The sequence below is a fragment of the Pygocentrus nattereri genome, chromosome 1 (genome assembly GCF_015220715.1).
Source record: "Pygocentrus nattereri isolate fPygNat1 chromosome 1, fPygNat1.pri, whole genome shotgun sequence".
NCBI lineage: Eukaryota > Metazoa > Chordata > Actinopteri > Characiformes > Serrasalmidae > Pygocentrus > Pygocentrus nattereri.
In genome coordinates this window covers 26,409,802-26,553,980 of record NC_051211.1, presented here as the reverse complement: position 1 = coordinate 26,553,980, position 144,179 = coordinate 26,409,802, and the positions used below count along the sequence as shown (strand labels likewise).

At 39.4% G+C, this 144,179-nt stretch overlaps 2 protein-coding genes across 4 annotated transcripts in view; both read left to right on the top strand.

Annotated features, from left to right (window-relative positions):
* The window catches only part of ccn2b (cellular communication network factor 2b), a 4,291-nt gene extending 539 nt beyond the window's left edge, over positions 1–3,752 (top strand). The window contains exons 1-5 of one of the 3 annotated variants that reach the window (XM_017723152.1): positions 499–586; positions 686–902; positions 1,240–1,503; positions 1,751–1,956; positions 2,522–3,752. In XM_017723152.1, the coding sequence (XP_017578641.1) occupies positions 689–902; positions 1,240–1,503; positions 1,751–1,956; positions 2,522–2,827 (990 nt within the window). In that variant the 5' untranslated portion in view covers positions 499–586; positions 686–688 and the 3' untranslated portion in view covers positions 2,828–3,752. Of the gene's footprint in view, positions 1–498; positions 587–685; positions 903–1,239; positions 1,504–1,750; positions 1,957–2,521 lie in introns of those variants that run through there. The other 2 variants (XM_017723151.2, XM_017723150.2) reach the window with 2 other exon arrangements.
* A 45,940-nt stretch (positions 3,753–49,692) lies between these two features.
* On the top strand, positions 49,693–110,224 carry epb41a (erythrocyte membrane protein band 4.1a). The gene is made up of 22 exons (XM_037538005.1): positions 49,693–49,869; positions 52,068–52,128; positions 54,587–54,987; positions 57,198–57,677; positions 59,611–59,715; positions 59,998–60,040; positions 60,165–60,240; positions 60,651–60,869; positions 61,368–61,455; positions 62,197–62,349; positions 62,467–62,564; positions 68,583–68,758; positions 82,753–83,003; positions 83,637–83,711; positions 84,591–84,629; positions 85,518–85,580; positions 92,475–92,648; positions 102,103–102,231; positions 102,385–102,480; positions 105,514–105,594; positions 105,835–105,956; positions 108,179–110,224. Exons 1-21 carry the CDS (start codon positions 49,693–49,695, stop codon positions 105,931–105,933), a joined length of 3,084 nt encoding a protein of 1,027 aa, XP_037393902.1. The 3' UTR covers positions 105,934–105,956; positions 108,179–110,224.
* The last annotated feature ends 33,955 nt before the right edge of the window (positions 110,225–144,179 follow it).

Here is a 144,179-nt window from a genome sequence, read left to right as displayed (position 1 = left end):
AGATTGTTAATAAATTATCACTTTTATCTGATTTTTAGAACAAAGGGCATAAGCTAAAAATTGCTTTACTTCATGGCTGCACCAAAAATGCTTGGACACGTTTACGTCGTAATTAAAATTTGCACTTCTGTTTAGTGCTAAGTGTTTCTCTTCAAGATCAAGTCTGATGCAGCATATCAGTTCTAACGTTTCTCCATAGACTGAAATGATCAAGCTTGTCAGGGGTTGTGTTCGGTGCTTTGTGCCGTGGTGTAACTGGACCCTGCTTAGGATGCTGTTTTGTCAGTGCTGTTTTGATTGTCTCCACCCTGTGGCCATGATGAGTATTGCAGAAACGCACCTGATGCGAGATCCGCCTCGACTCTGGTTTTGCGTTTATCCCTGGAACCATTACATTTCTTTCAAAACCAGATACGTCACTGTGACTGTTTGCAGTGAATCTTGACCCTCATATTGCTTTGAAAACAGAGGAAAGCTGCTCAGTTGAAGTGTGTAATATATGACCAAAGTTAACCTTGAGGATCTGTGAAGTTAAGGGTAGCTGAGTATTTCTCAAATATAAAGCATCACCGCTGTAGTTTGTGAGGTAACTTTAATTCTAGTGCATTTTTTACTTGGGAAAACAGAAAATCTACCAAAAAGCATCACAATGCTCCCTCATTTGCTTCTCTAATTCCTCCTCCAGGTGATGGGTGAAGATTGCTCCAAGGCCTGTGACTGTCCTGCAGAGACACCGTTTTGCCCGTTTGGAATCAGCCTGGTGCTGGACAGCTGTGGTTGCTGTAAAGTGTGTGCCCGGCAAGTAGGAGAACCTTGCTCTGTCATGGAGCCCTGTGACCACCATAAGGACCTTTACTGTGACTATGCATTGCTGAGTGACACAGAAACTGGCATCTGCATGGGTGAGTGAGCCAGTGTGCTTAAGTATGTATCCACAAACCCCTGGGTCTCTTTTTGACAAGCAAATAAACATTAACTCGTCTCTAAACCACCAAGAAGAGTGATTTCTTAAGTCTTAAGACCCTCTGTTCTGGACCTGTGTCTTAGTTAATAAGCTGGATCAGGTGGTTTGGGAACAGTGAAAACTGTGCATGGTGGCAGGGCTTGAGGAACAGAAGTAAGACAGACTGGCCCAGAGCATGAAGCTTCTTAGCAAGAGCAAACAAAAATTCAAAACAAATCCTTATGACTCATCAAACTTTGCATTTACAGTGGTCTCTCTCTCTTTTCCTATGGCAGCTCAGGAAGGTCAGCTCTGTGATCTGGGTGGAGTGATCTACCGCAGTGGAGAGGCATTTCAACCGAGCTGCAAGCACCAGTGCATTTGCATGAATGGCGAAATTGGCTGTGTGCCAGCCTGTGCCAGCGACATTCGCCTGCCCTCTCCAAACTGCCCATACCCACGACGTATCCAGATCCCTGGCAAGTGCTGCGAGGAGTGGGTGTGTGACGAGACCCCCCAAGAAGATCCCTTCCAGTCAGCCATGGCTGGTAGGTCCCTTGGCAAGTAACTTTTATTATCTATTTTTGGAGACTTGGACATACGTTGCTGTATTATGTAATGCCAGAGGTAGCAGCGGGTATATCTGTAGTTTCGCAGAGCCATTGTGACAAGAACAGACTATTGGGGAGTTCACTCTTAAAAAAACATGGTTGACGGTGTTTTTAAATGTGGCATTGTGGGTTCTTTTTTTGTTTCTTACATCTTACCAGTTATGAGAAAAAAAGTTTCACCTTTTTCACCTCTCAGTGTATCGGAAACTGCAGAGTCCAGAGCCTGAGAGTGCTCGGGACAACTGCATCGTGCAAACCACAGAGTGGAGTGAGTGTTCGGCCACCTGTGGTATGGGCGTGTCCTCTCGCATCACCAATGACAACGAGCAGTGTCAGCTGGAGCGCCAGACTCGCGTCTGCGTGATCCGGCCATGCCAAGTCCAGCAAGAGAACCTCATCAAGGTCAGCAACTAAGCATGATTTGTCAAAAAATGTAATTATGATGAATTGGAGATGTGGATTAATACCTTTCTAAACTACAGCTTGAGTTGATGTTTAAAAGTAGCTAATATCTGTTGTACATGTAAAACTGTAGGAGAACTTCAATACATCCAACATTTATTAGCTTAGTTACTAAACCAGTCACTATAGGACTCTTTTTGATGTAATCTTGGTCTAAAATAGTGTATTATTAAATAAACCTCATGAGTCAGATATAGGAGCAACAGCAAAGTCCAGGTGCTGAATCAAGAGAACAGATTGAAATTAAATGCAAAAAAAGTACATTTTCATCATTAAAATGTAACTAAGTAAAAAGTAGATTACCCACTAATATACTAGAGCAGACATAAGTATTATTATTTATAGAAAAAAAGTACAGATCCATTAACATCTTACTTTAGTACATGTAACTGATTAATTGGAACTGCCACCTCTGATAAAATGATCAGCCACTTAAACATTCCTGAGGAGAAAATGTAATATTTACCATCCTTTTCTCAACATTCCCCAATTTTCCTCTTTGCAGAAAGGCAAAAAGTGTGTGCGGACTCCAAAGAGTCAGCAGGGCATGCGCTTTGAGTTGTCTGGCTGTCATAGCATGCAGATGTATAAGCCCAAGTTCTGCGGAGTGTGTACGGATGGACGCTGCTGTACTCCACAAAACACCATGACCGCTGAGGTGGAATTCCGCTGTCCTGAGGGAGACTCCTTTAAGAGGAAGATGATGTTCATTAAGACCTGCTCCTGCCACTATGACTGCCCACGCGGAAATGACATCTTCCTTGCTTCAAACTCACGGAAAATGACAGGAGACTATGATAATGACATGTGAAAGCCTGCCAGATGGTGAAGAGGTACAGAGGAAAAAGATGGAAAAAAAGCACATGCTCGCACACTCCCTGACAATCTAGTACAGCAGTGCACAACTCCTGTGTCCAGCACAGTTTGGTGTTTTACCTACTCGCATACTCCTGATTACACTTACCTGTTAACTGAAAGATGTTTTGGAGGTTTCTGTATTCAAACACCTGTGTTCAGGACTGGAGTTGTGCACTCCTGATCTAGCACATGCATTACAAGGCAGCTCTTTTTTTTTTTGTTTGTTTGTTTTCCCCCTGACCCCAAGTTTCACAATTGCCCAAGGGAGCATGAACAAAAGAATGTTTTATATAAAGGGGAGCCTCACTTGATGCCATAACCAGTTTTTGTAGCATTTTTTGTGCAGCTCAGAAGTAATCTGGCTCTTTTAGTGGTTTCCCCCTATGTTGATGCATGCATGGGCTAGAGTGGACCTGAAGCACTGAGGACTATATATATTAAAGCATTTTGGAAGTATAGTTCACATTTAGTTCCAAAATTTGTTACTGTGAGTAACGTACCACAAATCTTACCATGTAGCATTAAACACAAGTGAACCTAACTAAATTAGTAAACTCTATTCACTCCCAAGAGTTGTTGGTGAGAGACTAATCCATTCTAAATGGGACAAAATGACATGCAGTATATGGTATTGTTTACTGTTTATTTAAAGAAAATAAATGGAAACATTAAAATAATGACGAATACACATTGTGTAAATACTGTAAGAAGACTGTATAGTTTTGTACTAATTTAAACAGTTGCTTAACTTTCAAATTTAGTTGTATTTGTACTGTATTATTGTTTTCACTGTAACCACCTGACAGAGATAGAAGTGAGTTGAATTTCCAATGCACTTTCATTTGTTTTTCCAATAAATAAATTATTTTTTATATTTATGTGACGTGTTACACTGTCTTGTCTTTTGTATTAGTGGGAGCTACCAGTGTATTTACTAATGCTACTAATCTGTTTATTTAAAGAGCTTCCTTGTGTAAATTTCTTAGTAAGACAACTTTTATAGTCTGGATTGTACTCTGCTGTAAAACCCAAAGAGAAGGTGCCTAATTTAGAAACCTGCCTCAAGCTGAGGAAACTCTGCTGCAATTCCTCTCTTATCAGCAGGGCTGGCACACAGAGAGGCAGCCATTTCTAGCTAATTGACTGAGTGGGTGTATATCCGCAGTTCAAGAAGTCTCTCATAATGATTACTAGTAGGGGGTGGTTCCCTGCAAAAATATTAACAAGTCTTTTATTCTTTGGAAATATATATATAATATAAAAATGTGCCTGTGTGGGAGGTTTTTGGATTTTCACATTCTCCCAGTAGTGTGTGTGATGCATTGTCTGTCTATACTGATATAGGGGTTTTGATATCACATGCCACACTATACTGATTTTTGGTTTTGGTGGTTCTGATAAAAAAATAATTGCAATGTACTGAGTACAGAGTGTTTTTTTGTTATTATGAAAAGGCATATAGATAAAATGCATAGAAATTAAATAAATAGAAAGTTTCCTTTTTCCTTAAGTTTCTGCTTTACATTTCCTTTTGGTGAATATTGTGATCCAGAATTTTATTTTATGCACCCTAGCATTACCTCTCAGAATAGCAAGCACAGTTGAAAAAGTCTTATTCTTTCACTCTGTGGCATGCTGCATCTAATGCCTTAGTCACAAAGTTTAATACAATGAGACCTGGCATGATGTCAGATGTGTCCCAAACATAACAACCATAATACAAACTCTATACTCTACACTGGTTAAATTTTGCATTGATTACAAAATTATTTTACTGACCTATAAAGCTCCAAACGGACTCACCCCTCAGTACCTGAGTGAACTTCTCTCCTACTATGAACCATCAGGCCTGCTTAGATCACAAGGTGCTGATTTACTACTGGTACCTAGAATAAATAAAGCTACATCAGGGTTGACAGCCTTCTCACACAAAGCCCCCCAACTTTGGAATAATCTACCAGTCAGTGTTCAGGACTCAGACACAGCCTCAATATTTAAGTCTATGCTAAAAACTTACTTGTTAAGTCAAACCTTTGGTAGTTAGTTTTCAGTGCAGATCTGGGGTTCATGGATATGCAGAGGGCCGCCAACATCTCAGAGAGCCCTCATGTCTCTGTAACTTTTCTGGTTTCTCACTTTTAGTTAGGCCATAATACAACCCCAATTCCAATGAAGTTGGGACGTTATGTAAAACATAAATAAAAACAGAATATGATGATTTGCAAATCTTTTTCAACGTATACTCAATTGAATACACTACAAAGATGCATGTGTTACAACAGCGTGGCTTCGTAGTAAAAGAGTGCGGGTACTAGACTGGCCTACCTGCAGTCCAGACCTGTCTCCCATTGAAAATGTGTGGCACATAAAGAAGCACAAAATACGACAACGGAGACCCCGGACTGTTGAGCATCTAAGGTTGTACTTCAAGCAGGAATGGGAAAGAATTCCACCTACAAAGCTTCAACAATTAGTGTCCTCAGTTCCCAAACGCTTATTGAGTGTTGTTAAAAGGAAAGGTGATGTACCACAGTGGTAAACATGCCCCTGTCCCAACTTCTTTGGAACGTGTTGCAGGCATCAAATTCAAAAAGAGTGAATATTTGCAAAAAACAATAAAGTTTACCCATTTGAACATTAAATATCTTGTCTTTGTAGTGTATTCAATTGAATATAGGTTGAAAAGGACTTGCAAATCATCGTATTCTGTTTTATTTATGTTTTACACAACGTCCCAACTTCATTAGAATTGGGGTTGTAACTACACCTGCTGCAGTCTGTGCTGCACTGTTAGTACTATAAATTATAATCAGTCGCTCTTTACAGAACTAACTCTCTGTGTGTTTTCCTTTTCGCTGCCGAGTTGAACAGCTGCTCATCTTGTGCGTCAGATGCTGTTGCTTCTTCTGTCTTGATCGAGTACCCACTGCTCACCAGCTTTCTGGACTGGTTTGACCACCATTCAGCTTCATGTTGTACAACGCTGTGCAAACCTCACCCTCATGAACTGACCCACCTAATGCTGCTTCTGTCTATCTAAATAACCACTGCTCTGCCTGTTTTCCCCATTTTGTATTATAATATTTTATACCAATGCTGTTTGCTGTCCAGTGTGGACCAGAGGAGGAGGGGTTCCCCTTTTGAGTCTTGGTTTCTCTCAAGGTTTCTTCCTCTTGCTCTTAGGAAGTTTTTCCTGGCTCCTGTCGACATTGGCTTGCTTATGGGGGCTTGGACCCAGATTTTTTCTGTAAAGCTGCTTTGTGACAATGCCTAGTGTAAAAAGTGCTATATAAATAAACTTTGACAACTTTGTCAGAGCGTACCCCATCAAGAACATACCCCAGGTTCAATGAAATAGAGTTAAATATCTTACATATCATGCAACAGTAATCATTATGTTTTCAAATAGCATGAACAAAGATTCAAGAAATTTATGTATTTTTACTCCTGTTGATCTCATGAACATGAGGAGTTCTTTCATGAAAGGTGGTATGTAGAGGCAACAGAATATTTAGATCCAAAATAAACAATGGGGTTCAGAAGAGGGTGATGCTCTTAGCATAGAATTTGGACAGAAACAATGGTGTGTGAGGGGGCAGTGTAAAATTACCTGGAGAACTGCCTAACCTTAGTTACAATGGTGCACTGATGGAAAAAAGGTCAGTGTGGTGGTTATACTTGATGCATGTACACAAGTTGTACAGGACTGAGAAACACTGGTCTATGTATGAAACATCATTTTGTGCTAAAAAAATGGCAGCGCCATCTGCTGGTCAAAGATTCAGCTGCCATGTACTTGTGCATTATGCATGTTATTGAGGGAAAGAAAGCATCTCATGCATGTTATCAAAAGGAACTCATATTTGCCTAAGAAAGATGTTTAATATATTTTCTGTTTTTTGAAAGATTTTAATGTACTTAAATGTATTAAATTGTACTTCAAATGGACATTTTGCTTTATAAAATATGTGACATTTACTGTAGTAGTATTGTTATTTATAACAACATCTTATGTCTGACCTTATTCTGCTCCTGGTTGGCTGCGGATGATACAGATGACACCATGAGCAAGTGATGATTTCTCAATAAAGACAACTACATCAGTTTGTTGCAGTGATGGGTGAAACAAAGCCTAGTGAAACACTGAAGTGTTCAAAGCAGTTGTGCTGAAAATTGGTTTTATTGCACAGATATGCCATCTATTTTATCTTGGTCATTCTGGTTATAAACTGTAGTTTATATAATTCTTATATAATTATTATGGGAACAATTATAACATCAATTATTATATTTATGAACAATTACCAATAGGGAGGCTATATGTTGGGGTAGAGCTCATGATTGTAAGGTTTTATTTGAAAATCTTTATTTTCATAATTTTGATGAAAATAAGTGACCTCCCTATTTTAGAAAAATATGTTCACAGGGAACTGATGATAGCTTATAAATATAATTTCTAGCTATCTATAATTTCACAAAATTGGGATGTTTGCTGTGTCTGATCTGCTCAGACCAGTGCACCACACACTAACACACCACCACCACATCAGTGTTACTGCAGTGCTGAGAATGATCCACCACCCAAATAGTACCTGCTCTGTGAGGGTCCATGGGGTCCTGATTGTAGAACTACAAAGTGCACCTATATAGTAAGTGGAGCTGATAAAATGGACAATGAGTGTAGAAACAAGGAGGTGGTCATAATGTTCTGCCTGATCGGTGTAAATTGTAGGTTTTCTCCATACACAATGGTCTATTCAAACATACAGTGTGAGTCAACAAAGAGCAGTAATGTCTGGCTTTAGGAGACATTCAGCTATGGCCATTCTAAAAACTTTGACAACCCATCATTTGTATTCTGTCTTTTAAAAGGCCTGCATTTGTTCAAAGCCTTCATAAACTCAGAAAAAACTGTATGAAACTTTACTGGGGCCATAATCCTCAAAGGTACATCTCAGTATCTTTAGTCAGGGAACATAACTACCATAATTCAATGAAATGATATTTTCTAGGTTGTACTGACTCCACACACCCTGTCTGATCTCTAGGCTTTTATTTTATTGTTCTGTTTTAAAACATTAGGTCATGAAATGGTACGAATTCATACTTTTAACCTTGCACAATTGGACCTACAGCAATGGTTCTCAAACATGGGCAACTCATGCCCCACACAAATAACTACAAATGCTTCCACAGATTTAAGTATAGGATATAAAAGAGCTGACCTGGCAGCTGCAGCATGTCAGGCTGAAAAGAGGAAAGGTACATAAACATGCGTTCATATTCATGATGTCTAGTCTCCAAGAAACAGTGAAAATTATTTGGTTTTAAAGCCTATATTAAAAAGACCTTTATGCAAACAGCACAGAGTGGTAGGTACTTATTCAGTTCTCACATACTTGAAGCCCAGCACAAACCACTGAAGTATTTCATTTAGTTATTCTTGCACTAATAGTATAACCATAACTAGCTAACATTTTGCCAAAACAATCCATGGACTCAATATTACACTGCTCAAAAAAATAAAGGGAACACAAATAACATCCTAGATCTGAATGAATGAAATAAATTTATTAACCAATGGAGGCCTGGATTTGGAGTCACACACAAAATTAAAGTGGAAAAACACACTACAGGCTGATCCAACTTTGATGTGATGTCCTTAAAACAAGTCAAAATGAGGCTCAGTATTATGTGTGGCCTCCAGGTGCCTGTATGACCTCCCTACAACGCCTGGGCATGCTCCTGATGAGGTGGCGGATGGTCTCCTGAGGGATCTCCTCCCAGACCTGGACTAAAGCATCCGCCAACTCCTGGACAGTCTGTGGTGCAAGGTGGTGTTGGTGGATGGAGCGAGACATGATGTCCCAGATGTGCTCAATCGGATTCAAGTCTGGGGAACGGGCGGGCCAGTCCATAGCTTCAATGCCTTCATCGTGCAGGAACTGCTGACACACGCCAGCCACATGAGGTCTAGCATTGTCCTGCATTAGGAGGAACCCAGGGCCAACCGCACCAGCATATGGTCTCAAGGGGTCTGAGCATCTCATCTCAGTACCTAATGGCAGTCAGGCTACCTCTGGCGAGCACACGGAGGGCTGTGCGGCCCTCCAAAGAAGTGCCACCCCACACCATTACTGACCCACTGCCAAACTGGTCATGCTGAAGGATGTTGCAGGCGGCAGAACGCTCTCCACAGCGTCTCCAGACTCTGTCACGTCTGTCACATGTGCTCAGTGTGAACCTGCTTTCATCTGTGAAGAGCACAGGGCGCCAGTGGTGAATTTGCCAATCCTGGTGTTCTCTGGCACTTGCCAAGCGTCCTGCACGGTGATGGGCTGTGAGCACAACCCCCATGTGTGGACGTCGGGCCCTCATACCATCCTCATGGAGTTGGTTTCTAACCGTTTGTGCAGACACATGCACATTTGTGGCCTGCTGGAGGTCATTTTGCAGGGCTCTGGCAGTGCTCCTCCTTTTCCTCCTTGCACAAAGGTGGAGGTAGCGGTCCTGCTGCTGGGTTGTTGCCTGTCGTCTCCTGGTATACTGGCCTGTCTCCTGGTAGCGCCTCCAGCCTCTGGACAGACACAGCAAACCTTCTTGCCACAGCTCGCATTGATGTGCCATCCTGGATGAGCTGCACTACCTGAGCCACTTGTGTGGGTTGTAGAGTCCGTCTCATGCTACCACGAGTGTGAAAGCACCACCAACATTCAAAAGTGACCAAAACTTCAGCCAGAAAGCAGAAAGGTACTGAGAAGTGGTCTGTGGTCCCACCTGCAGAACCACTCCTTTATTGAGTGTGTCTTGCTAATTGCCAATAATTTCCACCTGTTGTCTATTCCATTTTTCCATTTGCACAACAGCTGTGAAATTGATTGTCAATCAATGTTGCTTCCTAAGTGGACAGTTTGATTTCACAGAAGTTTGATTTACTTGCAGTTATATTGTGTTGTTTAAGTGTTCCCTTTATTTTTTTGAGCAGTGTAATTTAATGTTTTATTGTTGAAAATAATCAACAATATATGTCATATTTAAAATTATATTTGGTTAAATGTTTGTATTCTGACAAACCTTTGCTTTAAAAAAACCTGGTGTTAATTTTATGCCATAAGTTTAACAAAATAAAATCCACAAGCAAAATGTTAAAAGTCTCTAAAATATGTTGCAAATACAAATAATGAGAGTTACATCTAATTTTTCAAAAATATCACTACTCATTTTCACTCATGCTAATATACATGCATTACTCACTTTGCCAGTCTTTGCTTTCATTTTTCTATTTGCTGATATACTTCTTGCTTATGAAATCTTTCTTTTGCTTCTGACTTTTGATACATTTTCATTGGGCAGATTTTAGAGGAGAGTGTTCACCTGCACTGCTGCTTTACTGAGTTGGAATGGCAGATCTTCTGACATGTAACCACTCAGCATGAACTGCTCTAACATAGTGGAATACTGATTGCAGCTTTGCATGCAGTGTTGTAGTGGCACATCTGACATTGTGATCAGTTCCTTTAAAATTATGTTATACATGTTTAGGTTTCAGGCGGCACGGTGGCGTGGTGGGTAGCGCTGTTGCCTCACAGCAAGGAGGGCCTGGGTTCGATTCCCCGGTCAGGCGGCCAGGGTCCTCTCTGTGTGGAGTTTGCATGTTCTCCCCGTGTCTGTATGGGTTTCCTCCGGGTTCTCCAGTTTCCTCCCACAGTCAAAAGACATGCAGTCAGGCCAATTGGACATGCTACATTGCCCCTAGGTGTGAGTGACTGTCTGTCTGTCTGCCCTGCGATGGACTGGCGACCTGTCCAGGGTGTATCCTGCCTTCTGCCTGAAGACTGCTGGGATAGGCTCCAGTATCCCCCCCTGACAGAGAAGTGGCTTAGAAAATGGATGGATGGATGTTTAGGTTCCTCTTATTTTAGGTATTGAAGAGCACAAGTTAAATAAAGCTGTATCACCTTTCAGGTTTGCAATTGATAGTGCTAACTTGTCTAGCAGTGTCTTCTAGTGCTAACTACGCAATCCAACTAAACTGCTTAAATGTCTGACAAGATAGAAACCTTGTTTCAGTGAGTGACTTAAGATTCTATGAGTAGAAACAAGAAAAAAGAAACAAAGTTGAAACTGTGCAGAGCTGTAAGTCACGATACGTATGTCCATTGCTGAAAAGCATTCCAACTGCAAAGCTTGCATAGTTAATATTTATTCCTTTTGGAATTGCTCTTTTGCATCTGAAATATTTCTTTTGTTTTGACTAATTATCATGGGCATGGGTAGGAGCAGGCATTCACCTGCAGTCTCTATTGGTCAGCTGATTTGGAGTGACAGGTTTCTTTGTTACTTAGTGTGGCTATATGTTCAGAGGTCCTGTCCTCCAAATCAGCTGACTAATAGAAAGTGCAGATGAATGGCCTCTTCTACCCACCTTCCATAAAAAAGTTGGAAGCAAAAGAAAGATTTCGGAAGCACAAAATATTTCAGCAAAATTAGCAAATGAAAAAAATGAAAGACTGGCAAAATGAGACAGACACAAAAGACAGATCATAAATTGTAGCAGCATGATTCTGATGGAGACATGGCTGAACAACAACATCCACAGCAGCAGTGGAACTGAATGTGTACAGTGTGTTCAGAGTAGACAGGGTGGCAGAGGACTCCAGTAAGCACAAAGGTGGGGGTCTGTGCATTTAAAGAAATGAATCATGTTTTACAGACTCCACCATAACCTAGTGCTCTGTCAATCTTATATCTTAAAATGAAGCGCAGACCCTTTTAGAAAGTTATCAGCTGTTGTTGTTACTGATGCTAAAGTTAGCCATGGAAGAACTCCATGGAAGTCAGCAAACAACAAACTGCATCCGGATGGAGTTTTTATTCCTTGTGAGGGAATTCAATCATGCCAAAATAGCAACTGTACTCCCAAAACTGCCCCACAAAGACAACATTTTACACCATATGTACACAAACATTGCAGAAGCATGCAAAGCTGTCCCCCTCCTTCACCGAGGACAGTCTGATCACCTTCATTTTTTTCATTTGGCTCCTTAGTATGTGCCACTCCTCAAATGTGTGAAAACATCAACAAGGACAGCGAGCATTAAACCAGAGTCTAGAATCTGCTCTATACAATTTTAGCTTCAGAACACTGATTGAAGTATGCTCTCCTCACAGGCCAACCTACACTCTCATATGTACATGGCCACTTACACTTCATGGAATATAACACCACTGACAATGTCAAAATCTTTCCTAATCAGAAGAATGGTGCCAACGTTTGTCTAATGCTGAAGACATTACTTTCAATATCGCATGCATCTGGTGTAACTGAGGACTACAGCTCAACCAGAGCTAAACTGAAAGGGGGCAAAAGGAAAGCAAAACACACATTCAAACAATCGAGGGTCACTTACACAACTCCGACCCATGCCATATGTAGAAGGGCATCCAGACCATCACAGACAACAGACCATCCTCTCTGATAAGTGATACTTTTTTTAAAATCCAACAACTGGGGAAATTCCACCTCCACATTTAACCCATCTGTGAAGTGAAACACCACATACACACACTAGGGGGCAGTGAGCACATTTGCCCAGAGCGGTGGTCAGCCCTATCCATTGTGCCTGAGGAGCAAATGGGGGTTAGATGTCTTGCTCAAGGACACCTCAGTCATGGACTGTCAGTGCTGGGGTTCAAACCGGCAACCTTCCAGTTACAGGGCCAGTTCCCTAACCTCCAGCTCATGACTGACCCCAAACTTCCTTCCCCTCAGCAGGGACACCAGGTCAACTAGGGACAGGGCACTGCCAACCTAAGCTAACCTGTTTATGTATGCGTTCGTGATGGGATCCAGGCCCCATGTATAACTACGCTAACCCGGCATGTGGGGGTGGGGTTTGAACCCTCAACTGCCATGTCCGCTTCGCCAGCGCCTTAGCCCACTAGGCCAAGTGGGAAGTGCCAACAAAAACCCAACAACCCAGATAAATCAATCAGTTCAATGCTTATTTTGAGGACAACATTGAACACGACAATAGACACTTTACAACAAAGGGTGAGCTTCTTCTTCGCCATACTCACCACAGCAGAGGTATGCTAAGTACTGAGCAGGGAAAACCCACGCAAAGCTGCCAACCCTGACTGTGTCCCTGATTGTGTTTTTACAGCATGTGCTGAACCATTAACCTGGGACTTCACTGACATTTTTAACCTGTTACTGGCCCAGGCTGCTCTCCTCACATGCTGCAAGACATCAACCATCATACCAGTGCCAAAGCTTCCCTCTGCAGCATGCCTGAATGACTTCCCTGTTGCACTTACCCCCAATGTGATAAAGTACCTGAAGGTGGCCTTCCATCATCAATGGACCCTCACCAGTTTGCATATTTCTCAAACAGGTCAATAGAAGGTGCCATTTCTTAAGAACTTTATTCTTTCTTTATTATTTTAATTTTAATTTAAGTAGATTTATTCAGAGAAAAAATGTTTTTTTTTTTAACAAAATCATATGTACCACAGTTATTGGTATTCCTGAACTTTGTACAACCACTCTTTGTCAATGAAACAGCACTTAATGTTCTTTGCACAATTACATAGCTTTTTATAGAATCTTTCAAGATTCTCCAGTTCCTCGCTTGTGCACTCTTCCCTTTAGCTCACAATAGGTTTTCTTTGGGGTATACTGCTTGAAAGTTCCTAGATACTTTGATCTACTTTATAAAGCAAAATATAAATGGCAAAATGCTTCAGTTAATTTTTATCTCTAGGAACTTCTAAACCTCTACTGTTCTCCGTGTTCACTCACGGCCGCGTGCCTCTGGCGCTAAACCTGCAGTGTCCCATTCAACACAATGAGTGCACCTTTTTCGCTCTTTCACACAACCAGGCCCTAAAACACATTTTGACAGAAAAATAACAATAAATATGGCAAATATGATTATAAAATGAATAATATTTAGTGCTGTCTTTCAGTTTACATTGTTTCTGAGCATTAAGAATATCTGATATTAAATATGCAACTCAATTTATAATTAAAAATGAAACCTGACTTGCTGTGTATCAGAGTTTTAGGACTGAGCATGAATCCAAGAGGAAAGAAAAAAAATGTCCGCCTTATGCTGATTGTTTATTTTTACAAATACTAACTAATAGAAAGAATCACCATCAAAATTATTGCACTTTCAGCTCACAGATACTCCAGAATAACCATTTCTGAAAATATAACTACCCCTGAACTGAAAAAATATATATAAAATTTAGCAGGTTCTAGGTACATTTTTGATCACAAATGACCCAAATTTATAAAGATATCACATTTCTTTACATGTCAAACAATAGCATATCTGAGTAGACCAGGGTCTCCTGAAAATAACAACATATGGCATGTGTGACTGTCACATGTGAATACTTTATAATTGCAATTGTAATTCTATCTATCTATCTATCTATCTATCTATCTATCTATCTATCTATCTATCTATCTATCTATCTATCTATTCAAAAAATAAGAACCCTATGCTGGCTACTTGTGATATTTTAAACATCTGGTATTTTACCAATCAAATCAAATTTATTTGTAGCGTTTTTTACAACTGATGTTGTCACAAAGCAGCTTCACAGAATTCCAGTAAAGACAAAGTTTTAACAAGAATGTAAAACCACCAGGTAAGCAAGCCAGGGGCAAAGGGGGCAAGGAAAAACTCCCTCAGAGCTGAGGAAGAAACCTTGGGAGGAACCAAGACACACCAGTTGGGACCCATCCTCCTCTGGTCAAACTACCTACAAGTGATTATACTACTAATATTAATAGCAGTAGTATTAGTAGTAGTAATAGCGAGGAGTCTATGAGAACATCAGTGTAGGGTGGGCAGCTAGTCCAAGGCAGGTAGCGGTAGCTGGTTTTTAATGCAGTGCCGCCTGAGGGATCAAAGGTCATGCGCATTCGATGTTGGTTTTCTGCCTTGCCGCTTACTTGCAGTGATTTCTCCAGATTCTCTGAATCTTTTGATGATATTATGGACTGTAGATGATGAAATCCCTAAATTGCTTGCAAATGCACTTTGAGAAAATGTTTTCTTAAACTGTTGGACTATTTGCTCACGCAGTTGTTCGCAAAACAATAAAGTTTATCCGTTTGAACATTATATCTTGTCTTTGTAGTGTATTGTATACACTAGATAGATAGATAGATAGATAGATAGATAGATAGATAGATAGATAGATAGATCCATCTGTTTTTTTTTTATTAGTACCACTTACTTTTACAGCCTTTTCTTTCCATGCCCCAACTTTTTTGAGATGTGTTGCTGCCATGAAGTTCTAAATTAGTTCATGTTTTTATGAAAGGGTAAAATGTCTCACTTTCAGCACCTGTATACATACATATATATATATATTTATACATTTTATAATAAACAAAACATTTCCATTTGCCTTATCTATCATATTTTATAGTATTGGAAATGTAAACTATTTTATTGCATACAGGTAATAACAGTTTCCTTTAAACTTGGCTCATAAAAAGAAATTATACAGCAAAATATGCAGGAAAAATGCTGTATTTAAGTTTGATGCCTGTAGAAGGTGTGTTATTTCACCTTGAAATCAACAAAACATGTCCTCTCACCAGATATGTTTAAACTGTGGCATATGACTGAACATTTGAAATGACACTTAAGTGGCTTTTATCCCACTTACTATTTTATCCATCCTGCATTATGATGCTTTTATCTAGTTTCATATTTCTTTGAATGTAATTCATCTCTGTTTGAGCTTCTAACAATGCTTTTGTTTTTAAGCACCAAATTTCTTTAGCTTTAATAGAAAAAGACCACTTTTGCAAATATTCTGACAGATGTTTTAAACATTTGAGACCCCTAACTGTGCTGGGTGTGCTTATTTTGAATTTCAGAACAAGAATTGAAGAGCTGATTTGGTTGGTGGTTCATGCACTAATTGGTGCAGTCATGGGCTGGAGGTTAGGGAACCAGCCCTGTGACCGTAAGATTGCTGGTTTGATTCCCTCGGCTGACAGTCCATGACTGAAGTGGCCTTGAGCAAGACGCCTAACCCCCAACTGCTCCCCGGGCACTGTGGATAGGGCTGCCCACCGCTCCGGCCAAGTGTGCTCACAGCCCCCTAGTGTGTGTGTTCACTAGTGTGCATGTCTGTGGGTGTTTCACTGCACAGATGGCTTAAATGCAGAGGTCTAATTCCACAGTGTGCAAACACAGTGACAAATAGTTCAACTGAACTCAAACCGTAGTATTTGTCAAACGTCAGTTTTATTAATGTTTTAACTGTCGAATCAGAGATTGAGTGAAAGTGTTGCTCATCAACATGTAATGAGCTGTATCTACATTTGTCTTCTAATTTGCCTCGGCAAATACTGTTTAATACAGTTTGCACTACAATAAATATTTATGAATTTAGCATGTATTGTCATTTAAGACATTTAAACAGTTTAGGTAAGTTTACTTTGAATACAACGGGTACTATTAACTTTTTTGACTTACATACATTTTATGGAAAAGAATGAAATAATTCTTACAAGTACTTCTAAGTTATAAGTTGTTTAATTCATTCATGGTTGTGGAGAAACATGAATTACAATGCCATTTTTACACTGGGTTCATGTAGTTAAATTGAATGGATAATTGACATGTAATTAAAATGCATTCGCTTTAACTTTTGGGCTTAAACGTTTTTTGAGCGAACCAAGGTTGTTTTTTTCACCTGTGCTCTGACAAATCCCACCTCCAGCGTTCGGCCTGTCCAGTGGCATTTAGTAGTTGTGGTCCACTCTGTGGCCAGTCCTAGCGCAGGAGGCGGGGCTCTCCCTCATATTGGTGCTTAAAAGAAAACAACGCGGGGAGACGGTGTAGCTCTTCACCGCGGTCTGTCTAACTGCTTCTCCTGCCGCTGAGGTGACGTTCTAACGAGGACACTGTTGGCGAAAACCGCAAAATACAGCACACCTCTCACTGTATGCACTAGTGGTCCATATAGGAGAAGTACATAAGAAAAGGGCAGGGACAGCGCTTTACTATCCGCTCAGGTAGGCTGCTGTCAAACTTCACATGGTTTACTCGGCCTGTTCCTCAGGGGTTTATACTGTAGTTTTACAGCTGTGGTACCGTTGTGGGTGGAATCCGTTTATATGACGGCCTTGTTTCCAAGGCTGGAAACCCTGTGTTTTGTAGCAGGAACGCTAACGGATTGTGTGTCAAAGCACGTCAGAGACTGTCTGACCGTGTGACAGCCAGTCATGGGCTTATTCAGCCAGTCAGGTTGCCGAGTACATCGCATTTATTGAGCTAAATCAAACACACCGAAGAAGATTCCCGAAGGATTCATTGTCGAGGTGCTGGTGGTAAAAGACGCTTTAGCGTTTAGTCACAACGCCAGGCCCTTTTATCTGCTAGCGGCATTTTCCGAATTAGCTCATCTTCCTGAATAAAAACAGTGCGTTGAAGCTTGTACCTTATTCAGATGCACTGTCATTCGCATCTCCTCCTTTGGTGTAACCCAGACTGTGGACTTTATATCCTGTTGAAAATATATGGCTCTATTGTCTCAGTTTTGGCTCCAGCAGCTGCACTCTCTAAACTCGCGGCGTAGAGGAGCCTCCACACCGCTCTTGTAGGGCATTCGCAGACCTGTCTCTCTCGGTGTGGGCGGTCAGGGGACGACAGGACTAAACACGGCGCTGGCGTTTCGTGGTAACTCCAGAAAAATGAGGCTTTTTGAAGGGAAGGGCTCTGATACCTTCACTGTAGAACGAAAGGGCTGCCCTGGGCTTCGTTTGGGCAGCCGCGTCGGGATCTGCTGATTTGGCACCTTTGACGTGGGTGTGTGAGCTTCGCCGATGCAAATCGATAAATAAATTCTTATTTGAATCTCTAAACCATCTTTACCAAGATTATTATCGTCTTCGCGTCGTCGTCATCACAGGAGCGCTATTAGAGTAGCATTCTGGATACCCTGCGCTTCAAATTGAATTTTCATATTAAATGTATTATCATCGTTTTCATCTTCGTCGTCTTGGTCTATGACTTCGCCGGTAAGGCTTTTGCCCGTGCCTCTTGCCTCACAGGCACAGGGTACATTCACTTTGTTCTCAAGTGCTTATTGCTCTTTAACCCTTGGGTGGTGTTCATGTTTTTGTTACTCACGACATTATTGTTTTTTTTTAAATCAATACAGCCATAACAATTTATGTAAAAATACCAGGTGTTTAAATATCACAAGTGGTGTGTGTGGGGCCTGTCGATGTTTACACCCCCCCCCCCCCCCCCCCCCACCACACACACACACACACACACACACACACACACACAGTAACAGTAGGCCATATAGGAGGAAAACAGAATGAAGGGACACAGCAACCTCCCCACTTTTATTTCATGTGGAACGCCACGTGTGTTGGGGGTGTTTGATGTGATGTCACTGAAAATGTGTTACATGTTCTTTATGGAAAATGAGCAAAGACCAAGGATCTGAGGTTCAATTAATAAATCACATCAGTTTTTTTTTTTTAAATACTGAAAATTGGTCCCACTGATCCAAACACCAAACAAGGGTTAAATAAAGCACGTGTGTCTTAAGGGGCCATAGCAAGCAATAGGGATGTAGTAAAATGCAGACGTAGTGTGCCAAGCTTGGTTAGGCTTGTTAGCAAAATGACATCAATAATAACACATAAAATGGAGTAGATGAATTTAAAAGTTTCAGTGTGGACATATAGGGTAGGCATGATACCACTTTCCCTGTTTATTTTGGTTTGGAACCTTGAGTTTTGGCTAATGCAGAGATCAGTTGGACTGTACTTGGTCCAGCTTTTCACGTTACTACCCATTTCAAGTAGGGATGCACTAAAAGAAAGAAAAAAATGTTCAGTAATATTCAGTAATCCGCACTATTTCTAGGTCGCTGTTCAAATATAAGCAACTTTATGACTTTGACTATGTTAAGGTTTTTGTATCAGAGGGCAGTTTTGTTTGTCTTATTCCTTCCACTGAAGCACATGTCCAGAATACGGTCACGTGGATTTGGTCTGCTCATTAGAGGACTCTGCTTGTTGAGTCTGAGTGCTTTATGTTATGTTGTCCTACAGGCAGTCCTGTGATATTGCAGACTAAGTTTGTTACAGAATTGGATCAGGTTTTTTGTTTTCTCTCTGATATCCATTCTAGCATTTTCTGGTGATACTGGCCCCATACCAATGCCAGGTATCAGATCGGTGCTGTCTTTACTAGGATTTTAAGGTTAAACACTTAGAAACCTTTACTGCTTGGTTTTACATGAAAGGATTTGTGTTAAAACCAACCACAGGCAGTGCTGCATAGGCAGTCAGGGGTTTTCTTAACTCAAAATGAGGAGAAGGTGCTACCATCCTGATCTTGCATAAACATGTATTGTGCCTTCAACTGGCTCAAGAAAACAGTTATAACAATGTATTTTATATAATAATAAAATAATTGTTTTTAAAAATCAATTACTTTATATTATTTTTTTGAGTAAAACCTTTGTAAAAGTGCTACCCAAACTACAAGAACAATTGTAACTACAACAAAAATTTAGTGAGGTCTTTTTTGAGAAGAGTGACCATCATACAGTGTTTAAACTAACTGCCAAAGGTGTATTGCAACATTATCGGTTTCTTCTTTAGGTTTTTTTTTTTACCAAATAAGTGCTCCATTTTGTTTAATTGATCATTTTACTAAGGGACAGCTGGGTAGTGCTGTTGCCTCACGTCAAGAAGGGCCTGGGTTTAATTCCTGGCTGGGCGACCAAGGTCCTTTCTGTGTGGAGTTAGCATGTCCTCCCTGGGTCTGTGTGGGTTTTTTCTGGGTATTCTGCCTTTCGCAGGATAGGCTTCAGCACCCCTCCACGACCCAGATGGAAAATGTGTGTGTGTGTGTGTGCGTGTATAATCATTTATTTACACCTTTATTTTCAGCTGAAAATACATACTGAAACCTATAGGTACTAAATCAGTTTATAGTTACATTGATTGTAATTAATTTACCACGTCTCTCAGTTTCTGTGCCTGTCTCTTTTGCTCTTCACTTTCTGTCCTCACAAATTAGGCATACATTAATACTTTATTAATGTCTGTCTCTGCCACATTCCAGCTTCTTTTTCAAATTTTCCAGTCCACCTTAAACAGTGCAGCAGTCAATAAACAAGCTTCCATTTTGTTTCATAAACTGAAAACAGTGGCAGAAAGGAGGGCTTACAGGAGCTCGCAGTGCACAGTATCCGACCAACATTCACATATAGGGAATAAGATAAAATAAATACGAAATAAAATAAAATAAAACCTGCGTTCCTACCTCACTCACTCAGACACACACACACACCCACACATACACACACCCACACACACACACACACACACACACACACACACACACACACACACACACACACACACACACACACACACACACACAGTCATACCTGTAAACCTTACATTGTGCAAAGTGTGAGTCTAAAGTTAAAGTGCTGAGTGCAGCAGCAGTTAAAGGGTGTATAGTGGCAGAGAAAGGGGTCAATGAGGTGACAGTCAGATAGGTGGGGTAATATGGCAGGTGAGTAAGATGATAGAATAAATACTGGTTTGAGCAGCAGTTCCAGAGGATGGAGTTGAACTTGATACTGTATATGAGTATCTGTAGAAGTGCAGTTTGAATATTCTGGAATATTGTTTGGTGTAATATTTGAACTGTTCAAGAGAGTGATGGCTTGTGGGAAGAAGCTCCTTTGTAGCCTGGATGTCCTGATCCTCATCTGGCTGAAGCGCCGGCCTGAGGGAAGGAGCTGGAATAGCTGGTGTCCGGGGTGAGAGGGGTCTGTGGTGATCTTCTCTGCACGCTTCATGGTTCTGGTGGTATGCAGTTCCAACAGTGTAGGCAACTTAACCCCAATTGTCCTCTCTGCAGACCTGATGATGCGCTGCAGTCTATGGAGGTTATGCTTGGTAGCTGAGCTGCCCCACACTGTGATGGACATGGTGATGACGGACTCTATGATGGCTGTGTAGAACCACACCATCATCTCCCGTGGCAGGTTGAACTTCAATAGCTGATGCAGGAAGTACATCCTCTGCTGGGCTCTCTTGATGATGGAGCTGATGTTGCTGTCCCACTTCAGGTCCCTGGTAATTGTTGTGCCCAGGAACTTGCAGGACTCCACTGCCACCGCAGTTCTGTCCAGGATGGTTAGTGCTGGCAGGGCTGGAGGACTCTTCCTGAAGTCCACTGTCATCTCCACTGTTTTTGCTGTGTTCAGCACCAGGTTATTGTGGCTGCTCCAGAGGACCACCTGATCAACCACCCATCTGTAAGGTGACTCATCACCATCTCGGATGAGACCAATGACTGTAGTGTCATTTGCATACTTCAGGATTTTGACTGAGGGGTCTGTGGAGGTACAGTCATTCGTGTACAATGAGAAGAGCAATGGTGAGAGGACACAACCCTGTGGAGCGCCTTTACTGATGTTCTTGGTGATTGAGGTGAACTTTCCCAACCTCACCTGCTTAAATCCACTTAAACCTTAAATCTCCAGCTACCTTAAATCAATTGCTACCTTAAATCCACTGGTTCTTAAATCCATTGCCTCCTTAACAACACTGCTGTGTTAAATGTGATAGCTTGAATCAATTGCTACCTTAAGTCCAATGCCACCTTTAATCTTCTCATACAATAATTCCAGTGTGACCTTAAATGCCACTTTAAATCTACCGATACCTTAAATATATTGCTACCCTAAGTCCATTTCTCCCTTCAATCTAATGCCTTCTTAAACCCACTTAAACATTATATTTCATTTACATTTACAGCATTTAGGACTCGAGGTACAGTTCGAGTTTTGACCATTGTCATGGGGCTGGTTCGTTCTTGGCTTCGTAGGTAAGCATCAGGGTTTTAAATCTGATGTGTGCAGCTACAGGAAGCCAGTGAAGGGAGCGCAGCAGTGGAGTGACGTGACTGAACTTAGGAAGATTGAAGACGAGCTGTGCTGCTGCATTCTGGATGAGTTGCAGAGATTTGAGGGCCTGTACAGGAAGACCAGCCAAGAACAAGTTACAGTACTTACAGTACTTGCAAGTTACAGGTCTTGAGATGACTGGACTGAACTAGCACCTGGGCGGCCTCTTGAGTAAGAAAGCATTGGGTCCTTTGAATGCTGTACAGTAGAAACCTGCATGACCAAGTTAGCTTCACGATATGAGCCGAGAACGATAACTGGCCATCCAGAATCACACCAAGACTTCTTGCCTCGTCAGATGGAACAATCAGAGAGTTCTCAAATCACATGGCAGGATCATGATGAGGACCTGTAGTTGCAGGAATGACTAGCAGCTCAGTCTTGCTAGGATTGAGCTTCACATGGTGAGCTGCCATCCATGAAGAGATGTCAGTCAGACATGCCGAGATGTGACTGGAAACCTGTGTGTCAGAAGGTGAGAAAGAAAGCATTAGTTGAGTGTCATCAGCATAGGAGTGATAAAAGAAGCCATGACAAGATATAACATCACCAAAAGAACTAGTGCAAAGAGAAAAGATAAGAGGACCCAGCACTGAGCCTTGTGGGACACCAGTGGAGAGCCTGCATAGAGAGGGTGTGGACCCGCTCCATGTTACTTTAGAAGAGCGACCATCCAGATATTGAACCACTTCCACGCAGAGCCAGTGATTCCAAGGTTGGTGAGGATGTCCAGAAGGATCATATGGTTGACTGTCAAAATCTAGTGAGAGGTCAAGGAGAAACACTGCTTCCTTAAATGCAACCTTAAATCAATTGTTGCCTTAAGTACATTGCTACCTTAATATAAGATTAGATAATCCTTCATTAGTCTCACAACAGTGAAATTGGCAAAGAAAAGTAGAGCAAGGACTGGGACAAACTCTATAAGGTTGTTGTTCATGGTGAAAAAAAGCCCTTAGCAAGCAAGCAAAGTAAAAATGTATTTAAAAAATAAATGTAGAAAATTACAGAAAATAAGTAACCTCAAAGTGAGCTGGAGCTGCTGCAACAGACTGCCACTCACGTGGCACCATCTTGTTCCATCTCGATACCATCCACTGCCACATTAAATTCACTGCCATCTTAAATTAACTAATACTTTAAACAGTATATTTCCAGAAGTATTCACTCACCCATGCAAATCATTGAATTCAGCTGTTCCAATCACTTCCATAGCCACAGGTGTATAAACCCAAGCACCTAGGCCTGCAGACTGCTTCTACATACATTTGTGAAAAAATGGGTCGCTCTCAGGAGCTCAGTGAATTCCAGCATGGTACCGTCATAGGATGCCACCTGTGCAACAAGCCCAGTCATGAAATTTCCTCGCTACTAAATATTCCAGTCAATTGTTAGTGGTTTTATAACAAAGTGGAAGTGATTGGAACTGACAGAAACTCAGCCACAAAGTGGTAGGCCACGTAAAATGACTGAGCGGGGTCAGTGGATGCTGAGGCGCATAGTGCACAGAGGTTACCAACTTTCTGCAGAGCCAATCACTACAGACCTCCAAACTTCATGTGGCCATCAGATTAGCTCAAGAACAGCTTAGAGAGCTTCATGGAATGGGTTTCCAAGGCCGAGCAGCTGCATCCAAGTCTTAAATCACCAAGTGCAATGCAAAGCGTTGAATGCATTGGTGTAAAGTGCCGCCACTGGACTTGAGCAGTGGAAACGTTTCTCTGGAGTGACGAATAATGCTTCTCCATCTGGAAATCCAATGGACGAGTCTGGTTTTGATGGTTGGCAGTCAAACAGTACTTGTCTGACTGCATTGTGCCAAGTGTAAAGTTTGGTGGAGGGGGGATTATGGTGTGGGGTTGTTTTTCAGGAGTTGGGCTTGGCCCCTTTAGCTTTGGTGAAAGGAACTCTTAATGCTTCAGCAGACCAAGAGATTTTGGACAATTTCCTGCTCCCAACTTTGTGGGAACAGTTTGGGGACAGCCCCTTCCTGTTCCAACATGACTGCACACCAGTGCACAAAGCAAAGTCCGTAAACACATGGATGAGTGAGTTTGGTGTGGAAGACCTTGACTGGCCTGCACAGAGTCCTGAGCTCAACCTAATAGAACAACTTTGGGATGAATTAGAGTGGAGACAGCGAGCCAGGCCTTCTTGTCCAGCATCAGTGTCTGACCTCACAAATGTGCTTGTGGAAGAACTGTTTAAAATTCCCATAAACACACTCCTAACCCTTGTGGAAAGACTTCTCAGAAGAGTTGAAGCTGTTATAGCTGCAAAGGGTGGGCCAACATCATATTAAACTCTATGGATTAAGAATGGGATGTCACTCAAGTTCATATGCATGTGAAGGCAGAGGAGTGAATACTTTTGGAAATACAGTGTATGTACATTGCTGCCTTAAATTCACTGCGACCTTGAATCCACTGGTAACTTAACACTTGGTAGTGTTCTGACACTCCTGCTACTTAAATTACTAGCTTAAGTTAACTGCTCCCTTGAATCCAATGCCTCTTTAAATCCACTGCTACCTAAAATCTACTGCCACCTTACATTCACTGGCACCTTGAATCTACCGATACATTAAATCTACTACCCTCTTAAATCCACAGATATGTTAAATCTATTGCTACCTTAAATGAACCTCTGCCCTTAATTGACTGAATTCATTACTACCTTAAATTCACTACCACATTAAAATCATTGCTACATTAAATCTATTATTACCTTATATATACTGCTTCCTTAAATCCACTGCCACCTTAAATTCACCAGCACTTTAAATCTTCTGCCGCCTTAAATTCAGTACTACGTTAAATTCACTGGTCTTATTAAAAGCAATGCCTTCTTAAATCCACTGCCATCTTAAATCTGCTAATATTTAAATCCACTGCCACCTTGCATTCATTTCCACCTTAAAGTTACTTTTCCCCTAAATCAAAAGCCTTCTTAAATTCATTGCTACCTTAATTCCACTACCACATTAAATTCCTTGCTACCTGAAATCCATTGGTACATTAAATGTACTGTTACCTTAAATTCATTGCCACTTTAAATTTATTTATGTCTTAAATCAACTGCCACCTTAAATTAAAAGGTGCCTTGAATTTACTAATTCTTGCGTTTCACATAATATCAAACTGTATAGTCTTGGCCATTTTACTTTTTGAGTGATTCACCTGCATGGCATGACAGAAGCCTGACAAGAAGATCCCCATGCATTGTATAGTTTAATGTTTTTTTTTGTGCTTTACACACCTCATTCAGCTCAAGAAGCTAATAATACAAGGTATTTTAAACAGAGAAACTACAATTACACAGTGCAGGGGGAGATAAAACTGTCACCATAAGAGAGGTAAGGCAACATCAGCTAGGTTAACTAACACAGATATGACCAATCCTAGCCTTTAGAAATATTTTTTGCTGTTTGTTGGGAGATAAACAGTTGTTCCCCTAACATAGCTAGCAAACAGCCAGGTGTAACTTCCTAACAGAGCTAGTTTACTTTGTCGAGGTAATGTTTTTCTCTTCCAAAGTTAGGTGAGTAAATTTAGCCGTGTTTCACCTCTAGTTATATTTGTGTGGAGCAGCTAAGCCAGAAATTCGGTCTCAAATATGGCGGTCACAACAGAAAAATAATGCGAATGAAACCCTATGATACCTCAACACCAAGTGTTAAATTCCATTTTAAATGTACTGATACTTTAAATCCACTGCCAGATTAAATTCAAATTTTCAAGTGTCAAGTTTGTCATTTGCACAACATGTCAGGACATTTAGGCATTAAACTGCTTGTGGTGAGGCTCAGGTAATCACTCTACAGAAAGTAAATAAGTGAAAGTAAAATATAAAAAACAAATTCAAATATATTAAATGTACACAAAATATAGAGAAAATATACACAAAATATAGAGACAATATACATTTTAAAGTGGCTTGAGTGACTCAGTGTTATTGTTCCTTAAAGTGACTTTAGAGAGTTGTCCATAGTAGAGATGATATGATATAATAACAACAATAACAACAATAATAATAATAATAATAATACTGACATAGTGACTGAGTGAAATGGTAGTTGGGAAAGGACCTACAGCTTCACAGCTTGTGGGTAGAAACTGTTCATTAGCCGGGTTGTTCTAGCCTGGATGCTGCGGAATCTCCTGCCTGATGGCAGGATGGTGAACAGGCCGTGTGCTGGGTGGCTTCTGTCTGACCGGATCTTTTTGATCTTCCTGAGGCAATGGGACTGGTAGATATTCTGTAAGGCTGGTAGTTTGTTGCCTATGATGGTTTCTGCTGTCCTCACTACTCCTCTAAGGGCCTTATGGTCACAGGCAGTGCAGCTGCTGTACCAGACAGTGATGCAGCCCATGAGGATGCTCTCTATGGTGCACCTGTAGAAGTTGGTGAGGATCTGAGGAGGCAGACCAAACTTCCTGAGTCTACACAGGAAGAAGAGACATTGACGGGCAGATCTCACAATAGTGTTTGGTGCAGTAAGACCAGGTGAGGTCATCAGTGAGGTGTATGCCGAGGAACTTCTCACTGCTGACTCTCTCCACTTTGGCTGCATTGATGAACAGGGGAGAGTGACCACCCCTCTGCAGCTTCCTGTAGTCCATGATCATCTTCTTTGTTCTGCTGATGAGACAGAGACTGACAGAGACTGTTGTCATGGCACCACTCTGAGAGAGCGCTAACCTCATTTCTGTAGGCTGTTTCATCTCCATCAGTGATGAGGCCTAGGGTGGTGGTGTCATTTGCAAACTTGAAGATGATGTTAGACGTGTGTTTGGCTACACAGTCATGTGTATACATGGAGTACAGGAGGGAGCTGAGCACACATCCCTGGGGAGCCTCTGTGCTCAGAGTCAGTGTGGAGGAGAAGCTGTTCCCAACTTTCCCCACCTGGGGTCTGCTCATCAGGAAGTCCAGTATCCAGTTGCAGAGATGAGAGTTCAAACCCAGGTCTGTGAGCTTAGGAATGAGTTTGGCAGGGATGATTGTGTTGAATGCTGAGCTGTAATATATGAACAGCATTCTTATATATGTGTTTTTCCTGTCCAGGCGTGTGAGAGCAGTGTGTATTGTTAGTGCAATCGCATCATCTGTGGATTTGTTGGAGCAGTATGCAAATTGGTGAGGGTCCATGGTGGCTGGAAGTGTTGACAACTTAAATTAATTGATGACTTAAACCCCTTGCCACCTTAAATTTTCTGCCACCTTAAATTTACTCAAACTGTAAATCCACTGCCACCTCAAATACACCATTACCTTAAATGTACTGATATCTTAAATCCACTGCCACCTTTAATTCACTGCCACTTTAAATCAACTCCCACCTTAGATTCTTTGCACCTTAAGTTTACTGATTCCATAAATCCGCTGCCACCTTAAATACAGCAGTATTTTTAATCCAATGTCACCTCAAATACACTGCTTCCTTAAATTCATTGATGCTGTTTTATTCTTATTTTTTTACTGTTTTATTTCTTGTTTTGCTACTTTAGTTTTGTTATTACTGTTATTACTAATTATTACTTTTATTGCTGTGCATCAGACTGTAATCTTGTGAGCCTGACTGTGTATGAGTGTCTTTGTGAGGGATGTGCATTGTGACATCACTTGTGGCAGTTAGGGTGAATGTTCTGAATCATACATCGGATCAAGTGCACTATTCTCATATGTGAGGAACATCTGTGCAAAGTTTGAGGCTTGTACATCAAAAACTGTGGACTGTAAGTATAGTATAATAATAATAACTAGAAAGGGCAAGTTCATTAACAAACTCTAAGTTGGCTTGAAAAAGCCAGCTAATTATGTTAAAGCATTAAAATAGTACCCAAAGTGGTCGGAAAAGCGTTGCTCAGTAGTTGCTATAGTGTTCCACATTGTTGCTAAATTGTTGCCTGGTGATGCTATGATATTAAACACACCCTTACTTTAACCCCACTGATACTTTAAATTTACTGCCACTTTAAATTTAATTATAGCTTAAATCAAGGACCACCTTAATTTCATGGTCACCTCAAATTTACTGATACTTTAAATCAACTGCCACATTAAATTTAATGATGCCTCATAAGAACTGAAGCCAGGACACCACAGCATTAACTGGAATGAAAAACATTTTCAAAATGCTGCTTTTGCTGGTTGCTCACACCAGAAATGTTCCAGCCAGTAGAGGTAGACAGTTTCCATATGTAGGACAGGCACATATTCAAAGATCATTCAGCCATGGAATCATCAGTAAAGCGTTTGCTGGTGAATTTGTTTCATAATGTTTCAGTGCTGTGAAGAAATGCAGCATTTTTTAATGTTTAATTTCTGGTAATGTATTTATGTTCTCACTTTTGTATTTGCATTTGCATTCTCCTCTAATGCTGTGTTTTTTCTTTTTATTCAGAAATGTTGTTTTTATATGACTTTTATATTTGACATAGAATGAGCATAATTAATTTGTAATTTGTAATTGCATTTGGATTTTTCCTCTTTCTAGCTTGGTGTTCTCTTTGGTAACGCAATTTAAGTGAAAATACATGTAAGATGAATTATGTTTTAATTATTAACACAATTATTGCATATTCACATTAACCATTAATGTGCTGTTCTGGTAATGCATCTTAATTTAAACTAAGCTACCCATAAAGCATCTGCATCTTTGTGTAAATGAAATGTTAATACTAGTATACCAAATGGCAAATTGTAAGTATTTAATTTTTACTTTCATTTTGAGCTTAACATTGTATGCATGAAGGGGAAAATGAAATCCATCCATCCATCCATCCATTTTCCAAGCCGCTTCTCCGTCAGGGTCGCGGGGGGGAGCTGGAGCCTATCCCAGCAGTCTTCGGGCGGAAGGCAGGATACACCCTGGACAGGTCGCCAGTCCATCGCAGGGCAGACACACAGACACAGACAGTCACTCACACCTAGGGACAATTTAGCACACCCAATTGGCCTGACTGCATGTCTTTGGACTGTGGGAGGAAACCGGAGAACCCGGAGGAAACCCACGCAGACACGGGGAGAACATGCAAACTCCACACAGAGAGGACCCCGGTCACCCGGCCGGGGAATCGAACCCAGGCCCTCCTTGCTGTGAGGCGACAGCGCTACCCACCACGCCACCGTGCCGCCCGCGGAAAATGAAATGAAAACATATAAATACATTGCCGTTTTACATGTTTTCATTTTCATTTTGATACTGATGTACTTCCATATTTTCCATAAAGACACCTGAGTTTTGTGGAGAGCCGGAGGTGGCATGAAATTTGATGGAGGCTGCCACCTTTCTTCCATAACGTAGCAGGAAGAGAGGTATCTGTTACTGTGTGTATTGTCCAGTGTTATGCAGGGAAGAGTTTTAACAGTAGAGAGAATGTAGTCCGGTGTACAGACTTGCTTAAAGTGGAATTCCATTCATTTTTATACACTTCTGCATAATCAGTCAGTGAGATGTAAACAGTCATATAAAATATTTTGATGTGAAGGATGCTGGTACCTTATTAAATTATTATTATTATTAAATTATTACATGGATATGAATGTGTTGTGTGTTGTTGCCATTGTTTTGTGATTTTTGTGTTTTTGGCATGACATATATTTTTAAAACGCATTTATGGTAGAGAGGTATATACAGGGTATTGTAATTAAAATAATTTTCAGATTCATGACTAGACAAGACAAGCCACTTAAAATACCTGCTGAAGCAGCTTCCTACAGAGGATACTCAAGTGGAGGCCTTTTTAGAGAGTTATGACTGCAGACAAGCCTAGAGAGGATGAATAAATGCATAGCAATTCAACTATAGTTTAAATTCTGAGTTATGTCTGTGCTTATGTACTATGTTGTGTGCTTTGTACTTAGTGTAAAATCAAATAAAAAAAGATTCAAAGTAGAAAATCACACATGTGAATTGACTGGTACTGAGTAGTTATTTCAGGGATGTGCTTTCGAGCGAATGTTGTGATGGGCTCAGTTCATCATCAGCTTTAATGCCAAATGGAGTCAGCTGTCCCATTTATCCGTGATGAAATCAGTGGACAAGTGTGACCAAGTACAGTGGTTCTAGCAATGCTGCGAGCAACTGACTTGTGGTCTTATTCTGGACACAGGCAGCACAAGCTTTACCATTCAGAGACATCTTGGGTTGCTGAAGTCCACCAAAACTTGCTTTGTATTTAGGTGAGTGCTCACCAAACACCTGGATGTCTAGTGCCCAGTGACGTGTGAATCCACTGCAACATGGATGCATGAACTGGTTGAGGGAGTTTTGTCCAGAGGGCACTAATGTGGAGGAGGTTCATCTGCTTTGGCATGTGTAATGTCATCCATTATCTCCCCTCGCACAGAAGCTAAGACACAAGAAGAGAGGAGAATAGTTTCCTCAGTTATTTTGGGCTTTGTTCTGTTTCATATAAGTGTGTTAGTGCATTGGCTTTGCCATTTTTTGACCCTGGTCTGTATGTTAACGTAAAGTTGAACCCAGTGAAAACCACTGCCCATCTGGCCTGCCTTGTGTTGAGACATCTTGCTGATATGACATTCCAGGTTTTGCTCATCTGACGGAATCTGGAAGGGATGCCATGCCCCATCTAATCAGCTGGTCCAGAGCAATCTTTAACATCTAAGACCTCACATTTCCCCACATCATAATTTTGCTCTGCGCTGGTCAGCTTCATGAATAAAAAGTTCACGGGTACAATTGGGGACGGCACCAATACCACAGTCTGAGGTGTTTATTTCTACTGTGAAACAAAGGTTGGGGTCAGGGTGATACAGAATGGGAGCAGACATAAAGTGCTTTTTAAGAGTTTTGATTGCAAGGGTGTCTATTTGAAAACGTTTGGTTTTCCCTTTAAGAGAGAGATGAGAAAAGATGTGACACTACTGATGCCCTTAATGACCCTCCTGTAGAAGTTGGCAAAACCAAGCAAACTTTGTAGCTCTTTCATGGACCTGAGCTGAAACTTTGGACTCTTACATTTGAGTAGCATGAAACTCGCAATCCTTGATTATGTATGAAGTATACTAGCGCCACCATACATGGGAAACGTGCTTTGCCCGAAGGACGAGGAAGAAATAAGCATTTCAGAAAAATGGAGATACAAAGTTTTGTTTTGTTAGCAGTGATAAGTCCTTTTTTTAATTTTTGTAATTTAGTAGATGAATATCAACCAAAACATATAACAGCAAAGCCAGGCACAGAAACAACTTTATCTGAGAGTGATACAAGGATATGTTGAGGATATCTTGAATTTATGCTAATATCCGCTCTTTCTCTTTCTCTTACTCTCTTGATTTGGACTTTGGCCTTAACCATGATCACATCCTGGCTTGGGTTATCCGTTGGTATTTGGTGACATCTTGCTTTGGAAATGGCTTGTTTCATTATTTGGTGAGTATATCGCATTTCTTTCACTCATTCACTTGCTGCAAGTTTTAAGCAATGAAAGCTCAGCAGGACAAAGCCATTTGTTATTTCTGGGTCACAATGTGTAATGACCTTGCCGTTGTTTATATGTGCTTCATGCAGTGATGTTTATGTGTATTAAGATTAAGAGACCCTTTTCAGTCCCACAATGGGGAAATTTCACCTCCGCATTTAACCCATCCGTGAAGTGAAACACCACACACACACTAGTGAGCACACACACACTAGGGGGCAGTGAGCACACTTGCCCAGAGTGGTGGGCAGCCCAATCCACAGCGCCCGGGGAGCAGTTTGGGGTTAGGTGTCTTGCTCAAGGTCACCTCAGTCATGTGCTGTCGGCTGTGGGGATCGAACCGGCGACCTTCCGGTCACGAGGCTGGATCCCTAACCTCCAGCCCACGACTGCCCCAATGACAAATGTGTATGACAAATGTGTGCTATCACTGATGATTTCATAAAACAATGTGCTACTAGGAGTAGTATTTGTTGACCCAAGGGAAAGGTTAATGCTTATGTTGGTCTTTCCCTCTTCAGTTGGCTGAGTGTTTGACACATGCCACCCTGTTAAAGCTTTAAGGCACATGCAGGAATGTCCCAGGTTGCTAGTGCTCACTCAGTGAGCATGAAAAACGTGGAAAGATCTTTCGTTTTTGAGACTCTGAGCTGGAGGAAAATGGACATTGTTTTGTTTTGTTTAAATCCAAAGACTAGGTGAAAGAGAGAGAGAGAGAGGCAGCATGCAACAATTCATTTTAGCCAAAATAATTCCATTGTTCTCCATTAGTACTGAGGCAGTAAATTTTCTTTAAAGTAAAGTTTAATATGCTGAAAATGGATTATACAAATTTTATGTGGGCCATTTTGAAGGCATTTTTTCTGTCTGCTGCGTAAACCTGTGATTTAGTGATGAACCTGTGATGAAGTTATTTCACTAATGGCAGAGCAAAAGGGAGGCATGAGATACACTATATGGCCAAAAGTATATGGACACATTATCATTGTACCTACACAAGCTTCCACAAGAATTGAGGGTGCATCTGTGAGAATGTGTTCCCATTCAATCAAAAGAGCATTTGTGAGTTCAGGCACTGATTGAATTAATCCCCAAGGAGTGGGGTTGAGGTCAAGGCTGTCTGCATGCCACTGAAATTCCTCTACACCAAACTTGCTTTGTGCACAGGGGCACAGTCATACAGGAGAAGGAAAGGAGCTTCCTCAAACTGTTACCTAAATGTTACAAATATGTAATTGTCTGAAATGTATGCTGCAGCCTTAAAAGTACCCTTCAGTGGAGCTAAGGAGCTGAGCCCAAACCCAGAAAAACAGCCCCAGACTATGTCCCTCTTCCACCAAAATTTACTGTTGGCACTATGCATCAAACCCGGAATCAGAGTGCCAGATAGTGAAGTGTAATTCATCACATCAGAGAATACATTACCACTGCTCAACAGTCCAGCGGCAAAGTGCTTCATGCCACTCTAGCTGCCGCTTGGCTTGGCACATAGTGATTTTAGGCTTGTTCGCAGCTGCTTGGTCATGTAAATCAATTTGGTGCTCATGATGCACAGTTATTGTGCTAATGTTGCTTCTGGAGGATGTTTGGAGCTCTGTAGTGATAGATGCAATAGAGGATAGACAATTTTTATGCGGTACATGCTTCAGCACTCGGCAATCCAGCTTTGTGAGTTTGCCTGGTCTACTGCTTTGTGACTGAGCTCCTAGACACTTTCACAATTATAGCATAGGTTGACTGGGACAAATCTAGTAGGACCTAAAGTTCAGAAACTGACCTGTGGCAAAGGTGGCATCCTATGACAGCGCCAAATGCAATGTCAAAGACATAATATGAGATTGTGTGGCTATATGATTGATTTTATTCACCTGTTAGCAAGAGGTGTGGCTGAAATGCCTGAACTCAGTAATTTGAAGGGGTTTCCACATACTTTTCACCATATAATGTACTTTTGAATCGGATAGAAAATAGTTATTCATAGCATCAGAACTGAGGAGGCTTGGATGAGAAATGGTTCAGTTGCATGACATGGCAGTTATTATCTTGGCAAATCTTAGCACAGTGTGACTTTATTGACTTCTCTAGTAAAACTCAAGACGTGAGATTACTGAACTCTTTTGCTCAGGAGAAATAATTGAACAGCCAGAGACTTGAGCAAAAGTCTCTTTCGTCTTTCAATCTGATCTCATGTTGTCTGAGCAGTGAACAATCAGACTGAGGAAATCTACTTACTTAATCTGATTACTAAGAGGGAAGATGAGATATGAAAAACCTTTAGATATCTGCTATGTAAATCATCACCATTCTCCAAAAGCACAATCCACTATTCACAAGACCCTATCAGTGGAAATTGGATTGGATAAATGGCAAAGAGCAAAGCTTAATATTAACATAATATTTTAATGTAATGTTTTATGAATGTATCTGGCTCAGAGAAGTGATCATTGTTTATCCATCTGTCTTTGCTATGATAGTGCTCTTGGTTTGGTGGTTGTTGCTATAGGTTTAAAAAACCTGTACTATACAAGCCTATAAAATAATACTGTAGATTAAAGCTTACCATGTTAAGTTAGCCTTTATACTACTGTTATTGTTGCCTGTTATTGTTATTAGTCTAGTAGGCACAGCTTCAAAATCTTTTATGCCAAAGTTCATGTTTCATGGGGCATGGCTTGTCTGCTCTGCAAGGGCAATCATGGTAAAAATGTAATGCTTTGTGCTGCTGTTGAATCTTTGAATATGAACAGTGTATTGGCACTGATATCAGAATGCAGATTATGAAAATCTTTACTTTGCATGTAAATGTAACCAAATAATGATAAATGAAGGATCCCAAATTTCAAGCCAGAGGGGATTAAGTGGGAGTTTAGTTTATAATGAAGGAATGTTTTCCCTTCTTTATCCATTTTTTTCTTTAAAATGTTTTCAATGCAATATTTATGTTGATTTTATTGTATGATTTTAGTATTCCATCCTTATAAACAGACATTACTGTAAACGCAGTTTAACTTTTTGCCACTGGGTGAGAGCAGAGAGCCAATCAAGAGAAATGGTGGAACAGGTGGTCCCTGGCTTGAGAACAGGATTAACGACATGAAAAACAGAGTAGCCTGATAAAAATGGTCATCCAGAGAAGAAGAAGCAGCGACACTCAAAAACATACCAAAAAAGAGATATTTCAATAAATCTGTAAAATTTATTTATATATTGATTTATGTTGCAGGACAGAAACGGTTGTCTGATGTATTGGTGTCTGAGGATATATTGGCCATGTCCATTTGATGTTGGTTTTGTAGTTTATAATAACATTTTTACATTTTATGAAGAACTATGTGTCAACGATCAAACATGCCTGACCTCAGTAGTTTGAATTCATGTCGGAGTAATTTGGTGTTGTGACATGCCTTAGAATTGCAGCTCTTAATAGATTTCTGTAAAGCTAGTAGTATAACACACATAGGATTATTGACTAAATCTGACAGACAGTAACATAAATAAACAAGATTTTTCTTAGCGAACAATTTTGGGCATACCATAGTTCTGTCAGACTCTCATACACACAGACAGCCAACACCTGACCTTAGTATTCTGAGATGATTTTCTTATAATAAGCTGGCTTGTGCTGGATGTCATTATACATCTCTGTTTGTGTAAAAACTGTAAAAAATGGCTTGTCAGATCTGCCTAAAAAATGAGGTTTTTTTTAGTTTAGCTAGTTCAATTTCTTGTTACCACATGAAGTCATTTTTTTAGGTAGATCTCATGAACCATTTTTACCACTATCACTTATACCATGTTTATCATTTTGCTCTGCAAAATCTTTACTTTGGATCTTATAATTATCAAATGGACTTTGCAAAGAAGGAATGCAAATAAAAAGAAAATAATACTTTAAAAAAATATATAAAAATATAATATAAAATTTTTTAAAAATAATACTTCAAAAAATACTTTTTTTTACAAAAATATTAAAAATACTTTATCAGTGCGATACCTTGGATTGTAGTCAGATTCTGCGTTATCTTAATGAAAAGAACAGCAGAGAGTGGCCACAGCCACAGAGAGAGAGAAAAAGAAATGTCTATACTTTGGATGATGTAAAATGTCATTGTTAAAACACCGTCAGCATAATAGATAAATGTGGGTTTTCATTAAAGCAGTGAATCCGTGTTTCCAGCAGATGGGGCTCCTTCTATAGCTGAAGTGCTCAGAGCTAAAGAGACTTTTACAATAGTCATTCTAGTTTTACCTGCAGTTCTTCTCATGGTTCTGCTGGTGTGAAATATTAAAAGGGGGTTAAGAAACATCTTGGTGATGCTTGGTCTTTTCTTGTGCCTGAGATGAAGTCTCTTGAGGGGGTCAAACATCAGTGTGCTTTAAGCATCAGTTCTGCAGTTAGGAACCTTTCTAGTTCAAAGCTGCATGTCGTTTTTAGATAACCAGGCTACAGCATCATAGTTCAGTCAAGTCTGATTTCTAGAGACCTCATTAAGGCTTCATTGTGGTAATGGAGTAGGGAGGGCAAGAAAGCTATGATCAGAGGCCTCTTGCCCAGCTGGTGCCCAAGACCACAGATGTCTATGGAGATGGGATGGGTAGGGGGAGGGGGAAGGGCTTGGAGAACAGAAGGTTATGGAAGTGCTCTGTGGATGGAAATCGAGGGCAGGGAGGGAGGAGCTGAGGAGTGCGAGTGTTTCTCCCCTGTTCTCGTGATCTCCTGGGACCCTGCCTGTCTGGTTGGTGCTGTCAGTTCAGATCAGCAGACGGTCTGGCCAAGCACCTGCTCCTTCCATTAGCAGAGAGGAGGGACTCTCTGGGGGAAGACTCAGGGGAGAAAGAGAATGGATTCAGGAGGTCTTATAAACAGTTACTTAAATGAAATCAGGTTAATAAGTTTGCTCTTGCTTTGTAAGACTGAGATAATTGAATTCTCTTCATACCAGTTTCATCCCCAGTACTGTGAGAAATGATTTCTCCTCCAGCTTGCCTTACCAGTAGGCTGCCCTTTAAAAAGCTCCATTCATTATTTACGAGTTTTGATGGATGATGGTGTAAGGAGGGGCACACAGACCCCGCCCCACCATCCATAGTCACTCATTTAGCCCAATATAGCTTATTTTCATGCTGACCGCCAAAATAAACTGTGACTACTGCAAATGAGCAGCCATAGAGATGAGTGAATGGGCGCGATGTTTGGGGATGCGCTTATTTGACTGCGTTCCCTGCGTTAGTGACCGTGTGGAGGAAGATCGGCTGGAAAATGGAAAATGTTTCAAAGCGTATTGCGTTCAGACGTTTCTGGGTATCCTTGGTTACGATGCTGCTGCACCCGAGCGCTAGGCAGCCGACTCTATGCCTGCGGCTGTGATTGGACCCTTTCGCCCTCTGCGCCTCTCCTATTGGTCGTTTCTGTAAATGCGCTTTGCCTCTTTTGCATACGCAGCCCTCCCTTTTCACTAGACCCCAAACACGCCACTTCAAAGGGTGGGATCGTTCCACGCGTGGGTCTGCTGCTGCGAGTCCTGCGACGGAGAAGCGGTTTAAGCCGTCCTGCTGTGAGCGGTCGCTCCGTGTTGATGATCTGAAGGTAAAGGTAGGTCTAACCCGGACCCCGCGCCTCGCTGCTGGATTATGAGGGAAATCTGTTGACATGTTTTTCACATTCGGCGCCATTTTCAGACTCCGCTTTGACGCGCCAGCCTTCCCGCTGTGTTGGGAATGGATGGTATTCTTACATTTCTGAGAGGCGGTTTCCAGCGAACGGCAGTTGTTCTCGTAGATGTGTCGATGTGTTGTTTTGGTGAGAAGGAACAATGGTGGAGCGGTGCGCTCGTGTTCACGCGACTCCAGGCAGCGCTTTGAACTCAGTGACTAATGTTCTCAGTAAATATATGAACGTGTGGCTTTAGAATGAAAAAGTGGTCCTTCCTTTGCATCCATAACATTAGTGGAAATGGAGAGAGCTATGAAAGGGTGTAACCTGTCATAAACAACCTGCTACACATCGGTTGTTTACTTAAAATCGCGGCGTGTTGTGTAAAGGTCAGCGATGCGTCCCTGTCCATTCACACACATCTCATTACATCTGGCAGCCGTTTTGTTGTTTTTCACACTAATCTGTTGGTGACTAAGTTTACCTGCAGTATTTCTTTCTTTGTGCCTTTTCCTGATTTCTTTTTCTTTGTTTGTTTGTTTTTTGGATTTATTTCCTTGACCCTTGGTGTGTGTGTGTGTGTGTGTGTGTGTGTGTGTATATATATATATTATATATAATTTATTTATTTATTTATTTTTCTGTGAGGTTCATTGAGAGACTACACGTTTCCTAGTGCTCTTGATCAGAAGGACCCCAGAGGATGTTGCTTAGTCTGAAAGGATCTGTCCTTTTGTGCCGTCCTGCATCAGCACAGCTGTGTGTTGTTTGATGCAGGGTCCCTTTGCTGCATCACACTGCAAGTAAAAGTTTCCTGTCTGGAGAAGTCATCACAAGTGCTGTGCGTGTAGGATTTTGTGTAGATATAGTCTGTCTAAATTGAGATTGTTCTTTTATTGGTTGAGGCTGAACTCAAGAGGTAAGAGCACTGATTCTGTTTTGGTCTTCTGCTAATCAGTACATATGAGGCGTTATGCAATGGAGACCCATTTTTACATTGATTTCTCTGCAGGGCTTTCAGCAACATCACTAAGCCTTGCCGTGAGCACACAGCCCATGTGAATATTCTCACTGTATATGCCTGCGATCGTTGTGATATGTCATGCAGAGAGATAGAGAAAGACAAAGTTTGTGTGGCTGTCACCAGATACGTCTGTGTTGTGGGACTGCCAGTGTTCGATGCCTTTGCTCTAGTACAAAGTACTCACACTCGGCTTATATTCACCTTTATGTAAGCTCCTTCAAGCATACGAGAGAAAGAATGATCATGTGTGTAAATTAAAGCAGCTGGTTTAGTACATGTTCAATCCTTGGAGGTTATAATTGAATGTATGTATGTGGCACAAGAGGGTTCACAAAATTTCCACATGAGAATATCTTCGTGTAACGTGGCTCACTGATGTGGTTATGTAAAAAGTAACATAAGTACTTTTAATTAACCCATTTTTCCTAGTTTGATGTCCCTGTTCATATGAATCTTTCTTGTGTTTGATTTTTTAAATCTTATAACGTTCTATCAAAAAGACTTTTACCCATTTTTAAAATGTCTTCTGTCATACACCACTTATCACTGAGTGAAACACTCAGCTGCCCCCGAGACCCTAATACCACATTTCACTTGCTAAAATAACTAATGCTCTAAGAAATCAGTTTAAAGGCTTACTAGCTTGTCTTTTTCAGATGGAATATTGTGTAGTTGTCGAAGGGGAATTCCACAGATTTTTTGCAAAATAAAATGGTTGGGATGTAAACAGTCATTCAGAGTGGTTTGTTGGGAAGGCTCTGTTCTGGAGAAACCTACTAAGTCATAGTTGTTCACAGTTGTGTTGATAAGAACCAGATGACCGGAGAATTTAATGCCTCCAAAAGCTTCCTCATGAAAAGTTATTACATGAAATGGTGGTCAGTACACTGCCTGATTCTGAAACATTCTTTCATGATAGTTTTGAAATAAGACACAAAATCTTATCTCAAAACTGTCATAAAAATGCCTCAGTGCCGCAGGTGATATGGAGCACATTAATAATTATTTCATGCAGTAACTTTCTGGGAAGGAGCTTTAAGAGGCATTAAATATTTCAGATGTCTGGTTCCCACCACAACCACTGTGAACAAGTCTGGCTCGGTAAGTTTGTCTTTGTGTTTTTTTTTTTTTAGCAAAATGCATTTGTCTTAAAATTTTGTTATTCCAAAAATTGGTTTATTCTGATTGCTTGAATTGTCAGATGATCGAAATGACTAAAATAATTGATGGACATCCCTAACCAAAACAGTCTTCCCAGTCTTCATTAGTACCAGTTTTCTCTGTGTGTGTGAATGAGAGAAAGAGAGACAGAGAGAGGGCTGCTGAATGTCTCAGACCATAACAACAAGAATATTCAGCCAGCTCTCTATCTCTGTCTTTCTGCTCCACTCTCTGTTTACCTTTGTAATTACATTATTGTAGCTTTCCCCTTTGTATTACTGTGCTTTACAGAGGTCCTCTTCATTAGTGATTTACACTCTCTTTAAAAGTGACGCCACATTTTTCTTGGATTTCATTGGTTTTACCAGTGCCAGTGTGCACTGGACATTGCGCATCTCTCCATATCTCTTTCTCTCTGTGCTCTTATATGCTTCTCTTTGCCATGGTGTCTCCATGGTGATCAGGAGTTTTGTGGAGATGTGGTCAACCATGAGGTCATTGATTTCTCTGATTTTTCTTGGCCTCCTGAGAAGGAGTGCAACGATTATTCGACTTAGTTGACAACTCATTTAGTATTCAACTCGTTGGTGACGTCATTGTGCGTCTTTCTTGCGCTCACTAGGAACGTTTTGACATTACCGCTCAGTTAACAGCGCGATGGCAGCCTCAACAAAGCGTGGCAGAATTTCACGATAAACTGGTCAGTGGTGCTATTTGTAAAGATAAAGACCTAAGATATGTCGTACTAGCTCACTGAATAGTGTGTAAAAACATCGCCTATACCATTAGAAGTGCACTCATTAGTGCAGTGTGTGGTTTGGGACGCGGCGATAGTTGTGCTAGCGAGCTAGTTAGGTTAGCTAGCTGATGTTGGTGTTAAATTCCGCCCTGTTTCATGCTGTAAGTTGAGCTGTAACGCTTCTGTTTCGAAATGCAGGTTCTCTTGAGTCATTACTGGAGATGGAACAGAGAAGCAGCCATGATAACGTTCGCACGTTTAAACACTGCATGGTTGTCTTGACGCCGAGGCCACCAGTGCGTTCACATTCGGCGAACACAGGAGAGCGTCTCCAAACGGTTTCCTGTTGTCCGCAAACGTTTGGCTCCACTCGCCATCAGTTTAAGGGGGTAGTTCTCCGTGAACACAAAGAGTAGCTGAACAAAGGGTTAAATCGTTTAAATTGACCTGTTTGTAGAGACATTTGCCACAATCGCTCGCCGCTTTCCCCTCCGCTCCATCAGAGCGCGCCCCCTCTGCTGTGGTCGGTACCTGCTCTCACAGGAGCTCAGGGAGATGCTCGCTCTCCTCCGTTTCAGTAAAGACCTGTGATTGTGAAACGCAGTGTAGACAGACATCACAGACCGCGCGGTCTGTGCTCTGGTTTAGCTTTGTTATATTTTTTGCTGTATTTTGCACATCCTTTGTTTTATACTTTGACAGGAACAATCTATTGGACTGTTGTTTATCTTTTGTATAAGCTGGAAAGTTGATTAAAACAGTGGATTCTTGAATGTTATTTATTTATATTGTCTTCATTGTGAGTTCGCAAATGCATAAGACAACCTCATGCTAAACTTAAGAGCTAATAGCGGAGTGATGTGTAATCCGAATAATCGACTATTCGGTTCAGTAATCGACAGATTATTCGACTATCAATTAGTTGGTTTTTTGCAGCCCTACTCCTGAGCTTTTGTGTGTGCACGTGCCAGTGGGACACTTAACTTGCTCCATCTCAGGAGACCTCTTTCTGTGTTTATTAAAATTTCTAAATTTCTTCTTTTAACCAGTGCCCTGTGCATATGTCAGTTACCCTGCACACTGTAGTTTTGATAGTATGACTTCAAATTGATTGATTTGTATGTTACCACTTGTATTTTTAATTGTTTCTTGCATTAGCAAAGGGTGGACATGATTATTGCAATCCAAACGTATCTTGGTTGCTTAATTGTAAATTAATTCAAACAAGGCCTGTGTTGTCTGAATTAAAATAATAAAAAAAATAAATAATTAAAGTGGGGATGCACAACGATATCAGAATCATATCAACATTGGAAAGAATTTCAAACCAATATTTGACTTATTTATTGTACTTAAAGTCACTTAAACAATGTTTTTTTAGGTTATTGTACTAAAATGTCTGCATTTTATTCATTTTACTGCATTTGTAACAGTAATTAAATAAGCGTTACATCTCTGTAATGCTGATCCAGTTGGATGTATTTATTTTTGTTTTGATATGGGCCTCGGCAGACATGCATGTGAAAAATATTGGATATTAGCGTAGGCAAAAATAAATTTAAGTATTGTTCTTTTTTTTTTTTTTTTAAATATGTTACCCAAACAAAGAGCATGCCCGGCCTCAAATACACATATAGGTATATGGAAATAGTTCATACAGAAATATATTATATTCCTTTGTGTAACACACGTTTGGATGACTTCAGCTACTGTCCTGCATGTTAGCTAAGTATATTAAATTGCATACACATGAAATATTTTCTCATTAGTATCCATTGTTTCTTTAAACACTGTTCTACTAAACAATGTTAGAAATGCACATTTCTCTGAGTCCATTTAGTTTTTTGGTAAAACATTCCAGTTCTCTGTATGCTTTGGATGCTGTTCTCAGTTTCACCACATTTAGGTCAGGCTGGACTTTTCTGGGGCACATTCCTCTATTCACTGCCCCTGAGTCCACATTGCTGAGGAGACACGAGAGAGAGAGAGTAGTGAGAGTGAGGGAGTGGTAGACAGCATGTAAGAAAGAGAAAGTAAGTGGGAAAGGGAGGGAAAGACGTGGAAGAAAAGAGAAAGGCAAGGCTGATGGACAGATATAGCTGCCTATCCTCTCTTTACATCGGCACATCTACAGAGATGGAGCGCACGCGAGTTGCTCTCTAATCCCACGCAGCACCGATTAATTTTAAAGCCGCTTTCCAGCCTTAAGCTCACTTTCTGCATCCAGTTACAACGCACACAGCACTTGCTCACTGTCACACTGTTTGTTTTCCCCTTGCTGCACATATTCTTTTCTCTTGTATTCCATTCCTGTTTCTGTGAGAGCCTGTAGTGGAAGGTGTGTGTAAATGCTGTGGTGATGCAATGTTGTCGTGGTGTATGGATGGCAGCAACGCAGGGTGAAGTGGTTAAATGCACATAGGTGAACCATGACTGTGGAGTTATACACCCAAGTAGAGATGTTTGGCCTGGCAGTGGACAGTGCTCTGTTGTGTGCTATGAATATGTATCACAGATTTGAGATGTTTAACAGATTTAAACTGATATTCTGTGTCTAATTTTGTGGTAATAGATAAGTTAAATGTTATAGATATGTTGTTTATTAGCTATAGTCCTAGTGGTCTTTCTGTTTGGTGAGCTTTGTTAAAAGGCCTTCTAGTGTAAGATCTTAACCACTCATCATATTTGTTTTCTCTCTCTTCCTCTCTACTCCCCCTCCTTCTCTCTCTCTCTCTCTCTCTCTCTCTCTCACTCTCACTCTCACTCTCACTCTCACTCACTCACACACACACACACACACACACACACACTCTCTCCAGGTACAGATATACACACACTCTGATTATGGCCTCTGAGTATGCTAAACTCTTTCCTTTCTGCTACGAATGCCTGATCCTTAAGTATTGGCCGATACAGAGCACCTATACTAACTCCTTCTAAACTATCTGATCTGTAAAACCCCTGATATTTATAGAATTCTGCACAGGCTGCTGGACTTCCTCCACACTAAACTCATCAGTCTGTGCCTTTATGGACCTCACTTTGTGCACAGAAGTACAGTCACGGTGGAATAGGGAAAGGCATTCCTCAAAGTTGGCATTAGATCTTTGTATGCTATAGCAATGACATTACCCTTTACTGGAAATGAGGCCTAGCCCAAACCTGTAAAACAGTCTCTTCTCTAACTTTTAACATTACTGTTGACACCGTGCATTCCAGCAGGTAGTGTTCTCTTGATGTCTGCAAAACCCAGATTTATCCATTAGACTGAATAATCCATCACTTCAGAGAATGTTTCCACTGTTCCAGAGTCCAGTGGTGGCGTGCTTTACACAACCATTGTGCGTAGTGCTCTTAGGCTTGTATATGGCTGCTCGGCCTTGGTAACCCATTTGCTGAAGCTCCAGTTGCACAGTTCTTGTGTTTGTGTTACTTCCAGAAGCAATTTGGAACTCTACAGTGAGTGATACATCAGAGAATAGGTGATTTTTATCTGCTACATGCTGCAGCACTCGGTGGCCCTGCTCTGTGAATCTGTGTGGTCTGTCACTTTGTGGCTAAGCTGCTGTTGCTCCTAGATGCTTCCATTGAACTTACAGTTCACCAGGGCAGATCTAGCAGGGCAAAAAGTTTACACTCTGACAATGATGGCAAACGTGGCATCCTATGACAGTGCCATGTCTGAAGTTACTGAGCTCTTCAGCACAACCCATTCTACTACCAATGTTTGTCTATGGAGAGTGCATGGCTGTGTGCTTCATTTTATATACATGTTAGCAAGGGGTGAGGCTGAAAAGTCTGAACTCGTTATATAAGGAGAGCATTAGTTCTTCACCTGTATCTGACTGTTGTTGGGATACACCACTGTCCATCTGTGTTTTCTGAAATGCGCACACAGTCAAGATCAGGCAAAGAAGTTGAAATTGTATAGCTTTGCTCTCAACACCTAAATATAGTTTATGATCTGTGGTTAATGATCATCAAGTCTTTAGCAACACTGAATCTTCTTAATATTTACAATCAAGTTGCCAGCCTTTTTCAGCAGTCATGTAAGAACTAAATTGCTACTACTGTATTGTACTGAACACGTCATGTGGTTAGTCTCGAACATAATGTTCCCTAGAAGAATAATGTTTTCATTCCCCCCCTTAGCGAATAATTTTTTGGCTGCTGAAGCATTGTAAATGCATGCTAAAAGAATAATGTCGCAGGCCTCCAAACATATGCTTTTTTTGAGCAACAAATCTCAGAAATGAATTTGTAATGTAAAGACCAACAGAAAATGAAGACTTCCATTAATTACAAACTTAATTTAGCCTCAGGAGATTTCTAACACTGATTAAATATTGGATCACAGAAGGAAAATGTGATGGAGAAAGTGCATTAGAAGGTATTGTTCAGGAAAAGGGACATAAGCCATCATTTTGAATATACACTGGCCAGAAGTTCGGATAATAAAAGGGTTTGCGTTTATCTTCTGCTCTTCAGAGTTTTACACTAGGTGTTTGAACATTGCTGGGATGATTTGGTTGCATTTAGCCACAAGGGCTCTAGTGGGATCAGGTGCTGATGTTGAATGATTGGTTTTGGATTGCAAATGTCACTCCAGCTCATCCTGAACGTATTGGATGGTGCTCCATTGCTTCGAATAACACAGTTTTACTGTTCCACAGCCCAGTGCTAGGGGCCTTTATAGCCCTCTATCTGACTTTTGGACATAATTCAGTGTACCTTTTCATAGTTTGCCAAGAAAAAATGGGTTGGTTTCTCCTGTGGTTGGTTAGTGTAGTGGGTAACACCTCTGCCTTCTATGCTGTAGACTGGGGTTCAATCCCCACCTGGGTAAACACCCTATACTATACTAAACATACCTCTAACAAGACCTGGCATTAGACTAGGAGTTGCTATTGATTCATGTCTGTAGGGAAATTTAGAGGGACTCGTCAAAAGGTAAAGTCCAAAAAACCCCACATACAATCTGCCAGTTCTGTGAACAAACTGAGCAGTTTGTGTGTGTGTGTGTGTGTCAGTGTGTGACAGAGAGTGTCAATTATGCAGAGAGACTTCCACTATAAATGATAATGGTTTTATTTCCCTTCATTCTGTTTGTGAAGCTATTTTGTGTCATTTTACTGTGTCTGTTCCAAGTTGTCAAACCTCAGAAAATTAAATATCCACAGGCTGCATTACAGAAACGTCCTATCTTTTTGTCTTAAGATCTGACCGGTCAAGATAAGGTTTTTCACAAATACTACAGAAGAATCATAATACGGAAGCAAATCCTATCTTAAGTAAGGGGAAATTGAAACTCGCTTGACAGAAGTTGACAACCAACTGTCATGTCACTGTTATGTTTTATCTGATAAGTTTTCATCGGAGATTGTGTCTGTTGTGTCTGCAGTGTCTGGGATTTTTAAAACACAGGGAAAAAACTCAAAAGCCACCATTTTAAATGTAACATAAAATATTGTGAAATATTATTATATGATATTATTTCCATATCACCCACCCCTAGAGTGCAACATGGGGTAATACTTGTGATATGTTGTGATAATGTTTGGGAATTAGTCAGTTTGGTCTGCAAGTCAATTTATGAATTCCAGATATTACAGCCGTTCAGCTGAGTAGCAGCGGTTTTTCATATTGACTGTTGGGAGAACAGTGTTGAGTGGAGGACCAGTTTTTATAGCCACTTCTATTGCTAAAGGAATCTAAACCTGGGTGAGTGAGTGTAATTAGGGAAAGAGTGAAGTTAACATCTAAAGATGTTTTTTTTTTTTTCTTCTTCTTCCATCTTTCTTTCACAGGGAAAAAATGTAGCTTATATTTAGATTTTTTTTACTAATTATTTTGGCTAGTGGGGCTCAAGTCAAGAGTTTTATTTTTCATTTTTGCTAAATACCAGGGACATCCCTACATTGAAACGCTTGCCGGGAGGCTTCTGGCGAAGCTCATCATAGATATCAAGATAAGTATACAAACTTTAGTGTTTGGATGAGCTGTAAAGAGATGCTGTGTAAGGTGAAAACATGTGCTAGGTGGTGTGCTGGGATGTAATGAGATGATGGAGTGTGTGTGTGTGTGTGTGTGTGTGTGTGTGTGTGTGTGTGTGTGTGTGTGTAAGAGGGAGAGAGAGAGAGAGAGAGAGAGAGAGAGAGAGAGAGACCGAGAGGGAGGGAGCAGTGGGTAGAGTGGATTAGTATTAGTTCAGGGTGCTAGTTGTTGGACATGAGCACAAACAGTACTATAGGGGAGGGGGAAGGGGAGAGGATTTAACATTCCTTCACCCAGCCATTGCTGAAAGATGTAACCATGTCCCTCTTTGATATTGTTGTTGTTTTTGTTGTTTTGACCAAGCAGGAGACACTTACAAGAGATTGTCATAATTTATTGCTTGTTTAATTTTGTGTGTGTGTGTTTGTGTATGTACAGGGTGAGTCAAAAGTCACAGGACACTTTTATTTTATTTAGTTTTATTTTTTCTTTTATTATTGATTTTTATCACTGGGGTCATCTCAAACAAATTGTATATGCTGAGAAAGTCCGCAACAAACACCACCTTCAGCACTGCATCATGGAGGCTTGTGACAGCATAAAAAATAAAATAAAACGGTGTCCTGCTACTTTTGACTCACTATATATATATATATAATGTGTGTGTGTGTCACATCATTTTTCTGTATATTGCCTATATGGACTGAGGAGTGTGACAGGTCTATTTTGGACCTTAAACAGTTTTTATTTACTACGCTAAACGTACTAAACAATGGAAGCAAAATTGTTTTTTCTGTGACATAGACCCTCTTAAAGCAACAACTTTAAAGAAACAACCCCTTACCCCTCTTCACTTATTTAGCCAACCATGCTCCGCCACTGCTGTGCTTGAGACCTTGTGTCATGACTAATTCCACATCCACTCTTCCATCCTGAGCCAGTGTAATTAATGGAGGCCGTGGTGACACAAATGCATTGAGACGGCTCTTGTATCGTCTTTGGACAGGATATTAATGCCCTGACGGAGCCTGTAAACTCCTCTATGATCTTGATTGGACAGTGTGGGTGCACAGACCATGCACATAGTCCATGCTATGCTGACTTAATGCCAGCTAGTGATACATTAACACTTGGCTGCTTACACAGGGCTTGCAGTGGGTCCTCTTAGGTTTGGCATTAATATTTCACACAGAGCTTGGAGGACATGCAACAAAATGCATGCTAATTTAAGTCATTCATGTAATGTAGTATTTGTAAAGTACTGAAACTGGTTGCTTTAGTGAAAAGGCAGTGGGAAGTGATATTGTTCCTCCATGTCAGTCAACCAGGAAAGAGGATTCTGAAGACATCCATTACCTTTCAAAAGTCATTTGTCATGTGAATGATTGCTATTCATGTTATGTGCATGAATTTTTAGCTGAAGATGAAATGTTGAATAATCATTTGTCTTTTCTTGAAATGATACTGAACTTGGTTGTTATGTGAAGCATTCAGCAACGTTTTAATTTAGAAAATACGAAGCAGAAATATGATAACACATTCCTCAGAAATCACCAAAATGCACTCATCAGACTTCTCTGTGAACAGTCTGGACGTGGTCTAAATGGTCTAATGAAATACATGACTGACAGCTCTCCATTACTGCTGGCATACCTGGATGAATAAACTGCAGACGCACCAAACACGCAAATACCTGAAGAGCTAGCTAGCTTACTAAAATGCTTACTAAGATAGCTTTAGCACATTAGGTTACTTAGACTCTAAGGGAGGGCAAAGCCATGTTAGCTTTATAATTGGTCAGGGTTTTTGATGACGGTATCCTGATCCACTTGTAGGACTGCCCTACATCGAGAGTGGAGCAATACTGGTAAAATACAGGAGACATTCATTAGACTTTGGGAAGATATTCATGAGACATACTTTGTTCATTTGCATTGGGGGCCCTGAGGAACCAGATTAAATCAATTAGAAAGAAAACTCAAAACTCAGACTTAGGTTCCGGGGCATTAAATGTAAGGCTAAAGTGGCCTAATTGGCTGAGTCACCTTAGTTGCTAGATGTGTTTACTTAATAGCCAACATTGGTTGTACTGTCAGATCAATACACACAGTCACACAAATGTCTACAGTAACATAGTTATGTGTAGAGTTAAGAAAAGTGACATGCTCTTCATAGGAGTGAAAATATAAGCAAAAAAAAAAAAGTTTCTGAAAGTGTCACTGACACGTGTCTTTGGTCACTCAGACAAGTTGAATGTAAGGGGAGTGCGCAATGTCACACGTTATTGAGATGCATGTTCTGTATTATCCAGCCATCATCCTTATCCACAGCACTTTTCAAAACACCCATGTATGTTTACAGTATGGCTGCGGTTGAAGTGGGCTGGCTCAGCGCCAGCATGTAGTGTCTGAATTAGCAGCAGTTTTGCTTTAACCACTTCTATTCAGCCCCCAGTGCTCAATCCAGAAACAGTTGGCTAACGCTGAGACCCACATAATGAAAATGGTAATTGGTAACCCTTATCATTATTATGCTAATGGTGGAGAAAGCTGAATGGCAGTAGCTCTGTGTGAGTCTGTGTGCATGTGTTTGTGTAATTGAGGACTCAATTTTTCACTTATTTGTTTGTGTTATCAGTAGATAATGTCATGATTACACAATGAAAAAAATGCATATTGACATTTTACATGAATTATCTGTAGTTTTCATGATAAATCCAATACAAATATAAATTTAATTTCACGTACTGTTCTTTCTTAGAGTACTGAAGAACACATTTTTCCCACATAATGCTTCAAAACCTTTAAAAAATATGAAAGTTGTTCTATTTTGAAGTTTTTGAAAGTGCACGATTTGTTATTGTTTAGCCACATCGTCTGTGGGAGAGGAAATTCAGTCAAATAGAATTGTAGTAAAATTACTGTCTGAAGTTTAATTAATAAAATATTAACAAAAATCTGTTCGTAAGCACACAAATGAAGCAGAGAGAGAGAAAGAGATAAAACTCATCTTTGCCGTTTGCAGTCAAACAATTAAGCAAAACGTTTCCTCAGCCTGGACCCTTATTACTATTAACAAGCTCTGTGTGTCCACACAACACAACATTTTTGTTGAAGGAGGCAGTTTTTTTTGTTGAGAACATAATAATGGATTTAAGTAGAGGGATCTTTAATACATTAATATCCCTCCCTTACAGTCACACAAATGTCTCTGGAAAACACCTTTAAATGTAGTGATATGAGTGTGTCAGTTCACACAGTCTTTATATTCATTATAGAATAAAGAGAAATCACAGAATGTTTTTGGTGCAGGGTCCGCATGAAAAAACAAAACTGTGTGTCCAATTGAAAATGTATGGTGTTTTATTAAGATTAAAATAAGTGCAAGAATGGTCAAAAATTCCACTCGCAGAACCGCAACATTTAGGATCTTCTTATTTCTCAAATGATTAAAAATTGTAATCTAAAGGAAGAATGATATGGTATAAATGACTCCGTCCCAGATTTTTTTTGGTGTGTTGTAGGGCTGCAACAACGAATCGATAAAATCGATAATAATCGATTATTAAAAGTGTTGGCAACGAATTTGATTATCGATTCGTTGTGTCGCACGATTTATGTTTCACTCGCCTTGTCATATTAGCTTACGTCACCTGCGGCGCTTCGTCAACGCAAAAAAAAAAAAGAGCGAGTTGAACATAGCGAGGCGGAGCCGGAGCGGAGGCGGATTCTTTAAAATAAGTTTAACATTAAGTTAACATTTAACATATCTTTAACATATAAATAAATTCTACAAAGGAAACATGACCGACGCAGAGAAAAGGGAGATGGATGTGCAGCAGCATGGCAGTTGCAGTAGCACCTCCACCGATACTCCAGGTGCTGAATCAGGACCTCGTGCCACCCTATTGGATTCTCTCCTTGGTTCTGATGGTGAAGACGAGGACAGAGCAAGCGAAGGGGACGATGTTCAAAACCAAGTGAGAAATGAAGTCCTCACATACTTTGGAGAAAGAAACATTGCCAAGGAACAAAATGCACTGCAGTGGTGGAAAGCTAACAGAGATAGATATCCTATATTGGCTAGGCTAGCCAAGTCCTATTTATGCATTCCTGGTACTTCAACACCGTCTGAGCGTCTGTTCTCTGCAGCAGGTAATATAGTTTCTAAAAAGAGAGCCAGCCTTAGCCAGGAGCATGTTGACATGCTAACATTTTTGCATTGCAATGCAAAGTTCCTAAAGAAAGGGAGTGAGTGAGTTTGTATCAGTGAGTTAGTTTGTATTTAGTGTTTGCATCAGAGATGCACTTATTTTTCTTTGTTTAATTTATTTTATTATAATTTATTAATAAATGTTATTTGATTTAATCTATTATTTAATTATTGTAAGCATTTATTTGTTCTGTTATTCAATGTTCTATTTCTGAATAAAGACATGGAAATGACCACCACCCTCCGATTCATCGATTAATCGAAAAACTAATCGCCCGATTCATCGATTATTGAAATAATCGTTACTTGCAGCCCTAGTGTGTTGCAGGCATCAAATTCTGAATTTGATTATATTTACAAAATTTGATTTTGTATTAAAATTAAGTTGGTCAGTAAACACAGAAAATCTTTTCTTTTTTTTTTGTTTTCTTTTAACAAATTGCAGGTTTAATGTTTTAATATTAGTGATTGCTTCTGATAAATTATAGCTCCTTAAGGATCAGCTTGTTGCTACGTCAGAGTAACGAGCTCCGCCCACTCGCTGCCCAGCCGGCAGTTGGTTCTCCAGCTCCACACAGACCAGCTGACAGGAATTTAGTGTAGTCTCATCTTTAGAGTCTGACCAAATCGGCTGTAGGTCATACATAATCTTCAAAACATCCATTTTCTGTTTGTGTGCAGAGTAAACGGAAAAATGTTCAAATAGCTTGAGCGTCTCCTATCAAAGTCGTTGCTTAGCAGCGGCGTCTCAACAGAGTGAGGTAATAAGGGTCCTTTTCAGGAGGGTTATGACCCAGGGAAAAAGTGCATAGGCAGTAGTTGCCAGTGTTTAGGACTCTTGGCACTCATAGAGTATTACCTTGCCTTTTAGCCTATCGGAGACAGATTCTCTGTGTCCACCCTTCCTACTTTTTCATTTTCCCCTTCATTTTCTGTTTGAAAACATGGTATATACCTCGTTGTTATACCAATATGAACAAAAACAATGGCATTTGTCCAAGAGCACATTTCCATACATTTCTGCATTGGACAGCAGGGCTGAACGAGGGATTGAAAACTGGAAATGAACTGTGTTTTTCTATGAAAACACAAACACAATTAATACGTGCAGTTCATTTGAAAACTCTACTACTGGTTTATCACATTATTTTTTTTCGATCTGTGTGTCACATTCTTTAAAAAGTATTTGAACTAGCTTATTACAAATGTCTCATCTGCAAAGGCCTAAACGTGCTTTCATTTAATGTACCATTATATGTGTGCTGTGCAGTGTTGCGAGTGCTGACTGTTAGCAAGTGGATAGTGGGCCACTGTTTTTTGCTCAGCGTTTTCTGTGGTTATGCTGAGCATTAGGCACAATCCCACTTTATATAGCTCATTTTCCATGCACAGTACAGTTTAATTATTTTTCATTTATTTCTTTAATTCGCTATCCTTATACCATTGTCCTACACATATACATGATACATTTATTTCTCAGTTTCTCTACTTTTAAGATTTCCTTACCTTCAGTAGCATCTTTGCTTAGAGGATTCTTCCTTCTGTTAAAAAAAAAAAAAAAAAAAAAAGCTACTATTTACTCTGGGTGGGAATCTCTAGGCACCTCACAATTTGATTTGATTACGATTCAGAGGGCTGAGATGCGGTTATAAAACGATTACCAATGCATCTTTTTCTATACAGAATTCCTGTTTTCTCACTGTGTGAGGACTTCATACTTTTAAAACATATGTAATGATATTTATTAATAAAACAAATGGAAGTGATGTGGCGAGTGAACTGGAAGACTCATTCACTGCTCTTGTTCGGAGCACACGAGACACTGACTGCCACTCATCTGTGATAAAATATGCTGTTATGGTGACATAAAATCCTGGGGCAATAGATGTCCACACAGCACACATTACAGTCGTCCTGCCTGTTTTCTATAGTGATTTTATAACTTCAGTTTTGGTCTCATTGTAGCGTGGGGATAACTGTGTCAGTAGCCTGCTCGTCACATATCAACGCAGAAAGTCTTGTCGAGGTAGTAGCTAATGAAAAACAAGAGAGATTTAAAGATGAACATTTGGAGATGAATGGACTGTTTACATTTATAAACGCTGCAGTTGGCTTCCTGCTAAGTTATATTTGCCACAAGAGACTGTTGAACACTAAAGAATTGCGAAAATAAAGTCAGCATCCTGCCTTTCGCCCGAAGACTGCTAGGATAGGCTCCAGCATCCCCCCGCGACCCTGACGGAGAAGCGGCTTAGAAAATGGATGGATGGAGGGAAGTCAGCTTCGCTTTTGAATTTTGCCATTCCACCTTAAATGGTGCCGCGGTTTCATTTGGCACCCGTGTCAGAATTTAAGGTGGAACACGAAAATTCAAAAGAAGAAACTGGAGAAAAAGGAGCTGACTGGAGCCTTGTAAAACAGTTGAACATTTGAGAGACGTGTTATAAACTATTCATGCCTTTGAGGAAAAGTTGCGGAGATGTGAGGAAGGTGGCTATAGCTGAAGCTTAAAGCTGAACAAAGTAAGTCTGATACCAGGACATTAGCACATCCTGAGGAAAATGTTTTGTTTGATTTTTGTTGAAAGGACAAGTTGTCAAGCCCTGATCTAATCTAGCTTTTAATGCAGGTGCCAGTCAGATTTCTCACTTATCCAGTTGTGTTTTTGTTATGTGCCACCACAGAATGACTGGAAGCTGCACTTCTAAGTGTTCCACTTCCGATTTTTGCATCACGATGGGTCTAAGAATCGAGTCCCCCCCCCTCCTCCTCTACTATTTACTCTGTGTTAATTGCTGGTGCTAGACTGGCCTGCCTGCAGTCCAGACCTGTCTCCCATTGAAAGTGTGTGGCACATTATGAAGCGCAAAATACGACAACTGAGACCCCGGACTGTTGAGTAACTGAAGTTGTACATCAAGCAGGAATGGGAAAGAATTCCACCTCCAAAGCTTCAACAATTAGTGTCCTCAGTTCCCAAACGCTTATTGAGTGTTGTTAAAAGGGAAGGTGATGTAACACAGTGGTAAACATGCCCCTGTCCCAACTTCTTTGGAACGTGTTGCAGGCATCAAATTCAAAATGAGTGAATATTTGCAAAAAACAATAAAGTTTATCCATTTCAACATTAAATATCTTGTCTTTGTAGTGTATTCAATTGAATATAGGTTGAAAAGGATTTGCAAATCATCGTATTCTGTTTTTATTTATGTTTTACACAATGTCCCAACTTCAATGGAATTGGGGTTGTACATTAACAGAATTTCTTGCCTCTGATTCAGCTGTGTTAGTTTATATTTCAGCAGTAAAATTATTATTATTATTATTATTGTTATTATTATTGTTATTATCATTATCGTTGTTGTTGTTGTTGTTGTTGTTTTCCCAAACTTTACTTGATTAATTCATGGCTAGTTATGGACAGTGCATAATCATTTAAAAATGTAAGAGCACCAAATTCCGCTTTTGCCTTGGCAGGGAATCAAACCCCAGTCTAAAAGATACAGACTGGAGATGTTATTTGCTGAGGAATAGCAACCAGAACCTAGATACGACTGTTTTTAATGTTTAGCAGCTGTTACTGTTAGACTGATGCTTACATTTAATGTTTACTGAGAGGCGAATAAAATATTGCAGTCACTTATTTTCTGGCTAATATCTATTTAACCCTATTCATCACTGTCCACTTCTTTCTTAAACACAGCTTCTTCTGATCCTTCTTTGGTTTTGTTCATGGAATATATAAAATGGCAGCAAATATAAGCATCACATGAGTTAATGCAAATAGCCAAGCTGTGTGATTGATACTGGCTTAAAAATCTGAAGGTTTTTTGTTACATTACTGAGAAGGACTAAATTTGAGGTTTAGTGAGCTGATAAATATTTAAAAAAATAAATAGAGCTCTGCCTTCAAAATTAGCTAGCAAGCTAAGCTTTAATTTCCCTAGAAAATAGGCAATAGAAGTAGCTACACATAATAATATGCCATAGTAATGCCAAATGTCGGCTAGAGGGGTATAAAGCCTCCTGTAGTGCAGTGGCCCTATGCTTTTTGAAGTAATGGTAGTCAGTACCTGACCTCCTAAACCTACCTAAACATCAGTACCTGACCCCTACTACAGAGATGATGAGCAAATGTCTACAAATCTCTAGACATGCAGTGTACTTTTACTGAGTGCCTGTGGCTTTTGTGAGTAGTTTAACCAAACATGTACTGGTCTGTAAAAGAACTGAAGAACTGGTCTACAATTAAAAGCAGCTTTTCAGTGACCATACTTTGGTCTCCCCAGCCCCATTAAGGCCTGTAAACTCAACTGTAATTGCACTTTAATGTTAAATTATTTTATAGCAATGCTATAATATAAACCTTAAATAAACAAACAACATCTGTGAACTAGCCTTTCATAGCTGATTCCATGACTACAGCGCTGTTATTTAACTTAATCACACCTTACTAATCTTGGATGCTCCTCCTCTGTCCTCAGTGGCTGCCATGACGACAGACGAGGCAGAGAGTGTGCAGAAGAAGCAGGTGTGTGAGCAGCAGCAAGAAGAGGAAGAGCCTGGAGATCCGGGCCCTGGCCCTTCTGAGCTGAATCAAGACGGGGGCTCTGGCTCACCACTGCCTCCTGGAGTCTCGGAAGAAGAACAGCAGCTGAAACCACGCCAGCGCACCTCGGCTGGCCGTGGCCTCTCACGCCTCTTCTCGTCCTTCCTGAAACGTCGCTCACAGTGCTCGGAGGGAGAGGGGGCTGATGTAGAGCGGGTGCAGGAAAAGGAGGGCCAGGACGATCCCAAAGCCCCCATCGCAGACCCTGAACCTGAGCTCCGGATTGAAGGAGACGCAGCACTAGACCTGCATTCCATCAGTAGTGCTGAGAACCAGGTGAGAGAGCCCAGTCCCGAGCTACACTAGTTGCACTCATCAGGGTGAAACATACCTGATGGCTTTAATTGGCTTAGTGAATCTTCAAACTCAGAACTTTTGACAAGTTCATGCATCCCTCTCCTTCTCTCTGGAACTGGTTGTGGCTCTTTAAAGCAATGATAAATGTGCAAGTACAAAAAGGGCTACTCTGTGTGCAACAGTGCAAAAGTCACTTCTCAAAAAAGATAAGCCAAAAAGCAGGACCAAATCCAGAGCTTAGAAATATGAATACATACCAGATTGTAAGTTCTTAAGGCAGATGATGTGCAGTATTAAAAGAAAGAAGACATGTTCAGATAGAGTTAAAAGAAATAGTAATCATGAGGGTGAACAGCCCATGTAAGCTACATATAGGCTACAAACTGACTAATTGGCCAGGTTCCAAGGGCAGAAATGTTACTGAGCACCCAGAATTATATCATAGCTTTGGTAGGCAATAGCAGAGCTTCTCTTAAAGCTCCACGGAGAGCACACATCTCAACCCAATTTATGTTTGAGAGCCTTTGCCAGGCTTGGCTATGAAATACTATAAAATAAGTAAAGCACTTAAAAGTGGCTCTAGCATGAGGAGTAAGAGAAATAACCTTCCACTAAAAAGAAAAAGCACAGAAAGACAGTACCTTAGTAAATCTCAGATCACTAAAACACTGAGGGCACAAAATCCAAGATTAGCATCTGTAAAAATAAACCAGATGCCTCACTAAATAGTTAGACTAAAAGATGGAGTGCATCTGGTACACGAACCCTGACAGTTAAGCCAGTTACTGGGACAGATGTGAAAGTATGGTTGCTGTGGTGACAAAAATCTGTGGTAGAGTCGTACAAGATAATCTTGTGCAGAACTAGCAGCGTTGATATGATGATGTTAAGCATTAGTATTAATAGTAAATTAGACTGCAGAAACAAATAGAAAGTAATGAATGTACACCACTATCAAACCACCAGCCCTACTTCCTGCTTTCAGGTGGTGCTATTGCATATAGTGGTGGAAAGGTATGGAAAATCTGCGTGTTTCTACCAGCAGTGTCTGCTTCAGGCATATGACAATACAGTGGTCATGCACGTAGACTTTGCTCATTTTGATGTCTAGATAAATTGATAAATCAGACACATTTAAGAATTTCAGAAGAGTTAATCAGAGATTTTGGGGCTTCATTATGCAAAGGACATAATAGAGGACCAAATTCTGTTGCAGTGTAATCAATAACTTGCTTGACAGCATCACATAAAAATGGACAGCCTTAAACTTAACGTCTGTCCATTTTATCCTGCACTGTAGCAGAACACATACAGGGACACACAACTAGTAGAAGTGTGTGTGTGTGTGTGTGTGTGTGTGTGTGGAGAGGGGGTATTAAAATCCGCACTACACTGTATTCACGCCCTGTTCTTTGCTTAAGAGCAGTGTAGACTAAGAGGCCAGAGGTCCCCTTTCACATGCTTGAAAGCTTGTTTAAGAAGCTGTTCTCTCTGTCTAGCATTTACTTCAGGCATTGCTAACTGCAGTCGACTTGATATCTCATGTCTTTTAATTATTAATTCAGAAAGCCTTTATTTCATTCTCTGGTAGTGAGGAGGCTAGAAGCTGCTGACCCGAATAGAAACTTTTATTGCCAGTTAAATATGTTGGCTTTGCATACTGGACACACTGTGTCATCTTGACCACATCTTACTGAGACTACTCCAACTTCACTGGATTACAGTGTCTTAGAAAGCAGAAAGTCAAACCAGTTATCGTTTACTTTAAACCGTGTTTCAGATTGTTGTCGTTTGAGCAGTTTCTGTTTGGAATGCTTCTCCAGACTTTCTGCACACAAAAAGTCTACCACATTTGATATTTTACTAAAAATGATTTTCTCTGGAACAAATATTATATATAACATTTAATAAAGTATCATAAACTTAGCATTTTAATTAACCATAGGTCAATTTTAAGTACTTTTCAGGACAGCTGTTTTTAAAGTTCACATCACACTCTCCCACAACCCAGTTATTTATTTCTTGCTTTGTTGCATTATGTCAAACTAATTTAAACAAAAGTTTTTTAGTGGTTTTGAATTTGAAAACATCAAGTTTTTCTGCTACGTTTTTTATAAACTACAAAAAGCAAAACGCTTTTTAGATTTGATATTGATTCATGTGTGTAATATGGAATGTTGTCTGTCCAGCAGGTCACAGTGGAGCAGAAAGAGAACATCGAGGGCGACAAAGGGAAAGTGGAGAAAGGAGAAAAAAAAGAGAAGGAGAAGAAAGAAAAGATAGAAAAAAAGGAGAAGACGGAAAAGAAAGAAAAGGCCGAGAAGAAGGAAAAAACTGAAAAAAAGGAGAAGACCGAGAAGAAAGAAAAAACTGAGATAAAGGAAAGGAAGGAGAAGAAGAACAAGGACAAGAGCGAAAAAGAGGAGGGAAAGAAAGAGAAGGAGCGTGAGAAAGAAGAGGAAAAAGAGGCAGAGGAGCCTAAGCTTGAAAAAGAAGCAGTAGCAGCAGAGGCAGAGAAGAAAGAGGGAGCAGGAGAGAGAGAAGAGGGAGAAGAGGAGGAAAAGTTCACTGAGGAAGAAGTGAAAGCTCCTAAAGGTCCACGCCGGCCCAAGATCATGCACTGCAAAGTCACACTGCTGGATGACGCTGTGTTCGAGTGCGAACTTGACGTAAGACTAGTTGCGCACACTCAGACACACATGCTGCAGCTGTTAATTAGAACTGGTTTTGATGCATTTCTGGCACTGTTTTACACTGCCAACCCTCAAGAGAGTAACACTCATCCCTTTAGACTGTTTTGTCTAGCATTAATGAATTTCTATGCTGGTACAGCCTGCAGCCATACATTTTGCTGATCAGAAGATTGAGTTTGATCCTGCCAAATCACATCATTGTTTTCATGTCCGAAATTTGTTCTGAATCATGTGGTTCAGCTGGGGGAGGGGCCGACGCACACTGACTGGGAAACTGGGAGAGCTCAGGGATACACACACACACCTTAGCTCCTTAGCTCTCTCTCCTGACGTGTGGCATGCAGTTCAGTGGCCTCTCTCTCTCTCACTGGAAAGAGAGGTAGTTTTTTTTAAAGAATTTTTGCTGCTCCTCTGCTTCAGCGCAGCTGCACGCAGTCAGAGGGGGAGCACATGTGACGTGTGCTCGGGCGCAAGCAGTGGCTCTCCCTCTCCAGGTCCACAACCTGTAGACAACCTAATAAATTTGTCCAAACCTGACAAAATTTTGTCTGAACCTGACCTCACAATAGCGACAATAGGAGGAATCGTTAGATCATGGACTAAAAAAAAATAATGAAATAATGATATTACATGACAAATAATTGTCCAGAATTTCCGTTAAATTCTGCTTTAATAAATGTGTTCATCAAGTAGTACTGTACTTTCTATGTATAGCTGGCCGTGAGGGTTGAGGGTTGCAGCACCCATTATAGCTTTTCTCCCAGAAAACAAACCAAAAGTACAAAATCAAAAGTACAAAAAAATGCAACTTTTTGGCTCACCATTCTGTTGCTTGCACATGCTACCAAAGCCGAACCAGCCGCTTTCATTAAGGACAACGTGAGCACCTGAGCCAAGAGGGAAAAGAGACTTCATTAGCCCTGCCCTCGCTCTGTTTGTCCACTTGGATCACACAAAAAGTCTATTTACATGCTTTTGTGAGCATGCAGGACTCCGGCACATCCTTCCTGGAAGAGCCAGTGCCAAGGAGGCAGGGCTTACCCTGTGGTCATTGCGGGCTCTTGTTGGCACTCGGGGTTCGAAACTGGCACCTGCTGGCACCGGGCTCCAGAGTCACTTGCAGGACAGGAGACTAAGGCTACTGAGTCAGGAAAGGCTGTGCCAGCAGCAGACACAGGCAGGGCCACACAGATATCATCAGGTACAATCAGGGCTGCCTTGCCGTCCTTGGGTGCAGGTGGGGCTGCAAGGCAGGGAGGACTAAGAGGGAGAACTCTGGCCCTACTTGGATTAGGGAGAGGAGGACTAAGAGGGAGAGCTCCGGCCATGCTCGCAGCAGGTAGGGGAGGACTGAGAGAGAGGTTAGGAGGAGTAAGCTCTCCAGCCTTTGTTCCGAGATGGACCAGAGCTTAGGAGGAGAGGTTAGGAGGGGCACGCCGAGGGGTGCTGTTTCACTAGCAGGCTGTTGACCATCCGTCTGTTTGTCATATGCTGCTCCTCCTATTTCCATTGCCTGGGGAATGGGTGCATAGCCCAAATACTTTTGAAGAGCATCCCAAACACTTTCAGTCTTGTTTAACATTTCAGCATTACAAAAATAGCAAGATGTTAGACTTCATATGTTTTAATCCTAAAGCAGTGATCTTTTACATACCATGTTGCACATAATATATTGGTCATACTGTATATATCTGTCAGAAGCCAAACATGAAATTTGAACCCAACCTGTAGCCAACACACATTTTTGGAAATGACACCCAAACCCGATGTGAACAGTTTGGTCATCAGCCTCTGAGAAATATTTAAAGCTGTAGTCAGAATTGCAACATTGCAAAGGTGCAGTAAAGGTATATATTTATTTGCAGAGGAATTGAAGTATGAATTGAAAACATGATGTGTTTCTGTGCAGAAACATGCCAAAGGCCAGGAGCTGTTTGCAAAAGTGTGTGACCACCTGAATCTGCTGGAGAAAGACTACTATGGGCTTGCCATATGGGAGACACCAATTATTAAGGTACGTGAAATTTACATTTTCTACCAATCCCTTTAAGTACCATTGGACATGTGTTCAGATCACTGATCAGTGTCCCTGAACCATCTTAGTGTTAAGATCATCTGAAGAGAATATTTGGTTTTGTTCTGTTAGGCTTTTCCTTTGTTTATTTCAGTAAAATCTGTATTTACTGCTTCTGCAATAGTGTGAAATGTTTTCTCTCTCTCTCTCTCTCTCTCTCTCTCTCTTTCTGTCTTTCTTTCTTTCTTTTTCTCTCTCTCTCTTTCTCTTTCTCTCTCTCAGACATGGCTTGACTTCACAAAGGAGATTCGACGGCAAGTGCAAGGTTTGCAAGTTAAGAGTGTTACTAATGACTGTAAATACTGCTATGGATATTATTTGTAATGGTATGTTTTAAAAATAATTTCTCATTTGAGGTTTATGAAGGGTTATTATTTCCGTACTTTAAGGAACCAACTATGATTTCACATTCAACGTGAAATTTTACCCACCTGATCCGGCCCAGCTATCAGAGGACATCACCAGGTAAATTGTTGTTCCTTATTTTCTGTTTTTGTTGTGTTGACTACTTCAGTATAACCATTATCTATCCATTTCTCAAAGTTATATACTTTTTAATGCTTTTCTCTTTCATCTGTTGCTCACTTGCTTCTCTCTTCACTGCTCCTCTTATACTCTTGAGTGTGGCCTAAATTAATTAACATATTGGAGAGACTTGATTTTTGGTTAATTACATCAGGTGATGTTATGTAGAGCATCATACTGATGGTTCCAAGCAGAGTCTAAATTATTAATTTATTTCACACATCATTTTCTTTGTTTAATGCAAATTTGACAGTTTTGAAAATGTTTATGTAGCCGCTGAAATGTCAGGCTTGTTTCATTAAAGCATTTGTAACAAAATGAGCCTTTTATTTCATTCTGCTGGTCTGCAGGTACTACCTGTGTTTGCAGCTACGCAAGGACATCATGAGTAGCCGACTGCCCTGCTCTTTTGTCACCTTAGCCCTGCTGGGCTCATATGTGCTGCAGTCAGAATTGGGGGAGTATGACCCTGAGATCCACAGCACAGATTATGCCAAGGATCTCAAACTCATCCCTAACCAGACCAAGGAGCTAGAGGACAAAGTAATGGAGCTCCATCGCACATACAAGTAATGATGCTTACTTTTTCTTATGGTGTGTTAAGACGGCCACTAAAGCGGTTCATAGAGCCATGAATTTCCACATTTTTACTTGACTGGCTGACAAGGTTGTAAATACATGCGCAAATTCCATAATACATGAATTCGCAAGTTATGACACATCAACGAACAATACAGTGTCTGATGAGGGTAAAAAAAATTGGGCTACCCTCTATTTCAGGTAGCTTTTGCTGCTTGGCATGTCACCATTGTGATTAAGAGTCCATTCTTAATGAATAATTGGTAATATTGGTAATATTAAATGAAATTATAAAATAAAAAGAAAATATATAAAAAATTCAAATTATTCTGTGACATAAATAGTCTGAATCACTAAGGTATTTTTCAGAATGTTGTTCATATAGACAATGTTGAGGATGGGTGTTTTTTATGGGTTGTTTGGGGGTTTTTTGGTTGTTTTACTCTTTGTTTTTTGGATGTTTAGTGTTACACTGTGCTCATTTCTAGAGCCATGAGTCCAGCTCAAGCTGACATGATGTTTCTGGAGAATGCCAAGAAGCTTTCTATGTATGGAGTGGACTTGCATCAGGCTAAGGTACACGAGAGATGATAAGCACATCCAGAATGTGACTTCTGGCTTCAAGCTCTATGGCATCTTTTACTTAAGATTACTCGACAGTTCAATAATTATCTCTCCTCACTCCAAAGTTTGCAAATTAAGACTTACAACTGTATATTTTAATACAATTAAAAAACAGAGTGTCTGTCCTCTAGGTCACTATTTTGTACGCATAATGCTAGTGTTGTTTGTGTGCACAGTTCTAAAATAGCATCAAGCATGTCTCTGCCTCATCACTCAGATTTAATAGCTGAAACCAGGTCAATCTGTTTGCATCAAGCCGTGGATTTAAATAAAATATGGGCTTTATTGTTCTCAAAGGTAGGGTTGGACTGCCTCCTAGTGGTGCTTCTTTGTCACTGCAGTGCCATTTTTCATGGAGAGGTGATGCTGTTAAGTAGAGTTACAACATTAGTAAGACAGGTTACAGGTAATTTCTGTTTAGCTGTTTCCAGTTCCATTTGTTATAATAATAATAATAAATTTAATTTAAAAGCGCCTTTCTCGACACTCAAGGACACTGTAAAAAATGTAGGGTTATATTTAAAAAAAAAAACATCAACAGAGAGAGTAGGCTAATTTGAACAGGTGAGTTTTAAGACTGAATTTGTTATTTAACTGTTTTGAACACTTTAGTCACTATAATGGCAAATCAATAAAAGCTGTAGAATATTCAAATTGAAAGGTAAAAAAAAACTTTTCTGTCTTATTTCTTAGGATCTGGATGGGGTGGATATAATGTTGGGTGTCTGTTCCAGTGGTCTCATGGTTTATAAAGACAAGCTGAGGATTAACCGTTTTCCTTGGCCAAAGGTGCTCAAAGTCTCCTACAAACGCAGCAGCTTTTTCATCAAAATACGACCCTCTGAGGTACATGCATGAAGCACAGCAGTAAATTCTGTTATGTGAATGGTTCTTTCACTACCCTGAATGTACAGTTCCACTGAAATTGATCATTTTCTTCACAAAATGATTTCTGTGTCACAGCTGGAACATTATGAGAGTGCCATTGGCTTTAAGCTGCCCAATTACAAAGCCTCAAAGAAGCTTTGGAAAGTTTGTGTGGAACACCACACCTTTTTCAGGTGAGACAAACTGTGTTTGCAAGTGTTTTGAGGAGTTGCCTCAAATTTTAGACTGCTTATAAACAGTTTTAAAACAGAGTATTATTTGTGAAATTATATGTTAACATTGATGTATGGCAATTGATATTGATATTTTATTTAAAATAAAATAAAAAAAAAAACATGGATAACATATATTGTGCTGTATACTTTAGACCAGGCAGTAGAAGTGGAGGGTAGGGGGTGCAATTGCACTGTGATTGATGGCATGGGGGGCTATGACCACTGTCCCAAAAAAAATTAAAATTTAATTGGGCCCCTTCAGGCTCTTACTCCCATTGGGAGTACAGAGGGATATTCTGGCCAGACAACAGTGTACTGGCTAGGCCAGTTAAGCTGAAGATGAACTAAACTAGAGCACAGCTTAGCCATATTCATTAAGATATCAATAAACCCTGGCACCTACCTCTCTCCCCTTTAATCTCTCATACAATGGTCTTCCTAAAGACTAACTGACTAATCACTGTCATTGTGTGTGTGTGTGTGTGTGTGTGTGTGTGTGTGTGTATGTATGTATGTATGTGTATGTATATATATATATATATATATATATATATATATATATATATATATATATATATATATATATATAAATGTATATGTTTGTGTGTCATAGTATATAGGGTACACTCATACCAGTGTTAAACCTCAGTGGCAATCTTTGCAATTTCCTGCTTATTTGGCTAAAGACCTTCAGTTTTTCACTTAGATTACAAAAGAACTCAACATATTTCTGTCTATTAACAATGCAAAATCCCTCCACAGATCCCTCTTTGGTATGGGAAACTCTTAAGGTTTATGGTAGAGAGTTATTAATCTCCTTTTTTAATAAATTAATAAATTAACCAAATTAATAAAAGCTCCAGGAAATTTGTTGCAACATGTGCATCTCTTGACACTTTACTAACAGAGAAAGGTGGCACAGCACTTTTGTATGCTAGACATATGTTGAAGCCCAGGTCCAGTTGGGTTCAGCGCAGAGTTTTATAAAACATTCTTACTAAAACTGCAATGCTTCGTATGTACCAGGATGCATTTGATAAAGAAATCCTCCCGCCATCCCTAAGATTATCTAGTATAACCCTCATCTTGAAAGAGGACAAAAATCTAGAAGATCCAGCTTCTAGAACTGCCCCGTATTATTAAGGGCGACACACCTTCAGTAATGTTAAATGTGTATTTAATATTATACAACATACTCAAATTGTTAAAGAAGGTACTACACTGTATTGCCAAGGTATTCACTTGCCATGCAAATCATTGAATTCAGCTGTTCCAATCACTTCCATGGCCACAGGTGTATAAAGCCGAGCCCCTAGGCCTGCAGACTGCTTCTACAAACATTAGTGAAAGAATGGGTCCCTCTCAGGAGCTCAGAGAATTCCAGCATGGTATCGTGATCGGACGCCACCTGTGCAACAAGTCCAGTCATGAAATTTCCTCAGTATTAAATATTCCACAGTCAACTGTCAGTGGTATTATAACAAAGTGGAAGCAATTGGGAATGACAGCAACTCAGCCACGAAGTGGTAGACCACATAAAATGACAGAGCGGGGTCAGTGGATGCTGAGGTGCATAGTGTGCTGAGGTCGCCAACTTTCTGCAGAGGCAATCATTACAGACCTCCAAACTTCATGTGGCCTTCAGATTAGCTCAAGAAGAGTGTGTAGAGAGACTCGTGAAATGGGTATCCATGGCTGAGCAGCTGCACCCAAGTTGGAGAACGGTATTTGTCTGACTGCATTGTGCCAAGTGTAAAGTTTGGTGGAGAGGGGATTATAGTGTGGGGTTGTTTTCAGGAGTTGGGCTCGGCCCCTTAGTTCCAGTGAAAGGAGTGAGTTTGGTGTGGAAGACCTTGACTGGCCTGCACAGAGTCCTAACCTCAACCCAATAGAACACCTTTGGGATGAATAGAACGGAGACTGAGAGCCAGGCCTTCTCGTCCAACATCAGTGTCTGACCTCACAAATGTGCCTGTGGAAGAACGGTCAAAAATTCCCATAAACACACTCCTAACCCTTGTGGAAAGCCTTCCCAGAAGAGTTGAAGCTGTTATAGCTGCAAAGTGTGGGCCAACATCATATTAAACCCTATGAATTAAGAATGGGAAGCCACTCAAGTTCATATGCATGTGAAGCCAGAGGAGCGAATACTTTTGGAAATATAGTGTACATTCAACAAGGGAAATTAATTAAACGCTAGTTCCAGTAGAATCTGATGGGGAATGGACCTTGACGATCTCAGATGACAAGTGGGAGGGAATTGTGGCCTGTATTTATTTTTGTCTTAGCTCCAGCCAGTTCATAGAAAGACAGTTTAAGATTATCCATAAACTGTTTTTCACCCCTGAGAAAATGAACCTGATCAGATTTATTTATTAAATGTCAAACAAACACTGCATTACATGTGTACATATATTATTAAGGTCTGGGATCGGTTCCGCTCAGAAATTAAGCGTTTTTCACATTTATCTGTGCCTTTTGACCCCTAAGTCCAAGGTCTAGGAGCGTCATTTAATGGACCCTGTGCTGATCAAGATTTACTGATTAGGGGTCTCGCTGTTGCAAGAAAATGCACCTTGGTCCGTTGGACTTCGTCTACACAACCTAGTGTAACTCAGTAGTATAAAACAATACATAATATCCTCCCCCTTGAAAGATTAGCTTATTTAGATAATAAAAAGACATTTTATCAAGTTTGAGGCAAGTTCTTGCATTACACTAAACCAGCTATTATGGATGTGCTACAGTGTTGAAATGGAGTAGGTTATGGTGAATGGGACTGTGTTTTTGTACCTTTGTGTCACCTTTGATATTAATGTTGATAATATTGATTGCAGTACTATTGATATTTCTTATTTACTGTACTGTTTACTGTTTTTTTTATTCTAAGTATGTCATTGTACTGCATTATACATAATATTACCACACTCTGTATCTTATCTGTTTGCTATAATAAACAAGACTGGAGGGGAAAAGTAAAAGAAGAGGAAAGAAAGATGGATCTGGAAAATAGGAAGGTGTGCTCAGAATAATTAATTCAGCAAGAGAGCATCAGGTCAGTCTTTAGCCTCCTTTATTTACCTGATTACTCTAGGTGGCTTGCTACTGCTGTAGGCTATTTCCCTCCATTAGGACATATCAAATTAATCCACTACTGACCGATAAGACTTAATTGTTGCTTTTCATGCCCTACCTAGCTAACAGACTGCATTGGAAATTGCTTACAAGAATAGGGTTATTAGCAAAGGTTCTGCTTCTTCTATTGTAATGTTTGTAATGTCTATTGTAATAAATAGCTTTACATAATTTTCTCAGATGGCTGAGACTTGCCCAATAATGAATATATATTACAATATTATTATTTATTTACAGTAAGAAGTAATTACAAAATTCAAAGTGTGTATGGATGTGTATACTCACTTTGTGATACCAAATAGCCTACCTAACTACAATACCCCATTTAAGTATGACTACCCTAATCATTTTAGTCACATAAACAGTCCAATATGAATATTGCTCTCTTCCGTATGATAGTGAAACATAAACGTTTAACGATACTAGTGGGTGAATTTGCATGCCCTGAGAGCATCAATTTGAGATGGTACAATAGCAAATAAACACTCAAATGACTTTTTTTCTTCTTAACTTTCAGAAATTTTTTGTGTATGTATATTAATTGTTTTAGCACTGGGTGGGCCATAAGATCCTAGTTACACCACTGAGATCAGGGGTACATGAAATACCAGGGTTAAAGTCCCTGAAGTGAGGTTTAATATACTAAATAGTGGGGTGTACAGTATATCACCAGCTGATATTTTGTATACTGATTATTGGGAGAATTAAATTAAACATCATCAGTCTGATTATTGGAATTAACATTTATGGCAATTGGGAGACACTCTTATCCAGAGTAACCTGCAATTTGATTATTTTACAGAGGCCTGTGAAAGTAGTGTTAGGAGTCTTGCCCAAGGACTCTTACTGTATACTGTGGGGTGCTTGGATAGAACCCCAGTCTGCACCCTGGAAGGCAAAGATGTTACCCACTACATTATACCAGCCACATTACTGCTGAAAGTTATTGAGCACCTTATTTTTAGTTTGCACATGCCGTGATGCATGTTTTCATTGACCTTATTGGTAGGAATTTCCCTTTTTTAACCTCACACAAATGCAATGGATAGCATAGCCTTTAACAAAATCATCTTACGTCCAGGAGACCAGGCTTTGATATCGCTTCCTGTAATCACACCGTTGCTATTCGTAATCTTAGTCATCTGCTGTTCTGAATGCCTCTGTAGAAGTTAGCTAAGTAATGCAAAATTCTTCTCACTATGTTATACAGATTTACCTGTTGTATGGCAAAGTAAAATTAATCATAGATGCATCTTTAGAGATAATTAAAGATTAACCTGTCCTACACACACGCGTGTAAACTTAAAATAATTGGTTATAGATTTTAGTTTAAGCAAAAAGGAGATTTTAATTATCGCGGTAACACTTTAATTGGATAGTCCACTGTAGATTCTTTGTAAATGTTCAATATATATTTCAATAGCATTAAATACCCATTAAATTCAACTGAACTTCAACTGAACAGTGTGAGTTTATTAAATCTGTCTCTAACCCTAAACCTGACCCTAATCTTAACCTCAAGGCAAATCCTACATCTACTCCTAACCCTAACCATAATGTTGTTGATAATCAACTGAAGATTGCCAGGAAGTTTGTAGATGATTTAAATAGCTGTAGAGCGTCTATAGGGGACTATCCAAATAAAGTGTAACCTTATTGTGTTGACCTAGATATTCCCTATTTGTTTGTTAATTAGAGCATTAATTAAAAGTGTTTGGCTAATAATCTAGGATACACAAAAAAAACAGAAAAAAAACATTATGACTCAGCAAGCAGCTGAATTTGTTCATCAGACCTATCTGATGCATCTGAACTTTCAGGGCTTGGCCAAATATTGATGAACACACTTAATCAAGTGCATCCCTCTGCCAAAGACTCATAGCTTAAAGTGGAACTAAACACAGAACTATACACGGTCATACAAGCCAAGAATCAGGATTATTCAGCCCTACAGATATGATCTCACTGATGCTGATTTAAAAAAATTATAACAAGCATAACAGCATTTCTTAGTGGATGGTGATGGAAAAATCACCGTGGCCTGGGCTTGCTGGGTTAGCTTTCACTTACTACTTACTTTCATTCACTAGCTTGCCTAGACTATGAGAAGGAGTGTGTTCAGACAGGAACACAGTTTTAATAAAAGCTGTGCGGGAGGGACAGCCTACATCAGTCTTGTGACAGGTGTTGGTGAAACTTACACCAGTTTTACCCAAGATTAGGATCGCTCAATTTACATTGTCCCAGTGTAACCAGTATTGTTACTTTTTCATACTCAAATATGGATTGAGTTTGGCTAAGTATCGTTATTTTTGTAAAGTATGTTTCCAAAACCAGCTTGAGTAGAAGAAAGTACCAGATCAACACAAGTGCTTAGTACTGAGTTCCCTATAGAACTGCCATGGGAGCTTTTAGAATATCCAGTATCTCTCAGCTTGGGAACTGAAGTATTTATTCCTCATTATTGTTTCTCACATTTTAATGTACATTAATGTAAATATGCTCCACAGTTCAGGTGCTGTCATTAACGCAACATAATAAAATTGAAAGCAAAAAACGGAATTAGTAACTAAATGATTCATATTTTTACTTGATTAGAAGTAAAAATATAAATCTCAGGGCAAAAATCCATCAAAATTTTCCTTGAGTACATGTGAGTAAATTTAACTAGTTGCTGTCTTCCTGTTGGTATGATGACACAGCAGTTAGTTGAAGTGATTAGAAGGTGCAAAACAGGATGTAAAGATGTAAGTTTTCTTTTGAAGTACCTCTACTGTAAATGAACCAAAGTGGACCCATGAGAAAGTGTCCAGTATAATTACTGACCTTTGTCATTCCCAGGTTGACGTGTACTGAAGCTGCCACCACACCTAGGAAGTTTTTGGCTCTTGGCTCCAAATTCCGCTACAGCGGACGCACTCAGGCCCAAACCCGCCAGGCCAGCTCCATGATTGACCGTCCTGCACCCCACTTTCAGCGCTCTGCCAGTAAGAGGGCATCACGCAGCTTAGACGGAGGTTTGTTTTCTGCTTTTCACTGTTTATCCTTTATTTAGGCCATACATAGTGATGCCATATTATGCTAGGCCTCAGCTTATCAGAAAACAAGAAATTGATTCTGTTTGCTGAACGCTAGTCAATTTCTGCCGTCTCTGTTGGCCTTAGGTATTCTGATATCAAGGCCTTGACACCAACTGCTGCCATTTTATTTGTTAGTTTATTTACGCGCTCTCTCTCTTTCTCTCTCTCTCGCACTTGTAAAAACATCTGTTTTCATTTTTGACTGAACACACAAGTTTTCTGAGAAAGCCAGGAAATAAAACTAGGAGTCTCACTTTTCTTCATGGGTCCACACATTTATTAATCAGAATCACTTTGCTTCACCAAGAATGCTACATAAAGGAATTTGTCTTGGTGAGTGCACACATGTAACATACTGTTACAGTCCAGAGACAAGCGCTCACACACTAGCAGGTATTTAACTAAGGGACAAATAAAATAAAAATACAGTACATATGATAATGTTCACCTGTATTCCATATCTTGTTGCAGCTGATTCCAACAGTCTTACGTTGAATACAAAGTACTGTTTCAGTCGTCCTAAACAGAAGCTTTACTTGAAACCATGTGAAAGCACTGAGCTTAAAGATAGACAAACTATGGGATGCATGGAACACTACTGAGCGTTATGATTCTTAGACTGAGCTGTCGTACTGAAACTTGCATGCAATTTTAGCTGCATGAAACAATTTTACTTTTGTTCTCCTGCTTAGTCGGTGACTGAACAACTTGGATCTGCATGTGAAATAATTAAAACTTACAAAAATTTTCAGTGTCTGTGAAGAAGAAAATATTCTTCTTCATAATAAGCCACAATAACAAAATACTATTTTTTCCAATATTTGGTGTGTCCATCCTTTGATATTCAGCTCCCATTTCTCCTGGGAGTAATGTTGAATTCTGGGCTCTTTAGTGACCAGTCTGTTGTTCTAAGAACATCCGCTTCTTTTTTGAGTTGAAAATTGTCTTGTGTCTGTTTCCTTTTCTCAGTAATGGTGTTGCCTTCTTGAAATAGAAGGAAAGACAAACACTTCTTTTTCAGCTGTAACTCAATAGGGCAGCTTGATCTTCTCCTGTCTTTCAAAGATGGAAGCTTTAAGTACTGTTGATCAGATAATATTTGATGGTTTGCCAGGTCTAGTATGAATGACTTGTATTTGGTTGTCATTTTCACTATACTGATTAACACAGTAATCAGTGATTATACTGATTATCACAGTAAAATGTGATAAAGGTAACTAAAACCTAGCATGCTGTGTACCATGACACAGTGCACTTTCAACTCCTGTTTGGACATGTGTAGTGACAGAAACTGTAATAAAACAACACAGATGGTGTTCAGAAATCAGAGCACTTATGGAGAAGTACTAAACTGCAGGTACATTAGAATTTTTTCAAAGAGTAGATCTCAATCTATGATAATGCTATGAAAATATCCAATCATATCTTTCTAGTATAATTAATAGACACAAAGATAATACCAAAATTTTAATAATACCAAAAGCTTTCTGCTAGTGCATCTCATGGTGACTTAACTTCTAAAATTTGCGAAGGGTTCGGAATTCATTTTCAAAATAAAATAGACCAGATAATACAGGGTATTGCTCAGCCAGCTGAAACAAACTCCTATAATGTTCCTAATAAGCCACCTACATCAGTAATGACATCTTTCTGTGTAATCAATTATCAGGAGCTTACAGCTGTTATAAATAAACTAAGTTCATCCACATCTGATCTTGACCTTGTTCGTACTTCATTCTTTGAGATGGTTTTTGATTGTGGTCACAATGATGTTTTTGCTACTGTAAATTGTCACCAGCCAATCTGTACATACTAAATGATTTTAGACCAATTTCATACCTAACCTTTTTTAAGTAATGTCCTAGAAAAAGTTGTTTTCAAACAATTAAATGTGTATCTAATTTCTATATCCAAGTTATATAAGTTTTTCATTCGAACCATAGTATAGACACAGCATTGGTTCATATTGCTTCATATATCAAACCTCAAGTACAAAACCTGGGTGTGATCTTAGATAGATACTCCGACTACTCAGGCAAGGGAAATGACCTCACTTGTTCTTGTGATGGAGCTTTAAAGTTCTGTTTTGGCCCATATGTCATAATATGAGGCCTACATTCAAAATTCCTGATTGTGTATAATTGATTTATGCCACATAAATGCCTCACAGGAGTTATCCAGCTTCGCACCCATATTTTCCCATTATAATTGTCAAAATGTGCATCACATGCAATTTTTTTTCTACTAATCTGATGTTTTTTCAAACAATGTACACTGTACACAGATACCGTTTGGGATTGCTTTGGTCAATTTTCATGAAACTTAGAAATCTATTACTGTACATAATGTTGAGGAAGCTTGACACCAGTTATTCAATAGGGACAATATTATATTCAAAAAACTGTTTCTTAGCAATCATTTGGTCAGTTAAGTTGAAACTTTGCATGCTGTATTGTAGGGCTTTATAACAGAGACATAGAGACGAACATTATACAAAGTTTGTTACAATCAGAAAAACGTATGTCCTTTCTGCTACTCAAGCATGCAAGATGAGATGGAAATAGCCTAAAGAGAGGTGCTACAGCATGAAGTTTTATTGAAGATTTGGTCCGTACCTCCTAAACCGAGAGGGTTACAGACATAATTCTTGTTTTCTGATTAGTTGACTTGTGTTGACCCTATTATTTGTGAATTTGTCTGACTTTTTTCAGCTTATCCTCATGAAACTGTTATCACATTATTTGCAAAGTCCTTCACTTAACATTGACATCTTTACACAGCAATTAAACCCTTATTGGTGGAGCTTAATTCACAAAAATGGTTAAGGTTCAGGATTGATTTGGCCAGTTCTCATGAAACAGGCCTTTATCCCACATGATTCTGAGGAAGCACACCAAGTTTGATACAAATCATTCAGTAGGGTGTGCTATAACAGCCAATTGCTGTTTCTCAGCAAGGGGATTGTGAGGTGTTGGGGGCAATGCAGTCATTGGACAAGTAAGCTGCCATTGGCCAATAAGATTTAAACAGGCACTTGGAAAGCTTAGCATCCAGAAAAACAGAGAAACAGCTTAAGCTTTGCAATGTGTCTGAGCTGGAAGAAGCCACTCCTTGCTACAGAGTTGATCTATTTATCAAATCTGAGGTCCAAGTCACAGATACTGTGACGCCAATATTTCTCACAGAAGTCTTGACATATGGGGACAAATGACCAAGGCTATTGCAGACACTATTAATCTGATGAGGACCACCAAAAATAACAACCTCCGACTTGCATTCATTAAGCTGGAGTAATTTGACAGCCATCCACCTCTTAAGTGCTGAGAGACATTAAAAATCCATTGTCATATTAGGAGAGGCCCTAATATGGACCCTTGTGGAATGCCACAAGAGACATTAGTGGAGGAAGAGGAATAGCTGTCAGTATTCACAGAAAAGGTTCTGTGCTTATATGTGAACAAACTCGCATCTCCCTGTAACCCCACTGACTTTCTCCGCGTATGTTATGATCAACTGCAAAAGCAGAGGTTAGATCTAATAACATGAGGAAGGTGCAATTTCCTTCATCAGCAGAAAGTAATAAGTCATTCGTCACCTTAAGGAGGGCAGATTCAGTGCTAAAACTAGACTGAAAAATCGTAAAAATATTATTACTACTGTGGCATGCGCCCGCCCCCGGGCCCTGACGATAACGGCCACGAGAGCCGGCAGGAAGGCAGGGCCCGAACACGTAGCGGTGACTATCCTCAGTGAGGACTCTGGTGAGAGAGCCGCGAGTGTGGAGAGGGTGGAGCGCAAATCCTGAGCTCCCCGGACGGACGCAAGTCACAAGAGTGACGGCGGAAGGAGGAGGACGAGGACGCTGGTGCCAACCATGGCTCTGGTGTTCACGCTGCCCTTACTGAGAGCTAGATGATTCTCATCTGGCCGGCAGCATGAACGCCTTTAAAACGAGTGAGAGGGAACAGAGAGAAAGGGATGAGCAGCAGCAAAAAGACACTGAGGAGCTGAAAAGGTCAGGGAAGAGAGGACTGAAATGTCTAGCCAGCTTGAGCCACTGAAAAGTGGCCAGCTTATTGTTGGTTGTGTTGTTTATTTTGTGTGAAATTAAAGAATGTCTGCTGCAGCTTGGAATCCTGCCTCCAGTGTCCTCCTTGAGCCTGGGGTAGCACATGCAGTGCTACAACTACTTAAAAATGTTACACGCTGAGAATAGACAACCTTTTCCAGCAATTTAGCTGAAAATGGCAACTGGGGAATTGGCCTATAGTTACTAACCACTATAGCTTCAAGGTTATGTTTTTAAGCAGAGGTGTAACCACTGCATGTTTAAAACAGACTGGAACAGCACCAGTGGTTAAGGAGCTATTAATGATGTTCAGGACATAAGGTCCTAAAATGTCAAATGTCTCCTTAATCTGTTGTGGGGGCATAACATCAAGCGGAGAGGTTGTGTTCAGCTCTAAATCCGTTAATTCAGAGATTGAAATGGCGTCAACCTCTTTAAACACAGCTCAGCATGACGGGGGAAATGGAAAATCTAGACCCAAGGTTGTAGTGCTATCTCATTTTTTTCAACAAAAAAGTTTGAGAACTCGTCACATAAGCTAGAAGTATCAAGTCCAAACTCTGGTGAAGGTTTAAGTAAATTATTATTTGTGCTGAATAAAACTTTATGGATAAATTATCCACAATATGATTAGCCTGACCATGATTGGGTGATTCAGAAATATCTGGAAAGGCTCTGGAAAAATCATTAGCCGTGCACAAACTAATATACCTTGACCAATGTCCTAAAACAGTAGCAGGTACAAGTGCACAGTAAATGTTGGAGCTAAACACTACTAGTCTGTGGAGTCTGGAGATAAATAATTATTAAAAACAACAGAACTTTTAACCAGAGTGTGGGAACAGTATTTGAACAAATTGATGTGACCTGGCTTGATTCTGACTTAAGCAGTTGCCTGATCATGACTTAACTTGAAACATTTATACAGAATGTCAAACAGGGTGTATTGTAAATTAATTTTCTGTTGTATTACTTAATATCACAATCATTGTTCCAGTTGAACTACTTCCTAAAATGTTGCTTGGTTCCTTATTGCTCCCTGCCAACAACTTGCCTCAAAAAATGCAGTGTTGCTGTCAAGCTGCTTGTGGCTCACCATGAAAACATCTTCCTTCCAATGAGAAGGTGCTCTGGCCTGAAAGAAAAGAACTTGAAGTAAGGTGAAGTTTGTATCTTGCAAGCCTTGTAAGACATTGAATAATAATTAGTAATTAAAATCTTATCATGTTAAAGGAGATTTATATTGGTAATAAAGACTGCTCATTTGCTTGTGTTGCATGATGGAAAGCATCAAGAAAGCACAACTGCCACAACTATCAAATCAAAATGCCGGTAACAATCCACAATGTATGTAATACCATTTTTTTAGTAACTAATTTATGTCAGCACCTTATGGACAAGAAAATAAAACAGGGTTTGTTCTTCTGGAATAGTTTTGGTTATTTGCTGGATCTTATTGTAGCATTTGCTTTGCTTTGTTAGCCTGCTGTATCGCAATCCACGTTACAGGGTTGCCCATAATGACTTTTTTTAGTGATTAATCTATAGACTGCTTTTACAGCTTTGTTGATTAATCTAAACAGTTACTTTTCCTCTAAATAAAATTTAATTATGGTATTCCCTACACAAAGAAATGTGCTTAAAAATGGCAGAAATAACATCATTAGATAAGGTGTCATTAGATAACATGTCCCAACTAGCTCAACGCATACAAACAAATACTGGCTCTGGCAATCAATGCAGAATAAGCCCAGATTCTAGCCTTAACATTTTCTCAAACACTTATTCAATGGAAATTCTAAGGTAGCAGGCAGACTTTATGATTTTAATAATGAGTGTGTTTAGCAGCTGCAAGGTGTGAGTGTAAGCAACACTGACGGTAGGTTTGCCTTTTCTGTACATCTGAAATTTCATGCTACTCTTTGGATTAAGATTAAGTTTCATGCAGTGAAACACCTCATACACACTAGTGAACACACACACTAGGGGGTTTTGAGCACACTTGCCCAGAGTGGTGGGCAGCCCTATCTGCTGTGCCCAGGGAGCAGTTGGTGGTTTGGCACCTTGCTCAAGGACATCTCAGTTACGTCCTTTCGGCTCAGGGGATGGAAAGGCAACCTTTCGGTCGCAAGGCTGGTTCCCTAACCTCCAGCCCATGACTGCCCTTGCTAGCTAATGAAATAATTAATTGTCGTTCAAACGACATTGATTATTTCTGAATTGATTTATGGAACTGGCTGTTTGGATGGAACTTTGGAAATATCGTGCATCTTGCAGCCTGCAATTAGTTTCACACTAAAAAAATACTGATGAGAGAAAGCAAGAGAATGTAAGATACCTACACGGACAGTTTGGCGCAATTAAGGAAATAATTATGTCAGCTTTTTCCAACATTGTTCCATTCAATTCAAATCAAAGGAATATATATATATATATATATATATATATTTTTTTTTTTTTTTTTTATTATTATTTGGACAGTCAGCAGTAAATTCATGTAGCTACATAGAGTTTAAAAAGATTAAACAAACATTGATGAAATAACTTGGCAGCCACTTTTTTTACATTTCAAAAATCAACGGAAAACTCACTTTTGCAGCTGTTGGCTCTATTTAAAAGAATGTCTGTTGAATGCTCTTGTGTCTTTAGCTTTTCATGCCCACTTATGAGCTCTGAGTGTTACACTATATACAATCAAGCCTTCATAGCAGTCCTCTTGCTCACACGTATCTGAGTGAAGCCATAGTGCAAGCACTCACAGTCATTAACTCTAGGCTGAAGTACACAGGAAGTGTCTTTGTAGGTAAGCATTAGAGCTAAATTGTTATCTCTTTAGAGAAAAGGGAACAGGTGAACATTCGATTTAGAGAGACAATACACAGTCTGTAGAATGGAAATCAGTGTTTCACCTATAAACTGAAGATAAAGTGTCTTGGGTAAATTATTAAATCAGAGTTATTATTTTTCAGTTAGTTTACTATTTTACTTTTTTTTCCCGTGTTGCATCTAGGAATATTTCAGTGGTCATCAGAGGATATGGCTCGTTTTTTTGGGCTAGTAAAAATGTCAGGCTTCTCCAAAAAGGAATACTTCCCATAGCCTGCAAAAGGGGTTTCTGCTGTTGATGGAAGAGCAAAAGAAGCATGCTATACGCATCCAAAGCTGCTCTAGGAGGGACTAAAAGAAAGTAGGACATTGCTTTCTGTAGTGTTTTGGATACTGTGTGTGGTGCCAACAGAACTCTGTATAAGCTTCTGTATATGATTTTCTCCTCTCAAAAAAGACACAGAATTTCACATCTAAAACTGATGAAGGCCTCACTTTTTTTTTTAATTAACATTTTAGACACACAATCAGGTTTGCAGATACAGTGGACAAGGTAAAAGCAAAAGAGGGAGGGGAATTTACTAATTAGGTCCATGCCTCCTACACATTAGCAATTGCCAAATTTGCCAGAACTTACACATTTTCTGATTTAAGTTGTAGGTCACTTGTTCTAATGGAAGCATTGTTGTAATTTGGGACAACCAGAGATCAACAGATGGAACCTGAGGAGTTGACCACAAAAGTAAAATACATTTCTTTGCCAAAGATACTAAAATAAACAGATGCTTTGTTGTGTAATCAAGTACAGATTCAATATCGAAGTTTAAAAAGAACAACACAGGAGAGAAGACCAGGCAAACCTTCAATATTTTTCCAGTTTACGGTAGATCCCTTTCCAATAAAATTTTATCTTGTCACATGACCAAAAACAGTGCATATAGGTACCTCTTTCTTGTTTACATTTGAACCAAAGATTTGAGCAGTCTGAGGAGGTCTTATGGAGGCGGACTGCCCTTATCAAGAAGTTTTATTGATAAACTTAAAAAAATTTTTGAAGAGATGTCGAGCATACTCTAGGCTATAAGCCATCCCAAATGAATTTCCAGTCATCGTCATTTATGTTCATGCCCAGATCTCGTTCCCACATACCCCTCAGATAGAGTAGACAGGATGTACATACACCAGACAAAAAGTTATATATTTTTGATACAAGTCCCTTCAAGCCACACTGCCCATTCAGAAGCTCCTATATCTCAGTCAGCTCTATCTCAGTTCACCTGCACCTTGCAAGGATTTAAGAAAATGTCAAATTTGTAGGTATTTTAAAAATTCTGATTTTGACACTGTGAGAAATCTTGAATCTGTGAGAAAGATTTCAAAATGTTGCCTTAGAATAAATGAGATATTTGGATGGTTCCGGAGCAACTCCATCTAGACAGTCCTACATTCAAGAGCTGATGGGGAAGGTCAGGATTAAAAGCAATTGGAGATAACAATAAAAGATGTGGGGGAATTTTGAGAGATGACTTAATATCCCTCGAGGCTAGAAGTGTATTAGAAATCACAAAACTCCCTGAAAGGCACCGTAGCCTGCGGAAATCATGTATAAATGGCAAAAAATTAATTGATAAAGGTAAGCAAAGAGCAGACTCAACATTAAACCATAAAGATTCCCTCCTATAATTACACAAATTTGAACATTCTTTATCTGAGCAGCCCAGTAATATATCTGAAAATTAGGTCTGCCAGCTCCACCTCTTTCTCTTGGTTTCATTAAATTAGCAAATTTGATTCTGGGTCTCTTATGATTCCAGATAAATCTGGAGAATAATTTATTGAGATCTGCAAAAAAGGATGCATCTAGATATATAGATTGGTATATGGTATAGATTGGAACAGGTAGAGAAATCTTGGGATAATATTCATCAAGACATTTATCCTGCCAAAAAATGAAATGGGAAGAGAGCACCAGTTAAGTCTGTCTTAACTGAACTTATAAGAGGGGTGTAGTTTTTGCCATGAAGATATTTTAGTGTTGGACATACAAATATGCTCAGATATTTAAAACCATTTTGCACTAATGTAAAAGGGCAAATAGAATTAAATGAATCAGTAATATTTATGCTTAGCGGCATTGCTAATGATTTGGAGATGTTTATCTTGTATCCGGAGAGGCAGCCATATTGGTTGAGGCATTCTAAAAGGAATGATTGAGGAAATGATTGGGTTGGTTTAGACATGTATATCAAAATGTCATCAGCATAGAGAGGTATTTCATGCTCATCCTCTCCCACTAAAATTTCTGAGAGATCTTTGTTCATCCTAATCAACTGAGCTAGGGGTTCTATGACCAAAGTGAGGTGAGAAAGGACATCCTTGTCTTGTTCCCCCTTTCAGTTTTATAAAAACTCTATATAAATAAATTTAAATAAAACACTGTTGGTGGTTACAGCAACCCTTGGGTCTGCATACAGATGCCTGAGAAACTTAAATTTAATTTAGGGGATAATTTTATTTTTAGGACAGAGAATAAAAATAGCCCATTCCACTTGGTCGAATGCCTTTTCGGCCTCTAGTGAACCTATAAGCGAAGGGTTTTTTGCATCTTTGTACCAAATTGATTACATTTAGCAATCTGCATATATTGTCAGACTCGTGTTTCTTTCTGATGAATCCACATTGATCAGGGTGAATGATTTGAGGTAAAATATTTTCAAATGTTCTAGCTAAAACTTTAGTGAATATCTTGCAGTCCATATTGAGAAGACTTATAGGTCTGTAGGACGAGCAGATGATTAGCAGAAGATTAAGCAGATTGAAGCTGCTTTCCAAGTCTCTGGAATGGAACCTTGATCTAACAGGTCCTGCAGAACTGGTAGCAGAATAGGTTGGAGGTCTGGCCAGAATGTTTTATAAAATTCAGTTGGGAAACCACTGGTCCAGGTGCTTTGTTGGAAGACAGGGACTGAATCAACCCCTGATCTCCTCAGGGGAAATGGGAGTATTAAAGTTTTCTCTATATGTCTGAAATAGTGGGTATGGGTATATTATCAAGAAACAATAGTGTCTCATAATCAGAAGCTGTAGTTTGTGATGTTTACAAAGACAAAGAAAAATCTTTGAACATATCAGTGAGGGAGTGATGTGCGCCCTGCACATCAGAGGGTAGGTTCAGCCATTCCGGTAACTTCAAACTCAAAAATTTGGCGCGAGTCATAATTCCCTCAGACTTCTCTGGGAAGCCCATTATTCTGAGGTTTTTACGCCACCCTCTCTCCAGGTCGTCCAGCTTAGCTTGTAACTGCGTGATGTGGCTTTTCATTGTAGAAAGCTGCCCTTGTTGAGCTCTAGAGGCGTCTTCAGTAGTAGAGATCCTAGCTTCTGCTTCAGTTAGCCAAGTCTCATTCGACGCCTCGCTCTCAGACAGCCCCGCAAGAGAAGTTGTAATGGTGTCTAAACGGCCATCGATAGCAACCAGGCGGTTTGAGATGGTGTTCGGGTGAGACCCCACCTCTAGAATTTCAATTAGCAAGTCGCTTGAAGCTGTATATTGCAATGTGGCCTCTTCCTGGTTGTCATTCTTTTTCTTTGTGCTTCTTTGAGGTCTGGAGGATGTGAAACATGGAAAATCTCGCACTTCTTGAGTTTCTGACATGTTGTCTTAAAGATAAACAGAGAATATCTGGGGGAAAATAATGACTCCAACAGGGTCTGAAAACAAATTTAAACGTTCCCTGGAGCGGAGCTCGCATTCAAGTGGCAATTTCCTACAAGGTCACATGAAAAGTGATTGGTTGGTGGTTCTAGGATGAACTCCTTCTGTGCCTCTTCAGCTGCCCTCAACTGCAATCTGTTTTTCCTCTTCTCTTTTGTCTGCTTCTTTTCCTAAAAGTCAGTCATATAAACAAACTTGCTTTTCTGAGCCCATAGTGTCACTAATCAGCATTATGCAAACTTTCAGAGAGCCCTTTTTCTTAGGATCCTTCAAAAGGCATTAAGTAACTTTTAATCTACAATACTCTTCATCTCTCTGAATAGTTCACGATAGTACATCAGTCTTGTCAATCCAGCAGCATATTATGGAACTGTGGATGATGATCCACACTCTCTGTGAGTAATCTTATTCTGGAGGTTCAAAGTGTGGTTGCTTCAAGAAGTACACGTTTAAAAACAGCTTCACAGAGTTGCAAAAATAGCTTCACAGAATAGTATTTTAAAAATAAAGGTGCCTAAGTGAGTTCTTTGAAGCAGTACCATAAAAGAACCATTTTTGGATCTCTTTCTGACATAAGATGTGTTTAGAACCCTTTTAAAGATCAAAGAACGTCCACATAGTGTAAAGATTCTATACTATTTAAAAGTTTTTTTTCTAGATTTTTTATTTCTTGTATTTATTTTTTCTTTATTTTAACAACATAGCTGCTTGTCATTCGGCATCAGTAATTGCATATAACAATATATTTTATTTCCTCTAAGCTGCACTGCTCTCTCTTACCAGTTCCTTAGGATAAACAAGGCTTTAATCAGTGCTCAATCTGATTTCCTTGGTGTAATCAAACTTTAAGGAAAGGAACTGACTGGTCCTTCAGAATCTGCACTTTCTTCCCCAAAGAAGGTTCTTATGGCTGTTTGTCCACCTCATGTGACTTCACTGTTCCCGGTACAGTTTTTCATGTGACAACAGCTGACAGGGTAACAGTTTCTATGAATACCATGTCTAAAAGAACCATTATAATGTCAGAATTAAAACTGCATAAGTGGGTTTTAAGAAGAAATTTGTCTTAATTCTTCATTACTGTTCACTTGTTGAGACAAAGCAGAAGACAGCAGCACGAGTGCTGCAAGAAGTTACTTGGCTGAAGATGAAGAGCTTACCAAAATATGACAGTGCTCAGCTAATGCTGGCCTGCTCCAGATCCTTCAGACCATTTACAACTCAGTTGGAGGAAGATATATATAGCTGCTAAACCCTGGACTTTAAATATTGATTAAAAATAATTTTGTTCAGCATATGTTTATAGGTTTCATGTTTTATTACATACATTGTAATTTTATATTTTATAATGTTGTTTCATGTACATCACAGCATTTTAGCTTTCCAGTGCTTTACTTTCCTTTCCTGTGGAAAGCACTTTGAGATAATGTAATGAAAAGGAAGCGTGCTCTGTAAATTTTTAGTGATTATGTTTTTATTTTTTATCGTTACTATAGCTAATTCTTCAGCTCCATTTTTCAGGTAAACCTGTTACAAGGGGAGATGTTTTTCAACATCACAAGTTTTGCCGTCAGGAGAAGTGCAAAAGCCGCAGGCTCTCAGCCTCCAAAGCTGCTCTAGGAAAAAGTACCTTTGGTTTCTTGTGGAGAAGCTCTCCATTGTTTTTGTATACTATCGTGAGGAATCTGTAGCCTTGTAGCCTGCAGGACTAAATGGATACCGTGTCTGCATTATGCCATTCTGGCACAGGCTCAAGTAAATGGTTTTGGTTTCTTTATTCACCTGTTTTGCTGCTAAATGAGGAACAGAAAATACAGAAGGAAAACTGCAGTGACAGTGTTGACTGTTGATATATATAATATTCTTGATGTAGAAGATACATACATATATGTGTGTGTATATATATATATATATATATATATATATATATATATATATATATATATATATATGATGCTTTTTTAAAAATAAGACATCAAAAAAATGTATGTAAAGTAATTAATGAATGCGTACGTGATTATACCAGTCTGCCTAAACATAACCGGGCATGATGTCTAAAGGTTTGATGGCTATCTGTGTCTAGGTGAAAATGCTATTGGAACGGTTACTGCTCATGCTCAGAACAGTTCAGTTGAGGGTTAAAAAAGAGGCAAAATGTATTGCTGACATACTACTAGTTGGAAAACCATGTCAGAGTTTTGTTCTTGCAACAAAGAGACCAGTTATTTGGTGATTGAGGAAAGAATTGTAGAATTCCAGAAACAAACCCTGAAATCCTACCTTATCTGTCTATTCACCATGATGACTTCAGCCAGGAAAGTAGCTGTTACATTTCTTAAGTTCTTAAGTGTAAGTTCATCTTATCCTAACTCCAGAAAAGAAAAGAGTATTACAGGGACATCTCTCAAGGTGTTATGTATTAAATGTCCTAATTTACGTTTTAAGCTTCCATTACTGCTGTTAACTGAAACTACAGTAGAATGTTATTGTGTTCAGGCAGTGTGACAGTTAATATTATCTCGAATAATGCTGTTCAATTTATTCATGTTACAAAATGTGTGTTTATGTAGATGGCAAGGAATAACAGAGTTGAATGTGTAGCTGTTCATTGTAAGATAGTGTTTGAATTGTGATAAAGTTTATCACACTTGCATTTTTTGATTTAAAGGAAAGAATTCTTTTTCAATACTCTTTCAAAACTCTCACAAACGTCTGATTCCAAATACAATCAACGTTCTTCTACATGTTGTATACAATTACATATTTCCACCAGAGTCACCAAATCTCCAAAAATCTTACATAATGCATCCTTAACTAAACTCTGTCGCAAGTAGTTTTTGTTTGTACACAATGTGGTCGATTATTTTAAAAGCCATGTTTTAAGTTTGCCTTGCAACAGCCACTTAATTGGCTAAGAGTGTTTTGTCCAGTGCCTTTTTTTCTGTGTTGCTGATTGACTAAGGGCATTGCACTGAATCTGATGGAGAGTTTTAAATCTTCAGCAGCACCAACAGAGACTATGACGAAAGCTCATAGATGTTGTAAATGTGATTTAAAAACCGCCATTTATTTTTTCTACACACCAGACAGTTTCATGGACATGTATGAAACAAAACCTTAAGAATGTAGTAATACATCTAATGATAGAAATAATAGTAAAGAAAAAATAGTGAAAAGTCTAATAGCCTTAAGTGTAGTAGCTATACCCTGAGGGAGAAGCAGCTTACAAGATAGGACATTTATGCAGAGTGGCCCCATCAGTCTTCAGCTGTTTAACATGTTACCCTCTCCTTCTTCTCTGTTCCGCCGTCCATTTTTCAGCAATGGTGTCCACCCCAGATAAAACCCCACGACCTGTCAGTGCTCCTGTCATGTCTCCCATTTCTCCTGGGGATGCAGCTCCATCCCCTGTGGTGACATCAGCAGCACGGGTAGAGCGCAAAGAGACTGCCACCCCCTCCAGCCGGCCTTCACGAGTGGGTGAGAAGAAGGGAGAGGCAAAGACAGAGAGTCATGTGGCCGAGGCCTCCAAAACACAGAGCGTCAAACCAGAGGGCACACCTGAGATCAAGGTACACACACACATACCAACTGGATGCATGGAATTATAAACTACCTACAGTTTACCTGTCAGTGCTCCGCCCACAAATGCTTACTTTAATAGCAACTGTTATGTCGACTAAACTTTACAGAACATTGGAAAGATAATATAACAGTGGTTTGCAGTGGTAGCATAGCGTTTTAAAATGGAGATTCAATGTGCTTTAGCAACCCTAAACAAAGTGTAATACGATTAGGTTGAGTAGGTTATTTGGCAGCATTCTGTACACATTTGTATCCACCTTACTGTGCAACAATGCAGACAAGTCACTTAAAAATTACGCTAATCCAGTGTAATCTCATTTTACTGGAAAATAATCCTTACAGTATCATCTGTTATCTTGGCATCTTAGTAGTCCAAGCATTCAAAGCTAGTAGATTTAAAATTGTGAGTAGGCATGGTGCACCCATTAAATGTAGTGACACTTCTTCAGTGGTTCAATAAAAGGAGTGCATCAGCTCTCAGAAAAGAAAAAACCCTCAGTCACACAACACACAGATGAGACTGTACCATTATTAGTTAGCCTGTGCCCTGGCATGCTCTTCACAGCTGTGTACAAATGTTTATATGTGAGATCAGGGTGTGTTACTGTGTACCACTGCAGACAGTTGCCCGGCGTGAGAGGCGGCACCGTGATGCCCCTGCTGTTACAGCTACTAATGGGGAGAGAAAGAGTCAGGTGTGTTCTTCAGGCTTCTGTTACCTGCATGAGACGCATGCTCAAACAATACTGGGACTCCTTAAAAAAGGTTTTAATATTATTGGAGCTGTTGGATGTTATTCAATAATTGTAAAATGTAAGCCCTTTTTTATTTTATTTTTATGTGTATATATATATATATATATATATATATATATATATATATAAGTGTTTCTGGAGCAATATGGTGCATCTGAATGGTCCTTGAAAACTTTGAGTTTTCCACAAGGAGGAAGTTGCGCTCTAATGGCTGATAAAGTGTAAATGCAAGTAGTAACATAGTAGAACAAGCTGGAAAGCAATTCACCAATGTTCACCCATTTTCACATTATTGCCGCTGCGACTTCTTTATTGTAATGTTGAGGAATATCTGTAACGTGAATCCTACCTCTGGCATTATTTTATTTATTTATTTAATAAATCACAGCGGGCCAGTGTCCAGCACATTTGAACAGCACAGTTTCCTTGCTTAAAAAACACCTGATTCAACTCTTGTTTATTGACAGGTTTAGTTGGTGTTTTAAATGGAGAAAGCACCAAAATGTGCTGGAAACTGGCACTCCAGGGCCAGAGCTGAAAATTCCTGCTCAAGGAAATATTAGTGAGCAACTGGTAAAAAAGTTTTTTTTCTTACAGTGAGTGATGTCATTGCTCCATCCCAGCAGATATATGTATATTGATCATGTGAGAGATTTACCAGTTGCTGATGCCGGGACAAACACTAACCACTGGTAATTACTATTTGGTGACATAACCTTTTCCCAACTTTGAGTTGACAAGGACCGTCCAAATGCACCACCTAATGTATACTATAGGCTTTAACGTAGCTCTCTGTTCCTCCCCTGGGGGCTTGGACAGTCCCCGCGAGCAGATATGGAGATGGTGCGAATGCGGAAGGTTAGAGAACATTCCCACTTGGTTATTGCAGCATGAGGAAGAAGCCACTGTCCTCATATTCATCCTCGCTGCTTGTCTTCCTAAACAGAAAAAAAAAGATACCGTCATTTTATAAATTTTTTTGTCATCTGCTCTGGCCGTGTATCTTGTATAATTGTGGCTATACAAGCTGGCTCTCCATCACTGCTGGATGCCATTGTGTTTAGGCTGTGATGAATCACTGTGACAAAGGTGTGTGTACAGTCTCTGTGCTTGCTCACGCTGCCCGTCACTCAGACCAAATAAAGCCCAGGATAACTGCCTCGACTTATGCTGCCTGTTTCTCCTTTAAATTTAAAAAAAAAAAAAAAAGCAAGTGAGTTTTCAGAGAAGTAAAATCATTTTCTGTTGCTGTGGAAGTGAGCTGTCCCCAGCCAAGGGATCACTGTATCAGTGTATATAATAAAGGAACCCATAAATACTTTGTATGTAATAATTTAAAGCCATATAGGGCTAAATAGGTAGGAATGCTCAGGGAAACATTTATTTCATCAACACAATTCTCCTTGTTGTTTTAGCCAAATAATAAAGTATTCATTCAGTGTAAAGATTGCATAAGTACGGCAGTATTTTAGAAGTGTGCCTTTATCTTCTTATTAGACATTATTCTGCTGTATTGACACCTCACCTACAACGCAGTTCACCCCCAAACTATTGACCTCTTCAGTCTGCTTTGATGCACACTTCCTGTAGTTCATTCACATTTGATTTGACAACATTACATCTCCCATCAGCTCTGCACACTGAAACTACAGGAGAAAGTACCTGAGACGACACAATTTTTAAAATTTGTTCTTCCGTAGGTCGTGATCAGTTATTCATTTTATCTCCTGTTTTTATCTTTCACAGAAAAGAGCTAAGAAACTTGAGGGTGAAACTATTTATATCAGGCATAGCAATTTAATGTTGGAGGTTTGTATGGAGCATCTGGGGATTGTCCTTTTTTGCTTATTCGTTGTTTGCTGCTGCATGCCTTATTGTGTGGAGATTTCTGTTCATCTTTTTCTTACACTGACTGCTGTTCTCTGTTCATTTCTTCTTTCACCATGCTCTTTTTTTTTGTTTTGTTTTGTAGCTTAACCCTAAAGGCTTCGCATGTACTATTTACCTCAGTAATTCTAATGCAAGTACTTGCTTTTCTTTTGATGTTTTAATTTTCAGCCTAATTTCCTTAAATATATGATTGGGAATATGGGATTGATTTTAGAGAAATGTTACAGGGATAAGCATTTATTTATTTACTTCTTTATTTCTAGTGCCAAATCAAGCTGGTAGTTGCATCCAAATGCATGCATTTATTATTTTTTGAGAACTCCTTAAAAGCATCGGTTTTGTTTCAGCATTTACAGATTTCCAAAAGCATTCTCCAGTGGCTTTTGAACTATTTTTGAAGCATAAATGATAATGTTTTCTCCTAATTTCTTTAGCTGAACAGTATGAATTTAGCTGAATTTTTAATACTACAATGTTTCCTCCTTGGAACAGTGCATACATTTAGAATATGGCATACTTAATATCAAAATGCACATACCTCTTACAGTTAATGTTACTAATGCATACTGTATGGAGGTCCTTCCCAGTCATATAATTCCATAGTTGCTACATGAATGACAGGTCTACTAAAAGCTGCTTCCATTCTCATTGTGTATTCATGACCAGTGTCCTACCACAAGCAAAAGAATCCAGCAACATGACCCCTCACATGCACACAAAGCTGTGTCACTCTCTTCATGTCACCTGTGTCTGTATATACATGATCCTTCATATGATACTCATTGGCATCTTATTGTCATCTCATCATTGTTATTAACTCTGAAGTGCTGGAATTTTCCTTAAGCTATACATCATAATATTGTCAGATTCTTTGTGGTGTCCTCTAGCACAATGCTTGATGAGACTTTTGATGCAAAAGTGAATGTAAAACCTGTGTGACTATTTCTGTGGAGCAGCTATTGTAGGATGAGTGGAACCTGCTTTAGACAATTTTCTTTAGACAGTGAAAGTCTCTGTGTGTTTTTCCACTGCACATTTTAAAAACAAGAACTGAACCTAATGGCATCAAACAAAGCTTTGGATTCTGTTTCAGGAAGCTTATTTCCATTGGCACCTCAATGCAATTTTTGTGTTGTAATAACATCGAGTTACAGTACCACACACTCGTTTTCTCACACTATACTAAATACTACTAATATGCTGTTCTTTTACTTTTTATATTAAGACTTAAGCTCAAAGCCTGTTGCGCCTGCTATTGATAGTGTTATGGTAACACCCAGTTCTTACTTCATCTACCACTACTTTCAATGGTTCAGTCTGTTCACAGCAAATGCCGCAGTAATACAGAATTCAATTGTTGAGATGTGGTTGTAGGTGTCTGTACATTGTGTTTGTAACAGCTTTGAATGTTGCTGCTCAGCCAATCAGGTTTTAGAACCGGGACTGGTTGGCTGCACTGACTGCAAGTAGGGATGGGCAAATATTTGCCTCATGATTCGATTTGATTTTGATTCAGGGTGCAAAGATATGATTCTGAAACTAGTCTCAATGCATCCCCATTTTTTATTTCTATACCCTACATTCTGAGGATTTTTTTTTTTTTTGGATCCTGGAGGGCCAGTGTACAGCACAGTTTGGAGATGTCCCTATTGAGACATGCCCACTAAACCTGACAATTAACAGTATAATCTCTTTCTTCTTTTTAAGTAATGCGCACAGAAGCAGCTTGTATTCTGATTTGCATTCCCCTGCTGGAAGGAATGCCAGACCTTCTCTGCTAGAGTTCCAAAGCCCTCTCCACATGCTTTACATATTAGGAAAAGAAAAAGAAGGCTGAACCCCCAGCATATTTGTACTTGGTATGCTGCAGCTTCACAGTTAATCTTTCAGCTGACATTATTACTTAAAACATAACTCTGATTATTACTAAATTAGCATGTTAGCTGGTTTGCTTGTTAAACAAAGTTGCATTCCTAAAAGAATATACTTGCTATGGTATTGGAGCTTTTACTCAATGTGCAAAAAATGCCTGAAACATTTGTGACTGCAAACATGCATGTATTAGTGAGATACTGCATTTTCCTTCCTCCACCAAGCTGGGCTGTGCCAAAGGATCTAATACCTCTAGGCGCTTGTGGGAGTGTGAAAATTAAATATGCAATGTTGTGATCATGCAGTACACTTTGCATTATTACAAATTATGATGTATCTAAGAATCTATTCTTTTTGCCACACCTACCTGCTAGTGAGCCTAACGTATTGGTTACACTAGGTTGAAATGATATACTGCATTGTTCTGCAATCACAATTCACTCACAAATATGAATAAAGGCTTCATTCATCAATATGTCTACATTTATACAGATGTATCATGTGAAGCTTCAGTTTTTCTCGTGAACTCCTCTTGAATTCACACGTTAGATATCTTGCTTATTATTTAGTTTAGCTTAACACAAGATAGGCTGACATTAAAATGATATAACATTAGTGAGCTTTCTTGAACTCACATGCTCAAACAGATGTCTACAATTACACAGAATCATGTGTCAAATGAGAACATATATATTTTTCTCTCTTGAGCATAAAAATATTAGTAAAAAACACTTGCACAGTAGAGGCCAGTATAAATGCTGAAAACATTCATGTTTGCTTCATAACTAGCTTGTGTCACCTTACTGAATGTCTAAATAAAAAAGAATTGAAAGAAAAAACAATTAACACATCAACATACCATTCTAGTTTACAATCTGGTGCTTTTATTGGTCATGTAGCAATCGTCATTGGCTTCAACAGCAAGTGTTACCAAACACAATTAAGAACACCCTGGAGAACCTTTAGGTGTCTGTTAGTACCAGTCTTGAACAGGAACCAAAACTATAAAATTGGAACCTTCAGCACTGGATCGATGGCCAACAGAAAAAATACAACTTCAGTTTTCTGGTGCCAAAGATTTCAACTGCGCAGTGGAAAAATACCTTTAGTTTTAGCTGGATATAGTAAATATATCTGTCTAGACACTGATGTAGGTCTAGGTCTGTCTGTTTTTTTTTTTTTTTGGTGTGTGGTTACAGAGCATATAGAAGTTTTAATAGGTGTAACTCCCAAGCTTTGTGTGTGCGAGGACTTAATTCCATGCAGCCCTAAAATTAGTACAGTACTGCTGAAACGCTCACATATTTGTCCACCCTGCTGCTGTCTCGGCATCACAGACATATGACTATTTCAAAGAAATTTTGATTGTAAATTTTTAGAGTGCTGAGGTATTCAGCCCCCTTTAAAAGTCGTCAAACTTGTCTTGACACTTCAATGTTTTCTGCTGTCATATTTCATTTTGAAAGACTGATTACACCCCTCATTGTATGTATGCACATTCACATTTAAATAGCAACTCCATTCTAACAAATACATGGGAGTCAGGATATAGCCTCCAATCTCCAGTGCTTTATTGAGTGGAATTATAAAGAAAAAAGAATAGCAACGGCAATGTGAGTAATGACATGAAAGCTATAGCATGCCCCATTATATACAACAGTACAGGGTGACTGGAGAAGACCACTGAATGCGATGCTTTGCTGATTGTGAAAAATAAAGCTCAACATTTGGTTGAATAAGCATTGTAAAGCTATGCAAACTATATAGTACAAATCTTGTATACAGAGCTTTAAGCTCTCTGTATATGGTTTAACATACACAGGGACAAAGAATAAGTCAAAGGTAACAAGTAGAGCATATAGAAACAAGGCTACATAGCGCTTTTCTGAGACTGGGTTAAAGGTACAACAGTCACAGATCTCAAAAGCTCTACATTGATTGCCCAGTATGGGAGGGTGGCTAGAAAGAAGCCATTACTGAAGAAAAACAGCATCTCAAAGCATGTTTGAAGTTTGCCAGAAAGCATCAGAGTGACCAGCTAAAATGTGGAAGGTTTTGGTCAGATGACACAAAAATTAAGCTTTTTTTGTCAAAATTCAAAACAATATGTTAGAATCGTTAGAATTTAGAACTGTTGGTGTTTATTTGGTGCAAACCTAACACTGTCCATTCCACAGCAGGCTTCATGCCAACAGTTTAGCCTGGAAGTGGAAGCATCATGTTGTGGGGATGTTGTTCTGTAGAAGGGACAGGGATTATTGTAATGAGGAGCGAGGTAGCGGACGCATGTGCGGAGGTAAGCGACTTTTATTGAGGGCAAATCCAAAATCAGGGTCATAACGGTCCAGGGTCAATGAGCCAATATGGAGAGATTGTGGGGCAGACATGACATAAACCAGAAACAAATCAACTTGCACAGACAGAGATAGAAACAAAGCAATCCTCAAACAACAAACACAGACCAATACAAAGACCAGCAAACACAAAGGGCAAACACAGGGCTTAAATACACAGGGAAAACGAGGGACAGGTGAAAACAATTGGGGTGGAGTCATGAAACGAGGGGCAGGACTACGGATACCAAAACAAAAATGCACATGGACTAAACCAAAACATGAACACATGGACTGGGAGGGGCCAATCATGGCAATTATGTTAAAATTGAAGGATGGATGGGTGGTGCAAAATATAGGGAAATATCCCAGCACTCATTGGGTGAAAAGCAGGAAACACCCTTTACAGATTCGCTGACAAATAATGAATTTTATTGGTATGCAGTAAAAAAAATATTGGCTGGAAAAATCTGTGTAGTTTAGGCACATATGTTGACTTTTAAGGGGTCTGAATACTTGTGGAGGGCACTGTATAGCTTGATTTTAAAATGACTCAATTACCTATGACCTCCTCAATGAATCAGCAATGATTAGTGGGCATTTTTGAAATCCTCTTACAGTAAGAAACAGTTGGTATACACCCCTTTATATATTTTAAGTACATCATGGCTTTTATGATTTTTGTTTTCTTCCTTTGTTAAAACATTCCTAGTTTACATTTTTTCCAAGTGTGTTGAAATATTTGAATTGCTAGTTTATTGTGCATTTCTTGTTCTGATTGCTCATTTAATTGTAAAAAAAAAAAAAAAAAGTCAATTATTCATTTGCCCTATTCTGAGCTATCAATCATCAACCATATTAGTTATCTTGCTGTGCGAGCAGGTTTCATTATGACATTACTGGCACTAGGTACTAGACGAAACAATGCAGCTAAAAAGCCAGTCAGCTATCTGCTAGCAGTGGGCTGTTTATCTGCATGTCTAGTGCAGTGTGAGGTGAAGCTGTCTTTGAGAAGAGGCAGGCACCAGGTTGCTTTTCATGTGAGTGTTTCAGTGATGCTTCAGCAGCTTGCAGATGTAGAAGACGGAGCATGTTTGAGCTCTCTCCATATTCTGTCTCTCTTTGTCTGCTCCTGTGTGGATGATGGTCTAGATTGATTGTGAATCGATATGGTTTCTCACTCACTTTTCCTGTCTCTGACCAGTCTCAGTAGATGGACCTATTTTAGTCAGCAGGAATAAAATGAAAAGAACCTTTAAGTAAAAATGAAAAAAAGACATGAAAGACAGAATTGGATAGTGTCTTGATGGTATATTGTTGGCCAGGCCATATGCTTTCTTCACCTTTGTGTGTGAGCAGTTTGTATGAGATTTTCAGCTGTTGGAGTGGGCAGCAGTTCTGGTCCTGAAATGCTACAGCACTGCACAATGGAACATTTTCCAGCTATGACCCTTGGAATAGAAGAACAGATTGACACAGCATTGTTTTTGATATTTTCATAACTGTATCATTTGATGATATTTGCATAATTGTATCAGTTTCATTGTTTAATTACTTTTATATTCTTAAAAATCTTGATGCATATTAAGCCCATTGATAGACTAATACATACCAAAATGCCTTGTTTTCTTAGTCCACAAGATGGTACTGAGAAATCTTTTTTTTTTTTTCTGCGAGTTGGATAATGTAGTAGGTGACACAATTTGCTTGGGCTGTACTGCTAACACTACTTTCACTTGCCAGTGTAAATCACATCCACTACATATGCAAGTGATTGTTCCTTTGTGTACTTCACAACTTTGTTTTGCTTCTAAAACTATTGATGTGCGACAAGCAAAATGTAAATGTATGATATTTACAAGTTCTTTCAGAGGCATAATTTGCAGTTAAAAGAAAACACATCATATTTCGATGCTTAGCATATCACATAGAATTGTGATAGAATTGTATCATGGGTTGAGTATTGTGGTGGTTTCATATCATGGGGAATGGTAATTCCTGCTGTTCAACTTTGCATGATTTGTCAACATTGAGCCATGCAGTGTTGTGGCCCTCCAGGACAAGTGTTGCCCTTCTCTAGACTTGCTTGGAGAAAAGTTGCTACTTTTGGGAAAATGTGAATTTTCTCACAGCCTAAATAATACTATACTCTCTTTCCCATTCCTCCCCATCTTCTCTGGTCTTGCACCCTTGAACTTCTCTTCTTACTCTCATTTCTGTGCTTATATATATATATATATACATATATATATACATATATATATATATATATATATATATATATATATATATATATATATATATATATATATATGTGTGTGTGTATGTGTGTGTGTATATGTGTGTGTGTGCGTGTGTGTGTTTTGCTCTGTTTTCTGTTTATGTGTGTGTGTGTATATGTGTGTGTGTGTGTGTGTGTGTGTGTGTGTATATATATATATATATATATATATATATGTATGTGTGTGTATGTGTGTGTGTGTGTGTGTGTGTGTGTGTGTGTGTTTTGCTCTGTTTTCTGTTCTCTTTTGTTCTTGTTTCCTGTTTCTTTTTCTATCTGCTTTCTTTTTTCTTTCTTTTTTTCTTTCTGTCTTCCTTTTACTCTCAGGATCTAGATAAGACTCAGTCAGAGATCATGCGTCACCACAGCAGCATCAGTGAGCTGAAGCGCAGCTTCATGGAATCTGTCCCCGAGCCACGGCCCAGCGAATGGGACAAGCGCCTCTCCACACACTCACCCTTCCGCACAGCTAGCATCAATGGCCAGGTGCAGCCTGATGCGGTGAGTTCCCCATCAAATATAATTTTGAGTGGTTATTTATGGTCGCTTCAGTAATACATGCTCCCCGTTTGTTTGTATTATTGTATTGTTACTCTATGGGCTTTTTGGGCATAAAATTACTTTGCATTAAGGCACAAAGCATCAAGTGCTTTCTAGCAGCCATTATATCTACAGTACCTGCGATAGCTCAACATACCTATTAGTTCAGAATGAGCGTCTGCAACATAAATTGCTCTAAATGATTTATTCTGCTTGGTGGCACTTGTATTATTACTATGGTAGATCAGTATCAGACTGAGATTGTTCCTCATAAGGTTAGATGCTTTGGTCTAACATCTTTTTCACAACTAGATATTGCCTTAATACATGCTCTCTGTGACTGTTTAATATGACTGGAAAAATATTTTGTTGTATTGCAAATCTTTGCTATGTACTGACACTTTCATAGGACTTTCTCTTTGGATGAATAGCCATTGGGATTTCTTTGGGTAGTCAGAGTCGAAAACATTTTTTCTGCTTTGGCAATTTTTGTCCCTTTTGTTATTACAAATGCAATATTAAAGCTTCATAAACTTAATTTAAATATAAATGAATTACTATAGTGCTGTTTTATTTTTGTTTATAGTTTGTAGAAATACCTGAAATGTATTTATATGTAACAAGTACTGATATTGTGTGATGGCTCATTTAAAAAAAATGAGTGTGTATGTGTGTATATGCATACAGGTGCAGACGCCCACTCTCCCACCTGTACACAGAGTACTGGGTGGTGTATCAGAGGTAAAGATGCTCTTATTTGGTCATTACTGGTCAGGCTGTGGCAAACAGTCAGAACAGACCGATGTTTCTTTATGATGATGATAAAGAACAGAGCAAAACAGTAGCATGAATGGCCGCTGGAAGCAATGGCCATGGCAGAGTTCAAGCAAGTGCTGTTCTCAACATGCCATGTACTCTTCTGCCTGGTGCAAACCCTACCCCCTCTTGCCTCTGCTCACTGAATGGCTGCTAGCAGCTTGGTCCCTGTGCTTTGATCTGACACTCGCATGGCTGAATTGATACCACATACCCCAAGCTGCATGACTGTGTGTTGTTAGTTGTAAACAAGAATCAAAGGAAAGGACTGATTGAAGAAGCAGAAAAATAAGTAAACAGAATCAACCAAAGATTACAAACTGACTGGCCCTCCTCTCCATGTCATTGTCTTCTCTCCTGTCTCCCTCCTGTTCCTTTGTCTGTGGCTGTTTTACTGTTTTGTGTTCTCCCTCGCTCTTCCACTACTATTATTATTTTTGGTTTTTTTTTTGTCTTCTCCTTCTTTTTCCTCTCAAAGTCTTGTCCAGGGTCACGGTCATATCCTCTTCGCCCTTCATCCATTTTCTCCTCATTTCCCTGTCCATTCACCTCTCCAAATGCTGGGGTGGGCAGAGAACCCCAGAGAGGGGCTCGCCATCGGCCTTCACGGTCATCCTCAGCAGAGGCCTACTACACAATGTACCAGTCTCAGACCTGAGGCTGTGTGTACACACCCACAACAATGCACGCGCGTACACATACATATCCACACACATTCTGACAAAAAGTATGCATTGAGTTTACTCGATTCAAATGTATGCATAAAAATAAATGTAAAAAAAAAATATATATGGTAATACAGGGTGTATCCTGCCTTCTGCCCGGTAACCGCTGGGATAGGCTCCAGCACACCGCCGCGACTTAGAGAAGCGGTTTAGAAAATGTAAATATATATATATGCACATACTTATTTTACATACCTGTTTAATGTTTAATCATTTGAAAATAATATGATATAATTGAATCATTTTGTCTCTGTGCAACACCACAGTTGATTTAAAATGAAGCAATTAATGTTTCATATATTGTGATATAACTGTATACTTCCAGCTTTTACTGGATTTAACAAAATACTGCGCTAACTATTTAGGAATTACAGCCATTTTTACCCAGTCCCTGTATTTGCACAGGCTCGAAAATAATTGAACAGTTAACTGATAAGCAGTTTCGTGGCCAGGTGATGCTTGTTCCTTCATTATTTTGTGAAAAATTAATATTTTGTGAAAAAAGATAAACGAAGAAGATAAAATCTCTTCAGGTGTTCAGTAAGCATTTGGTAGCTGTTTGTGGGAACTCTCAATTTGTAGTCCAAATAGGTGTCGATACAACTAAAGGGGGCGATATTAGGCTGAAAAATCAAAGCAGACCTATCAGATAGATAGCAGAAACTTTAGAAGTGGCCAAATGAACAATTTGGTTCATTCTTAGAAGAAGGAATGCACTTGCAAGCTCAGCAACACCAAAAGGCCTGGAAGACACAGTAGATATTCACAGAATTATTTCGATGGTGAAGAAAACCCCCTTCCCAACATCTAATCAAGTCAGTGACATTCTAGAGGAGATCGGCATGTCATGGTCAAAGTCTACAATCAAGAGACACCTTTGTGAATATAAATAGTGTGTTTACCTCAAGATACATACATTCAAGCGCAGAAAGCCCAGATTAGACTTTATTAGAAATCTGAAAAGGCCTGCCCATTTCTAGAACAAAATTCAGTGGACAAATGAAACCAAGGTTAACTTATCAGACTAATGGGAAGAGTATGGAAAGGAAGGGCTCATGATCCAAAGCATACAACATCATTGGTCAAACATGGTGGAGATGCAGAAAGGTAAACACTGAAAGAAGGTTAGTTTATCAAAAGGCCTTCAGTTGTCATAAATAATGAGCAGTGGTCTTTAAACAATGTATGTTTACATTCATATGTAATGATCCACAAAGGTTTGTAGAACATTCTAGAGATAGATAGTTTTGACAATGTCAAAATTTCTCACATAGTTGCATTTGCACAGAGGATTACTTCTGCATATGTAGCCCTTTGTTATGTATGCTGTAATGAGACCCAATGCACCAATTAAGGGCCCTTTTGGCATAGAGAAGATGAGGGAAAGTGGGTCAGTATTTTTCAGAAGGTCTCAATATGATATGATTATTGATCAAGGACCCTCAACAAAAGATGATTACTGAGTTTTGTTCAGATTGACCTTTTAGTATTTGTATAATAAACTGTAGTCTTTGAATGAATAAGCCAAAACACCAGATGCGCCCAGTTTCTGACATAACTAATTACAAAGTTCTTTGGGTTAAGTGATCTGAATCAAAAGGTACCAGTGTTTTAGCTGTAGACCTTGTAGAAACATTTAATTTAATTATCTTAAGTGTTTCTTAGAGCTGAAGTACCCTCCAAAGACCAATCTAGATTGAATTTTGCAAAATCATTCACATCTCCTTACAGTTTGGAGATGGAGCAATTTAAGCTAGCAGTGCCATGTTGAGGAAGACATTTATTTGATTTAAAAAAAAATTTTATTTTATATATATATATATAAAATATTACTATGTGGCAACATATACTAACAGCAGGATCCAGACACACTGTGGCTTGTGGCACTTGAATAGGCAGCGAGGATGCCACAAAAATGGTCTGGCCAAGCCAAACCCTACAGGTTTTTATGGCATTTGTATCCCTCAGTGACAGATGCTGCACTGCCAAAATTGGACTTGCACTAGTGTTCTGCATTGTACCTGCCAAATGTAAATGCCTATCACCTTTAACTATATAGCAAAATCCCATAAAAACCCTTCACTGTCTGCCACCATTGCTTCAAAGCTTTCAGCTGGTTTTAGTGTATTGTGGTCTCCTCGCTGCCACCTACCCACACACTGCACAAATGGCCCTTTATTGATGACCCATAGTCAGAGGCCTTTCCATTCTCCTCTCATCTCCTCTCCTCTTGTCTCCTTATTTGTGCTCTTCTCTGTTCTATGGCCCAGCCAATACATCAGTTGGCCAATAAAATCATTCAATATTGACATCTTCCAATATTTATTAGTATTAGTGAAAATTCTACATATTTTTACTTGCGGACAGGTTTTATATTGTATAGTAAGTATTGTAACAATCAGGCACTACTGTAGAAAAGAAAACTGCACTGTGCAAAAGTGAAAAAAAATATACTTCAGTGAAAGCCAAAAATAAATGAAAGGAAAGCATCTGCATTTAAACACACCCAAGTAAAATGAGAAGCAAAGAGTTGGGACAATGTAAAATAGATAATTGTTGAAATATATATTCATAAAATTTGTATACCAGATCAAAAGATAAGCATGAACATCAGATCAGAACATTTTCTGAGCAGCTTATTTTTTGTGTGAACTCCACCATTTTCAGCTGAACATATGTATTAGAAAAAATGAATGACTGGGCATTGATTGCATGTGTTCCATTTTCCCTTAACTGTAAATACATAATGGAGTAGCAAATGTATAGTTTTGGTTGTAGTCATTTAAGTTTGCCTAATTTTAAGTTAGTTTCTGTTTTCATGTAAAACCAACAAAATGACAGCAGTTTGGAACCTGTGATGAAAGCAAATTACCTTTTAGAATCAAGCACTCAGTGCTTCAAAACAACAATATGACATGTTTTGAGAAAATGAATGTTTTATAATTTTGAAGGTCTAAATGAAAATATAAGGACTAAAGAGCAGGTTTTCATTTTCAATAACACAAAGTACAGATGTTCAAAAATAACACTTAAGAACAGGAACAAAATATACTTCAAATTTGACTCTTTAACTACAGCCCCAAATGAAGTTGGGACGTTGTGTAAAACATAAATAAAAACAGAATACGATGATTTGCAAATGCTTTTCAACCTAAATTCAACTGAATACACTACAAAGACACAATATTTAATGTTCAGATTTGATTGTGTTTTGCAAATATTCACTCATTTTGAATTTGATGCCTGCAACACGTTGGTACAGGTGCAACAAAAGACTGGGAAAGTTGAGGAATTCCACAGGTGAACAGGTTAATTGGAAACAGGTGAGTGTCATGATTGGTTATAAAGGGAACATCCCTGAAAGGCTCAGTCGTTCACAAGCAAGGATGGGGCGAGGTTCACCACTTTGTGAACAACTGCGTGAGCAAATAGTCCAACAGTTTAAGAAAAATGTTTCTCAATGTGCAAGTGCAAGGAATTTAGGGATTTCATCATCTACAGTCCATAATATCATCAGAAGATTCAGAGAATCTGGAGAAATCTCTGCAAGTAAGCGGCAAGGCAGAAAACCAACATTGAATGCCTGTGACCTTCGATCCCTCAGGCAGCACTGCATTAAAAACTGACATCATTCTGTAATGGATATTCCCACATGGGCTCAGGAACACTTCAGAAAAGCATCGTCAGTGAACACAGTTTGTCGCTCCATCTACAAGTTAAAACTCTGCCATTCAAAGCGAAATCCATATATCAACAACACCCAGAAACGCCGCCGGCTTCTCTGGGCCTGAGCTCATCTGAGATGGACTGACGCAAAGTGGAAAAGTGTCCTGTGGTCTGACGAGTCCACATTTCAAATTGTTTTTGGAAATCATGGACGTCGTGTCCTCCGGGCCAAAGAGGAAAAGGACTGTCTGGATTGTTTTCAGTGCAAAGTTCAAAAGCCAGCATCTCTGATGGTGTGGGGGAGTGTTAGTGCCCATGGCATGGGTAACTTGCACATCTGTGAAGGCACCATTAATGCTGAAAGGTACATACAGGTTTTGGAGCAACACATGCTGCCATCCAAGCAGCGTCTTTTTCAGGGACGTCCTGCTTATTTCAGCAAGACAACGCCAAGCCACATTCTGCACGTGTTACAACAGCGTGGCTTTCTAGTAAAAGAGTGCGGGTACTAGACTGGCCTGCCTGCAGTGCAGACCGGTCGCCCATTGAAAATGTGTGGCGCATTATGAAGCGCAATATACGCCAACGGAGACCCCGGACTGTTGAGCAACTGAAGTTGTACATCAAGCAAGAATGGGAAAGAATTCCACCTACAAAGCTTCAACAATTAGTGTCCTCAGTTCCCAAACGATTATTGAGTGTTGTTAAAAGGAAAGGTGATGTAACACAGTGGTAAACACGCCCCTGTCCCAACTTCTTTGGAACATGTTGCAGGCATCAAACTCAAAATGAGTGAATATTTGCAATAAACAATAAAGTTTATCCGTTTGAACATTAAATATCTTGTCTTTAGTGTATTCAATTGAATATAGGTTCTTTTTTTTATTCTTTTTTTATGTTTTACACAACGTCCCAACTTCATTGGAATAGGGGTTGTAAAACGATTGGAGTGGAGTCTTTATTTTTCACCATATTAAAAAAACATTGTCCAATATAGTTGGAATTATCAGTTAACAGTCACAAAACATTCAGTGTTTGTGTTTGGTTAGGCCTTCCTCTCCTCTTCTCTCCTCTCCTCCACTCCCTCTGTGTTTGCCATTCACCTCCCGCTTCCTCATGCCTGTTCATTGTTCTCTGTCTCTCTTGATCCCACGTTGCTGGTGCAGTATTGGAGGCTTGCTGTGGGTATGCGCCCCCAAGAGCAGGTAAGAGTCAGGTGGGCGCAATCATCTGGCAGACAGCCCCTGCTGCTCTACAAGGAGGAGGATGAGGAAGATGATGTTGGTGATGATGATGATGATGATGATGATGATGAGAATGGTGATTGTAAATGTGACGAAGAAGAAAAAGCTCTGGGACAAACTCTGCGAGTCAACATTATTGTGGCTGCAGAGGAGAAGAAGAGTGTGATGCATGCATGCCAGCTGCAACCCGGGCCACTGCGCCACCCGCGCATCTCTGTCCTCCTCAGCAGCCTTCTGTTATTGCTCCTCACTGTGTGGTGGCTCGTCTTGCCCTGATCCACAGCCTGAAAGCGAGAGTGAAGAAGGAGGAACACTGAACCTGCTGACAGTCTTCTGTTTACTGCCATAGCAATCTGGATTCACCTGGATCTGACTGCATTGCTCAAAGATATTTTCATCGGGATAATTCAGTTAGCACCAGTGCCCGTTCAGAAAGAAGAGTTGTGACAAAAGACCACTCTCCGAGGAAGTTAAACTTTCAAATGAAAGTTTTTTTGACTGTTAATTTTTTTCCCCAACTGACATGGTTTTAGTTTTAGTCACAATAATTAGGTTATTTTATCTTTGCATTGTTGCTATTATGTTTGCACTGAGCAGCTCTTATTAGTAGGTAGCCAGCAGGTAGCAGTAGAGCTTTTAAAAACAGGCTCCACCGACCTCACTGTATTTTTCTGTTTGTTTCTGGACACAGGACAACCTCTTAGAAGCTGCTGCACTCGACGCACAGCTCTGTTGCAAATCTTTAGTCTATTGCCAGCAGATGAGCAAAGCAAGGAATATCTCTGTAATAAAGCCAAGGAGTTTCTGTGTACCGCCACATGTTTATGTCTTGTTTGCCTGGAGTAGGACAGCCTATCAGGTGATGTTTCAAACACAACCACCCTCCAGCCTCTGTGATTTGTGGAATAATTTTGTTCCCTGGATCCTTCTGCCATTAACTGGATTCATGCACTGCTGCAGTAGGGCATTGTGTACTTGTTTACCTTTGGCTTACCACTTCGACCCCAAAAAACTTCTTTCTAAGCATTGAGCTATCACTGATGGCATGCTGTAGCCTTTGCTAGTGTTTGTGTGTGGTAACAGTGAGCTGCTGGCCTCCTTGAAAGAGAAACAGTGAAATGAAAAGTGATGAAGAAACTGGTGGTGGATGTGTTAGTGGCCTTTAGTGAAGTATAGTTGAAGTGACATTATTTTACATTAAAAACATCTGTTTTAACCTAATAATTGAAATGTACGCAATAATGGGGACTGCATTATCTCCCCCATTATGTTTTTATAGTATGCTGTCTATGTTTATTATGTTTAGCACTTAAAAATTGTAAATTGGTTAATAATTAATTAACTATTTCAACTTACGTTAATATAACATAAAGTTCAAGTGATAAATTCTGTTGAATTCTGAAAGTGGTATTTTATGACCTGCATGTCCAGACATAACCAGAAATATCAAATTCCCTATTATGTGAAGCATATTGTTACTATTGCATTTCTTTTTTTTTCTTTCCGATAATCTGGAGTACAGCCACAGCACAGCCATATTATATTCACAATGTTTTGACCAAGTGATATAATGCATTCTTCTCATTTAGACTTCATGAATATCTGCCCACGTCTACATTCACAGAAATATAATATTGGATAGTGGATTGAGAATGTACTGTATTCACTGTGAGTTTTCTTAAAGTTGGATTTCCTCAGTTAAGTTTTGACTGTATACTTATGCTTTTTGTTGATTTCTGAGTCAAGCAGGGTGGTGCAATTTTAGGGCAGAATGTGTTTAGTTTGGCTTGGGAATTTAAATGCAAGTGTAACTGGCAGATTCAGAGTTTGCTCATTATGGGCATTTTTCTCTTCTTAACATTTGTAATGATAATGAAAAAAAAACATGAAAAAAGGGCACTTCTTTCTGTGATTAATCCATCTGTTTCTTCTGATTAAGACCTTTTTACCTCCCTAATCTCTTACCCTCCTTTTTAATTTAGCTGATAACTCAGAATAAGCATTTACAGGCCTCCTAATTACATAAGTTGTGCTTTAAAAAAAAAAAACAGAATGCACAGAGAGCTTGGCACTGACATAAAAGCAAAGACACCAGCACACAGTATCTGTTTACTAGCTGCAAATAATATGTAAATAACATTTGACACGTCTGCGAAATGTGTAGAAATCAAATTTCTCTGACTTCATGGAGCCTAGAGATTAAAAAATAAAAAGCAAAATGAAACTAATTGATGCATAATCTGCATATCTATGCTAAGCAGTGTGGGTAATTTGTGTGCTTGAGTCGTCTCCGCTGCAGACGGATTCACACATTGTGTAATAGACAGCCCTTACCCTACTGGGACGTGTGTGTGTGCGTGTGTGTGAGTGTGAAAATGTTTGTATATGTGCTCCTCTGTGATCATGGAGTTGTAATATGGTTGCTTCATTAGTTTCACACAATGTATTTATAGTCACTCTGGGTGCTTTTTTTATTATTTAAACAGGCTTGTCTTGTTTAAAGAATGTAGTTGTGTGGATCATAGAAGGTTTTACTGACTGTTTTCCATTCTTCTATCAATTTTAAGATAGAAAAAGATTAAAGCAAATGATGAAATAGATACGAGACACAAATATTGCTCTATGGTTTCTCTAACTTCTAACGCCTTCTGTCGGTTTCTACAGAAAGATGGTGAAACTGATCTGGATTGTGTAGATAGGAAAGGTGATGATTAATTGTTAGGTTTAGGTGTTCATCGATGCACTTAAGGAATGAATATAGGCTCTTTCAGTTCTTAGTTTTAATGAAGTTGGATAACTGCTGATGTTCTGTAATCAGGTATTACAGCCCTTGATTTTAAAACACCAGTTTATATTATGTATATAGGTTAGGCTATAGTGCATGCTCACCTGAGTACAAGTAACATGAGTTACATTAGAATTAAAGCTGTTCATTCATGTTTTTGGCATTGACTTCTCTCACAGTCTCCTGTGGTGAAGATGCATACTATTACCATTTCTGATGTCGCCAACTCCCTGCGCAGCGAAATTGCTGCAAAGGAGGTCCCAGTAGTGCACACTGAGACCAAGACCATTACCTATGAATCTGCTCAGGTGAGGGAAAGATTTAGACTATTTAGTGTTGGTTTTTTGTTGCTTTACTCTTTTATTTTATTTTTTGCTGTGGCTATTTGTTTTGTGATTCACAGGATTTTTTTGTAGTATTTTACTGGAGTATACCAGAATGTGTCTTTTGTTTTATTTTAGCCTGATGCTCTGACAGAAAAAGAGGGGATGCTTCTCAGTGCGCAGACGATCACCTCTGAGACAGTAAGCACTACCACCACTACTCAGATCACAAAGGTGAGCATGTCCATCTCTCCTTTACCTATTCCACATTCAGTCAGCAGTACCAAGCAAGCTGGATTTAGCTCAGGTTTCAAGCTATTTAAATGAACTGTGGGCCATTTCACATGTGCAGATTCATTAGTAGTTGATAAATAGTGGTGCGCATTACATCAAAGGGCGATGCACTGTATGTCCAAATGTTTGTAGACACCTGCTCATCCAACATGTCTTCTGAAATATAGCATATTAGTATGACAGATGTCTCTAGTTTGCTTCAGTAACAGCCTCTACTCTTCTGTGAAGTCTTTACAGTATAAAGGATTTGCTATGAGGATATGAATTCATTCAGCCACAGGAGTACTAGTGAGGTCAGGATGATCAGTTTTGTATCACAAACTCCACACCAGCTTATGTTCGGCTGCTCCAGAACATCACATTCTATTCGCAATGCTTTTTATATGGCAAGTCTGAAGGTTTTGTGTGTGCAATTGAGCGCCTATGTCAGCAGTGGTAGCATCTTAAAGTAGTTAAGTGTTGATTATACAATATAGTTTTCAGCCAAGGAAGCTCATATCAGTGTTTTCAATTCTACAAACTCCATTTCTGAAAACGTTGGAACATTTTGTGAAATGCAGTAAAACAAGAGCCTGTTATTTGTTACTTCTTCTGAACCTTTATTTAACCTTTATATAACAAAAGCACAGTGCAATGACTTTAATGTTTTGGCTAAACAACTGGATTGTATTTTGTAAATATAAACAAAATTTCAATTTGATGCCCACAATACACTCAAAAAATTGAGTTAAACATTCAGAGAATATTTTGAAACATTTAACAATAAGAAGGTGAATTGGTAACAGGTGGGTGTATCACGATTGGGTTTAAAAAGAGTATCCACCAAAGGCCTAGTCTTTGCGAGCAAAGATAGGTTGTGGCTCATCACTGGAGTTCTGCAACAGTTCAAAAAGAATGTTTCTTAATGCAAGATTGCAAAGAATTTAGGTCACCATTTACCATATATATATTGTGAAAAGATTCTGGGAATCCAGATAAATCTCAGTCCATGCAGGGCAAGGCTGGAAACTTCAAGCTCTCTGACAGCTTTACACAAGAAACTGTCATGCCACTGTGTTAAACATTGCTACATGGGCTCGAGAGTACATCGTAAAACCATTGTGACTTACCACAGTCTACCGCTGCGTCAAGAAATGCATCTTGATACTCTTTTATGCAAGGAGAAGGCCATACATCAATTATATGCAGATACACAGTTGAGTTCTCTGAGCCCAAAATCTTTTCACATTCTCTGAAAGACAGTGGAAATGTGTGCTGTTACCAGATGAGTCCATGTTTCAGCTTGTTTTGGGGAAAAATGTTCTCTGTGCGAAGAGGACCATCCAGACTTTTATCAGTGAAAGATGCAAAAGCTAACATCTTGGAATGAAACTGTCATGGAATAAAGGTACATCAGTTCTCACCATATGGGCGTATGTGTGAAGGTACTATTAATGCAGAAGCATATATTGGGATTTTAGAGAGACATTTGTAGAGAGTTGCCATCAAGATGACATCTTTTCCCAGAAAGTCCATGGTTATTTCAGCAAGACAACACCAGGCATCATTTCACATTCCACATTCCTCATGCTACAACAGTGTGGCTTTGTAGACACAAAGTGCATGTGCTTGTCTGGCCTGCTTGCAGTCCAGATGTCTTTTATATTGAAAATCTGATGACCACGGACTGTTGAGAAGCTAAAGTCTTTAACAGAACTCGGTTCGGTTCTTTGAAAACTATATGTGAAAACACTAAGAAATAACCAGTACTTAAAGCAAGCTACACTCTTGCTTTAGATCTGAAAAATCCACAGTGAGTTTGTCTCCATCTTTCTACTATGAGAAGACCGCACCATGATGTGGAATATCTAGGATGTAAGGATATATCTAGCTAAGAAAATTTGCAATCAAACACTTATGCTGCTGCTTCTCAGAACAGTGGAGCCCAGACCTCATCGCCATTGAAATATATTCGAGATTGCTTGGATTGAGAGAAGCAGAAAATGCAACCAACTTCCAAGACTGAACTTTGGAGATGTGGAACAGTATCCCTGCAGATTTCTTAAAGCAGGTCTCCTTTAAAAAGAATGACAGCTGTATTAAAGGCAACAAGTAGAGACAGTAAATACTGTAACGTTTGATGTCACATTTATTTGTTTATACTTATGTGTAATTTTCTGTTAATTATATGTGTTCTGTTTTTTTTGTTTTGTTTTTTTTTTTTTGTTTTCCTGATGCCAAAAAATTTTATAATTTGTATTTGGTGGCTGTTTTGACTGGAAGTCAAGTGATTTAAAAGAACTACTTACCACACATTCTTCACTGCTGGCCACAGACCATCCATAGAGGTCCACAACAGGCACCCACAAGATCTCAGGGTTTTTTTTTAATTTACTTAATGCAGTGTGTGACATCATATATTACGGAGACCCTAAGTGGCCGTGGTTAAAAAAAAAAAATGACATTGCGTTCCCTCGCAAATGTTTTGCATTACCATGCAACGGTTTGCATTTGCTTTGCTTAAGCTCAGACATGAAGCAGCTCGTTGAATTTTATGTCGATATTTTATTCTAGCATAAAACATGGTAAATCCAAGTAAATAATTATGAGAAATATGTGTCAAGAGTAAGAAAGTTTCTGCTTCCTAATGTAGATAGAGTAGTGCACACAGCTCCCAAAGCATTCCTTACTCATTAGATTCTAAAAATGACCACTGTGTACAGCTTTGTACTGAGTTCTGAGATAAATACCATAGAGAACACACAGATACAAGGCTGTTTTACAGTGAAGCCAAATTGCTGCCTAGCCAACAAGAAGTTATCATTGTCATTAATGTTCTTTGCTTAGTCACACGGGACTTTAAAGGTGGCCTTGATGCCATATGATTCCAACAGAGAGGAAAGAGGAAGTCTCTGACAGTATTGTCTTAATAAGCAGCACTTCTTTTGCATGCTTGCCTCAGTCTTTCCCTCTCCTCCCTCTTCATTTTCTCAGACGGTGAAAGGAGGAATCTCAGAGACCAGAATTGAGAAGAGAATTGTGATCACTGGTGACACTGAGATTGACCATGATAAGGTAAACGTTATGATTTCCAGTCCCCTCTGTATTGTTGGCATATTTTTTGAATATTAAATATATTATTTCCATTCTGTTGTAAACCAGTTTGATCTTTAATTAGACTCTAATTAGAGAAGCGGCTTGGAAAATGGATGGATGGATGGATGGATGGATGGATGAGTTAATATTTGTTCTGATATTGCTGTTCGATATTTGTATGTGTGATTAAGCTTGATTTGCCCTTTATCTGCTTTCCAGGCTCTGGCTCAAGCCATAAAGGAAGCAAAGGAGCAGCACCCTGACATGTCTGTCACTAAAGTAGTGGTGCATCAAGAAACTGAGATCACCCCAGAGTAAAATCTACCCAAAAATAAATAGAGGTGAGTACTGGCTAGGTTGTTTATGTATGTGCATGACTTTGCTTCACTATTGCTGTTGCATGATGCATTTTCAAGTAATTAATTAATTTTGGAAATTATAAAACAAGACGTTGCATCCATTTACTGTCAGAGCAGGCAAAGAATGTCAGTCATTGGCACAGGTATAAAAATGGCCTATTCAACTACATTGTACTTTCTGTAAGAGTAAGAAAATGTTTTAGTTGCTCTTAGTGACACTAACCAAAACCATCACATTCAGTGCTGCAGAGTTTAAGATGACTTTCTGCATGTTAAAATTCACCTTCAAAGCACATGTTTATTCATTTTAACGAAGAGGCTAAAATTATGTAAGTATAAGTTGTAAACTTGTAAAATACCACCAATTGTGTTCTTCAGCACAGAAAAGGCATTGCCAAAGCAGGATAAATCACTATGGGACGTGTGACCAGTCATTTAAAATAATCCACTCCGCTCCACACCACCCTGGTGTGGATTATTTTCATGTAACTGTACACCTATCATGGTTTATCCCTTATATAATAAGCAATCTGCACTCATTAAATATAGTGTAAATGTACTGTAATGTATTGTGGAAAGATGAAAGCCATGGAAATGAACCCATTATCCACAACTTGGTTTTTTTTTGTTGTTGTTTTCTTCTTTTTGTTCTGCATTTGTAAATGATATATGTATTATTGCCTTTGCTTCAACTAAAACAATCCTTGGTGTTAGTTGCTGTGCCTATACTGCAGTGGTACAGTGTTAGAATTGGTTTCTAATGGCAGCAGTAAAAGTGCCACTGTGCCACTCACAAGATCATCTGTGCCTGTATTTCTGCATGGAGGGACAATATTATACATTTTTTATGTTTCATGTACATGGAGTATGAGAGCGAAGCATTCCTTCTATGGAATAAAATGTCTCTTAGCTCACAGACAGGTCTCTCTCTCTCTCTCTCTCTCTCTCTCTCTCTCTCTCTCTCTCTCACTCTATATATATATATATATATATATATATATATATATATATATAGTGAGAGAGAGAGAGAGAGAGAGAGAGAGAGAGAGAGAGAGAGAGAGAGAGAGAGATTTATAAAATAGCTCACCTCTGTCTCTCTCTAGCTTTCTTAGTATGAGATTCAGAGCAATGATGGTAGTGGAGAGATTAACTGCAGTGCTATAAATCTCTATCAGTCATAACCCCTACAGCTTCCATGTGGCCCACAATCTAATCTTTCTGACCGGAGGCCTCTGTAAACACGTTTATGGTATGGCCCAATGGTTTATGCTATGTATCTAAATCTAACATCTTACAGAAATAGGATAGAATGCAACATAGTCTTTCACAGTTAGCACATTATAGAGTCAGCTCAGACTGAGATTCTCTATACTGTGAATTGCCTTGCAATGAGAAGGAAGAGATGTACAGAATGTGCCCGAATGTTAAAAAGGAAGCCAAGCTCCTTTGATGAGCAAATAATGATCAAAACCATGGAAAAAGGACTTTTGCAGACAGCTCCTCCAAGTACTCCAACAAGCAAACAAAGCCATATAAACAGTGTGCTTGTAAATCCTGATTAAGGGTAGAGAAATGTAAAAGCACTCCTATAAATTCCTCTGAGTCACGACCTTCTCAATGTGCCATGTTCCCACCATGCTTTAAACGTGTTCATGCTCCTCATAATGTGCAGGTAAAGCCTCATGGTCCATGGTAATGGGGTTAACAAAGCACATTTCAGAAGGAAAAAAAGGACTGGTTAGTGGAGCCATGTGTGTGCAGTCATGGAGCTGTTTGTTTGAGGTGCGATATGTCTGGCGCTGCTTAGTGCCCTGCCAGGGTGGTATGTATACACAGCTCTCTGGGGCTGATGGGAAAGACTGGCCCTGCTTATGCACGCCCAGACACTGCTCTGGATCACTTCTGTGCTCCATCAAAATACTGTTTACTTTAGCACTTTAGTCTTAGGATGTGCAGAGACTTTTATGATTACCACCCCTCTGTTCCTGAAATTCCTAGCAATTGCAAGTTGACTCTGCCCTACATCTGAATGTTTCAAATTTAAATACTTCATAAAAGACCTCCCATTGTCCATCAGTACATCTGTGAATTATTTTTGGTCTGTTGCCTTTAGCTTCATCTGAGATTTTTGTTCACATTCTTTGTTTTGCTTTTGCTTTCTTCAGTTTATGTCTGATAGCTTTGATCTGATTGTTCCTGTGCAGGGGCAAAATAAACCTGGGACCAATTTGGAAGAACATGACCGCAGCCCCGCCTTTCTGAACTGCTCAGTTTCCTTTCTTTCAGTATGTTAACCACCATACAGACCTAGTTACCTCAGAGACACGCACCTTTCCTGTAGAAGGCCATCCCTGATCCACAGACATTCCAACCACCCAGCACCCCACTGCCCTACACTACCCCACACTGTCAAGCATCTCATTGGACTGCAAGCTGAGCCCCAAATGACCTTTTTGGACCCTCTTGGTAGAAGAACATCAACATTGTAACCAACTGGTGGAAGAGCACAGGTGACCATCTCCAAGCAGTTGCCATGGACCGATCCTAGTACCCACCATTGACACACACTCCAGCTTCACTCTCTGATGTCTCTCTAGATGTCGTGTTAGTGACTGACTCATGGCAAAACATTTTCTAAAAGGAAAAATGTTTTCTCAAAGGACGATTTGTTGTTTATATCTCATTTGTTTGATAGTTTAATAGACTTCAATAGGTTTGGTCATACAGTCACAGGAGGATGGTGGGAATTTTAAGGACATTTTTCTACCAGGTTCTATTTATTTAACTGGAATTATAACTGGAAAATATAATGTGTCATGCTATGCGGGGTTGGGTTCTTTACATGGGACAAAGGAGCATCTGTTGTCATCAGCAAAAGATTTTGGTTTCATTCTGTTGTAAACCAGTAGTTTACATGTATTACATTCCTACTGTGTAAATGTTATTTATCTGTCTTTTTGTTTTTGTGTAAAAGAGTTAAGTTAAATCTTAAAGTGTCAGTTTTAATCAAAAACAGCCCAGTACAGAATCATTTTCATCTTTTAAAATATGAATGACTTTTGTGAATCATATTTATTATTCTTATAGTCCGTATCATTATTATTATTTTGTTTTCTCTTTGGTTCTTGTCATTGTAGTTTATTTGTCACAGTGGAATCGGGCTGTATTAGAGAAGAGGGACGGGGCAAACAGTGTAGTGATAGTATGTTCTGTTTTTTATTTATTTCCAGCTGTCTTATTTTGTGTGAGTATTCAGCATTTTAGATGGCCTGCCATTTTTATGTGCAGGTTAATTGTAGTCTATGTTTTTTGTATTAGATTTAACAGAGCATTCCAGTCACCAGCTACAGCTAATTCTTTTTTACTGGGAGTTGTAGAGACAGCTTTTTGTCTCTCTTCCATTTTCAGCATATTTCTACTTTTCTACCAAAGGGGGCAGTAGGATCTCATGCTGAGACTGCACAAATCTGCAAAGCCTCAAAACATAAACAAGCATTTATGCTAAAGCTAAACTAAGATTAGAAGAATTTGAGACTAGTAGGGAGAGAAGAATTATTGCTGATTAAAGTAACCCAAGGTGCTCAGAAGTACTTGCTTATAAAGTGTTTCCGATCAACATCAGCATTATTACTATTCTGTGATTTATTTGCTCATATTGACTTCTTATGAGTGTCAGTCTATAAAAATGGTTCAAACATGGATCAGCCAGTGTTACAGAGATCATAAATGTTAATTTCTTCATTTGGCAGATACATTGATTAACGTGACATGGACTACTGCCCCTTTAAATGAACCCATATCAACCTAAAGAATCCAGCACATACAGTTTTTAAAATGTCTATTTTCAAATCTTATGCTTTTATAATAGTATGAATAGTATTCTGTACAGATGCTGAAGTGCTGTAGCTTTTTCAGTGTGTTGTCTCCATCATTGTGGCACTCCTTTCCTTTCTGTTAATGTGGATGGAGAAAGGTGGAGTCTTGCATTTTAGAATTGTCCTTCCTTGTTTAGCCCATCTCTCCTTGCTGTCATTGAGAAAGCATTCAAATGTAAAATAGAGCATCATGCACTGAATAAACTCAATTTTAGTCCCATTTTCTTTCTCCACACAGTTTCATGCGTGTTCTCATCTGTCGCTTGGCTGTTTTCTACTGTAGCATCATGTTTCCATGCATGTACCTCAAAGGAGAGTGTGCTTACTCACTGATTTCTTGTTCAGGATGGAAATTTATAAAGAGTGAGACATGAACGAAGTCTGTTCTTTGATTACTGCCCTTACATTGACATCTCCTGTAGTATGTAATGGAGCTGATAAAGTAGTAGTCTGGAACACTGGCTGCCACAGGTAAGAGAGGGAGAGAGACAAAGTGGCTGCATTTCTTATACAGTAATGGCCTCTGCTGACATAGAGAGGGATGATGGTCATTTATGTTCAGTTGCAATTAGTCGTCTGAGAGGCACCAGAAATGATCTATCAGTGACTGGATAGGAGCTTTTTTTATTACTGGCTGGGCTACAAGTGTAAAGCTCTGACTTCGCAGCGATTTGATTCAGTTAGGATTTTCAGATGCAAAATACTGTACGTCATGAACCGGGTTTGTAACTCATTTACTCATGTTTAGCACGCTAGCACTCATTTGGTGCTTCATAAGAGTGGTATATCAGTGAAACTCCTAAAACAGGTGTTTCACTACTACTCTGATTATTTTAATATTCAGAATTATTTTCAAAATTACACTGAATTCACAAATGTGTCTGCAGGAACTATTTACACAGTAGTGGAATATAGACAATAAAACCAGTGCTCACTTTTTTGAATAAATAGAAAATAATCCAAGAATTACATTTTGGCAAAAACAATGAGCATGTAATTTAATATTATTAAAGTTGAATATTATGTTTTTTTTATAATCAATTTGTTATAATCAAGTCTAACATTCCAAAATCAATGCGGTTTAAATGCCACCTTTAGTATCATAATGCATCAATGCATTTTTATGTCCCTAGTAAATGCATGTTATGCTGGTGATTGAGTTTAGACCCACTGTAAGTAGCATCACAGATGCTCCCATGTAGATTGCTTCAGACCATTGATATTCCTTTTTGCATCTGTGTTTTACTTAATCTGACCCTTGTTCATGTCATTATGTATTCTAGTTCACACACAGTATTTTCTGTCTTTGTTTGACAGTGGAGACTTCCTCCTCAGTGTGAAGCTAACAAATGCTTTGTCACTGTGCTTTCTGATCTACAGCCAGAAAGGGAGCATGATGGAATTACTTGGGCAATTATTTTTTTTCTAGGACATGTTATTTATTAGAGTACTTTGAGTATTTAATCTCCTTCCAACAATTAGCATAGTGCTAAAGGTCAGCGCAGAGACTGCAGTGGGATCACTGTAGCATTATTTGTATAGCCAGTTTAGAGACACACACATGAATGTCAGCTTACATAATGGAATTCATTAAATAGAAACATGCAGTATATAAGGCCTGCCAGTGGTCAGTGGCATGCAATATATCACTTGGCTCATCAACCTTATCTCAGGAAACCAAACAAAATGCAAAACTGGATTTTATCAGGCTGATCTTACAAAGGTGTGATAATAGAATAGGCTGCATAATAGAAAATGTTTCAGTTGTAAGCAGTGAGCAAATTCTTAGGAATAAGATCCACTGGACTGATAAATAATGAAGTAATAAATGATAAATGAAATGAAGCAATGCAAGGACTCTACATAGCCTGGGCTTTCAGGACAGAACATGGCCTTGGATTCATATTCCTAAAAGCACTGGGCAAAATCATTATTATTTATTGCTAACAGCTGGTCCACCATATGTGGACCTGTCCAGACATGAAACTCAGACCTAGGGAATACATTTGTGATTGTCTGTGAGAAATTCCAGTGCATTTTTTTTTTTTTTTTTTTAGAAATGTATGACCAGTAACATTTGCGCAATATTCTCTTCTGAAAGCCAACACGCTACACTAAAGATACCATGAGGGAATCTTTTGAGCATGTATAATAAGCAACATTATAGAGCCACTTTTGGTTCCCTTGGAACCTTTCGGAGGAAAATTCTTTAAAGGGCCGATGCAAACCCTTTTTGGAAGTTTAAAGAATCTCCATTTGACGTAAAGATTCTATATACTTTTTAAGTTTTAAGGAACACAGTGTAAAATATTTAAAATGTTCTTGGGAAACCAAAATTCAGAGTTATTTAAATATCTAGCAAAACCCTAGCTGGATTAAACAATAAAAGATGAATGAATGAACGAATATCCAGCTTAGAATAAGTTTAAAAGTAGAAATATGATACAACATGGCTTATAAACTGCTGATCAGACCTGTCTGAGAGCTCCCCCTCCCCCCTCCAATTTTCTCCAGAATTGAAACATATCCAAATTCCTTCCATTGGTTAGGACTAGTGGGGCTAGCAGGTGGGGCAGTTGTGCTCTCTTGGACTCCTGGCCACAGATAGCTGTAGCATCACCAGGGACCGACAGGCTTAATATTTTTGATGCAGACACACACTGAAACTCCCAGGATGTTGGTCTTATATCCCTGCAGTTATACTTTCCCCCTTTTCTCCTTTTCAAACAAAGTAAAAAGAGAATGTATTATTAGTGAAAGCTGTTCTTTCCTTCTCGTCATGGCCCTGATGCAATTTACATTTCCCTGTTTCTATGTGAGTTCTTCTGTGCAGACATTTCTCTGCTGATGGCTTCATCTTAGCGCAGTCAGAGTGGCTCCAATACTGAGACACTGAAGCAGCTGATATATAAACATTTTCTCTCACTCTGTCCTTTCTGGATCAGCTTGACATGCTTTAGCTTTCCTGATTGGTGACCTGATATGTAGTTTGTTTTTGATGCATATAGGGGCAGCAGTGTACAGGCAGTGTGCAGTAGTATTACATAGCCTAGTAAATGTTGCCCTAAATATCGTTACTTACAGCACAGCAACACATTCTGAAAATTACAGCCACAAATTTCGTGTAAGCAGAAGACAGTCATCCCATGGCCAAAGCATACTTTGAGCTTAGATGTTCTGAAATTCATGTTTAACCGCAATAGAATCAAAAACACATTCAAATTATTTGAAATGAGCTCAGATAGTAAATGAGATTCAAAGTGACTTTACAAACACAGAAATGTACTGTACATTGATGTGTGTAGATAAACTCAGCTCAGGTATCTACAGCCCTGTCAGTCAAAGTTAGCAGTCAGGAAAGAACCCTTTGCTGCTTCAACAAGGAATGCGTTTACATGCACTTAGTAATAAAAGTAGACAATTAGATTTTGTCAGTAATCCGATCAGTGCGTTTATATGCACTTTAGTAATCAGCTAACGGTTAAAGTCTGGGTCTACATGAGTCAGACAGTAATCAGATTTCTGCTTTACAGCCAGCCAAAAGACTTACAGAAGACCATGTGACGTAAGCATAATGTAAAACTCAAACTTCATACATTTTTTTTATATTGAGCCACTTTACCTGAATATATGAACAATCATCTAGAAGATGAAGAATATTCAAATCCTTCATTTTATTGAGAATGTAGTCGGTTTCAGCGTAGCTCCAAAAGTGTTTTGCCGCCATTTCATCCCAGCGCTGCTTGCTGATTTCCGGTACAGCAGCACTCCAAACTGAGAAATCCGAAAGAATCCAGAGTTTAAATGCACTGAGAAATCTGATTACTGAGCTAAAATCCAGCTCTCTTTATCATATTTCTTAATCAGATTTCTAGATCAGAGTATGTTGTTCACATGACTGTTTGAATAATCGGACTGTAGAATTGTTTAGTGAATATTTTGTTATTTTCATTTCTCATAGCTGTCATATCTTGGCTTCACTCCACTCATTCTTTGGTAAGGAAACAGAATTCTCCACAGACATGCCTCTGGCACTGAAGATTGGTTATTTTCTGGGGGCTGCTGTGTCTGCTGACAGCATGCAGAGACAGGCTTAAATGTGTTGTGTGCAGCAAATATTAGGCACACACTATTTAATTATTTATGTGTCATTTTATGCTTTATAATTTATTTTACATGTGAAGGGAACCAAGTGCTCAACCAAGGCCAGCTCTGAGGTAGTAATGTTGTATTGAAGCTAGTCAGGGCCAGCTAGAATAGTTGCTGTTTTACAATGCTTACTTAGCTGACAGAAGCGATCTTCTGCTGGTGTAGCCAATCCACTGTTTGGCATGTTGGGCATTCAGTGATGCTTTTTCTTATCACAGACGAATGGTTAGTTGTTACTATTGCCTTCTTAACAGCTTGAATAACGCTGGCTATTGTTCTTTGACCTCTCTCTATAAAAAGACATTTCTGCCTATAGAACTGCCACTCACTAGATGCTTTTTGGTTTTTTGTGCAATTCTGTGTATATTAAAAAAATCCAGCAGTTTCTGGAACACTCCATCTGGCACTAAGAACTGAACCTTTCTCTGCATTATTTTATGCAATGTGCTTCTGCTATGATTGACTGATTGGATAATTGCATGGCTAAGCAGTTGCACAGGTGTTCTTTATAATCATTTAGCATATAAGTGTAAATAGATGTGTGCACCCCAATTTGTTTCTAAAGCACTAGGTGATTTTGTTCTGAACCAGGCCTGACTCATAACTCACATTATTGTTGCATTTCTTCACCGCCGAAAACCATCCTGCCAAGAGCAGCACTGTGGTCAGAAACTGACTGATGTAGGGCTTAGAGGATGGCTGATAAAAAAGTGTATCTATAGATCAGTAACCATCTCTAACTGCATAGCAGCAAGATGGACATGTCTAACAAAGTGAATAGTAAATGGTGATTTCCACAGTAAGATTCTTTTTTCTTCCAATTTTCTTCCAATATGTTTATTTATTCTCTCAGTAGCAGCTGTACAAATCCTTTCAGACACATAGCGTTGAGTTATCTTTTCACAGTGGAAGAATGACACAGAAACATCTGTCTTGCGTAGTCTTGCATGGTAGCTAGGGGTCTCATTTTCTCTATACCTTTCAATGATTATCGAACTAATTTCTAACTACATTTTTCCTGTTCTGTCCTTCCTTCTCTTTGTTCTGAGTTTGTCTTCTTTTCACAGCATGTCTTCTTGCATGCTGTGCTTATTCTCTTTCTCTCGTCCCTTCTCCTCTCATGTCCTCTGTCCCTCCTTCATTTGCTCCTCCCTCCAGTTATCCTACTAGGCTTAGTGGCAGTAGTGGAATCTGGACTGACGCATGTTAATGTGGTTTTCAGTTTGTCTGTGCTGACTGACAGCAGCACATCCAGAGGGCTGTTGTGTATGACTGTGAGCTGTCCTAAAGAGACAACCGCCATTCGCATGTGAATTCATGATGGTGACTCAAAGAATATGCTCATGGAAATACTGAGTATACTGAAAATTCTGCCATGTCTAGGATCCTGTGCAGAGCTTGTGCTGTATGTGCCTGTTCATATCTTCATTGTGTTTCTCTTATTCTCATATGCAATAACATGGCTGAATTTATGCATAAATAAAGCACCTATATCACATGTTCTTTTCAATCTAGTAGTAAAAGTGTTTTATGTTTATTGTATTATGCAAATATTGTGAAAGTTTAAGAACTCCCCAGTACATACATTACACTCATCAGCCACTTTATTAGGTACACCTTGCTAGTAAAAGGTTGGACCCCCTTTTGCCTTCATAACTGCCTTAATTCTTCGTGACACACTTTCAACAAGGTGTTGGAAACGTTCCTCAGAGATTTTGGTGGTTATTTGAATTCCTGTTGCCTTTCTATCATCTGGAACCAGTCTGCCCATTCTCCTCTGACCTCTCACATCAACAAGGCATTTTTGTCCACACAACTGCAGCTCACTGGATATTTCCTCTTTTTCGGACCGTTCTCTGTAAACCCTGGAGATGGTTGTACGTGAAAATCCCAGTAGATCAGCAGTTTCTGAAATATTCAGACCACCCCGTCTGGCACCAACAACCACGCCACGTTCAAAGTCACTTAAATCACCTTTCTTCCTCATTCTTATGTTCGGTCTGCACTTCAGCAAGTTGTCTTCACCGCCTCTACATGCCTAAATGCATTGAGTTGCGGCCATGTGATTGGCTGATTAGCTATTTGTGTTAACATGCAATTGAACAGGTACCTAATAAAGTGGCTGGTGGGTGTATATTGACAAAAGTATTTACTCATCTGCCTTCACATGCTTATGAACTTGAGTGACATCCCATTCTTAATACATAGGGTTTAATATGATGTTGGCCCACCCTTTGCAGCTAAAACAGCTACAACTCTTGTGGGAAGACTTTCCACAAAGGTTAGGAGAGTGTTTATGGGAATTTTTGACTATTCTTCCCGAAGCATATTTGTGAGATCTGACGCTGATGTTGGACGAGAACGCCTGGCTCGCGGTTTCCGCTCTAATTCATCCCAAAGTTGTTCTATCAGGTTGAGGTCAGTCAAGTTCTTCCACACAAAACTGGCTCATCCATGACTTTAGGGACCTGCTTTGTGCACTGGTGTGCAGTCATGTTGGAACAGGGAGGGGCCATCCCCAAACTGTTCCTACAAAGTTGGGAGCACGAAATTGTGCAAAATCTCTTGGTCTGCTGAAGCATTAAGAGCTCCTTTCACTGGAACTAAGGGGCCGAGCCTAACTCCTGAAAAAAAAAACACCACACTATAATCCCCCCTCCACCAAACTTTACACTTGGCACAATTCAGTCAGACAAGTACCATTTTCCAACTTGGATGCAGCTGCTCCATTCCATGAAGCTCTCTACGTTGTTCTTGAGCTAATCTGAAGGCCACATGAAGTTTGGAGGTCTGTAGTGATTGACTCTGTCATTTTTTGTGGCCTACCAGTTTGTGGCTGAGTTGCTGTCATTCCCAATCGCTTCCACTTTGTTATAATACCACTAACAGTTGACTGTGGAATTTAGTAGTGAGGAATTTTCACGACTGGACTTATTGCGCAGGTGGTATCTGATCACGGTACCACTCTGGAATTCACTGAGCTTCTGAGAGCGACCCATTCTTTCACTAATGTTTGTAGAAGCAGTCTGCAGGCCTAGGGGCTTGGCTTTATACATCTGTGGCCATGGAAGTGATTGGAACACACTTGAATTCAATGACTTGGATGTGTGAGTGAATACTTTTGGAAATACAGTTTACTTATATGTGACAGCCCATTCCCATTGAAGTGTTAAACAGTGTTAATACTCAGAACAATATTTAATTTTTTTCACACATCTTCCACATTAGTCTATGTGGGAAATGTGGAAAAATGATTAAATATTGTGCTGAGAAGTAAACTTCGGTATCATATCAGAATTCCAAAGACATCAGAAAACTGAAAGGAGTGGCTACTTTTTTTTTTAACCCACATCTCTGAGGATTTCAGTTTGGACTGTATGTTGAACAAGGCACTATATAGGACCGCGAATCATAGCACAGGTTATATACATATTGTTGCTTTATGACCAAAATCTCTAAAAAAAAAGTAGCTTTGCTGGAGAAAGAACAAGCATTCTGAACTTTCCATGTAAGTTAATGTAAAAAGATTTTAATTTTGAAGATTGCAATTTTGTAGCATTTGTCCAATATCTTTAAATTTCAACCCAATATAAAGGATAGTGTGAATTTTCATTATATTAAAAAAAATTTGTTTTGTTCCAAGACCAATTGTATAGCAGTCATAGTGACACAATAACACAAACAGACTATTCAACTATAAAGGTCTAAAATGATTACATGACAACAGCTTCTGGTGCTTGTGGAGCTTAACTAACTGCTATTGTCATGTAAGGTCTCAGTCACGAGTCTAGCTTTGACCCAACACCCACAGTCTTTTGAGCCTGTGGCCCCCACAACACCACTTCTACCCCTGACTTTCCTTTACTTTTCACTATTTGAGGGGACCATGTGAGGAGAGACCTGAGAACACACTGGTAAGGCTGTGGGGTCAAATGCCATAAGATCTGAGGGTGCTGAAGACCAGCGCCAGCCAGTTCTGTGAGGTCCTACAGTGCTTCTTCTGTCTCTCCCTGCAACTACACAAACATTTGTGAGTGAGTCAATGAGAGTGAGTCAGTTGAGCAGAAGTTGTTCTCTGTCCTAGCAGAAAGAGATGGTGTTATTATCAATTTTGCTCTAAGTGATTGCTTCCTCAGTCTGTGGTACTGTTCCCTCGGTTATGCATCATAAAGGTGACCCCAGCTGGCACCAGTGACTTTTTTTCAGGAGAGAAAAATGACATCAATTACCGTATGGCTCTAGTTTCAAGTTTATCATTACCATTGCTTATAGCATGCATGTTCAGCTTGTATTGATTATATGAGGTGATGACTTAAATATACACATTAGAGATCTACATAGATGATGGCATAATTCAGTACATAGTGATGTGAGGCCACTTGGCTGACATACTGGTACTCCCTGTTCATGCAAGTAAAATCAATGGTTTTCAATAGATGATACAACAAAAGCTAAGGACTACCATGTAACAGTACGCGATTTAAGTGTTGCAGTAAGTATTGTGTAGAAACTTACATTAACAAATTTCTAAATGTATTTTTTTGAATTCGTTCTTGGCAGAAAGGAACATGCAGGGTGTTAGATGTAATAGTCCTCAAAGAAACATTTTTAGATTTACCACCATTTTGCTAGTATTAGCATGCTGTATGAAAATTCAAAAGACATGTAGTTTCCATGGTGGATAAAATGGCTGTATTTGTGTTGTAGATACCTCATGCCTGTTTCCTATCACCACCCTTATAAAGATATCAGAAATCAGAATCAGGAGGTTTCTCTACAGTGAACTGTTTCACCTCAAACCACTCTGAATGATATTGTTTCCATCACAACAATTGAATTATGCAGAATTTTTCAAAAATCTGTGCAATTCCCTTTAAGGAAAACCTAGGTTGGTCTCTGCATTAAATCAAAACATATCTTTGATACTATCAGAAGTTCTAAAAATGTGCCACGTGAGCAATAGCTTTAGGAGTTCACCCTCTGTTGGCTTTCTAGGTCTATACTATGCATGTCTATGGTTAACACTGAGTTATAATAACACTAGCTGCAAATATTCAGAGACCTTGGGCCATTCCCAAAGGTCATGTACTATTCATCAACACTGTTATGATTATGCTTGTGTTGAGTGGCATGCCAAAATGTTGATTACAGCAGTGTGTGAATATGTAAAGCTGTGTGGTGGTATCCAGGAGACTGTGCATGATGCCTCTTGGATCTTGCTGGTTTATAGCCTACCATGCAACCAATACATCAGCTTGAATTAGGCTGCAAGTATATATAGCCACCTGTTTGTTGCCATAAACTCTTATCCTGAAAGGCTGCAGCACAACACAGAATAAAGAAATGGGTATTAAAAGTGTCACAATGATTAAGAGTAGCTGGACTAGCTTACATTCACAGAAGGGCAAATTCTGATTGGCTATCAGTCAGGTGTGGTTATGGGGTGACCATGTGCTCTCTGCCAAACTCTGAAACTGCCCTGTCACATGTGTTGCTGGAGAAATCCAGATATATGGGCACAGCACACTGCTTATCCATGCAGTAGAGCAGGGAGAGCTATGCCAAAGAACACTTAAAAGCATGTTTTGTTAGAATTTAGGTAGTTTTATGAGTGTTAATTCTTCCTTTTGAAATTTGGTGGTCCATTCTACACCAATCTGTTACGGGATGGCGGGGAAGCAGACCCAAGTGCAGAACTGAAACCCAGCAAAAAAAGTAAAGAGATACATGTGGCAACGGAGCGTGTGGTTGACATGCTGCAATGGTTGCCAGTCAGCAGCATTACTGCTGCGCCACTGAAGTGCGCATGCAACTATGGGCAAAGCACCTCAAGGAAGGCAGAAATGAGGGGGGGGGGGCAACAAACGGCAAACTAAGGTGACAACAATTAGGCTGAATCAGTGAAAGGTGAAAGGAAAGGTAAACAGAAAAACGAGGCGCTTCCTCTGCGAGTGCAGCTTTTGGTGCAACGGGTTTGCTTTTCCAGGAGCAAACACTTTTGCACGACTTGGATTTCTTGGCAATGTCTTTTCTCAGCCCTCTTTTATTTTTCTCTTTGGTGTTAGGGCAATTTTGTCACATCTCTTTTCTTTTCTTTTCTTTTCTTTCAAAGACTGTGTACCGTACCGGTCACCCCGCTATAAAGCTGTGACAAACATTGGCATTTACCAACATCTCAAAATAGGGAAACCCCCAGGTGCGTCAGGTTAGCCCAATTAGTCCATGGCGCATTGCCACCATCGGCCTGTGCTGGCAGCAGGCGATGCATGCCAGGTGCCCTGTTGCTGTTGCCCTCTGCTGGCAGTAGGCAGTGTAGGCTCGGCGCCTTGCTGTCGATGCCCTCTTCTGGCAGCAGGTGGTGCGGGTTGGGCGCATTGCTGCCGACGCCCTCTGCTGTTAGCAGGCGGGGCAGGCTGAACCCTTACACAATCAGGCTTAACATTCTGACCACCTCCTTGTTTCCTTGCTCACTGTTCTTTTTATCGGCTCCACTTACTATATACGTGCACTTTGTAATTCTACAATTACAGACTGTAGTTCATCAGAACCCCATGGATCCTCATAGATCAGATATTATTTGAGTGGTGGATCATTCTCAGCACTGCAGTTACACTGATGTAATGGTGGTGTATTAGTGTGTGTTGCACTGGTCTGGGTGGATCAGACACAGCAGTGCTGCTAGTGAGGACCAACCAACTTTATCATACAGTCTGCAGAGGTGACTTCTATAAGGGATGCCAGAAATTAATTGCATAATGGTTTGATTGTACTGGTGGACACATGTCTATAAGGTACACCACCGTCGTCCAGTACTGAGAGTAGTGAAGTTGCCCTCATGACTCTTCTTCTGGCATACATTGGCAGGCAAGATTTATTTTGATGTAGGAGCCCAAGCATTTGTCTGCACTTAATTACTAGTGTATTAATATCAGATTTAAATGTAAGCTTCTCATCATTAATGCCAAGATACTTATACTCGACTCACTCAATGCTGGATCCTGTCAGTGTGGTAATATTCACAGTATTAAAATCATCATCATCATCATTGTTAACCGCTAGTCCAGATAGGGTCGCAGTAGCAGTTGAGAGAGCAGAGAATCCCAGACGATCCTGTCCCCCACAACTTCCTCCTGCTTATTCCCGGGGACCCCAAGCCACTTCCAGGCCAACTTGGAGATGTAATCCCTGCAGCGGGTCCTGGTCCATTTTTCCATGGAATCCGTATTGTTCTTCCTCAATCTGAGGTTCAACTATCGTTCAGAGTCTCCTTTCCAGCACCTTGGCATAGACTTTCCCAGGGAGGCTGAGCAGTGTGATACCCCGATAGTTGGCACACCCTGTAGTCCCCCATTTTAAAATTAGGGACCGCCACCCTGGTCTGCCAGTCCAAGGGTACTGTTCCCGAGGTCCATGCAATGTTGCAGAGGCATGTTAGCCATGATAGCCCCACAATATCCAGAGCCTTAAGCATCTCTGGACAAATCTCATCCACCCCTGGTGCATTGCCACTGAGGAGCTTACCAACCACCTCAGTGACCTCCACCAGGGAAATGGAACTTGACACACCAGAAGCCTCTGGCCCTGACTCCCGTGAGGGAGGCATGTCTCCTGGATTAAGGAGTTCCTCAAAGTGCTTCTTCCACCGACTGACAATATCCTCATTTACAGTCAGAGTTTCTCCAACCTTGCCGAATACAGCTTGGGAGCTGCCCAGTAGTAGGAGAGGGACCAACCCCTATCCAGGAGTTTGGTTCCAGAGCCGACACTGTGGGTGGAGGTGATCTTTACTATATCTATTTGGTACCTCTCAACCTCCTGCACAAGCTCTGGCTCCTTCCCCCCCAGTGAGGTTACATTCCATGTACCAAGAGCAAATTTCTGCCACAGGGGCCTAGGCCACCATGGGCCTCCCTGCAGTCTCCCACTGCCTATATGGCACTGCACCACTCCCCCATGCTGGACCTTGCGGGTTAGCCCAGTTAACGTGGGCTGCCCAGCCACCAAGCGCTCACTGAGGAACACTACCCCCAGGTCTGGCTCCAGGGGTAGATCCGGGTGACCCTCTCCCAGGCAGGGCACACGATTTTCTGTGTGTGTTGTGCATGGTGGGGTTTTGGATCGCGTTAGTCTGGGTCTTCACTCCAGACCTGTTCACCCTGGGAGACCCCACCAAGAGCATATTGCTCCCGACAACTTTGCTCTGAAGATCCCTAGACCACACAAGCCTTTCCGCCACGACAAGGCCCCGATCCAGGAAGGGAGTATTAAAATCAATACTTGAAAATCTGGAGTTTTCTTAAAACTTAGTAAACTAAGTAACTTAGTTTTCTTGACATTTAAAATAAATTTGTGCTTGTACAGAGCAATCTGCATGAGCAGATTTGGCAGAACAGTATAAAATCATGTCATCTGCATACAAAGCAGCAAGATCATTGATATATATATATATATATATATATATATATATATATATATATATATATATATATACATATGTCTCCCAATGGAACTCTTTGGTCAACAGTGTTGAAAGCTTTTGTTAAGTCAATAGAAATGGCAGCTCAGTACTTCTTCCTGTCTAAAGCCATGTAGAGATCATTTAAAACCAGTGTGGTCACAGAAATGATGCTGTATTTTTCTCTAAAGCCAGCCTGAAATTTAAACAGGACAGAATTTTTGTTGGCTATTCACTAAAGATTTTAACTAAACGTGACAGTTTTGAACAAGGCTACAGTTACTGCCACATCTTCTCCTTTATGCAGTTGGACAACATGAGCTGTTTTCCAGGTACTAGGAATTCTACAAGAAAAAATTGAAGAATTAAAAATGTATGCAATATGTTCTAAAGACAAAGGAAATGGGGCCTAAACCATCCTCACCTATAGATTTTTTTGTGGCTTGATAGTAAGAGCTGTAGCCTTAACAAAGCTTGAAAAAGTTCTTTCTGATCAACTACCAATTGATTATCAGCTAAAGTTTTGCCTGGGATAACAGGGGAGTTATTTTTAAAGATTGCTTCCCAGAATTATGTTGAAAGAGTTAGTGATCAAGAGGAGTTAATAATCTGGTTTGGCATTTCTAATTGCAGAGGTACATTTATTTCTCACCCAAATGTAAGCCAGTTCTCTCTCTCCCCCATGCATCTGGCAACAGTCCACTAGTAAACCAGGGACTCGATCTATCTCTTATTTTTAGCTTTTTGTGCAGGACATGTTTGTTTACCTCTGCCAGGAATGATGCTAACCAGAATCCAAAAGCCTGTTTTTTCCTAGAAGTGTTTCTCATGCATCCGATTGGGCAATGGTCACTGAAATCAAGATCAAAAACTCCTGAGACTGTAATTTTTCTCCATTCTATTGGACAAAATTAAATGAATCAGTGTAGACTTGGTAGGTTTTGGGCAAGCTGACTATTAACTAACTGCATGAGGTTAAGATTGCCACATATTTTCTTTGAATTATCTGATGCATTAGGATTGAAATCTCATAGGGCCAGCATTTTTGAAGCAGTATAGTGTGATAGAAACTAATCAGAGTGAAATTATTAAGAGCTGCGTCACTTATGGGATGTTTATGCTATGTCTCTGTTAGAATTATTTGGCTCAGGCTGTGCAACCAGATCTTTCACTTGATCCACTTTATTCTTTTGAGGTAAACTTCTAATATTTAAATCGATCATTCTTTTAAAAATAATAAAATCTTGTATTGGCTTAATGGGAGGTTTTGGCAGGGAATTCAAAGGATGTGAATGTTAAATACAGATTAGATTGTTGGTATTTTTAAAACGAGTAAATTTGTCTGCTTCATTAACATTTCTTTTACACTAATGTAGTCCTATTGAGTTAAATACATCGTAAAACATGTCATTTCCTAAAATCCATGTGCCAAGCCCGTTTGGATGATTTCTGTCAAATATGTAGCATGATGGCTCGTTCCAGAAGAGATTAAATTGGCATTAAAAGTCTAGCCAGTGCTGAGGCAGGTTTTTTAAGCCAATTATAGCCATTACCCATTGTCAGGATTTGGCCATACATACAAACAGATTTCCTGCATTCTTCTATAGAAGATAGTAAGGATGTGAAGTCCCTTTTTTAACAGTTCCATGCTTTAATCTTTGATATCATTGCATCCAACATAAATTATTTTCTGTACAGAATGGTATCTCTTTAAAAGTGGTAACTGCAGTATAATGTCTGAGACACTTGGACCAGAAAGTAATTTAGCAATGGCTGTGTAATGTGTAATATTTCTTATAATAGAGTCACCTACTCTTAAAGTAGTTTGTGAGGGGTGTTGGGTCGGTCGTCTGAGAGGATCCTGAGAAGCAGGTCAATAAGTCTGTCACTCAGCATTTCATTGTAGGGGGTGGCAAGCGAACTGTGCAGCAGTATCCAGGGATGAGTGGCAGTAGTTCAGTAGCTGGGTCTGGTGTGGGGGCTGCATGCTGTTGTTCACAAACAGCACAAACAGGGGGCAGCAGTCAGACTGTCCCTTAAGGACCAGCAAGGGTGCTCAGTTGAATGGTTCTGTAGTAGTGGCCTTCAGCATTCCTGCTGCCCAGCTGAATCCAGAAGAGGGGTTTAGTGGGACGGCTGTGACCTCTGGCTAAGAGGTGGATCCGATGGCTGGTCCGCTATCCAGTGGGGTTCCAGGACGGATCTAGGGCATGGAGAATGGATGGAGAGTTCACTTGGATGTACAGAAACTGTTACTCACTTGGCCTTTTGTGGTACTGGCTGATGGTACCACAGCAAGTCATGCATACTCCCACTGTCTAGTTTTGTGTTTAGCCCCTCGCAGATGCCAGAGATCCTCACCGTGGTCTGCTGCTGCAGTTGCTTGGGGGATACTGCCATCCAACATAGTGGTATTGTGTTGATGCCAGCAAAGAGTCAAAAAGATCCTCATTGTCCTTTATTTGATTAAGCACAGAAATTCTTTCTTCATGTTATAATATCTTTTAGCTGTACTCAGCCCTTGCACCCCACTTGAGAGCTACGTGAAGGCATAGAAAAAAGTGCAACTAAAATGGTAGATCTAGATGTTTACTTGGTAGATTTAAAATAGGCCAATATATATATATATATATATATATATATATATATATATATTATGCCAGTCAGTGCAACTGAAGCTAAAAGCTAAGCTAAAAACAACTTAACTTTGTTAGTTCTCTGATGTAACAAAAACTGATAAGACCTTGTGTAATTGACGAGTAGTTCCACTCAACATCTGTTGTTGTATGTTAATGTATATAATAGCTCATAGGACACAGAAGCATACTTGTTCAACCTGCAGTGTCTACAAAATTTCTCTTGGCGTATTTGAATATTAAAGCAAATTTTCAAATGTGCAGCTACATTTTCCTTCATGTTGTGATGCACACAGCACTTTGACACAATGATGTTAACCTAAGCCAAAGCTCATTAAAAGCTTTATTGCTAGGTTTGAAATTGAGCTTTAGAAAGTCTTTGACAGGAGTTAAATGAGGGTAAGATCATCAGTTGTGAAATTGCAAAGAAGGCACCTGAAGTTAAATTAGTATAAAATATTGAAATTAGCAATATGGTTTGCTTCTGTGTATTGAAGTATTGTCATACTTTTTTGTCTAGATATTTTCTTGCTAATTTCTTGCTTACTGTTCTTCGTAAGCTGTCGCCTCACAGCAAGGAGGGCCTGGGTTCGATTCCCCGGCCGGGCGACCGGGGTCCTCTCTGTGTGGAGTTTGCATGTTCTCCCCGTGTCTGCGTGGGTTTCCTCCGGGTTCTCCGGTTTCCTCCCACAGTCCAAAGACATGCAGTCAGGCCAATTGGACATGCTAAATTACCCCTAGGTGTGAGTGTGTGAGTGACTGTCTGTGTCTGTCTGTCTGCCCTGCGATGGACTGGCGACCTGTCCAGGGTGTATCCTGCCTTCCGCCCGAAGACTGCTGGGATAGGCTCCAGCATCCCCCCGCGACCCTGACGGAGAAGCGGCTTAGAAAATGGATGGATGGATGGATGGATGGATGTTCTTCGTAATCTTCTTCTTTCTACGCTCAAAATATAAAATGCTACTCCTCCTACAGTTTTTGAGCTAGAACCACGGAACTTTGCAGGATTGTAGGGCCTGTACATGTGGAGTGTGCTTATGCTTTTCTAAGTGATTGGACTTCAGTTGGTTTCAGTTGATATTTTTTCCAGTAGGGAATGAATTGGCGGAATGTTGGCAGCATGCCACATGTGATGTCACAATGGGCCCCTCTCTCACACAACACATACAAACTCACGCACAGAGCACAATGTCTCACATGCTCTCAGCCTAATGCTCAGCAGTATCAGCACACATAATGATTTTGTTAAGGTGGAATTGCACTTAGATAGCTTTTAATTTAAGGTGGAAGAGCTATCAACATCTGACTAAATTCAACTTGGAACAGAAATTAAGGTAGAACTTCAATGAACATACCACTAACTTAAGGTGAAACTCTCTTTAAATTAGCACTAAAATTAAGGGTGGAACTTCAATTAACATTGCAATAAAATTAAAACTGAATGTAAGGTGGAACTGCATTCATGTTAGCACTAAATTTAAGGTGGAACTTTAATTAACAGCAATAAACCTAAGGTGGCATGGAGTTTAAGGTGGAATTTCTTTTAAGGTGTCAGCGAATTTAAAATGGAACTCTTTTTAAGGTGGCACTAAATTTAAAGTGGAACTGTAATTATCATATAACTAAATTTAAGGTGGCACAGAATTTAAGGTGGAACTTGAAATAATATAGCACTAAATTTAAGGCGGCACAATGTTTAAGGTGGAACTTTAATTAACATAGCAATAAAATTAAGCTGGCACAGATTTTAAGGTGGAACTGTATTTAACATAGCACTAAATTTAAGGTGTCAAAGAATTTAAGATGGAACTCTCTTTAAGGTAGCACTAAAATTAATGTGGCACAAAATGTAAGGTGGAACTTCATCCACAGTAGCACCTAGCAATGAATTACTATCCATCTCAGATACTGCAGCTTCTGCTTTGCAACATTTTAACAACTATCAACAGTTTTCAACTATTTTAACATTTTAAAATGTTTAAAATTTAAACATGTCTTTTTCAAGCCAACTTAAAGTTTGTTCACAAACTTTCCCTTTCTAGTTAGTTCTATGCTTTTGTAAGGATTAGTGTGTGTGTGTGTGTGTGAGAGAGAAAGAGAGAGAGAGAGAGACAGAGAGAGAGAGAGAGAGAGAGAGAGAGAGAGAGTGTGGGTATGTATGTGACACCTCCTCCTGGTGTCATTCTGCCCAGTGCTGTGCTTCCTGAGCCCACTGGCATTGCAGTGCAGCAGATTGTTAGCATTATCATCTATTCTGCTTCTTGCCAACAGTAGTGGTGTGTATTTTTATCACAGACAGACCAGACCAGACCAGTTCTGTTTCTCTTTTCTCTTGTGCTGTTTTGAGGTCCATCCCCTTGCTCAGTGGTCATGTGACAACAAACAGAAAGTTCTCACACATCTGGACTCCATCTGTTAGTACAGTAATGGGAAGTGTAGGGTAGTTTGTGATTAGTCACATAGAAATAACACAACCTTATGTGTCAGACCTGTTACAACCATCTCACTCTTTTTTGTTCCTCTTTCTTGCTCCCCCTTCCCCTGTTTTCTCTTGCTCAGCATTATCCTTCCTCGCGTTTGGCACTGAAGTCTCCTCTCCCCTGCCTAGAGACATTTAAGTGAAGCTAGTGTGGATTAGTGAAGAGATTCAGGGAATTGTGCAAGACTGCAAACTAAGCCTAATGTCCCCTGAACATAATATTTGTGTGTGTATGCGTGTATATGTATGCACATTTGTACCCTATCTCCTGACACATTATATGCTCCTGCAAATTGTTCACAAACTTGCCTATGTCAGAGTGGCATTTGGGGTTACCATGGTAAATAAATTCCAAACTGAAGCCTCCACCACATCAGCACTCTTGGTTTAGTTCAGATGGTCACACTTGTAATCCATACAAATCTGGTGTGCACTCTGATTTGGTAATGAAGAATCTTTTTTCACCCTTTTTCCACCCTTGTCCATTCCTCAGCTGACCCACTGAAAATCTGTAGTGGGTTGAAAATTCCAGCGCTCCGTGTTCTTTTGATTAGGAGTAGCTGTGGTTTACTCTAGCCCAGCCGAGACAGCAGCTCAATTGCTCAAGCTCAAGCTGCCTTGCTAATTTGTCATACCACAAATCCTCCCAAACAAAATCTCATTTACATATTGAGGAAATACAGATTATGGAAAGTCATTAATTGAAAGAAGAAACTACTCTCCCTACTGCACACATTTTGTCATGTAATGATATATAACTACATCACAGTATGTTTACTTAGCTATTTTAATTTTTAACAATCATTACAAAATAAAAAATATATCTGCTTTTCACATCTTCAAATCTGAAGAAGCAATTAGCTGTCACTGTTCTTTTTCTATTTTTGTTTAATTGCTTTTCTTCTTTTGGAACATGACAAAGCAGATATTTATTTAACCTCAAACGGTAATGTGTATGTTTTATTAATGCCAGTTAGCAAGCAATTAGCTAACATAGGTTAATGAGCAGTTTAGGTAGCCAGTAAACCCAGTGAAACGTTGAGCTTGTACCATCCTTCTGTAATGCACATATTAACTTATAGTAGCTTAATTACCCATCTGGTTCTTGAATAAACAACTTCTTTACTCTCAGTTTGAGAAATGTTTTTTTATAATAATTTTACTTGTATTATTATACTTGTAATATTGCTTGTTGCTCTGAAGTAGGAATTTTGAGCACTTCTTTCACCTATGGGTAAGTTCTAGAGACCACTACATGGCTAATATGGAGAGAGAATTATCAGAGAATTAGTTTGTCCCTTGTTGTAATACTAGGACAACATGATTGTGAGACTACCAGCAGGAAAGAAGCTTTGGGTTCACCTTCAAGTAATGTCTCACACACATATGAAGGTAAGTTCAAGTGCTCTCAGACATTTATTCAATGCAGGCCATACAGAAAAGAAGATATTTACAAATTTACAGCAGCGTTGGAGACAGACTAAAAAACAGACTAGTTCTTAAGGTGGCTCCATTAGCTGCTTAGCTAATATCTGGCAGTCACTCGTGCTCACAGTCTAAACATCAGCACTTAAATATGTCTTTAGCCTACCTTTGACTTCCCCAAGTAACCTATATAGTCTTGCTTTATAGAGTAAGCCCCACCCTAACTGGAGCTGGAACACACCATTACAGACTACAGGGGTGACAGTACACCATTAGCTTCCTGTCAACCACTAACATATGCATATACGTCAACAATATTTACATATCCATTTCATATTTTTATACTGGTAAGTAAATTCACTTTCACATTTAGATATAGCTTTAATTAACTTTCTTTTCTCTCTACATTTTTACTCCAGCTTTGGCCCCCCTCTAGAGGATAGCTGTGACATCACCCAGCTTCTATAAGAGGACAGAGGCCCCTGTTTTCCCTGAAATCAAGGTAAGTGTGCACATTTATTAATCTCCTGCCATGTGTGTCTCTCTCTCTCTCTAATGAGGTGTAATGTCTTAAACAGTCTTATGGTATGTAGCATGCGAGGCCAGGACCCAAGTCTTCTCCTGTTGGATGAATGGCAGTTAACAAGCTAATTGGTGCATTACCATCACCTACTGTGGGCTAGCTCATTACCAACGTTTAGGCTGCCGCTGAGGTAGGCTGCATTTCTCAGTTAGTCAATAAGTGAAAATAAGCCTCTTATAAATAATGTGTACCTGAAAATGACCAAACCCAGAATTACACCACTTACCCGTAAGCCACTGAGGGTTAAAAATATTTTTTTAAATTAAATTTAAAATGAATAGGCTATTCAAAGATGTAACTAACTATAAATGTATTCAAGTGCTTTGGAAAAATCCAACATTCTTTACAGTGCAGGTTTCTCAAAGAAATTATGGGTCAGACAACTTATATTAGGGTGCATACACACTAGAGGCTGGTGCAGCATCATAAACGCAGCCCCCTAGTTTATTTCAGTTAGGACGCTCCGTCAGCTCTGTCGGACTAGAAATGTGTCTGTATGCAGTGAAAAGACACATTGCTGAGCATTGAAAAAGTTCAAACCATTTCAACTTTTGCTGCAAAGCATTCTGACGAAGAGGCACGTCAATCAATAGAAACGTACAGGCAGAAACGGATGAAAATCCAAGATGGAGGACTGTAGCAACACCATGTACTCTTTTCCTGTTCTATATGATTTCTTTGCCTCCATGGCTGTTGTCTGCTTGGCTCTGTACGTGGCTTGAATGAATGAAATGTCTTCCCAAACGCTGCACACCTCGTTCAGTATAAAGACCCAAAAGTATATCTCCTAATCAAAGTGTGCACAAGTAGAACCAGATGCATAGTGCTAGCCATTAATGTATGATGCTATTAGTAAGAGGTTAATGAGAACATTCTGGGAGGTTTTGTTAGAGGGGGGTAGCGATGACGGTTTTTAAAGGCAAGGGCTTGGACCACAGCCTTGGAAATGCACATGCAATCACAAAACAGACTACATTATAACATGCTAATGCTGTGCAGTGCAGTGGGTATTTGAATGTCGTTTTCTTTTTCTGTGAAGGTCGTTGACTTGACACTATTCTTTTTTCACTCTCTGTTGTGGAGGTTCTTGCTGCTTTGTGGGACATATTCAGCAATTTATTTATTCTTTATTATTCTTTAACCTCTGTGGAGATTATGTGCCCACTCTTGTAACATTTAAATGAGATAAAAAAACTGTGTTTGAAAAAAGGTTATGGTGCACTGTGGAGTAAATGTACAATAATAAATGAGGCATTTCAATATGCTAAATGGCACACAGTTCAGCTAGTACCAAATCAGTTTGGCTTTTAAACCCTGTCTTGAAAAACAAAGGGGCATTCACAGCATTTTGCATAGTCTTTGCAAAAACCTGCATGCCCAACTAGAATGAGTTCAGTGGTGCTCACTCATTACACTCAGGTGCTTCTCACCTGCAGGCTCAGCTGCTTCAGTGCTGGGTAAGATCATCTTCAGCAGGAAGAGGACAGGAGGGTAGAGAGAGGACAGGCTGGGAGTGAGTCAGTTTCTCAGCAGTGCCCTGGAGAGGAACCAGCCCCCCCATCTCCCTTCCGCCGCTCATGGCTCTACGCTACACGACACGCAAAAATGCCAAACGTTACTCAGGTGTGGGAGTGTTTGGCCAGTGTGCTCACAGGGATCCATAGAGGGAAAGAGAAAAATCAAGTTAAAAATACAGTCTTAAAACTGAAGGTGCCAAAGGTTCTAATTCTTTAAAAGAACGCTTCAGTTGATGATTTAGAGAACGTGTATTTATAAGTAAGATTTGTTAGTATAAAAAAAATGTTTTAAAGTGAATCTACACATAATGTAGTTGTTCTTTACCAGTTTTTCCAAGAACTTGGTATTCAAACCATAAAGCAAACCACTTACAACCGGCATAGATTAAGGAATGGGACTGAAGTCAAGTGATCTCCTTTTCCCTTGTTACGCTGCTAAATATCTCCTAAGCTTCTAAATATGTTATATAAATATACAGATTATAGAAAGTATACAAGAGTGATTTTGCTGTTTATTAGTCTAGGTGACAGAATTTCATAGTCATAGTGACTATGTATTAAATTTATATTTTGTCTGTCAAGGAAATAACAGTCTACAACAATTCTACAAATTCCACAACTTCATTACTTATTTTGACTGAAAGCTTACATAACTCCCAATTTTCTTCTTGATCACTTAACCTCCAACAGCTCCTGCTCTTTTAGCCTTGTCAGTCTCCTTCTGCTAATTTCTCTCCCTCTCCTTGCCTCCTTGCCTAGTAACACTTAATTTTTATTAACCTCAGGTTTTCAAGACCTCAAGGCTTAATGAGAGATGAATCAGTTTGAACTAGCAAAGATTTCACATGATCAGTCCTCGATGCAGCTGCTGCCTCTTAATTTCAGATTGAAATTGAGGAATATAAAACTGTGTTGTGATCAAAACTGTGTGACCTTTTTTTACTAAAATTAATTTACTGTAATATGGCTATGATGTGATTTTTTTAAAATACAGAAAAGAGATATGAAAGCAAATAGTTTATAGCATTGTCAGTAGTGTTATTTATATCTCTTTTCACACATTTACACCCTCATTATCAGGGAAGTTTCTTTAGATTCATGCCTAAACTAAAATAGTTGGCTCATCAGCTAGTTAACATTTGTATTGTCTCTTCCCATTTCTTTACATCACATAAACCTGAAGTTATCTAACTTTAGCTAGTTAAAAAGCAATTGGGTAAGAACATGATAGCCAACTATATTTACCAAAAATTGCCGTAGAGGACTTCATAGAATGGGTTTCCATGGCCAAGGAGCTGCATCCAAGCCTTACATCACCAAGCACAATGCAAAGTGTTGAATGCAGTGGTGTAAAGCACCACGTGACTGTGCACCAGTGCACAAAGCAAGGTTCATAAAGACGTAGATGAATGAGTTTGGTGTGGAAGAACTTGACCGGCCTGTACAGAGTCCTGACCTCAACACGATAGAACAACTTTGTGATGAATTAGAGTGGAGACTGTGAGCCAGACCTTCTTGTCCAACATCCGTGTTTGACCTCACAAATGTGCTTCTGGAAGAACGGTCAAAAATTCCCATAAACACACTCCTAACCCTTGTGGAAAACCTTCCTAGAAGAGTTGAAGCTGTTGTAGCTGCAAAGGGTGGGCCAACATCATATTAAACTCTATGGATTAAGAATGGGATTTCACTCAATTTCATATGAGTGTGAAGTCAGATAACTGAATACTTTTGGAAATATAATGTATTTTATATAGTTGGCCATACTTTAACAATAGTGATACCTGATCCACTGAAAAATGTTTTTGAATGAGTCTCATTATTACAAATTGGAAATCTGAAATACTCACATGTAGCACTAAAACATACATAACAGAATATCTCTTTAATACAATGTGGTTTTAATGAGGCACAGATGTGGCAGCAGTATGTGGCAGCCCAGCTCATTATCTGTGTCAGATGGCTTAGAGAGAGACACTGCATATCTGCTAGTCTTCGGAGAACATCAGAACAGTCATGCTTCTTCTCTCACTTTTAGAAATTCTTTTATTGAGAGCTTTTATTGCATTGTCATTGTTTTCCGTTGATTTCACAAGAAAGACTGTATTGACATGAGTGAGTGATTTTAAAACGTTGTACTTGCAAGCTTATTTTAGTAAAGTACACATCCAGTTAACATGGAAACAATGACAACTAGGAAACAAAGTTTCCATTTTGTTGCTGAGCTGTGTTAAGATGAAGCAATGGTTGGAGAGGCTCATTGTGGTTTATAGCCAATCTGCAGATATTCTGTCAGAAGCTCCATCAGAGAAAGGCATTATTTTCTTTCACAAATCAAAGCCCAGATACAGTGCATTGAAACGTGTCTCTGTATAATCCCTTATGTGTGTGCCCAGATCCTGACAAAGCCTTTGGACAGCATCATCTTGCTAGCTACAGCAATTTGTGTCTTCAGCCTCATCAGCTTAAGTTATATAAGCGAAGCTCTTGCAATATGCTGATGCAAATAACTCCTGTTCTTTTTGCAAGCTCTTAATTAGCTCTTTATCAACCCTTCTGACCAATAGTAATGATGCTGTTGTAGGCATATATATTTTTTTTTTCACAAATATCTTTATTGATTTTTTTATATATATATAAACAAACAGCAACAAATCCTCCCTCCACCCTAAAACCCAATAATCACTCTATTGATACATATTTATGTTCGTATGTTACAGTTTTTTACAAGTTGTAAGAAGGGTAACCACATGTCTTTAAAGTCATTGAGCTTTACTTTTGAGATATAGGTCAGTTTCTCCATTGCCAAGTCGCTGAACATTTGTTTAATCCATTGGTTTATCTTGGGTCTCTCAGTTTCCTTCCAGTTCAGTGCGATCACGTGTTTAGCCTGTAACAGGCAAAAATTGACAAGTTTCCTCCGTTTTGTAATCCCTCCCGAGTCATTAGGAAAAATATGCAGCAAACAAAGTTTACCATCCATTGGTACATCACATTCAATCAGATGAGAAATATATGTAGTAACCTCTTTCCAGTAAATCTGAATTTCTCTGCATTTCCACATACAATGAAGTAGAGTGCCTTTATCTGCACCACACTTTACACAATCATCAGGAATGTTTGAATTGAAATGGTGAAGCTTTACAGGGGTAATATAGGTTCTAAATAACCATTTGTATTGCAACAATCTGAACCTGGTGTTAATAGTCTGTGTTTGTGCCAACAAGCATGAGCTGTTCCACTCTTCGACAGAGATTTCTGTTTGCAGATCATTCCTCCATGATTCGAGATATGAAAAACTATTTTCTTTTGAAGCTAGAAGTAAAGTGTTATAAAATTTAGAAAGCAAGCCTCTCCTCTAATGACCATTAATGGCTATATTCTCTATAGTGGAAAGTGAGGGTTCAGCTGTGGATTTTAATAGGGTGGTGATGAAACTTCTAATTTGTAAGTACTTAAAGTGTTTTTTGGGTAAGCCATATTTATTAACCAATTGTTCAAAAGACATCAACATTCCTTCATTATACAAGTCCCCAATTTTCTTCAAGCCTTTATTAAACCAAATCTTAAACCCCATGTCTGCTCTTCCAGGTTTAAATCTATTATTTCCACAAATAGGTTAGAGATATGAGATCGTAGGTGCTTCACTCAGTGCTATATGTGATTGATGCCAAACTGATAAAGTATTTTTGAGAAAAGGGTTTTTTGTGTCTTTTAATAGTTGTTTAGTTTCATCTGAATAGAGATAAGATGTTATGAGTAGCTTTGTTTTGTTTTCAATGTGTATCCAAGCAGGTGTATCAGTAGTGGAAAAGTAGCATGTAGCAGCCCAAAGTTGAGCTGCCCAGTAGTACAGCTTGAGATTAGGCAATCTAAGCCCTCCTCTGTCATAGGGCAGATAGAGAAGAGAGAGACGCAACCTGGGGCGCTTATTATTCCATATAAATTTGGTAAAAATTTTGTTTAGGAAAGAAAAGAAGGAAGCTGGCATGTTTAATGGGATGGACTGGAAAAGATATAAGAACTTTGGAAGAATGGACATTTTAATAGTATTAATGCGACCTATCATTGAAATTGGCATCCCACCCCATCTTTCTAAGGATTCCACCACCTTGTCCACTAAAGGATCATAATTAATGGAAACTATCTTCTTTACATCTGGATTTATTTTTATTCCTAAATAAGTAAAGCCTTCATAGGTACATGTAAATTTTGTCTGTATTACAGGGTCATTTTTATTCAGTAATAACATTGAGCTTTTCTTTTGGTTAACTTTGTACCCTGAAAATTTACCAAATGTCTGCAGAATTTGATCCACTTCGCGGACAGACTTCTCTAAATTAGTTAAAAACAAGACAACATCATCTGCAAATAAAGACAGGCGGTGTTCTACCCCTCCAGCATGTATACCTGTAATTTCAGGGGATTTACGTATTGCCATTGCAAGTGGCTCAATCGCAAACTGCCTAGTTGATCTACAGAGATTTATAGGTTTTGATAACTGGCTGTTTGTTACAACTCTGGCTATGGGTTCTGTATATAGTAATTGAATCCATTTCAAATATTTTTCACCCAGGCCAAATCTTTTAAGGGTCTCAAAAAGATAACCCCATTCTATTCTATCAAATGCCTTTTCAGCATCTAATGACAAAATCGCATGGTCCATGGCAGATCGTTTTTCATATAATATATTTAGTAATCGTCGAGTATCGTGAAAGGCTTGACGACCATTGACAAATCCGTTTTGATCATTTAAAATTAGGTTGGGCACATGTGATTCAATCCTCCGTGCCAAAGCTTTGCAAAGAATTTTGGTGTCACATGACATCAAGGATATGGGACGGTACGAGCCCATTTCTGTTGGAGCCTTACCCGGTTTTAATAGGAGAGAAATTGCTGCCATTCTCAAAGATGGTGGTAGGATGCATCTCTCATAGGACTCGTTATACATCTCTAATAGATGAGGTAGCAACTTATTGGGAAATTTCTTATAAAGTTTGATTGGTAAGCCATCAAGGCCGGGGGCTTTACCAGGATTCATGAGGTTGAGTGCTTCTCCGAGTTCTTCAATGGTCAGTTTTTCGTCCAGATTAGCCGCAGTTCCCTCTGACATGGTTGGGAATTGGAGTTGGTCCAGAAACTGATCCTGCTCATTTGTGTTGTCTGGGTACTGAGATTTATATAACTTTCTATAATATTCTGCAAAAGCATTGTTTATCTCTTTTGGATCCATTAAATTAACTCCATTGTCAAGTATAATTGAATTAATGGCTCTGTTTGTCTGTATTTTTTTTAGTCTCCAAGCTAGAAGTTTTCCAGCCTTTTCACCTTGATCATAGTAAGACTGTTTTAGCCACGGTAGGCTTGTAGCTATTTTGTTAGTAGTGAGTTCATTATATTCTGATTTTAATAACAGAAGTCTCTTATGTTTTTCGGTATCATCACCATGATATAATTGGTCTTGCAGCTCTTTGGTTTGCTTTTCAATATCTTTCAATTTGCTTAGATGTAATTTAGATTCGTGCCTAGTGTAACTCATTATTTCCCCTCTTATATAGGCCTTAAATGCTTCCCATTTTATTGACGCACTTGTCTGATTTGTATTAAAGGTAAAGTAATCCAATATTTTTTCTTCAAGAAATTCTTCAAATTTAGTCGAGTTCAGCCATTTTGCCTGGAATCTAAATGGAGGTGGAGATGAATAAAAATTGGGAAATTTAATTGATAAGATAATTGGGGCATGGTCAGATAGTAGTATAGCTTCATATCCACACTTCTGGACCATAGATATCAGACCAGATGAAATCAGAAAGTAATCTACTCGTGAGTATGCTTTATATGTACTAGAATAGCATGAAAACTCAGTCTTACTAGGATAAAGTTGTCTCCAAATCTCCACTAAATTTAGATCTTTCATAAACTTTACAATGGCTTTCCTGGCTTGTTGATGGGAATTATCAGAGCTATTTGAACGATCTATTGTAGGATTAATTACACAATTAAAATCTCCACCAATTATAAACTGGCCACTATACACTGACATTGTTAAAAAGAGATGTTTGTAAAAGGCAGGGTCATCCCCGTTGGGAGCATATATACATACCAGATTAACCGTTGTAGAGATTATAGTACCATTAAGTATAATAAATCTTCCAGATGGATCCAAATATTTATTTTTCAATTCAAAGAGAATTGATTTATGTATCAATATTATGACCCCCCTGGCATGAGAAGTAAAGCTGGAGGAAAATACCTGACCAGGCCATCTAGATCTTATTCTATTCACATCCTTATCTAGCAAGTGTGTCTCTTGTAGGAAACACACTGTTGTTTTCATCTGCTTGATTCTGCTCAGTACTTGTTTAAGCTTGACAATTTTGTTCAGACCCCTTACATTCCAGCTAGACACATTTATAACTGAGCCATCAGACATAGATGAAATAACTGTAAACATTCAACAAGACATGTAAGGTTAACCACTTCTTATTCTCCGGTTCGAGCAATGTAAACAATTTCCATACCAAAAATATTAGAGTGAGACCCTTAATATAAACCCCCACACATTTCCCCAAATGAAATGTGATGTTAAACCCTTCGGAACAATGAACTTCGGTTATTTGAAACGTTCCATCCACAAAGTGGGTAACGTGTATTACTGCACTCATAACGATAAGCCCCACGTGGGCTGGCTGGTAAAGAGTGTTATGACCAAACAAACAAGAAAAACAGATTAATACCAGTGTTACACCAGTACATGCTGACTAAAAATTAAAATGCTATGGGAAACGTTATATTTTTTCTAATTGCTCTGTTATGTTTAAATTACAACAGTAGATATTCTGCCTGTGCAGATGTAACTTACTACACTGCTGGATTCAGTCTTTTTTTTCCTGATTTTTGCTCCGTATTAGTTCCATGTTGAAAGAGACACTGAGACAGTAAATGTGAAACGTTAGTTCCCGGTGTGGCCACCAGCATGCGGGCTTATTTCTTGGATGTATTTTTCGGCCTCTGTGACCGATTTGAAGATCCGGCGTTTATCGTTGTGTGTGATGATCAGATGGGCTGGATATAGCATGCCATACCGCACACCCAGCGCGCGGAACCGGGCCTTCACGTCATCGAAGTTGCGCTGGAGTTTGCGGGTCTCCGCTGACAGGTCAGGAAAGAACGAAACTCTGTGGTTCTCGTAGCGTAGATCCGTAGTTTTCCTGGCGGCTTTCAGTACGGTCTCCCAGTCTCGCCAATTCAAACTTTATTATTACCACCCGTGGCGTTGTGTATTTCGGGTTAACCGGCCCGATCCTGTGTGCTCGCTCTATAACGGGGGATGAGGTGAAACTTTCACAGAGTGTCGCTTTCAGCCATTTCTCCAAAAACATACAAAAATCGGAGCCATCGGTTTTTTCAGGCAGCCCAACCAGTCTTAAATTAGAGCGTCTGCTCCTGTCCTCTTGTTCAGTAATTTTGTCGCTGAGCGTTTCCACTGTTTTCTCCAGTAGGTTCACTTTGCTTTGACGAGCCCTCACGTCGTCTTCAGTTTGTGAAATTCTTTCCTCTGTCTCGCCGATTCTTTGTGAGTGTGACTGAATTTCCCCTTTTATGTCATTAATTGCTTTCAGCATGTCAGTCGATTGTTTGTTCATTGAATCCTTAAGCGAGCGAATTTCCCTGAGAATGTCACTGTTTGTCGGTGTATTCTCCGCTTCTTGTGCATCGGTCGGAGTATCCAGTGCTATCTTGCTAACATTAGCCACAGACATGTTAGCCCCACGGTCTTGCTTTTGAGTTATTTTGCCCAGTTGTTGGACAGATTTGGCACTTTTTGGTGGCATTGTGTTCGGTAAACACTCGTAAGTTCAAAACAAGTAAAAAACGCGTTTGTTGGTCAAATTTAAGGATTTTTTAAAGAGATTTAGCAGCGCGCCTCACGCAGTGCAGCCTCTCACTAAGTCGCCATAACCGGAAGCCCTGTTGTAGGCATATTAATCTTTACAGATTCATTTAAATCAAATCCAAACCTCAGGACAAACAGTTCTATTACTGCTTTATTGCTTGTTGATTTTTGTGAATATATGGCATATAGTCTTTGAAACCAACTGGAAAGTGGATGGAGACTTTTTGGCTTGCAAATTATTTATAGGAGCACAGGTCAAAAACATACCTCGTTTCTTGATTTTTAAATTAATTCTATTTGACTATTTAAAATGTCCCATACTTCAAATGCATCTATATTAAAATGATCAGTGTTGCTTTGTTGCCCTGATTAATCCATCAATCCATCAGGTAACACTTTGTAATTATTACTAAAGTATTTCTATGCAGATATGGTTGTTCGAAGAAAGAAAGTCAGCAGTAAACCTTGCTTTGCATTCTGAAATCTCCTTTATATGTATGGAAGGGAAAGTTATACAAGTCCTTTGTTCTTGAGAATGCATTATGCCTACAAATAAATCACTTTAAAGCAATGTAACATTAGCTCACTCCATTTAGTAATAATAGTAATAATAACAATAATAAATTATTTTAAGCACCTTTCAAGATGCCCATGGTTACTGTACAAAGGAAAACAAAGAATAAAAGAATAATGTACAAATACAGCTACTTATTAAGTATAAAAAAAACAGCCCAGTTCATATTAATAAATAACAGAGTACAAAATTTATGATCATCTTGCCATTTATTTTTTTCTTTTCAGAGAACAAAACAAAATCAAAACTGCAGGCTTAGCAGGCTGGTGCTGACATTTTGGCTGAGCACACTGCTTCAAGTATGCCAGTGTGGAAGTATCATGGGGAGTTGGTTCTTATCAACAAAATCTCCCAAAACATGTGTGAGGGGGAGAGAGGGGGCCCCTTACTGAGCACACAGACCACATTCTATAGCAAAGAGATAGGGAGGAGGGAGGGGTCTAAAGCATCATGGAGAGAGAGAGAGCTAGAGCAAATCAGAACAGTACAGAAAAACTGCATCATTCTGAACCTTTTCTGCATGAAACTACAAACCCTCAAGACTACAAAATCGGTCAAATGTAATAACTAAAGCTTTCACAGAGATATTGTTTTTTACTGGTCAGGGAAAGGAACAGAATGGGGTCACTCTTCTTTTTCTGAGGGCTGAGTGTGCAGACTATCTAGCACCATCTCCACATGGCCATTTCTGAACAAGCTGCAGGCCAGATGGATCCCATAACAGTTGGGGCTGCAAGTTCACATCATATCTCTCTTCCTTTATTATGTCTGTGAAGCTATGCCTCTAGCACTATGTTTGTTATGATGCATGTTCCTTTGACCCTACATGGGTAAGAGGGAGAGAGGGGGCCCCACTTCCTGTTGAGCCCAGTGTGCTCTGATTGGTCAGCTCACCCACTCTGTTCTGATTGGTCAACTCTCAGAGAGGTTCCTCCCTACATGTTCCACCCCTGCCTTGCAGTCTGCAGACAATACCTTCAATCCTGAATGTCAGTTTAACATATTCATGACATAGCTACAAAAGTGAATAAACTCTTCCCAGTAGTGGCTGTGTGTTGTGTGAGGGCAAGCCAAGCTTGCTGGTAGGTGGGCAATAGGGATTGTGTAACAAGATTGCATCATCTTGGTAAAAAGAAAAAGGGCTGGAATTCCAAAGAGGTATTTCAGGCAGCTGAGGAAAGTGGTTTCTCTATAAGAGAGTTACTCCCTCTGGCATGTACTTTGAGTTTTGTAATTTCGCAGACTGTTTACTTGCACAAATAGTGGAAAAAAACATGCCAAGATATGCATGAGAACAGTGCAATTTGATGAGCTCTTTTCCACTCATGTCATTTGTTTCCCATTGGTGGAGACACCTCGACACAAACACACAATGACTCTGTCATCAATCGAGAACCACTACTTCCACCCCCCACTGAGAATGTCTTGACAGAGCTGCACTTATCAGATGAGAGCCACGATGATCAACTGTATCAGTGGCTGGAGACACCAAAACCACACAATCAATCAACACCTTCCTCTATCTCCACCAACGCTTCACCCCATCTGAATCTCCCACCAATTATGGAGAAGCTGGTTTCAGCTGGGATGAGGCTGTCACCCTCTCTATCAGCCAGCCCTCAGGTTCAGTGAAAAACTAGCCCAACAGCCCTCCTGCCTCCCCATCACAATCATCAATCAAGGATGAACTGTTAAACAGAGCTTCCTCAACACCTGCACCACCTAAAACAGACAAGCTCCCCAACCACCACAAAGGCAGCTTAGCTCTCTAACTCATCATCAACAAGAACTCTACTCACCCTCCTCTGCTGAAAGGGAAGAGGTCTCTCCATTTTCAAGTAATCCTGCAAACTGAAAATTTTCAGGTCTGTGCTGCTACACTGATGATGTCAGCAGTACATGTTTTCAAACAAGCTCAAAACCTGTGTTCCAGAAATGTCTCCCATTCCTGTACTTATCAGAAACAGAAAGAACAGGAAGTACATGTCCAAAAATGTGAATTTATAAAATGAAAGTCACAGTTTGTGGAGCACAGGTTATTAAGTTAGCTCTTCTTAATATAAGATCTCTCACAAACAAGTCTTATTTGATTAATGATTTTATTAATCAAATCAAATCAAATTTATTTGTATTATGTTTTTACAACTTATGTTGTCACAAAGCCGCTTCACAGATCAAGCCCATAGGCTTGATTTATGCTTTTAACAGAAACGTGGCTACCTGAATGTAGCGCTGAAGTCAGCTCCACCATTTTTTAAGGATTCTTTCTAATGCAAGTTAACATTTGGTGATTTCACATCCTTTGAGTATCTCTGTGTGGTTACGAAAGGGGCTTCAATAATTTATTTAATAATTCGTTGATAATTTTATTGATGAATTTACAGATATGTTAGCTTTTACTTACACTGATTTTGATCTTTTTTTATTGCTGGTGATTTTGACATACATATTTATAACTCCAACGACAGTTATGCCAAGGAACTCTATGTGCTAAATTGGACTCTTTTGGACTCTCTCAGCATGTAACCGGGATCAAACACTGTCATGGCCACACTCTGGCTGATATCTCAACATATCAGCCACTGTTAAAGATATCACTTTGTCAGATCATTACTGTGTTTTTTTTTAATGTGAACCTCAATAAACATCAAGACAAGACACATTTGCTTTAAAAAAGATTCATAAATGACAGCACAGCTACACTTCTCATGAGCAAAATGTGCTCTGCACCATGTGAGCCATCTGACTCTGTTAATGCTTTGCTGGATAGCTTCAACTCAAAAACTGTCAGTTTTATGGAAGAGGTTGCACCAATTAAAGCTAAAACAATATCATGCCAACAGAAACCACCTTGGAGGAATGCTACTGCAGTTCAGCTCCAAAAGAGATAATGTAGGAAGTCTGAACACAGATGGCATAAAACCAAGTTTCAAAGATAGATAGGCTGCATGATTACAACACGATAATATGCAAACCAAGACAATCCTTTTCTCTAGCATTATCAACAATAATATTAATAACAGCGAAATACTCTTTGCCATGGTTGACAAACTAAGTCACCTACATACACTCACTGGCCACTTTATTAGGTACAGTGCTAGTAAAAGGTTGGACCCCCTTTTGCCTTCAGAACTGCCTTAATTATTTGTGGCATACTTTCAAAAAGGTGTTGGAAACATTCCTCAGATATTTTGGTTGGTTATTTGAGTTGCTGTTGCCTTTCTATCATCTGGAACCAGTCTGCCCATTCTCCTCTGACCTCTCACATCAAGGCATTTTCGTTCACACAACTGCCGCTTACTGGTTATTTTCTCTTTTTTGGACCATTCTCTGTAAGCCCTAGAGATGGTTGTGCATGAAAATCCCAGTAGATCTGCAGTTTCTTAAATACTCAGACCAGCCCGTCTGGTACCAACAACCATGCCATGTTCAAAGTCACTTAAATCCCCTTTCTTCCCCATTCTGATGCTCGGTTTGCACTTCAGCAAGTTGTCTTGACCACCTCTACATACCTAAATACATTGAGTTGCAGCCATGTGATTGGCTGATTAGGTATTAGTGTTAACAAGCAACTGAACAGGTGCTTACTTAATAAAGTTGCCAGTGAGTGTATATGGACCCATAATTAGTATCACCTGTAAAATACAATACCTTTTAAAATCTAAATCCAAAGTATCAGGTAAGCCATTAATGCATCTATATCCGCCAAAGAGCTAATGTCCTCTCCATCCCCACGTAAAGATATTGTGGTTAAAATATCCCAGCTTAGTGCTATTAATAAGGAAATTTTAATCAATGCAGTTAATCATCTCAAATCCTCCATTTGTAGTCTTGACATGTTACCAACCAACATTTTAAAGAATGTGTTTTATGCAATAGCAGAGGATATACTTTAGATAGTAAACACCTCACTCCTGTTGGGCGATTTTCCTAAAAAATTAAAAACTGCAGTTGTGAAGCCTCTCTTAAAAAAGTAACATCTAGAAGCAACTCTATTAATTAATTACAGACCAATTTCAAATCTACCTTTCAAAATTATTGTGAAAATTGTATTTAAGCAACTTACTGGCTTTCTGTCCTTAAATAGCTGTCAAGAAAAATTTCAGTCAGGTTTTTGACCTAATCATAATACTGAAACGGCTCTAATTAAAGTTAAGAGCCCTAAGTTAAGAGCCCTAAAATCTAAAGAACTAGTACCTTGGTGTACTGATGGACTCTGATCTTAGTTTTAACAGTCATGTCAAAGCAGTCACTAGAACAGCTTTTTATTACCTTAAGAATATCGACAAGATGTCATTTGACTTGTTAGCGTTACAAGGTTCCAGGTGTGAAATGGGAGCAGGACTGTTAAATTTGGTGTTTTGGGTACAATTCGCTCATACTGGCCACTGGATGTTCAACATGGCACCTCATGGCAAAGAACTCTCTGAGGATTTGAGAAATAGAATTGTTGCTCTCCACATAAAATATTGACACTTTGAGCACAATTTGGACATGTTCACTGTGAGGACAATAAATCTGCACTGCTCTACAAGCTGCACACTGACTTCTTTAAGTTATATCCAAGTTTCATTTCTATAGTGTTGTCCCATGAAAAGATATAACATTTGCAGAA

What these genes read in the sequence shown, in the direction of transcription:
- epb41a (XM_037538005.1), top strand. Translation starts at nt 49,693, where the DNA reads ATGACCGACGCAGAGAAAAGGGAGATGGATGTGCAGCAGCATGGCAGT. An exon ending in GGGACGATGTTCAAAACCAA is followed by an intron (nt 49,870 to 52,067) that starts GTGAGAAATGAA and finishes GTCTCATTGTAG; the next exon opens with CGTGGGGATAACTGTGTCAG. An exon ending in TGTTCGAGTGCGAACTTGAC is followed by an intron (nt 57,678 to 59,610) that starts GTAAGACTAGTT and finishes GTTTCTGTGCAG; the next exon opens with AAACATGCCAAAGGCCAGGA.